Source organism: Vicia villosa, linkage group LG7 (genome assembly GCF_029867415.1).
Source record: "Vicia villosa cultivar HV-30 ecotype Madison, WI linkage group LG7, Vvil1.0, whole genome shotgun sequence".
Lineage (NCBI taxonomy): Eukaryota > Viridiplantae > Streptophyta > Magnoliopsida > Fabales > Fabaceae > Vicia > Vicia villosa.
Window position 1 is genome coordinate 95581508 of NC_081186.1, and position 144179 is coordinate 95725686.

The 144179-nt window shown below is 34.3% G+C and overlaps 9 protein-coding genes and 2 pseudogenes across 28 annotated transcripts; 4 read left to right on the forward strand and 7 right to left on the reverse strand.

Annotated features, from left to right (window-relative positions):
* Positions 1-16188: 16188 nt before the first annotated feature.
* On the reverse strand, positions 16189-20770 carry LOC131615989 (uncharacterized). The gene is made up of 12 exons (XM_058887190.1): positions 20384-20770; positions 20133-20229; positions 19952-20043; positions 19489-19642; positions 19309-19400; positions 18871-19002; positions 18613-18774; positions 17786-17953; positions 17511-17627; positions 17262-17369; positions 16898-17005; positions 16189-16784 (listed from the first exon to the last, which is right to left on the reverse strand). Exons 1-12 carry the CDS (start codon positions 20675-20677, stop codon positions 16377-16379), a joined length of 1932 nt encoding a protein of 643 aa, XP_058743173.1. The 5' UTR covers positions 20678-20770; the 3' UTR covers positions 16189-16376.
* Positions 20771-43794: 23024 nt separating this feature from the next.
* Positions 43795-58848, forward strand: LOC131615990 (ubiquitin C-terminal hydrolase 13-like). 6 transcript variants are annotated; one of them, XM_058887191.1, is made up of 32 exons: positions 43795-44009; positions 44358-44448; positions 45140-45284; positions 45489-45646; positions 46340-46605; positions 46696-46914; positions 47000-47108; positions 47198-47313; positions 49456-49554; positions 50426-50535; positions 51000-51074; positions 52080-52158; positions 52255-52401; positions 53053-53133; positions 53246-53365; positions 54175-54297; positions 54621-54698; positions 54791-54879; positions 54967-55075; positions 55407-55475; positions 55556-55666; positions 55891-55946; positions 56058-56235; positions 56307-56408; positions 56497-56568; positions 56832-56897; positions 57043-57108; positions 57330-57416; positions 57534-57650; positions 57780-57854; positions 57984-58070; positions 58224-58848. In XM_058887191.1, the coding sequence occupies exons 1-32, from the start codon at positions 43980-43982 to the stop codon at positions 58263-58265; spliced, it is 3372 nt and encodes a 1123-aa protein (XP_058743174.1). In that variant the 5' UTR covers positions 43795-43979; the 3' UTR covers positions 58266-58848. The 6 variants fall into 6 exon arrangements, with proteins under 6 accessions (XP_058743174.1, XP_058743177.1, XP_058743178.1 ...); XM_058887194.1 differs by having other exon boundaries at positions 45170-45284; XM_058887195.1 differs by having other exon boundaries at positions 44361-44448; positions 45170-45284.
* A 4258-nt stretch (positions 58849-63106) lies between these two features.
* Positions 63107-65458, forward strand: LOC131615993 (uncharacterized). Its single transcript, XM_058887199.1, has 4 exons — positions 63107-63443; positions 64328-64364; positions 65001-65084; positions 65268-65458. The coding sequence occupies exons 1-4, from the start codon at positions 63135-63137 to the stop codon at positions 65318-65320; spliced, it is 483 nt and encodes a 160-aa protein (XP_058743182.1). The 5' UTR covers positions 63107-63134; the 3' UTR covers positions 65321-65458.
* A 151-nt stretch (positions 65459-65609) lies between these two features.
* LOC131615992 (receptor-like protein EIX2) lies at positions 65610-70900 on the forward strand. Its single transcript, XM_058887197.1, has 2 exons — positions 65610-70300; positions 70400-70900. Exons 1-2 carry the CDS (start codon positions 66992-66994, stop codon positions 70403-70405), a joined length of 3315 nt encoding a protein of 1104 aa, XP_058743180.1. The 5' UTR covers positions 65610-66991; the 3' UTR covers positions 70406-70900.
* A 7076-nt stretch (positions 70901-77976) lies between these two features.
* Positions 77977-82621, reverse strand: LOC131617885 (CSC1-like protein At3g21620). The gene is made up of 12 exons (XM_058889155.1): positions 82330-82621; positions 81559-81903; positions 81318-81464; positions 81066-81201; positions 80810-80911; positions 80393-80512; positions 80201-80281; positions 79771-80111; positions 79440-79685; positions 78997-79321; positions 78653-78886; positions 77977-78505 (listed from the first exon to the last, which is right to left on the reverse strand). The coding sequence occupies exons 2-12, from the start codon at positions 81870-81872 to the stop codon at positions 78254-78256; spliced, it is 2298 nt and encodes a 765-aa protein (XP_058745138.1). The 5' UTR covers positions 81873-81903; positions 82330-82621; the 3' UTR covers positions 77977-78253.
* A 10730-nt stretch (positions 82622-93351) lies between these two features.
* LOC131615994 (receptor-like protein 7) lies at positions 93352-96742 on the reverse strand (annotated as a pseudogene).
* A 7095-nt stretch (positions 96743-103837) lies between these two features.
* Positions 103838-107960, reverse strand: LOC131615995 (elongation factor 1-gamma 3-like). Of its 2 annotated transcripts, XM_058887200.1 has the most exons (6): positions 105560-107960; positions 105332-105411; positions 104987-105250; positions 104802-104903; positions 104466-104682; positions 103838-104279 (listed from the first exon to the last, which is right to left on the reverse strand). In XM_058887200.1, the coding sequence occupies exons 2-6, from the start codon at positions 105338-105340 to the stop codon at positions 104239-104241; spliced, it is 633 nt and encodes a 210-aa protein (XP_058743183.1). In that variant the 5' UTR covers positions 105341-105411; positions 105560-107960; the 3' UTR covers positions 103838-104238. The 2 variants fall into 2 exon arrangements, with proteins under 2 accessions (XP_058743183.1, XP_058743184.1); XM_058887201.1 differs by lacking the exon at positions 103838-104279 and having other exon boundaries at positions 104487-104675.
* Positions 107961-109024: 1064 nt separating this feature from the next.
* On the reverse strand, positions 109025-116964 carry LOC131619761 (receptor-like protein 6). The gene is made up of 3 exons (XM_058890826.1): positions 113995-116964; positions 113879-113903; positions 109025-111620 (listed from the first exon to the last, which is right to left on the reverse strand). Exons 1-3 carry the CDS (start codon positions 116947-116949, stop codon positions 109138-109140), a joined length of 5463 nt encoding a protein of 1820 aa, XP_058746809.1. The 5' UTR covers positions 116950-116964; the 3' UTR covers positions 109025-109137.
* A 14593-nt stretch (positions 116965-131557) lies between these two features.
* LOC131619762 (uncharacterized) lies at positions 131558-131965 on the reverse strand. The gene has a single exon (XM_058890827.1). The coding sequence runs from the start codon at positions 131963-131965 to the stop codon at positions 131558-131560; it is 408 nt and encodes a 135-aa protein (XP_058746810.1).
* Positions 131966-136798: 4833 nt separating this feature from the next.
* Positions 136799-140180, reverse strand: LOC131615996 (receptor-like protein 7; annotated as a pseudogene).
* A 638-nt stretch (positions 140181-140818) lies between these two features.
* On the forward strand, positions 140819-143830 carry LOC131615997 (uncharacterized). 14 transcript variants are annotated; one of them, XR_009287998.1, is made up of 6 exons: positions 140819-141868; positions 142018-142095; positions 142191-142284; positions 142368-142453; positions 142589-142675; positions 143120-143830. XR_009287998.1 is itself a non-coding variant. In XM_058887204.1 (4 exons), the coding sequence occupies exons 1-4, from the start codon at positions 141713-141715 to the stop codon at positions 142589-142591; spliced, it is 285 nt and encodes a 94-aa protein (XP_058743187.1). In that variant the 5' UTR covers positions 140819-141712; the 3' UTR covers positions 142592-143830. The 14 variants fall into 14 exon arrangements, 3 of the variants coding, with proteins under 3 accessions (XP_058743187.1, XP_058743185.1, XP_058743186.1); XR_009288002.1 differs by having other exon boundaries at positions 142018-142049; XR_009287996.1 differs by having other exon boundaries at positions 142018-142284; positions 142586-142675.
* Positions 143831-144179: the final 349 nt, after the last annotated feature.

Here is a 144179-nt window from a genome sequence, read left to right on the forward strand (position 1 = left end):
ATCAATTTTCCATCTACTTATTGTTGAGATAACGGTCACTCTATACGATGTCTCGTGTCATTTTTCTCATCACATGTTGACTATTTGATCATTCGTCTGTTCATATGAATGAGATTTTAGATGATTTGGTGGAGGGTTTTGTATCTAATCAGATGGAAGTTAAGAATGAGATAATTGTAATTTGAACTTGTCACGTTAGGTACAAAAGGTCGGGTAATGAGTAGTAAAAGAGGTATTTGGACCCTTCGCTAACTCAACATGACCACGAAGTGTAAGTATTGAATGCACAACCTAAAAGGGAGTGAATTAAGTTTATAAGTATTTTAGCGATTTTAAAAAATGGTTCGTGTGTTCTTAATTTTCTTGAACTTTGTAGATGACTTTAAAACTAAAGTGCAGAAAATAAAATGTGTAAAATAAAGAACACCAAAATATATACTATTTTTCCTTTCAATTCAAGGGTATGTCTGGTCGCCCCACGCCTCGTGAAAGATTTCACTATGTTAGAAATATTACAGTCAATCCATCAGACTATATTAACTTTCTAACATAATCACAAAGGCACCCTTTAGCTTAGCCTTGATTAATTTACAAATACCAATATTGAATCGTGCTTACTAATATATTTAGACACTTGTCTTGATACAATTTTCATGTCGAATCTTTTCCTTATGCATATTTATTTTCATCAAAATATCTTCAATAAGAGACTTGTCTTCACACGAAGAGCCTAGAGATCAACGCATGATATATATATATATATATATATATATATATATATATATATATATATATATATATATATATATATATATATATATATATATATAGAGAGAGAGAGAGAGAGAGAGAGAGAGAGAGAGAGAGAGAGAGAGAGAGAGAGAGAGAGAGAGAGAGAGAGAGAGAGAGAGAGAGAGAGAGAGAGAGAGAGAGAGAGAGAGAGAGAGAGAGAGAGAGAGAGAGAGAGAGAGAGAGAGAGAGAGAGAGAGAGAGAGAGAGAGAGAGAGAGAGAGAGAGAGAGAGAGAGAGCTGTCAAATAAGCCCAAATTTTGAAAGCCCCAATTTTTTAGCCCCACTAAAACCCTATTTTATTAAGCCCTTTCTTAATGAGAAATTTTTTAGGCCCCATAATTTTAGGCCCCTTAATTAATGTGTTATTTTTGGGCCCTATTGAGGGGCCTTATTTTGTTTCAAAAATTTCATTTCTAATTCCAATATGGATTATTACTCTTGTAATTTGTAAAGTAGTATTAACGGTAACAAGTCTATGTTTTACAAACTAATCATTTATCTCTAAACAAAGTTCCTAAATCTATTAATCATTTGTAATTTGTAATATATATATATATATATATATATATATATATGGTAAATTTTAGGTTGCATGTGAAAATATATGGTAATTAACAGAGACCAATTCTTGGATATAAAACTTAAGTTATAATATCATACAATGTAATTAACAAATCAAGCAAAGATAACATTTGGATATATAAAATAAGAAACAAGGAATGTTTGAGTCAATTAATTTATGAATTTGTGAAGCTGAAAATTTTTAAAAAAAAATATCAACCTTTTGATAATTACGAGCAGCTACTGCTATTACGTTTCCAAAAGCGAGATTGGTGAGAGTGGATTTTACAGCGTCTGGATTCTTCTTAATCTACAAAAAAAAATCAAAATCAAAATTATATTATAAATAATTAAGACGAAAAAATTAAAAAATAAATAAACAAATTGTTCGCACCTTCGAGATCTGGATGAAGAAAGTGCAATTTTGTTAACGCAATTTTGTTAACGCAATTTTTTAATTTTTTTTTTAAAAACTTTTTATTTAATTATAAATTTTAATATATTTATTTTGTTTAAAAGTTATTATTTTTTGAATTTCTTATTATTTTATTTTTTTAATTAAAATTTTAGTTTAATTTGATTTGGGGCCTAATGGCCCTCTTTTAAATTTTGGGGCCTTTTAAGTTTGGGCCCTATGTGCTTAAGGGCCTATTAATTTTGAATTTTTTTTAGGCCCCATTATTATGGGGCTAGGGCTCAAATTAATTGGCCCCATAAATTGACACCTCTATATATATATATATATATATATATATATATATATATATATATATATATATATATATATATATATATATATATATATATATATATATATATATATATATATATATATATATATATATATATATATATATATATATATATATATATAAATGTTATAATTTTTGTCAAATGATATGTCTTACTCTATCAAATTTGTGTCACGCATTATGCCATCATAGGTATATCAAAGTAGGCCAAAATTATGACAAAATCAAAAATTATTCTTACAAAAATAATATACGAAATAAAGCATATTAAGGTCCTAATTACTCAAATTTTTAGGTTTAGTTTGTCACAAACACCAACATTCTATTAAAAAAGCAGTCATTACATAACAAAAATTCAACAACAATCTTACATAACAATAATATGCATTTACTTCAACTATTACACTTAAGTATATGGTACATGTTAATTATAAGAGAAAGTACAAAACACAACAACTTGACTTTTCTAGCATAAGCCTCTAAATTCAATTTATAGTATAATACTCCCTCCGTCACAAAATATAAGGAAAAAAAATACATTTTTCTTGTCGCAAAATATAAGAAAAAAATCATCTTTTATTTATTTTAAGGTAAAATTAAATGCAAATTGCATTTAACTTACATTCTCTATCATCATTTCTATAACCAACAGTCAATTAGAATTTTTTTTGCATTTTCCAACGCACTTTATTTAAAGAAAACCATAAGTCAAATTATTGTGTTTTTCTTTTCTTAATTTTCTTAATAAACGTTATTTTGTTTTTTTCTCTTATAATTTGGAACGGAGGGAGTATGCATTTATCTTTGATTTGAATGTTATAGGTAAATTACTTCTTCAACTCAGATAGAAAGAAAGGAGAATTAGGTTAAGAAGTGTTAGAGTATAAGTTTTGCAATGGGCCTTAGGGCCTTAGGCAGTTGTTACAGTTAGGCCCAGTTGCTGCTTTCAGTTAAGCCCATAGCTTTGTTGTAAGATAACTATATAAGCCTGCTTTGTAACCAAAAACGTTTATGATGGAATATACAAAGTAATCACATTCTCCTACTTCATTGAATCAAAGATTCAGAGATGGATATTCATCTCTATTATGGTATCATTCGCGTGTAACGATCACCTTCGCTTCCGCAATCCATCATCTTCGTCGCGCTACTCTGTTCTCTGCAAGCTGAGCTGAGCTCATATCCTTGGAAGTTCCGCAAGATTCATCCATGGCGTTATCTGATCCAGATGAATCAACGATCAAAGATCAAGAAGCCACCAACGTGTTCGCCTCCAACAAATCAAACAACACGTTTGGACCAAAACTTTCCATCAAATTACAAGAGAACAACTATGTGCTCTGGAATCAACAAGTCGAGGGTGTGATTCTCACACAAAAGATGCACAAACTTGTTGTCAATCCAAAGATTCCGCAGAAGTACAAGACCGATCAAGATCGAATTTCCGGTACGTTTTCAGATGAATACGAGTCTTGGATTGTTCAAGATCAAGCAGTGTTCATCTGGTTGCTATCCACTATTTCCGAATCTGTTTTACCTAGGGTTCTTGCGTGCAAACATGCCTTTGAAGTGTGGGACAAAATTCACCAATACTTCAATGCCCAGATGAAAGCACGAGTTCGCCAACTGAGAGTAGAACTGAAATCCACCAAGAAAGGTAACAAGTCTGTTACGGAATTTGTGCTACGCATCAAAGCCATTGCGATTTCTCTGCTAGCTGTAGGTGATTTCATCACTGAGCAAGACCAAGTGGACTCCATCCTCAATGGGCTCCCGAAAGAGTATAGCCCCTTTGTGATGCAGATGTATGGTTGCCCTGTCCCACCTTCACTCTGTGATGTTGAAGAGCTCCTATATGTGCAAGAAGCACAACTTGACAAGTTCCTCCAAGAGCTTGCAGCCAACACAGTGTCAGCTAACCTTGCACACACCACTCAAGGGGATGAAAGTTTCAGAGGTTCTTACTCCAACAATCGGGGCAGAGGGCATCGATTGAACCGTGGTTGTGGCCGTGGTAGAGGGCGATCCATCACTGGTGGTACTGGAAATCGTCCAACCTGTCAGTTGTGTGGCAAATATGGACACGCGGTTTCTACATGTTGGCACAGGTTTGATGAAAGCTTCATGCCAGAAAATGCAGATAACTCTCACTCACGACCTGCTCATCAGTCCTCCAACAACCAAGAACAATCTCAAGGAACTGCTCAGGGAACCAAAGCTGTTGCCATGATGGCTACCACTCATCACCCGGCTACGTATACACAAGAATACTCTCTTCCTACGGACCTGGAATCTCAGGCGTGGTTCGTGGACTCAGGTGCTTCTCATCACCTTACTCCCTATGATTTAAAATTGCAATACAAGAAACCCTATGTAGGTTCTAACAGTGTCTATGTGGGCAATGGCCAGAAGTTAGTCATACAGTCTATAGGTTCTTCATACTTTCATTCACCTTTCCTTCCTAAGCACAAACTAAAGTTGTCAAGTGTTCTTCATGTTCCTTCCATTACTAGAAACCTGTTATCTGTCTCCAAATTCTCTGCTGATAATCATGTTATTTTTGAATTCCATGCTGATAAATGTTATATCAAATGTCAGGATTCTAAACACATTCTTGTTGAAGGAGCATTAGATGCCAGTGGTCTTTACTGCTTCACTCAATTACACTTGGAGTCAACCTCTCTTCCTAGTCACAATACCTATCATGGCACTGACACAACTATTCAGTCACTTGTAGTTTCTAATTCTGTTGTACATAAAGAAAATAAATGTAATGATAGTAATATTTGGCACCATAGATTGGGCCATGCCAATTTTCATTCAGTCAGTTCTATACTAAAATTGTGTAATGTTGCTTGTTCTAATAAAAACAGTTTTGAATTTTGCAATTCCTGTCATATTGGTAAAGCACATAGACTTCATGCTCCCTTGACTGACACTGTGTATGAAAAGCCCTTTGATATAGTGTACACAGATTTGTGGGGCCCTACTCCTAATCCCTCGAGTTCTGGTTATAGGTACTATATTGCCTTTGTTGATGGTTACACAAGGTATACCTGGCTATACTTTCTTAAGCAAAAGTCCGAGGCTTTACATGCCTTTAAGTTGTTTCATCAATTTGTTCAAACTCAGTTTAGTGTCCGAATCAAGTCAGTTCAGTCTGACTTTGGTGGGGAGTTTAGACCATTCACAAAACATCTTTCTGAACTAGGCATAGTCCATAGGTTAACATGCCCTCATACGTCTCATCAGAATGGCTCAGTTGAGCGAAAGCATCGACACATAGTAGAAATGGGCCTTACCTTGTTGAGTCACTCTTCCATTCCCATCACTTACTGGGATCACAGTTTTTCAACTGCTGTTCATATTATCAATAGGCTTCCTACTTCTGGTATGTCATGGGCAAATTCTCCATTTCATGCCCTGTATGCTAAGCAACCTAACTATCAGGTCTTAAAAGTCTTTGGGTGTTCCTGTTTTCCTCTCCTTAGGCCCTTTAACAAACACAAGTTTGAAATGAGAAGTCAAGAGTGTGTCTATCTCGGTCTGTATTCTCAACACAAGGGATTCAAATGTCTTAGCAAAGATGGAAAAATATATATCTCAAAAGATGTCACCTTCAATGAGTTTCAATTTCCCTTTTCAAAACTATTTCCTACCTCTAACTCTAATAAAGGCAGTACATCTCTTCCTACTAGTTTTTCATCTATTTCTCTAATATCTGGATCTAGCACTAGTGTTCATAAAATGCCCCATTTATCCACCACACAACAGGACACTATAGTTGTCCCTGATACCCCTGTTCAGGAATCTCCCAATGACTTGCATCTCTCTCAAAACGAGTTTATTCCCAGTAGTCCTGTCCTCAGTACAACTCAGCCAATTGTCCCACCTACAGGTCTAAATCCTAGGGCTGCTGCTAGCAACACACCATCTCATGAAGCAGCAGCTGTTATCCCTGACAGTCTTGTACCTCACCCTAAAACTTCTCATGCACAGCTGGATATTACAGAAAGGTGTACTAACACCACTGCTCATGATTCTCCATCTCATACTAGTGCACAAAGTGTAACTGAAATGACTCAATATCCTGAGGATATCAACCGTGGTGTGTCCCCTCAAAATAACTTGACCCCACAGAACCTAACTGCTATTGATCCTGAGGATCTTAATGCCCCACATAGTACTGCCATCCCACAACCTGAAGGTTCTAATAGAGTAAGTACAAGCTCATCCTGTGATTTCACCAATGCCAACATGTCAGAGTTCTCTTTATCTCCTTCTATTCACTATAGTAAACCTATGCTGCCACTGAAGGATAGAAAAACACTTAGAAAGGGGGGGTTTGAATAAGTGTAGCTTTTAAAAACTAGACAGATAAAAATAAATTGCACAGTTATTTTTATCCTGGTTCGTTGTTAACTAAACTACTCCAGTCCACCCCCGCAGAGATGATTTACCTCAACTGAGGATTTAATCCACTAATCGCACGGATTACAATGGTTTTCCACTTAGTCAGCAACTAAGTCTTCCAGAGTCTTCTGATCACACACTGATCACTCCAGGAACACTGCTTAGATACCCTCTAAGACTTTTCTAGAGTCTACTGATCCACACGATCACTCTAGTTACAACCTGCTTAGATCACTTCTAAGACTTCCTAGAGTATTCTGATCCACACGATCACTCTAGTTCCTTACAACTTAATGTAATCAATTCTAAGAGTATTACAAATGCTTCTTGAAAGCTATAATCACAAACTGTGATATTTGTCTTAATCGTTTAAGCTTAATCTCACTAATATATTACAAAAGCAATGTAGTGAGCTTTGATGAAGATGAAGATTCTGAGCTTTGGATTTAAACAGAGTTTCAGCAAGTTAATAAGCGTTGTTTTGTTCAGGATCGTTAACCTTGCTTCTCATCAGAACTTCATATTTATAGGCGTTGGAGAAGATGACCGTTGAGTGCATTTAATGCTTTGCGTGTTCCGTACAGCATCGCATTTAATGTTATACGCTTTTGTCAACTACCTCGAGCCTTGTTCACGCTGTGTCTACTGACGTAGCCTTTAGTAGCTTTTAACGTTCCTTTTGTCAGTCAGCGTAGCTTCCCACTTGTACTTTCTTCTGATCTGATGTTTGTGAATACAACGTTTGAATATCATCAGAGTCAAACAGCTTGGTGCATAGCATCTTCTGATCTTCTGACCTTGAAGTGCTTCTGAGCGTGATACCATCAGAACATCAGTGCTTCTGTTCTCTTGTTCTTCTGATGCTTCCATAGACCCATGTTCTGATTCTGCTTCGACCATCTTCTGATGTCTTGCCAGACCATGTTCTGATGTTGCATGCTGAACCCTTTGAGACAAAGCTTCTGAGCGCTGAATTATGCGTACTCTTTATATATTTCCTGAAAGGGAAATTGCATTGGATTAGAGTACCATATTATCTTAAGCAAAATTCATATTATTGTTATCATCAAAACTAAGATAATTGATCAGAACAAATCTTGTTCTAACAATCTCCCCCTTTTTGATGATGACAAAAACATATATAAATGATATGAATTTGCGATCAGAAAGAACAGACGGCAAAAGACAAATTACACAGCTATAGCATAAGCATATGAATATGTCTCCCCCTGAGATTAACAATCTCCCCCTGAGATAAATAATCTCCCCCTGAAATAAATACTCGAAGAACTTTAATAAAAGACTTCCCTGATTATTTCGGTAGAGACGATCATATAAGCTTCTGTCTTTAGAGAATTCATAGCTTCTGACTTCTGCTTCCATAGGACAGCTTCAGAACTAGAATTTCCTTAGATCCCTAGAACACTCACAGCTTCTGATTCCTGCTTCCATCTAGGACAGCTTCAGAACTTGAATTTCTTTGATCTTCTGAACATTCACAGCTTCTGATTTCTGCTTCCATTCAGGACAGCTTCAGAACTTGAATTTCTTTGATCTTCTGAACATTCACAGCTTCTGATTTCTGCTTCCATTTAGGACAGCTTCAGAACTTGAGTTTTCTGGATCTTTAGAACATTCACAGCTTTGAATTTCTGCTTCCCTCGGATAGCTTCAGAGCTTGAATTTCTACCAACATCACTTCATGCTAGATTTGTGTCAGAACATCGTTGAATGTACCAGAGCATCATCAGAGCATCTCTACATCCTGAAATGTTACAGAACAAAAACTAAACGACAAAAGTCAGCATGAACGAGTTAGAACATAGAATATATGTTTGAACGCATTATATGTATCAGAGCCATATAGGCTAAAATAATGTATCAGAGCAAATAGAATTTTGTCAAAACAAATAGACAAATATGGATCAAATTCTATTATCAGTGCTTCTGATTCATTCTTCTTTCTTGCTTCTGATCTCTGAAGCTTGACAGCACTCGGCTTGCTTCAGTTTCCATGGTTTTGCTTCTTGTGTTTGCTTTGAAGATTCTCTTCACTTCTTTATACCTGCAGAACACTTAAACCATATAGAACTTGCAGTTCTTGTTAGTAAATGTGTGGGAGCTTTACCCAGCAACTGAGATAGATTAATCAAATCATTTATCATTTATCTTCTCCCCCTTTTTGTCATAACATCAAAAAGAATATTTCAAAAGATTCAGATGCATAAAACGACAAATAAAATCACTGGAATGTAAAAGCAAAGAAACTTTTCATTGATAATCAAAAGATATTACAAAAGGTTCCTATGTTTAACAAGATGAGAAACATTCCTAGCAAATACATAAAAAGTCATCCCAAGAGGAAATGACTACAAAAATTAAAAACAGCACCCTAGCAGGACACGCTCTGTGTCAACCCATCAAGAATCCCTGTGGACTCTTGTCTTCCAGACTAGAACCTCCACTGTAGGAGAGATCCAAGTGACCAAAGAGGAAGAGAGGGACAGTTCACAGACAGAGAGCTAATGTTGCAAACGGGGCTTTCCCTTAACATAGAAGTTAAGAATATCATTCTTAACCTCCTCCCATAACTCAAGAAAGTCTTCTGTCTTTGGGTGAAAGTTGATAACAACATCAAAGAAGAGGTCTGACTTGAGAGGTATTAGGAGAGCCATCCCGAGATATGCAGAGATCTGTCGCCTTTGAGTCATAGATCTTCAACAGGCTTAGGGTGAACGCTAGGTTTGAGCTAGGATTTTTTTTAAAAAAAATTGTTTGAACAGGAGACGAAAACGGAAGAGAGAGAGAGAGAAAAACTTGATGAGGAATGCAAAGAGATAGAGAAAGATGAGAGGGAAAGAGAAGAGTTTGAAGAGTATTTAAAAGAAAATAAAATGAAACGAATGATGAATAGCATTTAATGTTACGTGACGTGAGGAGAGATAATAAAGACAAATGAGGTGACTAGCACAGTTACCTATGGTCGGCGTCCCTTCAACTGCACGCACGTTTATCCATGAATAGTAACGACAGGTTTACCATCCCGAGATAAAACGTAACAGCTGTTTTGCTTTAAAAGAGGTTCTGAATCATAATTTCTAAAAGATTTCAATCAGAACTTCTGATAAAAAATAATCCATTTTCATTTCAGAAGATACTCATACATAAGAACTTCTCATCTTCTCATTCTGGGCATAAATCCATACTGATGTTCTTCAGAATGAACTTAAACCTATCTTCAGCCAGGGGTTTTGTAAAGATATCAGCCCATTGATGGTCTGTATCAACAAAGTTTAAAGATATAACACCCTTCTGAACATAGTCCCTTATGAAATGATGTTTAATCTCAATATGTTTAGCTTTTGAATGAAGAATAGGATTCTTAGATAAACATATAGCAGAAGTATTATCACAGAATATAGGAATGTTACTCTCAAATATCTGATAATCTTCTAACTGACTCTTCATCCAGAGCATCTGTGTACTACAACCAGCAGCAGCGACATATTCCGCTTCTGTTGTTGATAGAGCAATAGTTGCTTGCTTCTTACTATACCAAGAGATCAAATGACTTCCAAGAAATTGGCAACTTCCTGAAGTACTTTTTCTTTCAATTCTGTCTCCAGCATAGTCAGCATCGCAGAATCCTACTAAGTTGTATTCTTTAGATTTTCTGTAAACTAAACCAACATTAGTAGTACCTTTCAGATACCTTAGAATTCTCTTAACAGCAGTTAAATGAGATTCTCTAGGATCTGATTGGAATCTAGCACACAAACAAACACTGAACAGAATGTCAGGTCTAGAAGCAGTCAAATATAGAAGAGATCCAATCATACCTCTGTATAACTTCTGATCTACCTTCTTACTTACCTCATCCTTACCTAGAATGCATGTTGGATGCATAGGAGTTTTGGCTTCTTTGCAGTCTAGAAGATTAAACTTCTTCAGAAGTTCCTTCACATACTTGGTTTGATGAACATACGTTCCTTCTGATGTTTGATTTATTTGTATTCCAAGGAAATACTTGAGTTCTCCCATCATGCTCATTTCAAACTCAGCCTGCATAGACTCAGCAAACTCCTTTCCAAGTGTAGCATTAGATGTTCCAAAAATAATATCATCTACATATATTTGACAAATTAAAATATCCCTTTTAAAGGTTTTACAAAAGAGAGTAGTGTCCACTTTTCCTCTAGTGAAACCATTATCCAGAAGGAAAGAACTTAAGCGTTCATACCAAGCTCTGGGAGCCTGTTTCAATCCATACAATGATTTCTTAAGTTTAAAAACATGATTAGGAGACATAGAGTCTTCAAAACCAGGAGGTTGATGGACATAAACTTCTTCATCTATATAACCATTTAAGAAGGCACTCTTAACATCCATCTGATAAAGAGTGATGTTATGTTGAGTGGCAAATGAAATTAATAGACGAATAGATTCTAACCTGGCCACTGGTGCAAAGGTTTCTGTATAATCAATCCCTTCTTGCTGACTATAACCCTGAGCCACCAGTCTGGCTTTGTTCCTTACCACTTCACCTTTCTCACTGAGCTTGTTTCTGAAGACCCATTTTGTACCAATTATATTGAATCCATCTGGTCTAGGAACAAGATCCCAAACATCATTCCTTGTAAACTGATTTAGTTCTTCTTGCATAGCAATTATCCAGTCTGGATCTTCTAGAGCATGATCAACAGAAGTTGGCTCGATCAAAGATACAAGACCTAATTGACAGTCTGCATTGTTCCTAAGGAATGCTCTTGTTCTGATTGGATCATCCTTCTTTCCAAGAATGACATCTTCTGAATGACCAGAGATGAGTCTGGATGATCTTCTGACAGATGGTTCTTCAGAAATGCTTAGATCCTCCAGAGAAGCTGATACTTGATCTTCAGATTCTTTGCTTCTGAGAAGCTCTGCTTCTGATGCGTTGCTTCTTGGCTCAACAACTTCTGATATATCAATATCACAATCTGCAAAATTATCAAACTGCTTTGGTTTTTCAGAACCAAGCTTATCATCAAACCTGATATTGATTGATTCTTCTACAATCAATGTTTCAGTATTGTATACTCTGTAGCCTTTTGAGCGTTCAGAATATCCAAGAAGGAAACATTTTTGTGCTTTGGAATCAAACTTACCAAGATGATCTTTAGTGTTCAGAATAAAGCATACACATCCAAAAGGATGGAAATATGAAATGTTGGGCTTTCTGTTCTTCCACAATTCATAAGGAGTCTTATTTAGAATAGGTCTGATAGAGATTCTATTCTGAATATAGCATGCAGTGTTTATTGCTTCTGCCCAGAAATGCTTAGCCATATTGGTTTCATTGATCATGGTTCTGGCCATTTCTTGCAGAGTCCTATTCTTTCGTTCTACAACCCCATTTTGCTGTGGAGTTCTAGGACAAGAGAAATCATGGGCAATACCATTTTCTTTGAAGAATTCTTCAAAGGATCTGTTCTCAAATTCACCACCATGATCACTTCTGACCTTTATGATTTTACACTCTTTTTCAGATTGAATCTGAATGCAGAAATCAAAGAACACTGAATGAGTCTCATCCTCGTGTTTCAAGAATTTTACCCATGTCCATCGGCTATAATCATCTACGATGACTAATCCATATTTCTTCCCTCTGACAGATGCTGTTTTGACTGGGCCAAACAGATCAATGTGCAAGAGTTCTAATGGCCTTGAGGTAGAAACAACATTCTTGGACTTGAATGCAGGTTTGGAGAACTTGCCCTTTTGACATGCTTCACAAAGAGCATCTGATTTGAATTTCAGATTAGGGAGTCCTCTGACCAGATTCAGTTTGTTAATCTGAGAAATCTTTCTCAAACTAGCATGACCTAATCTTCTGTGCCAGACCCACTGCTCTTCAGAAACAGACATAAGACAAGTCACCTTCTGACTCATAAGATCTTGCAGATCTGTCTTATAGATGTTGTTCTTCCTCTTGCCTGTAAATAGGATTGAGCCATCCTTCTGATTTACAGCCTTGCAAGACTCTTGATTAAAGATTATATCATAACCATTGTCACTCAATTGACTGATAGATAAGAGGTTATGTGTTAATCCTTCTACAAGAAGTACATTAGAAATGGAAGGAGAGTTACCAGACTTTATAGTTCCAGAGCCAATTATCTTGCCCTTCTGATCTCCTCCAAACTTGACTTCTCCTCCAGACTTAAGCACCAGGTCTTGGAACATAGACCTTCTTCCTGTCATGTGTCGTGAGCATCCAGAGTCCAGGTACCATGACATGTTGTGCTTTGTCCTTTTTGCAGTCAAGGATATCTGCAATAGGAATAATCTTATCCTTAGGTACCCACATTTTCTTGGGTCCTTTCTTGTTAGATTTTCTCAAGTTCTGATTGAACTTGGGTTTAACATTGTAAGCAATAGGAGGAACAGCATGATAATTCTTAATGTGAGTTTCATGATATTTCCTAGGTTGTGTCACATGCTTTTTGGTGTGTGTTATGTGAAAGCTTTGAGCATGTGAAGTGTGCCTAATATCATGGGAGTGGCCATACTTGAACTGATCATACAATGGCTTGTATGTGAATTTCATTTCATCAACAGGTTCAAGTTTGTATGGGGTTTCACCCTCAAAACCAATGCCAACTCTTTTGTTTCCAGACACAGCATATATCATAGAAGCTAGCTGACTTCTGCCAATACTTCTAGATAAGAACTTCCTGAAACTTAAATCATATTCTTTCAAAATATGGTTAAGACTAGGAGTGGATTTTTCTGAATCAGAAGGAGATCCAACATTATTGGATAATTTTAAAAGTTTTTCTTTTAATTCAGAATTCTCCAACTCAAGCTTCTTTGTTTCAAATTCAAACAGCTTTTTCAGCTTTTTGTATTTGAGACTAATCTGAGACTTGAGTTCCAGAAGTTCAGTTAGACCGGAAACTAACTCATCTCTAGTAAGTTCAGAAAATACCTCTTCAGAATCTGATTCTGATGTAGATTCTGATCCGTCATCTTCTGTCGCCATCAGCGCACAGTTGGCCTGCTCGTCTTCAGAGTCTGAATCATCTTCTGACTCATCCCAGGTTGCCATAAGACCTTTCTTCTTATGAAACTTCTTCTTGGGATGCTGATGCTGATGGTTCCTTGCAAAAATACAAGGCTAGGTTGGTTGCCAAAGGTTTCCACCAAGAATATGGTTTTGACTACACTGAGACATTCTCTCCAGTGGTAAAACCTACTACCATCAGAGTAATTTTAACACTTGCTATCACCTATAAATGGGATATCCAGCAGATTGACATCAATAGTGCCTTCTTGAATGGAAATCTCCAAGATGAAGTCTATATGGTCCAACCTCCAGGTTTTGTCAGCTCTGAGAAACACCTTGTTTGCAAATCGAATAAGGCACTCTATGGCCTCAAGCAAGCACCTCGTGCTTGGTATGAAAAACTAACTCAAGCATTCATTCATTTTGGCTTTACTACTTCAAAGTGTGATAATTCTCTATTTGTCTACTGCAAACAAGGCATAACCATGTATGCCTTAGTCTATGTTGATGATATTCTGATTACGGGCTCTAATTCTCCTCTGATTCATGATTTAATCAGTAAACTGCATTCTACCTTTGCTCTAAAGAAACTTGGCAGACCTAACTACTTTCTAGGTATTGAGGTCAATTTTTGCAGGAATGGTGCTATGTTGTTAACTCAGTCCAAGTACATCCAGAGTTTACTAGCCAAAGCAAAGATGACTGCAGCAAATGGAGTCCATACCCCTATGCTCAGTACATGTAAACTTAGCAAGCATGGCAGTAACCACATGGCTGATCCACACCTCTATAGGTCCATTGTTGGTGTTCTTCAATATGTCACACTAACGCGTCCTGACATTGCCTACAGTGTTAACAAAGCGTGTCAATTCATGGCTTGCCCTCTTGAGACTCATTGGACTGCAGTTAAAAGACTTCTTCGTTACCTCAGTGGCACCTCTAGGTATGGTCTCTTACTATCTCCATCTGCCTCTTCTTCCAAATTTTCTCTGCGAGCCTATAGTGATTCAGACTGGGCTAGCGATCCCGATGATAGACCATCTACGTCTGGTTCGTGCATATACTTTGGTCCTAATCTTGTAGCATGGAGCTCAAAGAAGCAGTCTCTAGTAGCCAGATCTAGCACAGAGGCTGAATATAGGGCACTTGCACATTCCACATCTGAACTTTTATGGATAGAGTCTCTCCTACAAGAACTCAGAGTTCCATTCCACACTCCGATGCTACTCTGCGACAACCTCAGTGCTGTTATGTTGTCTCACAATCCGGTGCTTCAGCACAAAGCATATTGAGCTTGACATCCACTTTGTTCGTGAACGTGTTGTTGCAGGAAATATGAAAATCCAACATGTCCCAGCAGCTATGCAAATTGCCGACACTCTTACCAAACCATTGGACACGACAACTTTCCAACAGTTGAGGAACAACCTGAAAGTGGTGCCTCTCGATCACCAACCTTCAGTTTGAGGGGGGGTGTTAGAGTATAAGTTTTGCAATGGGCCTTAGGGCCTTAGGCAGTTGTTACAGTTAGGCCCAGTTGCTGCTTTCAGTTAAGCCCATAGCTTTGTTGTAAGATAACTATATAAGCCTGCTTTGTAACCAAAAACCGTTATGATGGAATATACAAAGTAATCACATTCTCCTACTTCATTGAATCAAAGATTCAGAGATGGATATTCATCTCTATTAAGAAGAAAAACATGTTCCAAGAACCCAAAAGATGTTGTGATCTTATGAGATGAATTAATCATTTGTTAATAATAAATAATTACGTGTCAAATAATTATCAAATACCCTAGTTAGATGCAATGGATTATTCAACAATGATCAAATACCATAGTACGAAGCAATTGATTATTCTACAATTATCATAAAAAAGTTTTCGTATGTAAGTCTATGTCAACTTTTGTTAAACCAAATAGACGGCAGAAACCGAAAATGCATATAGACTATTTCTAAGAACTGCATACATATCTCACCCTTGAAAAACACACTTCAACATTACTTGCTGGAGTTTGGTTATGGTGAATAATGAAAGGAATGGAAAAGTTATGTGCATGTTTTCATTTTTTTTTTTTGGAAAACGCACATATCATATGCCTAAAGGGATTTTAGATTAATTTACTATATTCCCTTCGTTTTTTATTATAAGTCGTTTTGGAAAAAAAATTGTATTTAAATACAAGTCGTTTTACACTTTCAATGAATAATTAATCTTATTTTTCCTATTATATCCTTAAATATTTATTATTCTCTCTCCTTTCTATTATATAAATTTATCTTCCACATGTCATTAATGAAGGATAATTTTGTAAAAATCTTCATAATTTCTTATTTTCATACAACAATTATTATTTTTCTTAATCTGTATGAAAAGTCTAAAACGACTTATAATAAAAAACGGAGGGAGTATTAGATTAATTTGTGTTTAAATAATCAAAAAAAAGTATAAGTATGACAGTACTACATTAGGTAGGTTCTAATTTCTTTCTACACACCTCAAGACTTTAGTAATGTGGAGGTTCAATTTCACAATCAATAGAATATCTTTTGCATAAAGACCCTCTCAAATTGTAGTTCTAGAGGATCAAATGACAAGCCCATTCACATTAATTGGGAGGATGATGAGAAAAACATTTCTATAAATGATGTTTTACGGTGACACCCCAAATTCAAAGAACTAAAGTACTTATTATACAACACAATGTTACAGAGAATAAATATGATGGAAACATCAACTGAGTTCAAAAACTTGAAAATGAGTAGCTGAAAAAAAATGATTCAGATTATAGATTAGATTACTGGAAAAGCTACCAACCATTGTAACTTCTCTGAAATCCATTACTATTTGAGTTGCCAAACCTAGAAGCTGAGTGTCCATGATGAAAAGTCCTAGCCGATCCTTCTGAATTATGGGTCCCATGAAGATTTCTTGTAAAAGATTTAGAGCCGAGATTATGACTACTATTAAAAGAATGATTTGGAGTACTATTATTAGTACATGGTGTTACAGGAGACCTCCAATTATCCCTTTTGGAATTGGAAGGAGTGAATTCACTAGGATGGTCTGACATCCAACCACCGTTGTGCTTTGATTTCTTTGGTGTTTTAAAGTCACTTTCTTCAGTATAAGGTTCAGAAGTATATCCCATGTAGTCGTTCTCTTTCTGAGATCGTGGTGTTTCTGTGCTTGAGAATTGATGTTTCCTGTTGCCTACCTGTGGAAGTGAACCCAGAAGACAAGAATTGATTTATTCAGTTACTATAAAAGAAACTGAGGGAAGTTTCAAGTATTAAAGCATTCTAAATCTTTTAGCATTCTAAAAAGCACCTTAACAGAACTTGAGCATTCTCGGGCAAAATGTCCTTCTTCACCACACCTGTAGCATGAACTAGGTGTGGCTGGATCGGTGGTCTCAGGTTGCCATCTTGAACTTGTCTGCATTTATTGATGCATTATTTGTGTTAAATAAAAGATTGTAAGAATAGTTTAGTGCATAGACCAACAATTGTAAAAATAGGAGTTATTTTTAGTACGAGAAAATATGAAAGTAAAGAAAAAGCAACCCAAGCTACCCTCGGAAAGAAAAAGCCATGCATAAATGATGGTCTAGATCAAGGAGGAAAATAACTAACAGAACAGAATAAAAGACAAAATCATTTCAACAATCATATAGACATATCTTGAAAGTCACCTTAACAGAACTTGAGCATTCTCTGGCAAAATGTCCTTTTTCGCCGCATGTATAGCAGGAACTAGACGTGGCACCATCAGTGGCCTCGTTTTTCAACCTTGAACATGCCTGCATCAATTGATCTTCATACTCATGCATACTCAATTTTATTTAAATAATGAGGTATTTACGTGTCCAATACAAAAATTAAAAAAACAAAAAGATGAAATTAATGGAAAAGCAAACCTAACTACTGACAGAAAGACTCACCCAACCAACATGACCCATTTGACCACATCTGTAGCAAGAAAACTCTTTTGGAATAGCCTCTGTTGTATTGACACAGCACAAGTGGCCGAATTCCTTGCAAACATAGCATTGTATTTCCTAATTAAACAAAAGGAAATTTCCTAGTTAAATAAAAGGAAATCAAGTAAACAATCTTATGTACCCATTAATAACCAAGGGAACTCCGCCAAAAACCTTTTGAACATTTTCCTATAAAATAGAAGGTACAGGAAGTAAACAAGATGGATGAGAACAACCTTGAGATCTTCCTCCGGATAATCATTTCTGCAAAAAAGCATATCATGTCCAGAATTCCCACATCTCAAGCATACTGTCAAGCTTTTAGAATAAGAACCACCTGAGTGCTTCTTTGGACAATCTTTAGCTCGGTGACCAACTATCTTGCAGGTAGAGCAATATCGTGCCTGAGGAAAATAAAAGCAATTTATAATTCTAGATATACCGTAAACCATTATAAAACACTTTTAAGAGGTGACAGGCTAACATGACAAAGTATATTATACAGTTGTAATTCATTCCACTTAAATGGGTAAGTTTCATTTATGGACAGTTGGATAATTCATTCCACTATAGTGCCGCGGTGTGACAACACTGGAACAAACTCTAGCCAACTCAGCCCAGTGCATGAATTGCAACAGGATCGGTATCACATAGCCGGGTATGGATCCCCTCCATTTCCTAAAAGAAATGGAAAATTCTATTACTATAGTTTTATGTGTATAAAGTTAAATATTTATTAACTATATGTCACATGTCATAGATATGTGTGTCAATTACACATAAAACTAAGTAATGCATAAAATGGGGAGAGAGAACAATGAAGAGAGGATCCTAACCCCACCTAGCCACCAACACAATCAAATAAACTTTACACCATAGACTCGGCAAATCAATAAAAATGAGCAAACATACTAAATCAGATAGACATTGCACCATAGACACAGTCAACCAATAAAAATGAGCAAACACACAATTCGATCAAACTTAATGCATATAGTCGGTAGCAACAGTATACATTGCTCCGGCAAAAAGAAAAGGGTAGGAGAAGCAACTCCAAACATACCATAGTGCATTTTTTGACATTATGACTCAAACTGCCACATATAAAGCAAGGTTTCTTGCGCTTCGCAGCTGTACAGTTAAAAGTAGCATGGCCTTCTTCGCTGCAGTTAAAGCATGTTCCCCAAACATTATCTGATGGAGGATCAAAATACCTGGGACCACGCTGATGATAAAACAGAAACATATACCCTGTGTAAGTATTGGAGACAGCACAATAGCATTTTCAACATTATATTTCAGAACAAATATTTCAACTCACAAGTAGCTTACGCAGAACAACGTTGTTGCTCGTATCAACCACCTCTGGTTCGGCTACACTGGGCTCCACTTTCTCTAAGTCTTCAATTGTCTCTACAGTTTTCTTTTCTTCTTCTTCTTCAACTATAACAGCCTATAAAAGACAACATGTTTCAAAAAACACAATAAAAAACCTTCTTTAACTAATTTGGGATAAACAGCCATTGTTTCAACGTTAATTGTGTTAAAATCATTAGATTACAAAAAATGTAGCTGGAGTGTATTTCAACCACTAAATCCTTGTATTGTGAAGAGAGTAAATACACTTTCCCATATAAAGGACAACATAGAAAAATAATGATGCATACTGAAAATGCCCAATTTTCCATTGAAAATATGATGGTGAAAATCAATTTATATACGACTAATTTTCAATCAAACGAGTCTTGTAGAAACTAACATTTTCAGTTTGAATCTCGTATTCATGGTCTTTCTTTTTCTTCTTCTTTTGAGTCTTACTCTCCTCGCTATGCAATTTGAAAGTGGTGTTTCCTGTCAATGCATCCAAAACAATACTAGTTAGCATAGCATTTTTGACATAAAGTTTGTGAACAAATAGCACACCTAACAAACAGCTTACGCAAAACATCACTGTCACTCGTATCAACCATGCATGTTTCCACTTTGGTATGCTCCACTTTCTCTGGTGCATTGATTGTCTCTACACCGAGCTTCCCTTTCTCCGGGTCTTCAATTGTCTCTACAGCTTTCTTTTCTTCTTCAACTATAACAGCCTACATAAGATAATACGTTGTTAAAAATAACAACACCTATCTTCTTAAACTATTTTTGAATAAACAGCTATTATTTCAACTTCAGCTGTCTAAAAATCATTAAATTTTAATAAATGCAGTTTGAGTGTGTTTCAACCACATCCATCTAGTGTACTTGTGTTAGAGAGTAAACACAGTTCTTCATAAAAAGGTAAACATAGAAAAAAATGCTGCAGAATGAGAACGCACAACTTTCCATTGAAAATATAAGGGAGAAATCCAACTTATGAGCAACAAATTTTCAATTGAATGAGTCTATTAGAAACTAACATTTACAGTTTGAATCTCAGATTCATGCCTTTTCTTCTTCTTCTTTTTCTGAGTCTTAATCTCTACACTACGCGATTCGGAAGTGGTGTTTCCTGTCAATGCACCCAAAACATCACTGGTCAGCATTAGCATTTTCAACATCAAGTTTCTGAACAAATATTACAGCTCAAGAGCAACTTACTCAAAACACCATTGTCACTCCTATCAACAATGCTTGTTTCCACTTCGGCATTGATAGTCTCTACAGCTTCCCTTTCTTTTTCTTCAGCTTTAACAGTCTGCATAAGCGAAACCAGAATTAATTTTCAAAAAACCACAAACACGGCCCAGATGTCCTTGAACTACTTTTGAATAATAAGTGCTTATCAAATAAGTGTTTATGCATAAAAGTCACACAAACTAAACTGTCAATTAATCAACTAAACCACTTACATTTAAAGCTTCAATATCAGATTCAACCTTCTTCCTTTTCTTCTTCTTAATTTTATGCTTATTCTCCTCACTATGCACCTTTGAAGGGGCAATCAATGTATCTGCATTGAATGCGGCGGGATTTTGGGGATTTGTTGCCCGATTGAGAAGCGCTTTATGGATAATCTCGAGGCTGAGATCCTTGTTTGCTTCTTCATCGTCGTCACTGATAGCGGCGATTGAAGATGTTGAACCAATTGCAGGTTCCTCTTCTTCCAGCTCTATCTTCTTCGCTGGTTTTTTCTTGCCACCCATGTTTTGGTCAATTTCTTTCTCAAACCTAACCCTAATTAGGTTATGGTTCTGCTGCGTTTCAACATTCGGTCTCGTCCTTTCTCGGAATTAACAAAAACAAATTTACAAAAAAATATACAATTATAAATTATAAATTCTACATAAAAGTTTTTCTCGACATGTAATTAAAAATGAAAATTTCTTTGCCAACCTCCCAACTCTCTAGCCCACCTCTGGTGAAAAACCTAAACTACCCCTGACTTCGGAAGTTCATTTCCGAAATGAAAGAAAAAGGTGTTTTCGGAGATGCATCTCCGAAAGCGCCTTTTTTTTGAAAAAATTGTCTTATTTCGGAAGTGCATTTCCGAAAACAGCATTTCGGAAATGAACTTCCGAAATAATGCGCGTTCTGCAGATTTAACAAAACACTCCCCCTCCCCCATTCATTTACTCTAACTCAAATCAAAACACAACCCCTCTTCAAATTTTCTGCCAAAATCAAGTGTAAGATCAAAGAGCATTCCCAAGTCTTCTTCCAAACTCATCATCAAACACTAATTGGTAAGTTCTACATTGTTTTTTCAAGTTTTAGATCTATTTGAATAAACTCTAATAGGGTGTTTAGAAACTGAAAAAATCACATTAAGATAGGTTAGTACTGATATTAGGATGTTTAGTAGGCATAAAAGTAGTTTTGGTTTAGGTTTTTTGGGTCTGCCATTGAAGGTTGCAGAAAAGCTCTGCGCAGGGGTGTTTCGGAAGTTCATTTCCGAAAACACCTCCATCCCAGTTTCGGAAATGAACTTCCGAACTGTATCAGAAGTGCATTTTTTTTTGTTTTTTCATTTGTCTCGCATATTAATCGATTTCGATTGTTTACAGGAACATGTCAGGCACCCAGCCAGCACGCATCAGACAGGGCAGGGAGTCCCAGACTGCGTCGCCTAGACGCGAGCGGGCGGCGGCGCAGCTGGCGTCGACCCAGGGACGGGGCCGGGGACGCACTCTGCACGACGACGTCACCTGGAGGCCGTTCATCGACTACGCTCAGATTGTCCCCTTTGACGGCATTGCACTTTATTCTGGCTGGTTGGCTTGCGGGACCGGCGTCATGGTTCGATATCTCCCTGAGCGGTGCATGCGTCAGTTCGGATTCGTGCAGCGGATACCCAGGTCACCCTTTGAGGCTGCTCCCGACACTGTGACCCGAGTGCAGCTCACTGCCATATGGGAGCATTGGGAGGATCATGTGGTACCGCTGGAGTACCGTCTCACTCGGGTCACCCAGGACTGGCACAGTGAGGAGGGATACGTCACATGGTTCTACCGGGTGTCACATCCTCTTCTGAGACCCGACATTCCCGGCGCTCCTAGGCCAGCACACGAGGAGATCCTGGAGAACCAGCCGGCCGAGGATGATCACGCCATTGATCTCATGCCGATCTGCCAGCGGATATCGATGCTTGGGCGGGACGCGTTGGGTCGGGGTATCGTGGAGCGGGGCGGTCCAGAGGCAGTCGCCGTGATGGAGATGATCGTCACTGATGCGGACCGTGCGGCGACATACAGGCGGCAGAGGAGGTCTCAGGGCGAGAGGTTTAGGCACACCCAGTAGTGGTCGGGTTTATATATTTTTTGTTATCGGATTGTATCTTTAGCCCACTATTTTTATTTTTTTCGGTTTGTATATATTATTTTCATCGGATTAGTATTTTTTTTTGTTTATTTATCATATTAGTATTTTCAGTTTATCTATTGCTTATTTTATTTGGCGTTTACGTTTAATTAAAATGCGAGACTGTTTTAGATAAAACATAAAAAAAAACACAGTTTCTGCATAATTCGGAAATGAACTTCCGAAACCCCCCAAAATCTGAACAAAGGTGTTTTCGGAAGTTCATCTCCGAAGACACCCCCCATGAGGTGTTTTCGGAAGTTCATCTCCGAAGACACCCCTCATGAGGTGTTTTCGGAGATGCACTTCCGAATAAAGGAAATTTTTAAAAAAAAAAAAAGCGCTTCGGAAGTTCATTTCCGAAGCAGGGGTATTTTGGGATTTTCGCTGGAAGTGACCCCCATAGGGAGGTGGGTAAAGAAAAAATCTTAAAAATTATAAGAATATCTCATTACACCCAATAATACTCTTATCCACGTGACGAAATTTCAGTTATGTCACATGTTTCCGTAGATATATATAATCAAAAGTACTTTTTTTAAATAAAATTTGATTTTTTCCATAAATACATCTATGGAAGCATTAAAAACACAGTGACCGTTAGGGAATTTTAAATTAATTCAGTTCAGTGAATCTTCCGTAGATGTATCTACGGAATGTCTTAAGAACAAAATGTTTTGTTGATTTACCTACGGAATCTTCTATTATATTTTCTAATAAACTACATTTCACTCCTAAACTCCAATATTTTTAACTTCAATCTCTCTTTGATCTGGTAGCCCGAGTCTCATCAAGAACCGTGTGATGCTCAAAGTCTACAAAGACCTCATCTATCTGCCGACGGGTAACGACGGTAGGAGCGGAGACAGAAGGGTGACGAGGTATCGTCTGACAGTAGCCGAACTGCCATATGACGCGCTCTGGACGATAACGAACACTGATGGCGAACTGGCGACCAACCATCCAAAATATAGGGCAACGTCATCCCACTCAACCGTCTTACGGTGAACAGCATAACAGTCGTGTCGAATGTCCTCTACAGCCATGCGGTCAAGAGAGTGCCTGTAAGGATCCAGATAGGGTGGCAAAACGGGTTTGGCCCGCAGGGAAAGTCTGTTTTATCTACACTTTTTTGCGGGGGCAGGACAAGGTTTTAGGCCCGCTCTCTTTTAATGTGTTCGCCCCACCTCATTTTTTTGCGGGCATGAGCTTTTCCATACAATTTTTAGGCCTAAAAAGTTCAATGCCCATAGGCTTTTCCCGCCCCACCCTCACTTTTTTGCGGGGTGGGGCAAGGTTTTAGACACGCACTCTCAAATATGCCCTGCCCCGCCCATTTTTTCACGGGCTTTTGAGGGGCAGACCTAAACGGGGGCGGACATGCCTGTTTGCCACCCCTAGATCCGATACTTGGTTCTCTCTATAAAGAATGAAGGCACTAGCACTCGGCATGGCCTTAGTGTGGCTAGGTACCTCTCCCCAGCCAATGATCATGGGGAAGTGTTGTAATATCGAACCTTGGAAGAAAAATACGGGGATCAAACATTATCACAAATATATAATGAACAACTTTGAGAAAAAAGTAGAATAATATAGGATTGTTACCACTAAGAAATTTTACCTTTTCGTTCCATACATATCTAGCTGTATGATCTGCATACCTTATCAATAGGAATAAATCAGAAGGACCCCTTAGGTAGCCCATAGATGCCTCATGCGCCTCTACTTCCTCGTGCAACGGGTGAACACCATCAAGAGGTGACACGGGAGATCCAACATCGGTCGGAGGTGGCAGAGGAGTAAAAGTAATGATTTGGCAATGTTTACGGGGCGGAAGGCGTCTGTAAGGAAGGCGTTTGTAACAAAAGGGTGACAAAGACTGAGTTTTGGATGGGCTGGATTGATACAAGTGGAAGGGTGAAATACAACCTAATTGATTTAAAGAGTGATGAAGATGTGAAGGCCATGTGGAAATTATTTCGCCGTAGGATAACTAAAGGTCCGGTCGAGTTGGACGCGCAGATTCGAAGATATGTGGACGATATAATTAAGTGTCTGAAACGTCTAGGGTCATCCGTTAGTGTATAGGTTTTCATGTTTCGGAGTACTGTTTATGTTTGTTGTTTGTCATCTGATGTTTGTTAACTAGGTTTGTTTGTTATTAATGTTATTTTATTTTCTTTACCTAATCGAAACATGTACTAGCAAAAAAAGATTATCCAATAAAAAAGATGTCTGTCCAAAATATACATATAATACAACCATAAAAAAATAAATCTACACAGGCCCTCCACGGGCAACATCAACCAACCTAGCTAAAATAGTATGAACCTCACCATCAGGGTTCACCAAACCCATAAGCCTATCTAAGTGAACGGCGATAAACTGTAGGCGGCTGTCCTAGTCACTTGGGGGTGGTGGAGGCGGTGGTGGTAGATCGGACGAATCCCTGGTACCTGACGGCCCTGGAACATCAAATCTTATGGAAGGTGGTATGACCCTAGGGTGAGACACACTGTGGAACCACTCTAGGTATCCATCCTTGCACAGTCGCACTGCCCAGGTTGTTGAACCTTAACGGTTGTATCAATGATCCCGCAAGGGGAGCTGATGATGTGACTCTGAGTCCATCGATCAATGCCACAAGTTGGAGCCTTTGGGACCGGATGTGGGATGCACTATATATAACCATACTTGCGTAGACACTTCTCAGGCAAGTGTCTAGCCACATGGCACTCCCATCTGACATACCCTGGATATAAAGTAGACACGTCAAAAGGACGACGAGGGCGGTGAGCTGTATACGGTGTCTAGATGACATCATCCAAGGTCAAAGCATTCAACCTCCGCCTATACTCCATCAACCCTCCTATAATGTCATGTTTGACCTTCCACCTATTCGCACATGGGTCAGTAGCCGCAACATACTGATCTTCCGCTCATATATGTGAGGGAAGTGCTCGTAGATCCAACACTGCGTAAATAAAAACCATCAAGTAAATACACCCAAATAATTAAACACATTACCATCTAATAAATTATAATATACTTGTAACAAGCTCATATAACCAACAAGTTGTTTGGTGTCAGGACGAGATGCAACATAAAGCGCCGTGTACAGCATCGTCAATGCTGCCACTCCCTAAACCCAACATGGGGTGTCAAGGGCGCTAAATAGAGAAAGGTATCGAACGTCTATATAAACTCTAGACTTGTTTGCAAAGAGATTACATGTCATTGGATGTAGCATGTACGCCCTAGCGGTAACAAAGTACCTCTATGCATCCACAAGCTCCTGACAAGTAGTCCTCAACCAAGACATCCTAAGGTGAAAGCCCCGAGTCTCGCCAAACTCGGGTAGCACATCCAATTCATCTACCTCAAAAGCATCCATAACCATGCGCACCGCCGTCGACTGGTCCCAATAAACTGGTGTAAAAAACCTACCAGCAATCAGAATATGAAAGGGGCATTCTCATCATCTAAAGTCACTATCATCTCCCCAAATGGAAGATGGAAGGATGATGATTCCGGGTGCCATCTCTCAGCAAAAGTTGATAATAGGGAGGCGTTCAACATCATCAAGGAGCATTCGTCAAAGTCCATCAGATGGAAATCCTTATATATCCTCCTCACCCGCTCAAGCATCCGACTCTCGGGGAAGTTCTTCAACTTCGACCTGTGAGAAGCAACCTTCAACACTGGACGATCCTGTAACAAAAGAATACAATTAAAACAAATTAGTATACATTAAATCGTGTAATCAACACGAAAATTAAGCATTTAAATGAGACCAATATTACATACCTCGCCCTGTCGTATCCTATAAGCGACATGGTCACCGTATCCAGTTAACACATACTTGTCAGAAGGTCCTCCGGGAAAACCTCCATCAGTGAGTATTGATGGTACGTAGATGTACGAGTGGTGGTGTATGCATCCTCAATTACCTACTCCTGAACCACCTGATCCTGAACCACCGGCTCCTTAACTATCTGCTCCTGAACCACCTAAACCACCGGCTCATGAAAATGTCACCTCTCTGCAAATGCCAGTAGCATCTCATTATGTATTATGTGGTACCCAATCTCACACAGGTCCTTCATCCCAGAAGCTGCAAGGACATTTTGGAACCACGACCAGGTAGGTTGCATAAAAGAGGCAATCTTTCGGTATGTTTGTAGAACTTATGGGGATCCATATCCTGAAATTTTCTAAAGAAAACACTATTAGTAACAAGCAAAGTTATAGATAATTAATCAGAAACTGAGGAAAAAAAGTAATAAGTAATAAGTCAAAGAAATTTTACCTATCCGTCCCAGTTATGTCTGGCTGAATGATTAGTATACCCTGTCAACAAGGATAAACCTGAAGGACCCCCTAAGTAGCCCACAGGCTTCTCGTGCGCATCAGCCTCCTCGTGCAGCTCAAAAGGTGGCACTGGAGATCCAACATCGGCCGGAGGTGGCACAGGAGTATAAGAAGTGTCTCGACGATGATTGCAGGAGGAGGGCGTCTGTGAGGAACCCTCACCATCATCCTGAGGCCTTCGGGATGAGGTAGTAGATGTGGAAGGCCCCTTAGCTAGGGCGGATTTATTAGGTACCTCTGCTCCAACAGATGTATCAGGTGCATATGTTGGAACGCAAATCCATTAGTCACCTGTGGCAGCATCTGCATTCGTGCTACATCGCACAAAGGTCTGTTGTGCAGTCCTTCCAGATATAATGCAGTATGGATGGTCGACCATAATGTTTGCATTGCATTACAAATAAAACTGAGTAAGATACAGTTTAGTTATTAAAAAGAAAGGGAAAAAACAAATTTACTTTTGTAGATGCAAAAACAGAACTCTTCCGTATATGTATCTACGAAACAAACTAAGATTTCAAAAAATATGGTTTGTTCCGTAGGTGCATCAACAGAACTAACTAACGTTACATTTGTTTCGTAGATGAACCTACAAAAACATTATGAAACTCCAAGGACGCAACAACGGCGTCTGTCACTGTTCTAGAGTCTTAAAAACTCATTTTGGGGCTTGATCGTCCGTTTTACACATCTAAAAATACTTACACTGTCTCTAAACTATGTTTCTAAAACTATCTAATCGTTTCTACACCTAAAAATTGAATTCTAACTCTATTACAGGAAAACTCGAAAGTAACTCGAAAAGTCGAAAACTTACCGATTAGATTGAGTTTTGAAGGAGACAGAGTGTGTTAATGTGGATGTTCCTTTACGAACTCGTGAGAAAACAACGAAGTTTGGTGGAACTTTGATTTTAGAGGTTTAGAGAGATTGAGATAGTAGAAGTTGGAATGAGAAGAATGAGGGAGGAGGAGAGTCTGATGCGAGTTTAACATCAAATTCTTCCGTAGATGCATAACTTGAAGAATTCCATTGATGCATTTACGGAACAAAACGACTTTAAAACAAAAAAAAATGTGCTTCCGGAGGTACATCTACGGAAGCAAATGATATTTTTAACAACGCGCATGGTGCATAAGAGACTCAAAGGGTGGGGTTAGAGATTCTCTCAAATAATCAAACTTATATTTTTTACTAAAAGAAGTTCATGATATACTTTTAGAAATATAAATGTTCATCCAATATAAATTTATTAGTAAATAATATGCATTTAAGTACAATTTTTTGTAATATAAATAACAATTAGGTGCTCCTAGTTAAATATATAATTCCTTCTATAAATTAGATAAGTCTTTCATTGACTAATAACGGTTAATTCAAAACTTTTTATATTAGAGTTGACTAATCGATCTATTATATATTTTTAAATGAAAATCTCATATATTAAACAGAAAGACTAGACCGGTGATAATCTATTTATGTAGTCAAAATTGAATTTATATATTTTAAATTTTAATAAATGCAAATAGTTGGTTAAAATAGTGTTTTTATTTAATTTTTTAAATAGTGCTTTATATTTATAGAAATTGAGTAATAATTGTTAAAATAAAATAAAATATTAAAAATGTGTAATTTAAAAATGTTTGAAAATTAAATTAAATTCTTAAGTATTATTATTGTCGTTAATATAATTTATTATTATATTATATTATTATATTATATTATTATATAATTAAACTATGCATATATTATAAGAAAATTGAAACAATTTTTTAGAATCCATTAAGAGATACTTACAACAAATGGAAGATTATAAATGAGAATAATTCTTTGTGGTATGAGGTTTTGAAGGCCCGATACGGCGATTTATCCATGAAGGTTCTATGCGATGGTAATTCTCTCACTCGGAATTCTTCATCGTTTTGGTCGCGGGATATCTTAAAGGTTGGTTTCCCTTCCTCTTTTTCTTCTCCATCTCCCTCATCTACTTCTTCTCCGGATCCTTTGTTAGCAAATTGTAGTTTCAAAGTGGGAAATAGTTTCACCATACAGTTTTGGGAGGTCCGCTGGTTAAACAATTGTGTTTTGATGGAGACTTTTTCGAATCTTTTTCGATTACTTCTTTGAAAAAAGTATCGGTGGCGGCCATGGGTGGGTGGTGTGAGGGGATTTGAAAATGGGGTGATTTAGGCATTCTGGAGACGGGGGCGCATGAGCCCGTTATTCTTATGGAGTACATGGCTTTGCGTGATCTTTTGGAGTCTTTTGGGGGATTATATCAACGGAAGGATGCTGTTGATTGTTCTCTCGACTTGGAGAAGGGATTTGCGGTGTTGTCGTGTTATTCCCGTTATGCTCAATTGCGCATCTCTTTTGGTCCTTGTAATAGGCACGATGATGCTTTGGAGTTGATTTGGAAGATGGAGGTTCCTTTTAGGATTAAAAGCTTCGGTTGAAGACTTTTTGTGAATAAGCTTCCCACTAAGGATCAATTGGTGTATAGAGGTATTAACATTGTGTTTATTATGATTTGCATTTGGAAGATAGATACCACATCTTCTTCAATTGCATTGTGGTTAAATTCGTTTGGAATGAAATTGCTAAGTGGGTGGATTTTCCGGGTTGGAACACGGAGGAATGTATCCCGTTTTTTATGGAATGGCATTTGATGGGTCGTGGTAAAAGAATTAAGGGTTAATACCTATTTTCCCCCCTGCCATATAGGCGACATTTGAAAAACCCCCCTGCAAAAAAAAAAATTGCAAGAATTTCCCTAACATTTCAAGATTCTCTCATTTTAAACCTTCGTCAGATCCAGTCACCAAAAAAGGGTGACATGGCATGTATTTTTTTTATTTTTTATTTTTTTTAATGATGTGGATATCCACGTAGCTTTTTATTTTATTTATTTTTTAATTTAAATGCCACATGTACTTAATATTATTGTTATTTTTGGTTAATACATGAAAATATGTTAAAAATATGTTGGAGCTGGGAGTTGAACCCACACCCCTAGCCATATTGGTGCAGCGCCTAACCACTAGCTTGAGAGCTTCAAGTTGTAACTTAGTTGCGTTTAACTATTGTTATAGTATACAACTAAATATTTGCATTTAATTAATAATTATATACAACTAATTAAATACAATTTAATGTAACTTTTTTAATATATATTTTATATAGTATTTACGATAGATTTTTTAATACTATGGTTTATATATTATAATTTATATGTTTTACATACTATATTTTACGTTTTATATTTACAACAATATTTTTTTTGCAACAATATTTTTTTTAAATTATAATTAGTTAATATGTATTAATATAATTAGTTTAGTTTATTTTTAATTTATTTAAATAGCTACAGTATTGGTTTTGTAATTTAACTAAATATGTATTAATAACGTTAACCATTAACTAATAATTATTAATTTAAATATTAACTATTAACTAATATATTACTTTATAATATAAATATATATAACCGTAAATATTATTATTTATTTTATATATATATATATATATATATATATATATATAGTATATAAAACGTAAATATTATTATTTATTATATATATATTATTTTATATATATATATATATTATTATTATTTAGCGTAAATATATTATTATTATATATTATACGTAAATATAGTATATATATATATATATATATATATATATATATATATATATAATATATATATTATATATATATTATAATTAATTAAATTTAAAGATTAATATATATATATTAATCTTTAAATTTAATTAATTATAATAAATGTACTATTAATGTATTTTATTTTTAGGTAATTTTAGATTTGTAGTAAATTGAAATAACTTTTAATCAAGTACTTCAGCTCCAGTGATAAAGGAGATCCTGCAAAGGATTTTAAAACACAACCGTTACAAAAGAATTTTGTGTGACAAAAGAATTTTGTGTGACAATTTTATATTTTAAAAACTAAAGAAGTATTTTCATTTTTAAATATATAAATTTTAATTACTTTTTTTTTTGTTAAAAAATTGTGGAAGAACTTGAATAATATAAGATAGGAGTTTAAAAGATGGATTGAAGTATTTTTCTCCTCAGCTCTTTGATTTATATAGCTTTATAATTAAATTTATTTATCTTTTACCATTTATAAAATTTGTGATTTTCCTATTTTAATTTCACATTTATACTTATTTTGTTTTTTAATTATTAATATGATGTTCTAAATAAATGATATTTTTGTATTTAATAATTTTATCTAAATCTATTTTAAACCGTTAAATAATATTATAAAAGATCAAAATAATTAACTTATATTTTAAATTACAAATGGAACTTATGTCAAAATTATTTATATCAATATATTTCTAAACTATAAGTGTTTTTAAAATATTTTTTTTACTTAGAAAATATTTAACCCGTGCCTCGCACGGGTCTAAGTACTAGTATATATATATATATAGTTGTATATAATTAGTAATTAAATGCAAATATTTAGTTGATACTATAAGAACAATTAAATGTAAATATGTAACAACTTGAATCATCCAGTCTAGTGGCCAGGCGCTGCACACCTTAAGTGGAAGGGTGTGAGTTCAACTCCCACCTCTAACATATTTTTAACATGTTTTCTTATATTAAACAAAAATAAAAATAAGATTTAGTACATGTGGCATTTAAAATTAACAAATAAATAAAATAAAAAGCCACCTGGGCATCCACATCATTAAAAAAATAAATAAATTAAAAAAAGTACATGCCACATCAGCTTTTTTGCTGACTGGATTTGACGAAGGTTTAAAATGAGAGAATCTTAAAATGTTAGGGAAATTCTTGCAACTTTTTTTTTTGCAGGGGGGTTTTTCAAATGTCGCCTATATGGCAGGGGGTAAAATAGGTATTAACCCAAAAATTAAAGAAGGCAAATTGAGGGTGTTTTGGTTAGCCACTTCTTTGATTATTTGCTTGACAAGAAATGGTTTTTGCTTTAGGAATGAGGTTTGGAATGTTAATAACATGAATTGGAATATCAAGATTTTGATATGGCGATGGTCTTTTTTTGGAGATATTGCTCATTCCAATTATAGTTTTTACGATTTTATTAAAGACCCGTTGTCTTTTATGTTGTAAATTTAATTAGTTTGTAATATCGTTTTTTGGCGGTTTTGATCTGCATTCTGTGTAACAAGGTTGGTGAACCCTCAATTCTCCTTTTAATTAAATTCTTGCTTACACAAAAAAAAAAAAAAAGATACTTACAACAAATCACCACTTGTCAACAAAAACTAATATACTTTCTTTGGTTAAAGTAAAAAAATAAAGCTAGGTCAATATTTACAATTATGTCATTAATAAAAATTGATGGTTTTTTAGTTTTAAAAACAAGGGTTAAATGCAATTCACCCCCTGCCATTAGGGCGAGATTTGGTTTTGCCCCCCTGAATTTTTTTTTTTGATACGCCCCTCATAAAACCAAAACATCAATTTTACCACACCCTATTACCACATATGCTGACTGTGTAATTAATTAAGGCACTTGTGTTATTTTTTTTGTGCTGACTAGATAATAAATGCAATTCACCACAATTTTAATTCATTTATTTCATTTTCATTTTCATTTTTCACGTAACTCTCTTTCTCCTTTCTTTTCTCTCTGGTCTTTCTCCAACAACAGCAGCATTCATAACAACAATAAAACCCAGAAATTGCAACATTGATCAAACCCAATGAACCCTAAATTCCCAGGAAAAAAAACCCCAATCGACCATGACTGAAAGAGTGTCGAAGAGAAGGCTCAGAAAGCTGGTTAACATCCTCCAACAACACCTTCCGCTTAAAATACAAATTGATGCCTTAGGTTACCTCCTTCAGATTCTCCAGAGAGGGGAAAAGAATCCCCTGAATTACTCTAAAAACCCTGCCACCACCATTCATTCACTGCCAACACAACTTCAGTATCCACCATTTCTCTTTTCTTTTTAGATCTAACACAAAAAATGCAAACTCATCTCATACTCACTCCTCTCTTCTTCTACTTCTTCTTAACTCTCTCAACCTCCATCTTAGCCCATGACCAATCTCAACCCCAAGATCTAGTCCGTTCCTCCTGCCTCCACGCCAGATACCCAAAGCTATGTCTCCGAACACTCTCCACCTACACCGGCCCTGCCAAAAGTCCACTAGACATAGCCCAGGCCGCACTCCGGGTAAGCCTAGCCCACGCCAAGAGAGTCTCCAAGTATATAGGATCCTCCAATGTCGGATCCCACAGCAGCAGCAGCTTGAGTAAGCGGCAGCAGGCTGATCTCAGTGATTGCAAAGAGCATGGCTGAAAGAATGTCGGATCCCCTGAATTACTCTATATTGATGCCTTTTGTATTGACTTAAAGTTTATGAATCTGAGTTTTTGATTCAAAAAGATGTCATGAATCTGAGTTTTTGTGGGTTTTTAGATGAATTAGGGTTTGTGGTGGGGTGAAGAATGTGCGGCGCTGTTGGTTAGGGAAGAGAAAGAGTCCCAAAACAAGACCCAGTTGACTTAAGAAAATAATTCTTAGTAAACAAAATTTTAATTAATATAAAAATATTAATGATATTTATAAATAATAATAATAACCATTTAACACAAAAAAATATTAATGTTATTAATAATAATTATCTAGTCAGCACAAAAAAATAACACATGTGCCTTAATTAATTACACAGTCAGCATATGTGGTAATAGGGTGTGGTAAAATTGATGTTTTGGTTTTATGAGGGGCGTATCAAAAAAAAAAACTTCAGGGGGCAAAACCGAATCTCGCCCTAATAGCAGGGGGGTGAATTGCATTTAACCCTAAAAACAATAAAACTTAAAACAGTTTTTAAAAAACCATAAGCCAAACAACTTATTTAATTTTTAAATTTCAGAAAAATGAAAACAGTTTTTAAAAAGTCAATCAAACAGGCCCTTAAATAAGTTAATGTTTTTTATTTTAATATATAAATTTTATGAATAAAATTTCATGCGCAAAAAATATTAAAAAAAAACTAACCACTATTTGTGTTTTAACATTATAAATTTTGCTTAGACACATCTCAAGATCAATGTTTTAAAAACCGGACCGGTCATCAAAACGGTAAGGGTACTGGATCACTAGTTCATCGGTCGAACCACTGGGTCACTGGTCGGACCGCATGACTAAACCGGATTAAACCTGTCATTATAATAAAACTATATAATCCATTAAACCGGTATAAAACCGGTTGAACCGGATCATTCAATATCTAAAAAATTATAATTAGCACTTAAAAGTTGATCCATTAACAGCATAATCTATAAATAAGGCTCTTAAAAATCACAAATTCAGAAGATGTACATTAGGTGCTGAAAATACTAATAATCCATATAATTTAAGGCTCTTAAAAAGCACAAATATAGTTTGCTCGACACTTAAAAATTACAAATTTAGTGCAAATTTAAACATAATTTTGAACTAAACTTTGAGCTGAAGATGCTTCTTGTGATGGTGGTTGTGATGATGGTGTTTCAGAAGATGTCATATTCCTGTAACCATAGGAATTATATAAACATGTCACTTATATAACCATAGGAATTATATGTCACTTATATGAAACAATTATATAACCATAACAATTATATAAGCATAGGAAAATTTTATATGTTCTTTGCACAATTCAGATCACCTGTCAAAACTACAGGTTTTGACTTTTCCAGCTCTTGTACCCAACAGAAAATGAATCATTCATCTTATAGAAAATCATTTATCCAAAATGAATATTATAAATCATATGGAAAAAAGGATGTAAAACATAAGGAATCAATCTGCACAATAACATGACAATGAGTTTAATTGGACGAGAAGTAACCATGCTTCAGATTCCCAACATCATTAATAATTTCACAATGAGTTTAATAATCAATATAAAAAGATTTTAAAAAATGATTCAAGTATGTTTTTAGTCTTTATAGAATACTCTCTTATTAAGTTTAGTTCCTACAAAAAATTGAGTCATCCGTTTGGTGAATTTAGAGACTAAATATAGATGCAATTTTTCATGAGTAAACTGTCAAACTAGTCCCTGACTATGTAGAGCATTCTCAAATTTGCCCCTGAAGGTATAAACACTTCTAAAAAGGTCGCTGACTCTATTAAAGTGTGAAGTTGGTCCATGTATTTAGCCACTTACTATCAATTAAGTCATTATGTTATAACCACTTACTATCAATATGGTCCTTGTATTTAGTCAATTACTATCAAATTAGTTGCTAACTTAGATATCGAAGGATTAATAAAAATAACATTTGACAGGGTCAGGGACCATTTTGAAATGTGTACATACTCGGACCAATTTGAAAGCATCAGACTAGTTTGACAGTTTACTCAATTTTTCACCAAAATAACCAAATGAAGAACTAAAAACGGAGACCCTGGCGGTTAATTCATCTCTATCCAATTTTTACTCATCTAAAATATTATTTTATTTTATTTCGTTTCATATTACTCATTCATCATATCCATTAATTCAAGTTTTCTATTGGAGACCCTGGCAGTGTAAAACCAACCGCAATTGCAGCGACATCGTATTTTAAAGCCTTAATATTAACTAGGAATACTTGTTGTTTGGTATGAACTATGAATTGCAATTTGTCATTAACCTTAAATGACTATATGTAGAGTCCATAGTCTTTTCGCAAATTGTTTTGGGACAAAACAAGTTTCCAATTTTTAGCAAGATTCTAAGATACTACTCATGCACATATAAACCCACTCATCTAAACCCACTCTTATCAACTCACCCTAACCCCCTGTTGCTCTAATCTAACAAAAATCTAAGGAAATTAGAAATCTAATAGGGTTAGAAATCATAAACTAACCTCAATCGGTCCTTCAAGTTTGATGATGGCAGCGTGGTGGCGAGGAAGAGAGGGCCGGCGGCGGACTTCGTTTTAGGCAGATGTTGTTCTTCGTTTTGAGAAATCTGCAGATGGATGTGTGGTGTGACTGTGGGCCGTGGCTGGGAATGAAAGTATAAACTTTTTTTTTTAAATTTAAAAAACTCAAAACGACGTCGTTTTGAGAAAAAGAAAATTAAAAAAAAAACAAACAATTGAACCACCGGTTTTTCCGGTTCGTATCGGTTCACACCGGTTTCCTCCGGTTCGAAAACACGAGCGATCCGCCAAGCGAACCTGGCCGGTTACCTCGCCGGTTCCCGGTCCGACCGGCCGGTCCGGTCCGGTTTTTACAACACTGCTCAAGATGATGAAAAATAAGCAAAATTTAAATGATATGGATAATATTTTATTTTTCTTAAATAAAGGATAATAATAATAATAATAATAATAATAATAATAATAATAATAATAAATCCTAATAAAGAACTAATAGTTATTTAAAGATAGAAAAAAACAAGATAATATAATTATTAAAACTAATATAAGTTTTTTTTCATATATAAAATTTATTGAGAAATTTCATTTATATGTAACATAATACATTAAGTCCTCAGTACATGAGAACAGTATTTATTGAAATAAAAAAAGCACACATGATTATTTTTTGCTATTCCACGGGAAGCAAATAGGCTTTCTTGGTTCTCTATTTCTGCATGGTCCTGAATTGAATATATTCCAATTGCAATCTTCACAATCAGATCTATCAGGATCAGGGCCTATATATATATCAAACCAATGTATTTCACCGTTCCATATAAAGGCGCAAAAAAACAATGTATCGTCAAAAACAATTTTAGGTTTAAATGTAAAACCATAGCTACCACCATGATGCACAAGATGAACTCCTAGATCATCTTGTTTAGATTTGCAATGAACAGTTAAGTCCAAATTGCTTTCCAAAGAGTTTATCATATTCACGTGTACTCCAAGAACATTGTGTATAAACGACAACGTTAACACACATATGATAATTTTTTTGAAGAACGGAGACATAGTATATTCAATAAATCTTTTAGTTGAAAGTTAGTGATACTTGAAGAACGAAAAACATATATTTATAGGAGCTTTTGTGAACAAAAATAAAATTTAGCTCTATAAAAGTATTATAAACATTTATTATATATGAAATTGGTGAAGGAATAAATAATTAGAAACAAACGTATAAAATAATATTTAAATGGAGAAAGTGTTGAATAAATATATTCAAACACATAATCTTAAATAGATTTAAGACTTTTATTTAATAGAATATATTTTTTAATTGTATTATTTAATTAAAATTATATCAAACAATTCAAAGTTATTCTTTTATTCATAAATTTAAAAAAAAAAACACTAAATTCTTATAAATGAATATATATATATATATATATATATATATATATATATATATATATATATATATATATATATATATAATTATAAGTTAAAAAATTTAGAAAAATAAACATGTAACTTACATTGTATTTGTTATAAATATGAGAACAGTATTTCTTATATGTGGAAATGGGGAAGAAACACTTAATATGTTTCTCCAAAATAAATGTCATTTTAAATTTTTTATTCAAATGTCATTGTTTAATCTTGAGCTCATTCCTTGTATTTTAACTTGTTGATATTTTTCATGATTTCTTCTTTTTAGATTTCTCCTTAAATATATAAACACTTCAATCTTTCAATTTAAGGATTGGACCAGGTTTTTAATTCAAATTCTTAGTTAGTCATAAAGGTTCTAACTTAACTTCCTTTAAATAAACACATTCATCAGTGTTTTGGTCAGGACTTATATGGAAATTGTAAAACGGTTGGGCAAGAATATGAGAATAAAAAGGTCTATAAGGGGTTGGCTTAAACCTCCTTAAAACTTGACCGATTAAAATGCATTTCAAAAGATCATATTTTAAAAAAATTGATTGCATGGCGGAAACCTAATGTGTACGAAATAAATACTTTTGGACGGAATATACACCTTAGAAAATCAAATTTATTTACTTTTTATTAAAAATTTATTTTTAATTAAAGGAATAAAATAAATAGTCTATTATATAAAGTGGTATATTATAGCTACATGTTAGTTTTGATCAAAATACATTTTGGTTGTCAAATATATATTATTTAAATTTTGGATAAACAAGATTTTAGATTTTAGATTTGAAATAATTTGGATAATTTTTTTTTGTAACACCTCGTACATACACGTCTAAAATAATATGCATACGGCGTTATAAAATGGTACATGAGTCATACATAAGCAGCAAAATAGGATAAAGTATTAGTATAATACATAAAAGTCGGGAGTATCATGGCCAAAAAGTATAATCTCGTGGGTACTAATACATAATCCATGAGGTACATAAGTTGAAAAGCTCAAAATATGATAATATCTAGCCAAGAAACATCCTTAAGCAAGTTAGTCCATCATACCTTTGTCTTTGTCCTACCTCGAAAAACCTGAAAAAGATATAATAGGATTTGGGTGATATTACTAAATCTTAGTGAGTCCCCCTATCTTACGAGTCCACTCGGTTCTACAGGGTACATGCATGAAAACGGTAAGTCAAATGCAATACAAATATGACTAGACTTATGCAAATGCAAGTGGTACCATTTGGAGTAAATCTCCCATCGTTTCAAAGTTTTCCATTGGGCACATCGTTGCTATTTGCCATTAAGGCCATTGTCGCTTTTGCCATTAAGGTCATCGTCTATTTATGCAATGAATGTGACTCAATGAATGTAACATCCACATAAACACAACATTTACAAAATATCACAAACACCAACTAAACATCATTACTTTTATAGTAACTCATCACTTCGCAATCACGTCACTATGTGGTAACATCAGACAACAATATATCACTTCACATTCACGTCGCTATGTTGTAACACCATACAACAATACACCACTTCACAAAAACAATCACAACATCAAATGATACAATTAAAAAAAGAATTCAAAAAGGTTTACAAAGGTTTTCCAATTACACTCATTAGAAAAATATCAATTAGAGCTTCACGGAGGTTCAAACGACACTTATAAAGGAGTTACGGGTCAAAAGTTATGATCTTTTGAACTTTTCACAAACAGGGCATTTTCGCCCAGCGGAAGCATCCACTCGCTCGATACTCCAAGGCAGTAGCGTGACATCTCCTCGCCCGCTTGACTCGCCCGACAGAAACCTGTGGGCGCTGGCTCGCCTGACGAAGCAACTCGCTCGCCCGACGCTCCATACCAGAACTTTAAAATTTTGTGCGTTTTCAACACTTCCATCACCATCTCAAAATCGATTTTAACCAACCAAACTCATTTTAATCATCATTTTATCACATGTTATGGGTTCCTATTCATGTTTCTAGTCATAGGTTCTCATACAAACATCAACAACATGAATAATGGCATAATTTTATGGATTCTATCATAAACCCTAACAATTTCAATTCACACATTCATGGAGAAACAACTTATAATCAATCTCACCCTAAACATCATCATACAACCCTTTATCATGAAAGAATCTCACCCTTACCTTAGGTTTTGGATTGAAGATAACTCTAGCTTCAATCTTGGATTCTTCTCTTCTCTTCACTCTTCTCTTCTTTTCCTAATTTTCATAAAATAAGCTTCCAAACTATAACTATCTAAAACCCTTGTTTTTTGTTAAACCCTTACTATTTTCTCATTATGCTAATGGGCTCTAATTAGTACCCCTCAACTACTAACACCAACTTAGGCCCAATAACTAATAGCCTCACGAACTTATATTATTAACTAATAATTCCCAACAAAATAACTTAAAAACCAGATAAACACATCATTATCACATAATCCACATAATTATCAATTAATTCACACAACACACAATAACATAAATAACTAAAGTAAAAACGAGCGTTGCACCCTTGACCACCCATTTAAGAATCAGAAAGTAGACAATATAACAATCCAACCAAGTATGCAACTATTACTCATGTATGAGGAATCAAGAAGTGGATCATGCCTTCCGACCTAGGCCACACAAGCACACCATTGGTGAGTCAACGTCGAAATTGAGTTTGGAACCTACCAAGTGCATAATGCCAAGAGACTACACAAGCACAACTCTATCGATGAATAAATTATGTAAATCAAAAACAACATCTGGAACTCCAAGTAATTTACGTATATATGGCAACACAAGCATACATGTGGTGAGTAACCCAAGTGTAATATACCTACGTGGCTTCACAAGCACACCAATTGATAACACAAATATGTACAACGGTGACTAAGTCCGGCACGCCAAGTGGGTATACTCCCAATAATGAAGGTAGAGTAAAACACAAGAAATGAGGGTTTGAATTGGGGTTTCTAAAAACTTTCCGTTAAGAAGTTCTATTTATTTAAATGATGGGCAAAAGATAGTGCTATGAAGATAAAAATGACACAATCACTTCATACAGGTTCAACTTAGAGAAGATTAATCTTGTCCACCCACCAAGGTGATTTTACCTTAGACAAGGACTTAATCCGCTATAATCAAAATGATTACAAATGCACGGGCTCACTACCGGTGAGTAACAATTAAAATAATGATCAACCTGTCAGTGATCTCTTAAGAATTATGACCTACCCGCCCCCCTAAGAAATTTAACGATCATTTACTCCTTAAGGATTCAGACTGCCATCCGTCCTTCGAAGGAGATTTCTCCACAATGATGATTTGTCAAAGTCTTCTTGAGTCTACAGACTTGACACTTAGTCACTGATAAGTGCCAATTTGTGGTTACTTTTGTGTATAGTTCTGCGGCACTTATCTTATCTTTTTTCTCAATTTAGACGAGTTTTAGTGTATATTACATAAATATGTAGATTTTGTGTTTAATCAAGTTTTTGATTTATTTATGTACCATCTATTAGTTTTTCATTCATTTATTTATGGAGCGTTGAGTAATAAAGCTTCAAGGATGCAATTTTGGATCAATAAAGGAGAAGCCATTTGAAGAAATAAAGAAGTGCAGACTGGTGTGGTTTGCCGAGCGAGCAACTACTTCTGGTGTGAGTCGCCCGACGGTGCAATTCGTTCGCTGGGCGAGCATGGAGAATAAATGGTCATATTTCTGCCTTGGCTTGCCTCTTGGTCGTCGGACAGAAGAATAAGGAGTCGTCGGACGAAGCTTCCATTCGTCGGGCAAAAGAAGATATTTTTGCCCACTTGTTGACGTGGCGCAGATTGTGTGGCCAGAATAAAGCCGTTCGTCGGGCAGAGAAATTGGCTCGCCGGGCGAACACGTCACGATAAAATTTTGTATATATTTATATTTCATTTCATTTAGGGTTATGGTTTTGGGAGAGGGTTTTTAATCTCTCAACGCCATCAACATCATTTTTCTATAGGATTAGCTTAGATAACAACATTAGGGTCTTGCATCTTGTGGATTCGGGGTGGATTTCTCTACAATCGACGCTGACAAATCGGGAGAAGTTTGGTTTATCTCTTTTCTCTCTATGTATTTCTCTTTTGTTGGGTTTTGTATATATATTTACTTTGAACTTATGTATATTTGTCGCTAATGGCGTTATATAAAGCTTGCTTTACAAATCTTTGTTGATTGTTGTCTTAGATTTTTGCTCTGTGCTAGGGATTTAGGTTGTTGTAGAGATAAACTTCTTGAGTCCTTATCTAGGATGATTATCTGTTAGTTTCTAGATTTTAGAGATGAATTTAGAGATAACAATCTTTATGGGTATCGAAGCTTAATGCTTTCGTGTCGGTTGTGTCGGTTGAGATATTGTCAATACGATTGATATGGATGTATGCTGTATCGTTGAGGTGTGCTGAGAGATCGTCGCCGAGATGATATAGTAGTTCTCTCTACTTTGGGTTAGAAATGACTTAGGGTGTGAGCGATGTCGGATGACATTGACGAGTATTGTAGGGTGAGTATAACTGGTCGATAAGTTTAAGTTTGGAGAAGTAGATTATATACAATGCTTGATAAGTTTCTTCTCTCCGAAGAATAAATTCTTTTTGTGTTGATATTTACTTTTTCGTTTTCATATTTAAATTCATTCAAAACCAAACTCATAACTATGAAAACTGTTGAACGAGAGTTTACTATATATTTTGGCTTTTTGCTATAATAAACAAACAAAAAAATTATGAAAATATGAATGGAGTTACTTGATTAACATAGGAACACAGAAGAAAAATTCAAGGGGACAAAATCTAGAGATATGTTAACGAATAACCAGTATTGGAAATCTGCCATTCAACAAGGATAATACAATACCAAACTGATGTATAAGGAAATTCGAGGGGACAAAATCTAGACGCATTGGAACAAACTTTTTTATACTAATCGTACTAGACCTCAGAAAAAATTTATCACGTGGTTAGCATGTTTGGACAGGTTGGCCACTAAATCAAGACTTGCCAAATTTTGCATAGTAACAAATGGTGTGTGCATATTCTGTGGGCTGGCTGAAACACACGATCATCTTTTATTTTCCTGTAATGCTACTAGTAAGATATGACATGAAATACTTGAATGCCTGGGGCTCAATAGAACACCAATAGACTGGACAAACGAGAAGCTGTGGTTTAGCAAGGAAACGAAAAAAGAAAGGTTGGAAGAGACAAATATTAAAAGCCGCTGCTACGGAGACTGTCTATAAGACATGGTAAGATATAAATGCAACTGTTTTCAACAAGCAAAAAGCATGAAGGGACATTGTTGAAAGCATAAAATACAACACTTAAAAGATGGCAATTACAAAAGGCCGTCCGACCCCATGTTAGATTTAGTACATTGAGCCTTGTGTGATGTATTTGACGGCTGTAGTATTCACTAGTGTAATTGGATTTTAGCAAACCTGGATCCTTGTGATCAGTGTAATTTAACTGTTTTGGAGGTAATAAAGTTTATTTTCACAAAAAAAATAATTTATATTTATAGTTTTCTAATATAATATTTATATTATACTCTAAATATTTATGTTGTATATTAAATATTATTGAATGATTTTTTGTTTTTTGGTTTTTTAAAATTATTTTATAAATCAATTTTAAAAAACTATTTAAAAAAACTAAAAAAATGTCTGCCACTTTTATTTTTAAAAAATGTTTTAAAGACTAAAATAATTAAAAACATTTTTTATGTATTTATTTTCGATATATGTATTAAAACCTAAAAATAGAGGAGCATATTTTTTACCATAATTTTTTTAAGTTAAATATAATTTCAAATATTTATATTATAATATTTATTATATTTGTTTTTATATTTTTTTATTATTTTAAAATGCAATTATATTTATATATGAAGATGAAATATAGAAATATTCACTCAGTGTTACATTAATTACATTTATATTCATATACATGATGATTATTTGTCAAATAGTTGGTTCCTATTTTAAAAATGTTTTGTAGACACTTTTTATAAAGGGCGAGACATATATAAATTTATGAATTAATTTTTTTTTACTATTTTATCTTACAAATTTAACAAAATTGCATTTGTTTTTTAATTCAAATAATATCCATTACATTATTTTAAATTTAAAATGATAAAGACATTTGTTTCTTAAAATTATTTAAATTGAATAATATATATAAAACAAAAGTTTAATGGATATACACTTAGTTTTACAATGTCATTCAATAGAAAATCAACAATCTGTCGTGTCATAAAAATTTTTAAAAAATAAAAAACGTGTTTCATAATTGTGATTGATTGACAGTATAAAACTATTTTATAAATGTCATTGCATCACCCATTTTCTCATAAAATAAATATAACTATTAAAAAAAAAAAGTTTTTGTCAATCTTTTCCATATTTTAGAGCATTATAGAAATACTGTCTCCTTTTGTTCATAATATTTTACACATTATATATTGAAATCAAAATTATTAACCAATCACAGGATCAAATCATTTTTATAAATTTTAAATTATTAATATAATACGATAAAATAAAATATTTTTATTAAATGATTTAAATTTTTTACACCGTGCAGTAACTTTTAACTCATTTTTATTTATTTAACCAAGGTGAATTTTATTATGCAACAAAATGATTATACATTAATTTGTCCGTACAAAATTAATTGCACAAAATGAGAAGATAGTGGGAATTGAAATGTACTGTAGGAAGGAAGAAAGATTGTAGTACATGAAATACCGAAAACACCCTAATCCCCAAATCAAGAAGAGCAAAATGCAATAGCTTCTTCTGGTGATCTCGTTTCTTTCACAGTGCGCTCTCTCTCGCTCTCTCGCTTCCATTGCTTTCCTTCAAGCACCGCACCGCGAGGTCAATTGCTTCCATCGTCATGACCGTGATGACTCCTGCTCCCATTGATGTACCTCACTCGTCGCTACTCTGTTTCCGTTATCTTTTCTTTCCGTTTCGATAATCACTTTTGTGTTTCCAATTTTGCTTCTGCTTTTTCAATTTTGCTTTTGTTGCGCATTTCTTGTTTATTTGTTCTTGATTTATTCAGTGTGCATGTTGCGTTTGTGGTTAGAATTGATTGTTGTTTACGGTTATGTGGTTGAGAGTGACGGTTGTGGTTTTGATCTTGTAGAGTTGAATTTGCTTTAGTTTTGTTGCATTTCGTGTTTTGATTTTGGGGATTTTGCTAGGGATTGGTTTCTTAGTGGATCAGAAGTAGTGTAATGGTGTTTTTTTTTTTGAATGGATTTTGTAGCAGCAACAGCAGCAGGAGGATGAGGAGATGCTTGTCCCGCCCACCGTTCCACAGGCTGATTTGGCTGAGAATAATCATGAACCTATGGATGGTACTGGTTATTGCTTTCTCACTCTTTTGATCTGTGGATAAGCTTGATGTTTTGTCACTTTATTTATTGTCTTTTAGAGGATTTAATCAAACTGATGTTAGAGTTAAGAAACCACTTATTGCATTGAAGGAACCAAGTGATATATACTATTACTAAGATAGGTGTTACATACGGCACATGACACTGACTTGTAGACATGGTTAGTGATTCGAGAAAATGGTGTAATTGAATGTAACTTGTGTCAGTGTCATAAACTGGGCAAGCTTTCAATGTCAAATGTTGGTGCTACATAGGGCTTAATTAGTTTGAGAAAACATTTCCTGGTTTCTTTTTAATTACAAAATACAAATGCCACTCAAGTGTTCACTTGGAAAAAAATTAAAGAAAAACTATGTAAATATTAGCAAGTTGGCATTTAGATATATGTGAAGCCTGAAAATGAAAAACAGTTTCTTTCTTCAAACCAAATGAGCCTTTATTTATCTTTGTTATGCATTCTGGTGATGTATGTGTGTTTTCAGTTTCTTTATTTTTATGTTTTTTCTCCCATTCTGGTGATGCATTCTGGTGATGGCAGCTCCATTAGTTAGTTCAGTTATGATGACTTTTTTATTTATTTCTGCCTCTAAGTTTCAGGCTAATTTAGGTCAGATACTTAATTTCTCTTTTCATTTATATTGATGAATATTAGTTGTTGCTCAACCTGAAATTGCCAACCCAGTGGAGCCTGCTGAGGATCCTACACCAACAAGATACGAATGGAAAATCGACAACTTTTCTAGGATGAACACGAAAAAGCTCTATTCAGACATATTTGTTGCTGGGAGTTTCAAATGGTATTATGCTTACCCATTCCTGAATAAATTCATGATGTTCATTTTTCTTATTTCAGTAGACGTGCTCAAATATAGAATGTTTTGCTATTGTTTGACCCAAATAGGCCCACTCTATCCAGTGGGGCAAGTGATTTTTTTGGTTATATTTTTCCTATCTGTTTCTATCTTCAGCAACATCTCCTGATTTCCCCCCATTCTGAACAGGCGTGTACTTATTTTCCCAAAAGGGAACAATGTCGACTATTTGTCCATGTATTTGGATGTTGCAGATTCAACTAGTTTGCCCTATGGTTGGAGTAGATATGCACAGTTTAGCTTGGCAGTTGTTAATCAAATCCATAATAAGTACACTATTAGAAAAGGTAACCTATTTAGTTTGTTCCTTGCAATTCTTACGAGATGAACTGCCATGCATGATTTATAAAAATGCATTGGAGTTAAAAGCATGCAATGTTGTAAGATGTATGATGCCATTACTAAAAGAGAATTTCATACTTGAAAAATCTATGCTATGCTGCCATTTTCTCTGAGAAGCCCGCATGGTTTTAGTTGATCTTTTTCATCAAATCCCTAGAATAATACGTCTATACATTTCTGATTAACCATTAACTTATGCACCTGTTTCATAATTTAGAGCTTAACCTAATTGGTTTCTTTCCTTCAGCCATCTTGTTTCATAATTTACTTTATTTAACTTTTTTTTTAAAACAAAATACATTTGAATTGAAACTACCACTTCCACACACAGACACACACACACACACACACACACTCACTTTCCCTTAGGAGTTGTAATTGCTTTCTATGGCTGGACTTGTTAATATTGACTTGTTGAGCAAAACAAGGGTTTTGCTAATGAGTGCGTTTCGGGAAATTTTATAATCCAAGGATATTGCTCCAATTTTTTTCTTCTCTTTCTTGAGCTCTTTTCAAGTGCCTTGAGGAACTGTTTAGCATTGACCAATTGGGAGAGGAGAAAAGTGAGAATGCATATAATTTTTGGGCATAGAAATGTGTTATTTTTGTAACTTTTTATTTTATTTTGCTCAATGTAGACACACAGCATCAGTTCAATGCACGGGAAAGTGATTGGGGTTTCACATCCTTCATGCCTCTCGGCGAATTGTATGATCCTAGTAGAGGGTATCTTATGAATGATACTCTTAAAATTGAAGCTGACGTCGTTGTCCGTAGGATTGTTGATTACTGGACTTATGATTCAAAAAAGGAGACGGGATATGTTGGGCTAAAGAACCAGGGAGCTACATGTTATATGAATTCTCTGCTCCAAACTCTGTACCATATTCCTTATTTCCGAAAGGTCAGGCTCTATTTTTCTATTTATTCTTCTTGTTACCCTCTTTTTTGACTGGATACTAACGTGGATTTTGGGTCCTGGATTGTATTTCAGGCTGTATACCATATGCCTACAACAGAGAATGATATGCCCTCTGGAAGTATCCCATTGGCTCTGCAAAGTTTGTTTTACAAGCTCCAGTATAGTGACACCAGTGTCGCAACAAAAGAGCTGACTAAATCGTTTGGATGGGATACTTACGATTCTTTCTTGCAGCACGATGTTCAAGAACTAAATAGAGTTCTTTGTGAAAAACTTGAAGACAAAATGAAGGTAATAGAAAGACCTTCAGATATTTGTGCACAATTTCAATTTGGTGAAGTACCGTCTCAAATGCATAATGAACTATTGTGTTCAGGCAACTGTTGTTGAAGGAACTATACAGAAATTGTTTGAAGGGCACCACATGAACTATATCGAGTGCATAAATGTGGACTATAAATCAACACGAAAGGAGTCATTTTACGGTACTTTTATATGCATGCTGAAGGTATTTGTATTTTCACTTGCACCATGCCACTTGAGTCTAATTTAGTCTTTAACTGATGTATGGCAGATCTTCAACTTGATGTCAAAGGTTGTCCTGATGTTTATGCTTCATTTGATAAGTATGTTGAAGTTGAACGTCTTGAGGGGGACAACAAATACCATGCTGAACAATATGGTTTGCAGGTTAGTGATAGAATAGTAAATGAATTAAAGAAAAGACTACAAAAAATATAGAACAATGCTCTTCAGAATTTATCTATAACAGTAGTTTATTTATAATAAATATATAATTCACACACCAGCACATTGGAGAAATTTTAAAATTCGGGAGTCGTGGTCTCCTTCCCATAACCACTAAATAACTATCCCATCATCATAACTGACATAATAAAACATGTAACTGCTAATTAATTGCCGCTCTCTCCTATTATATTATTCTCTAATGAAAAGTCCAACCGTTAGTTGCAATTGTTGAACTGACTACTGAGTCTACCTGTTAAAATTTCATTTAGTTAAGTCAACCTTTGTCTTGAAGTCGAGTGCTTAAGTTCTGGGACAGACTAGAGAATTGCAACAACCAACAATGTATTAAATTTTAAAAAATGTTTTTGTTTCATTCTTGTCTCTTCCCTAGATAGCTGGTTATGCCTTACCCCTGTATTGTGTGGTGACAATTGTGGTTGATGACATATGTGCACTTCAAAGCAGTGTATGCAAACTCGCGAGTTGACTTGTAGGATTAAACGATCTTAAGATTCAAACCCAGCCTTCCATGCTCCGATGCTAGTGAAATCGGACTGAAAAACTCAGTAAAATCTTTGGAGTGAATCGGTGAAATCGTTGGAGTGAATCTGTGTTGAGTTATTATTATATTACATATGGTAGGGTCTGATCTTGCATCGGTGAAGCGCCACGTAGCTAACACATTCACAGATGTGTTGCTTTTAAAAGTGTGACGGAAACATAGGATGTCAGTGTCACCACTCAGTTTTGTAGTGGAGTTTGCATACGTAGAAGAGCAACAACAAAGAGGCACAAACATGATAGAAATAGAAGATGAGATGAAGTGGTGGAGGCAGAGAAATATTTAATCAAGAAATAAATGAAAGAAAAGTGTGTTAAAAAGGCACCTATGATATGGAATCCAAGGAAGGCACTTTGCAAAACCCAATGACATAGCCGTATACCACATACATCACTTATGATTGTTAAAAATATAATAATTTGAATATTTTTGGCAAAAACAAAATAATAACAATAATAGTAATGGCAATAATATATCCTCTTAAAAAATAAAAAAAATAATACATAGCACATCATATAAAAACAAAAGGCAATAAATTAAGCGTTTTTCCCTTAAACTTGTTATGAACTTATGGTTATGTAGTTAGTTTAATAGTATGATTTAAAGATTATTTTCTTTATCTATGATAATTTATATGCATGTGTATATAAATGTATATATTTTTTATATTAGTAGGATCTTCTGATCTGTTACGATCCTCGAGTTATGATCTTTTAAACCTCTCTCTATCCTGCATAGACTCTTGTTTTTTTTCAAACATTGTTGCAAAGCCATATTAAACCCGGGACCTTTTCCTTCATAGAAGTCTATTATCGTTTTCTAATTGATCTTTTTAGTTAAGGTTGGTCTTGAAGGTCTTGTTGATTGTGCAAAGGCTTGTTTGGTGGTTAATGGTTACACACAAGTTTTTGCCTTTTTGGCCTTGATTGCAAGGATACCTCCATAGTTGCTAAAAAACTTAAATTGGCTTTTGTTTTGTTGTTTTTGTCTATGGATATTATAATTTTTACCATTTGCTCCTTTCTCAATTGGTGTTCAAGAATTATTTTCTTCACGATGACATCTCTAAAGAAGTCTATATTGAACAACCTCTTGGATTTTCTGCTTATGGGGGAGTATTTTGAAACAGTTTGTTTGTTGACTTCTCCTCTTTGCAAATCTATGTTATCAAGAAATCTGATAGGAGTTGGTTTGGCTGAGGTAGCATCAATATATGACAACTCTAGCATTAAATAACTGATACACAATATATCAATTATTTACTTTTGAAGTAAAAAATTATTTATATTTATTAACTTTTACACTTTCACGACATTCTTCTCTTAGCTCTCTCTTTCAACAGAGTGATTTAATTTGCTACCTTGTGCGCTCAAATGTTGATATATTTTTTGTTGTTTCCATGTTTCTAAGTATATTTGTAGTTTGCTTGGAACAATTTCTTGACATTTCCTTGAGTTTGTTTTATTCACACTCAGAGGGTAATCATTTCACGTGTAACTGATGAATTTTCATATTTTCAGGATGCTAAGAAAGGTGTTCTGTTCATCGATTTTCCTCCAGTTTTGCAGCTTCAGCTGAAAAGATTTGAATATGACTTTATGCGGGATACTATGGTAAAGGTCAGTAGTCAAACAGAGACACCGCTTTGCAACATATTTCGTACTCTTGGTGCTTTCTGCTTTGTTTGCTGGCATATTAAATGGTGTTAGCATTTCCTTGTTTTTGGAATTTCCACGGCTTTGTGCACCTGATTTAAGTTGCAGTTGGTCCTACAGTTTTATTGGGTATTAGCAAGAGTAAGATGCAGACAAAACATTCTAACTTTGCTATATAATGTTATTGAAGATTATTTTGATTGATTAATTAGTTATGCTCGACTATATACATTATAAAATAATATTCTTATTTTTATTTTGTAGTATGCATTCATTTTTACGGTGCTGTTACCTAATGCAAGAAAGTGATTTGACCTGTCATGTGTTTGGAGACAATAACTTTCTTTGAGATTGAAAAACAAAAGATTAATTAGCTATGCTCGATTATGTACATTGTAAAATAATATTCTTATTTTTCTTTTGTAGAATGCATTCATATTTGGAGACAGCGACTTTCTTTGAGATGAAAAAACAAAATATTAACAAAAGATTTCTGTGTTTTTTTAATATTTGTTATTAAATAAAAGTTTCTGTTAAATAAATGCTTTTCCGTTGCTGCTTTGAAAATTGCTACTTGCTTTTTATGGAGGAGGATCTTTTTTATGCAAACACACACACACACACACACACACACACACACATAAATTCAAGTACTTCAATTGAAAAAGTCACACACAATGAAGGAACATTGTCTGCTAGAAAAAACTAGGGCTTTTGCTATTATAACTAGTTGCTACTTATTTGTCATTGAGTTCTTCACTTTTGATGGAGGGATTGAACTGTCGAATTGTATCTATACATGGAAATTTAAATTCTTTTTTTCTTTGTCATGTAGATTAATGATCGTTATGAGTTTCCATTGCAACTTGATCTTGATCGAGACGATAGAAAATATTTATCACCTGACGCTGATAGGAATGTCCGCAATCTTTACACACTTCATAGGTAATATATCGTCTGTTTCAGCGATTTATGTTGCTGATTCTATGTTTTTTTGACATTGGGACTAGTGACCTTTCTGATTTGTTTCATGGTTTCTTCAGTAAATCTGCCCACTTTCTGGTATTTCATTTTTTAACCCACAATCAAAAAATAGAAGAAAGCGGGAAAAGTAAAATAGGAATTAAATTAAGTGATAATGGAAAAAGATACAAAGAAAACAACTTATTTTTTTGGAGAGCCATCTCCTAGCCCCATCCAAACTAAATATTAAATGTATTTTAAATCATTTTGGAACTGTTAACCTTAGAACGATGTATTGAGAGCTTCCGTTTGTCCAGAATTTTTATCAATGAAGTTCATAAATTTGTGATTTCTATTTCTCATGCTGATGTTATCGGTTGTTGTTCAATTATTTACGCACGTCTTTGTGATGTACAATATTTGACAAATTTAATGTTTTTTTCCAGTGTTCTGGTTCACAGTGGTGGTGTGCACGGTGGACATTACTATGCTTTTATCAGACCCACTCTCTCTGATCAGTGGTACGTACAATAGTGTTCCCATGTCTAAACTACTCACTTCCTTGTGAGCTACATGCAATTATCAATAAATTTGATGGACCAGAGGCCATGTATTACATTCATCAAATGCTAATGTGGTTTGAGTTTCAAGTGAATATTCATGACTAACTATGCATTATACCAGATGAATACATATTGTTTTCATTGTTTTCCCAACACAAGTCCCAAGTTTATTTTGAAGGTATCTATTTGTCATGAAGAGGTAGGGCAAAGAGGTGCTTTGTGGGAGTGGATAGGAGTTAGAAGTAGATCTTGCATAATTCAGCTGTTTGTAATTAAATTAACAATTACAATTTTCGTTGTTTTTTTAATTTCATCTGCAGACCTGATAAGTTTTCAAATCAATATTTTGAATTATTAGAATAAGTACATCTGTTTGCTAGTTTGTTCTTTTACTTAACAATTTTTAAACTACAGAAGTTCTTAGGGAAACAAATTACCTAGATCAAACCTCGGTATGCTTAATTTTATAAGATAATGTGACATGGAGTGCTTTAATAATGATGGAGTCTTCACACTCTTTCTCACCTTATTTTTACAAGCGGAATGCTCGAGTACTTAAGAGTACTTAATGCTTCCTGGATGCTTTGTTTCTAACTGGAACAAATAAAATATGCGGGTATCCTTAATATATTTTTATTTTCTTAATTATTAGCTTTCATGTGTTTTGTCATAGTAACTAGTAAGCGTCTATGTAGATCTGACACTATATGTTGAATGTGCGATAATAAGTGATACTTTAAAAATAAGCTGTACTAGTGGTTGACAGTCGTAAAACAAAATATGTTCCTTTTGACCTGTATTATAGTTGTGATATGCAATTCCAGTAATAGTTATAAATGGACTTTGGTATTGCATGAAAATTCCTGAAAGGCCAGTCACTTTTTTTGTTATTTTGTATTGCTTTTATTGGTGACCGAGTGAACTACTCTGCCTGATTTGATTGAATGTGTAAATTGCTGTCAGGTACAAATTTGATGATGAGAGGGTGACAAAAGAAGACCCTAAACGGGCACTAGAGGAGCAATATGGTGGTGAGGAAGAGGTAGTTACTTTATTTCTATTAGTCGTGTCTTTTGATCTTTATGAGCATTTGAGTACTTGTTAATGATTCAACCTCTTGTATATTGTATTTTAACAGTTACCGCAGACAAATCCTGGATTCAATAACAGTCCTTTTAAATTCACCAAATATTCAAATGCTTATATGCTGGTGTATATACGTGAAGCTGACAAGGAAAAAGTTGTATGCAATGTGGACGAGAAAGACATTGCTGAGCATTTAAGGGTACACACACATATATATATATATTTAGTGGGTAAAAGTATGGTTTAATACATGGGGAATACAAGGGAACCTATTTGTCTTCTGCGTACAAGTTAACTTCCAAATAGATTCAGATGCCTGATTTATTTTATGATAATAGATATAAGGAAGTATGTCATATTCTGCTATTGCAATGGTGACTTTATTTTGTTGTTTTTTCCTGTAAATTTCAACTCCAAACGAACCAATATTGTTTCTCATTAAAAGTTCCTTATGAGTGTTCCAAGCTGAAATCAAACCGAAGTTTGCCACTACCTTTCATTTTCTATTCTACTATCTATTAGAAACAGAGAAAGTAGAGTAGGGTGTGAGGGAAGAGAGAAAGAGTTTGTTATGAATCAGAATTTCTCAATTGAAAGTTAGTCTAACAGCATAGCTGTATTCTCTATAGTATAGAATTCTTATACTACTCTAATACTATCAACTTCCGATTGCCTAATATAGCGGTTTGTTCAAATTCCGCTACGAATCCGTGCTAAACTGCCACTAAAGCTTCTTTTTGACCAAATTTTGTACTAAATAGCTTAACATGGAACAATAACGATTTGTTCAAATTCTGCTATGCTATAGCCGCAATTTAATAACACTGATTTGTACGATGGGTTTATGCAGGAGAGGTTGAAGAAAGAACAGGAAGAAAAAGAGCACAAAAAGAAAGAAAAGGCTGAGGCTCACCTCTACACTATCATAAAGGTGTTCTTATCTTGCTATCCTAGAATTGAGTATTGCTCGAGTCTTTATAAAGATGACGTGAATTGCTCAATCAGATTGTTTTTTTATATAACTGATGACACATAATACTTAGGTGGCACGAGACGAAGACCTCGGAGAACAGATTGGAAAGGATATATATTTTGATCTTGTAGACCATGACAAAGTGCGGAGTTTCCGTGTCCAAAAGCAGACACCATTTAACGTTTTCAAGGTATCGTCGGCAGTTATACTCTTGGAATGTAGAACAAAAGAAAAACTGATGTTAATTAGGGATTGATGTACAGACACTAATGTGATCATATAGATTAAGCCAAACAAATAATAGTCACACACCTTCCCTAAATATGTCACTCTAATTAAAGAATGTTGATAGTGTAGTTAATGTGTCCATTTTGTACGACAGTATGACTAAACTGCCTTTTGTGTATAGATAGATGTATTCAATTTCGAAATTGATTTTTCATTTTCCAAGATAAATTAATAGTATTAATTAGGGCTGTGTTTGGGAAAAACGTAAATAAATGTATCTAATAATTTGAAACGGGGCTTATATATAGGGACAAACTTTTTTCTTACAATGGGAGCTTATGGTTTGGGACGGAGGGAGTAATCAAGAAATACCTCGCTGAATACATTTTCCCATTTAATCCAGAAGGGATGTGTTATAAAACGATGATCTATTTCTATCCTGTTGTACTTAGTTGTGTGCAATGCTAATGGCAGAAATATTAGCATAGGGTAGCCTCATAGGATAAGAGTCATGGAGGTTGGGAAAGTTTAGTTTGTGAAGTGATAAAGAGAAAGTCATTGTTTTGGTTGTTTCTTCATAGAAAACTATTATTTTCAAAACTGTACTAAAATATAAAAGTCATGAAGTGTTAATTGGAAGAAGAAAAAACAGGTCATATGGATCTTTATAATCTTTATGCTTTTAATTTTGTAATTTATAATATAATTTGTGAAGTTCGTGATGATAATTTGTTATTTTTCTAAGTTTGATTGCTAATCTGTGATATGTAGGAAGAGGTTGCTAAAGAGTTTGGCATACCGGTCCAATTCCAGCGCTTTTGGCTGTGGGCAAAGCGTCAAAACCATACATATCGTCCTAATCGTCCACTCACACACATTGAAGAAGCACAATCTGTAAATTCACGAGCTTGCTTGAAGTTTGTCAATAATATCATTTTTCTCATATACCTTTTAAGCTTCTTATTTTATGATCTTCTCATCTATATTTTTGTTGGCTTTTAGGAAAATATTGGTTTTGTATTAAAAAAAACCTTGAGCTTCTTTTCACCTCATGTTTTATGTTGAATTTGTTCAATGCTTCATGACATTTTATATCATCCCGCTGATGTAGTAGTTTTTCTTTTAATTTTAAAACAAATAACAATGCAGCACATGCAGGTGGTTTTCTTATTGATTTGAAGTTCATTTTGTTTTCTTGATACTGATTCAAACTGCAGGTTGGACAATTGAGAGAGATATCGAACAAGGTTCACAACGCAGAATTAAAATTGTTTTTGGAAGTGGAACATGGGCCGGTAACCTTTAAAATTTTGAAGTTGTTTACTATTTTGATACTGTGATACATTATCGAAACACATCCCTGTTGACTAACTACATTGTTATTTAGGATTTATGTCCCATTGCACCCCCTGAGAAGACAAAGGATGATATATTGCTTTTTTTCAAGTTATATGATCCTGAAAAAGAGGAACTGCGGTACTGAATGATTTCTTGATTTTTAATATATGTTGTGGTAAAAGCTGGACCCGAGTTGACATACATATGATTTCTCTTTGATGGCAGTTATGTTGGCAGACTCTTTGTGAACAGTACTGGCAAGCCATCAGAAATCTTAACAAGGTTAAATAAAATGGCTGGTTATGATCCTGATGAAGAGATTGGACTTTATGAGGTTGGTTTGTGTTGTCAAGTTTATTATTTCTGTGTTAAAATACATAAAATTTTATAATCGTAGTGCATCCTTGCATGTTCAGAAACCAGAAGCCATATGATTCATAACTAATGGTCAGACACTAGCAGTCATGGTTTCAGTTGTTTAGTAACTAAGCTTTCTGGTGATTAATGGCAAGTAATTGCATAATGTTCTATGAAAATTCATCTTTCTTGCATATGACTTTCTAGAAGTGAAAGGGAATTTTCGAATGGCGTCTTCAGGTTCTGTTATCTACAAATGACTTTTATGATTTGGCTTTAGCGAATTAACCATGCCTATATTTGTGTAGGAAATTAAGTTTGAACCAAATGTAATGTGCGAGCCTATAGACCAGAAATTAACATTTCGAGTAAGCCAGGTATAGTACATGCTCTGCTGATGCACATTAAGTTGTTGTATCTTCGGTGTGCTTATTGATTTGTTTTTCTATGAATGTAGCTTGAAGATGGAGATATTATATGCTTTCAGAAAGTTATTGCTATAGATAACGAGGAACATATCCGCTATCCTGACGTGCCTTCATACTTAGAATATGTGCATAATCGCCAGGTATTTTCTTTTTGTGGTTTAATTTAAGGCAATTTGTTTTGTTTGCCGTGATACAAAAATGAAAGCTGCTCATTTATTCTGTCATGTTTTGTTTATTCTATTTTCCTCTTGTTTGGGCTAATACATACATGTTTGGTGTAACCAATAATATGCCTTGCAAGTTTCATTGTGTTTAAATTCTAAGTATCTAGTGAATTTTTTTATCACTGATTCATGTACTGTAGGTTGTTCACTTTCGGTCTCTAGATAAACCAAAGGAAGATGACTTCTCCCTGGAGATGTAAGCTGACAGGATTTTATTGGTGTAAATTGTTACATAACACGCCCACACACACACACGTTTATAATGCCTCCGATCATACCCTTATCATGTACTCTTGTTAATTTATAGGTCTCGACTTTTTACATATGACGACGTTGTGGAGAGAGTAGCTGAACAAGTTGGCTTGAACGACCCGTCCAAAATCAGGCTCACCCCACACAACTGCTACTCTCAACAACCTAAACCCCAGCCTATCAAGTACCGAGGGGTGGAACATTTATCTGATATGCTGGTTCACTACAATCAGGTAGTTGTTGAGTTATCGTCCAATACTTCTTATTTAAAAGCAAAATGTCTCATTTGTTTCTTGCATGTCAGACATCGGATATATTGTACTATGAAGTACTTGACATCCCTCTGCCAGAATTACAAGGTTTAAAAACCCTGAAAGTTGCATTTCATCATGCTACCTCGGATGAAGTGAGTATGGTGGCCTAATTTTCTTCTGGTTTTCATCTATATTCTTTTCATTATTATTATTGTAATTTTTTTATAATTGTTGATTCAGGTCGTTATTCATACCATCAGACTCCCAAAGCAGAGCACTGTGGGAGATGTCCTTGATGATATTAAAACAAAGGTGTCTGTTTTTTTACTATACTTCATTAACTTGCCTGTATTGTACGTTGCTACTTATGGAATATACAACTGCACCCCACTTGCTTTCATGGCTTGAGTGAAGAATGAAAAAGTGATGCAATGTTTGGCAGCCCTGTGCAGTTGTGACTGTTGTATTGTATGAGCAGCAGTTTTGTAATATGAAGTTGATAAACTTCCTAAATTTATAATTTTTCACATTTACTTAATTATATTTCTGATGCTCAATTTTGGCTTGTTTTACAGGTTGAATTGTCTCGTCCTGATGCTGAGCTTAGGTTGCTTGAAGTCTTCTATCACAAAATATACAAGGTTTGGCATTACATTAAAATATGAATCTTGTTTATTATGAATCTTGCTAAGCCCCAATCCCTGTAATATGTTATGACAACGCATTTAATGATTGCACATATTGCCGTTTTTCTTATTAAAATATGTTCATTATGTTACTTTGCAGGTTTTCCCTCCCAATGAAAAGATTGAAAACATAAACGATCAATACTGGACACTACGAGCAGAGGAGGTAGCAGTCTCTTTCTTGTGTGAATGGGACTGGGAAAGGGGAATTGATAGTGTTCATTTCATCAAGTGTTTTTGCTTTTTGTTGGGGTCCAAAAGTGTTTCTGCTTTTATTTATTCAAATAACAGCACCATGGGATTTTTGTAACTATGTTATATATAATACGTGCTTTCGGCTTCAGTGGAAAAGTAAATGTTTCTCTTTGTATACTACTACTTTTACAGATTCCAGAAGAAGAGAAAAATCTTTCTCCTCTTGATCGTCTAATTCACGTGTATCATTTTACTAAAGACACAACTCAGAATCAAATGGTATGTAGTTTTAATTTCTCCATTTTGCTTTAATACCATTCTTTGTATTTGACTACTTTGATACATTAATTATATGCCAACCCTTTTGTAACTTGGTTTTGCATTTTATGTGTACAGCAAATTCAAAACTTTGGGGAACCCTTCTTCTTGGTCATACACGAATGTGAAACTTTGGCCGAAATTAGAGTGCGAATACAGAAGAAGCTTCAGGTTCCTGATGATGAGTTTGTCAAGGTATTTCTTCATCTTTGTGAGTTCTATTCTGTTTTAAGTAATTTTGGTTTTAGTGATTGGTGCTTCAGAGTAAATATTGGTTTGTATCAGTGAACATAATTCTTTTAATTTCTTTTTTTACTTGGCCAGTGGAAGTTTGCCTTTTTTTCATTAGGGCGACCAGAGTACCTCGAGGACTCTGACGTTGTATCAAGTCGCTTTCAGGTGATTCATTTGTACTTAAACTTTTTTTTTTTATAAAACAATACTATTAGCTAATTTACATTTAATACCATTTTCATATATTGGAACTTGTATTACTGTAAACTGACCTATTATTGTGTGTTTTGACAGAGAAGAGATGTATATGGTGCTTGGGAGCAGTATCTTGGCTTGGAGCATACTGATAATGCTCCTAAAAGATCATATGCTGCTAACCAGGTTAGTAACTTTGTTTGCAAGAACTAATTTTATTAGTATATTTTGGTCTTTGAATGTTTGATGGTTGTCCACTCTACTAGTACTTCTCGGTTTTAGTTCAAAGTTAACAACTTTTTGTTACCCCATTTCAACTTACATGGGTTTTGTTTTCAGAGTCGTCACACCTATGAGAAGCCAGTAAAGATTTATAATTAGGAAATCAGGGTGAATGGGTTATCATTTTGCATGGGATGAATTCAGCGTTCTTCTACATCTATGGGCTTGTAAAAACAGGGAAAGTAGGGAAAGGCTAACTCTTCATAGACCAACTTTTGAGATCAGTGGTCAAGTGTGTGCAGGTTTTTATATTAGAATTGTGATAGGTAGTTATTTCTTTTGATGGAGTGACATTGCTCTCTACACTGTGTATCTGCCGACCACAGCACTTGAGCTTTTTGCTACTTGCCTACTTCCATTGATGTATGTATGGAAGTTGTTCTTCACGTTGAGGGCCTTGATCACCATCACTGCACTTTATCAGTACATAAACTTTTTTTTTTTTGGATTAGCAAGTATATACAAGGTATAGCTGGACGACTCTTTTTGTCATATTGAATGCTTTTCCAATTTTGTTCAGTTAGCATCGTTAGTTCTAGCAAGGGCTGCAAAATGTTGTAGCAAATTCCATGTAGTGATTTGTAAAGGAGATTTGCATCCTCCGTATAACTCGATAGCATAGAGTAGAACCATTTGGTTACTATTTCCCATCTATGTATCAACGTAGAAAGGAATACTAGTCGATGATATGGTATCTTTAATCTAACAACTAAAGACAGACATTTTCTGCTCACTATCCCTTGTTGGCTTTATATAAAAGAATCCGAAGTTTTGCTAACCAATGCAAAGATATTCACAAATGAATAAAATAAATTAAGGGATCCCTAACTTAAACATCACTTTTAAAAACCACAGTTACAGTTAAAATTCAGTGTACATAAGGTGGTGATTTTTATGAAAAAGAACTCACTGTATATGTCCTCAGCAAACTTAGATATATAATAGTATATTCCCAACACTCTTAATATCCAAACTAATTAATTTTTTTTTTGACTGGCCAAAAACATATCTTATTTATTTTAAAAAAATTTAATCAGCATTTCATCTTCTATTTATTACAACAGTTTATTTTAAGAATTTTACATGTTGGTAAGTTCTCTTTTGTGCTTGTTTTTCTTCTTTCGTTCTCACGTTCTTTTACCTAAACAAAAACTAGACTCCATATGGCTAAAATAAAACAGTTGACAATAGTAAAATAATTAGTGAAATTTTGGACGGAATTATTAATAAATCCATTATATATTCCTGACTTCATAACAATATACTTTTATGTGTTTTGGACACGACAATTCAAATTTTGAATTATGTTCACAAACAAAAAATTTAATTGATATTATAATACATATTTATCTAGTTCAATTCAATTTTTAAAAACAAAGTAATATGAAACAAACAATTATTAAGTTTTTTGAATTGTATTATTGAAAATACTCGGGTCATTTTTTTTATATAGTGGTTATTTTTGTTTAATATAGGTTACAATTTATTATTATTAACATATATTTAAGGAAGTTTCTTAACTCATCACATAGGTATGAGGCGCACCATCGATTTGACAAAACTGTCTCCGTGCTTCCGTAGATGTATCTTCGGAAATACCTTTTTTTTTGTTTAACGTTGTTTTGTTTCGTAGATGCACATGCGAAACACTTTAGTAGATGTATCTACAGAAATGTTTGACGTTATAACTCGCTCGCGCCAAACCTTTTTTCTCCCTCATTCTTCACATTTTCAAACTCTAAAATCTCAAACTTTCTCAAACTCTCTCAACCACAAATATCAAACTTCAAATTTCTTTCTCCCGAATTCAGAAGACATTATCAACATCAAATATCAGCACATTCCATCCAGTTCCTATCTGTATTTAACCGGTAAGTTTTTGATATTTCGAGTTATTTTAAAGTATTTGTAAAACCAAATAAGAATTCAATATTTAGGTGTAGAAATGATTGGATAAGTTTAGAAATAGTGTTTATAGACAATGTAGGTAATATTTTAGGTTTAAAAGGTACAATCAAGCCACAAAAATGAATATTTTGGTGATTGAACATTGGAGTTACGCCATTGTTGTGTTTTTTTAGTTTCACTGGCTTCCGTAGATCCATTTACGGAAGCACTCAATGTTTTTGAAACAAAGGTACTTTTGTAGATCCATCTACGAAAACACTCAATGTTTTTGAAAATAAGGTACTTCCGTAGATGTATCTACGGAAGAGTAATTTTTTGTTTTTATTTTGATGTTTATTTATAAATACACAGTATCTAACTCAAGCTTTTTTGTATCATAATGTAGACATCATGAACCACGACCCGGATAGGGACATTCATGAGAGGACCGCAAAACAGGCATCTGTCCGGCGAGAACAGTTGCATGTAGCATCTCAGGTCACTGATGGAGCACCTGTTTCACCTCATGCACCTACGACTTCTGATACACCCGCCCCAACCATTCCTTCTCATCATTCGCTTCAGCCGAGCCTACTCCTTCACCTGCCACGACCATTCCTTCTCCGTCACCCACTTCAGCTGGGCCTTCACCATCTCCTCCCCCCTCCTACTGCACTACGGAGGCCTCAGGATGATCCCGAGGGTTCCTCACAGTTGCCACCCTTCGGCAGACTTCGTCGGGGCAGTTCTTCTTCTGCCGTGCTACCTCCAGAGGAGCTGCACGAGGATGATCCGGTGTCGGAGCCTGTGCCAGAGCCTGTATGGTACCTCGGGAGGCCTGTAGACGCTTCTCTTCTGTCTGGATATGCAGATCATGCAGCCAGACGTATATAGGATGGAGAAGTAAGTTTTATTTGATAATTACTTACTTATTTATTTTCTTACGTTCTGACCCTACTTATTACTAACCGTTTGAATTTTTTAAAAATTTTAGAGTAGGGATCCCCAGAGGTTCTACAACCATGAGTGGAAGATTAAGGATCTCGCGCAGCCTGACGAGCAATGGTTTCAGGAGGTACTGCCATCTTCAGGCATGAGGAACTTCTGTATACTCGGCTACCATAATATACATAATGGTATGCTTGCGACCTTTGCGGAGAGATAACATCCTGAGACCTCCTCATTTCATCTACTCCACGGTGAGATTACCATCTCCCTACATGATGTGGCATGCCTATTTCAGCTACCTATCAGGGGTACACTCATTCTTCGCGGTAGGATGACGAAGGCGGAAGCTCAAGAGATACTGATTGCTGAGCTGATGGCTGATCTCGATGACACCCTTGAGGAGGTGGAGAGGACACGACGGGCTCACGTCAAGTTTAGCTTCCTGCAGAGACATTATGATGTAGAGCTCACTGTGGCACAACAGGAAGAGGAAGACGAGTTGGAGCAGGCTACACACAGAGAGCGGGCGTTGAAATGCTACTTCTTATATTTGATAGACACTTAGCTCTTTGCGAACACGAGATCGTCGTATACAGATGCCGTCTACCTGACGTACTTATCGGAGATAACACGTATTCCTGAGTACAACAAGGAAGCGGCTGTACCGGCGTACAATTACCCCAAACTTGGAGAGAGATATCTGTGAAGGCAAGGACAGTTGCGGGCAACTGTAATCTTTTAGTGGTAGCAATCTTATACTCTTCTATTTTTTTAATATTTTTATGATAGTACTTTAAAATAACTGTGTTTTTCTTCTAGGGTTGGATACTACAACACTTCCCAGACATTATTGGCTGGGGAGAGATGCCTACCTATACAGAAGTCATGCCGCGTGCCAGTGCTTTCACCCCCTTAGAGGGAATCAGGTGCCAAATCTCAACAGGTGTGGTCTTGACCGCATGGCTGCCGAGGACATCAAGTACTATTGCTATGCTGAGCACCGGGAGACGGTTCCATTTGACAAGATAACTTTGTATTCTGGATGTTTGGCCGCCAGTTCAACCATTATTATACGTTATCTTCCGGAGCGCGACATGCGTCATTTTGGATATGAGCAGACAATACCTCGCGATTCTACTGTCTTAGCTCCCAACCCAGGCCCGTTTTTTTTTCAAATAGAAAAGGTCTAGGCTTTTTTAAAAACCTATTTAGCTAAAAAGTCTAGGTCACAGGCCATACAAAAAGCCTTTTAAGCCTAGTAGGCTGACTTATTTAAATATATATGAATAATTTAATTATTATTATTATAATATTGTATTCATACTTTGAATTAAAATACAAAAATCAAGCTTAGTCATTTTGATGAACGGGTGAAAATTAACCGCAAAAACTTTATAAACAATGTCTTAAGTTGTATTTTTAAGTTCTCTCAAACAAATAATATCAAATTTTTTTTTGTTAATAGGTAAACTTGAATAAGTTAACACAAATAAGCATTAAGTCTTTTTGATCTTTTAATTTATTAGTCTATTTAAACATTAGTTAAATTTCTTATTTACAAATGCTCAAATAGAATAGACTTTTATGTAGGCTTTTAGGCTAGATAGACCTTCGAAAAGGCCAGACTTAGACCTAAAAATAAGTTTATGACAGGTCATAGGCCAGACTTAGGCTTTAAAATTTTTGACAGGCGAGACTCATGCTTGGATGAGAAGGTTGGATGAGAATCTTTCATATTTTAATTTAAATATTACTTTTTTTTGTATTTTTTATATAATTTTTTCTTGATCATATTCACAAATGTGCATAAAATTAATTATAATATTGAGTTACTTTTTTTTAAAGAAATAGATAATACATTGAGAGTATAACATAATTTCATATTATTAATTAATCACAATCACGTATTAAATTAAATTATTTTTTATTTTAATAACATCGCAAATTTGTGAATATGATCAAGAAAAAATTATATAAAAATATTTCAACCAAAAATACAAAAAATTAAAATTAAAAAATAGGGTAAAATGACAAGTGACATGACTAGGAAAAAAAAAGAAGAAAAGGAAAGGTCTTAACTTAGCTTCACAAACTACTAAAAATAAAAAAAGTTATTTGTTCTCTTTTTTATCAATGGCTACAATTTCTCACTACACTCTTCATCCTCTATCTTCTTCTTCTTCTTGTTCAACTTTGGTTCATCTTTCACCATGTTCTTCTACATCTTCTCTCACTCTTCCTCAACCTTCTTCTTCATCCAAATTCTTCTTCCCATCTTCCAAATGCAGACGGAAACCAACCAAACTCAAACACTTGATGATCATTGATCCAATTTTGCTGTTTAATGGCCTTGGTAGCGCTTTCTACTTTGATACTCAAACACTTCTTGCTACTGTTAGTGTTCTGGCTGCCATTGCTCTTTCTCTCTTTCTTGGTCTCAAGGTAACAACAACAACAGCAACACATTTTGCATTTCTTCTATTATTGTTTTTTTTTTAGGTCTCATAAAAATGTTTCTTTTGTTTGTTAATTTGTCTTTGTTAAATGAAAATTATGCAATAGGAAATAGCAACAATTGTTATATTGTATTTTTTCCCCATTATCTTATAGCATTTTTTGAGGTGGTACTTCTAGTGGTTGAGCTTATAGCAATATCATTTTTTATCTTCATTATTATCATTTTAGTTAAATTTTTTGAAATATTAATTTAAAATCATTTTATGTCATTTTCACATTTTCTATTTATCAATTATTTAACCACTAATTTTATCAAACAATTCAAATTTATTCATTTAGGTTATAAGTTAGTTTAGAGGTTAGCACAATCGTTTTAAGATTTTGGAGGTCCTGTGTAGATTAGTCACAATTCAACATTGACAAAACAACTAGAAGCCTTATTTTCTCATGATTTAGCCGTGACAAAACTATTATGAGGTTCTATTTAACCATGGTTCAACTGTGACAAATTTGAGGCCATGTGCTGTATCCCATGCTGCACACCCTCAAAGACGACAATTTATCTGCTGCTTTTTACCATCTATGCTTTCAATAATGTCATGGATGTAAAGCTAAGCAACTAGCTTCCCTGCCCCTAGAATAGAGCACTGTGTTGTTTTAGAGTTCGCGACCATTTATGGAAAGTATATATTCATATGGTTTCCAGGAGTCAAGAGAACGGTAGTATGAGGGACTAATCCCATATAGTCTTATACATGGTTGCATCCAGTTTTACTTCCAGAGTGTATTTCCCTTGATAGCAATAAGATTGTGGATCAAGGTTGATACTTTGTTTTGGACTTTTTGTAACGAGTGATGTGGTTTTGTAGGGTGATCCGGTGTCCTGTGAGCGATGCGGTGGAAATGGTAATTATCTTTCTGATTTTGGACTTCAAGATTGATGTACATTTTTGTTGTTTCTCTTATGCAAGTTATTATTGCTTTATATTTTGCTAGTGTGAGAAGCATTTTAAAATATCAGCAGTGAGGACATAACATGTTACTTGTTTAGAAAGATGATTGAGTAAGCATAGTGGGATGAAAGACTTATTGATTATTACCTTACCCCTATACATCTCTACCTTGAAAATGGAAATACATTGTATGACAATGTGCCATCGATTATGGCTATGAAACACTGACACAAACATGACACTGACATTAACATGTAGAAACCTATGGTAATTTGAGAAAATATAAGTGATTGAATGAAACCACTGTGTCGCACTAGTTGCAGCACATGTCAAACACTCCCTCACGTCTTAAATCTGAAGTGTCCATGCTACAGGTCATTGAATGGGGAAAGAAAGTGGCATACATGCTATAGTGATAATTATGGTCCACAGTTGTATTTTCTATTGCCATTGCACTTATTATTCTGGCGAACCTGTTTGTTCTTTAATCAAGAGGATTCTGTTTTGTATATGACTTAGAGGCAACTTGTATCAGTATCGTTGAGTGTTAACAAAAGTTAGGATTTTAAATGCGATTATTGATAAGCAGGTGGAACAAAATGTGTTTTTTGCAACGATGGCAAGATGAAACAAGAGATGGGGTTGGTTGACTGCAAAGTATGCAAGGGTTCAGGTATTTCTTTATGTCTTATCAGTTATCACTGCCATACAAATATTGCTATGTTTTCCTTGGATATCTAACAAAGTTGCATTTATACTTCATTCTTTGTTTATCTGGATTGACAACACTAGTGAAAACCAACAAGATATTTCACCGAATATTATGCTAATACCTGCGCTAATTCACATTTTGTAGGATTGATACTCTGCAAGAAATGTGCTGGTTCTGGCTATTCCCGAAGATTATGAGCTTTGAATTTTGCTAAATATCTTAAATCTTCTTGTTCTGAAATCTGTAAGATATTGTAACTATCTTATTGTTCATAGTTTATATTTTTTTTATGAATCTTTTTAATCATATAACTATGAATCTTTTTAATCATATAACTATGAGTCTTTTTAATCATATAACCATGTTTGCCTTTGACATGTAACTTAGATTTTGTATGTTTAAAGTTCACAAATGTTCATATATGATTATTTGTCACGTTTCACAAATGACACACAATTAAAAAACAGATACATCATCCATTTTCAGTACAAAAATGTGACAGCAGGACCCAAACTGTTTGATTTCGAAATAAGAGGACTAATTTCGTTAATCATCTAAAATAAGGAATCAAAATTGTAATTAGACCTACTTTATAAAATGACCATGTCTAAGAAAAAAAAAACATTATAATAATAATTAAAGCTTTCAATAAAAAAACTAATCTACCCGCGCATCTCCCTAGTTTTAATTAGTTTCTTTTGAGGCAACGGGTTCTTGGTTTGTGGACATGTTTCCGTGTTGGCGCCCGGGTTCATTCGCTATCCTCAAAGATTTAGACTTGGAGCTCAGTTTACAAACCGTTTCATTTTGCAATTTGGTTTCACGCCTATACATGAGTTCTAAGAATTGTGCTCGTAGTGCGTGTGTTTGCTCATAATTCATATCTAGGTTTGCTTTGTTTATCTTTTGGACTTTTTTTATTGGAAAATGCTTATTAGTAAGAAAGTGGAAAAACAAGAAATGCAAGAATAGATCCCAACCATCCATTATCACCACAACCCCCATGATCCCTATTAAAAAAGAAGTTAAATTTAAAATTAATTTAAAATTTACCACTAAAATAGTGACACATACTCATTCTTGCATTTCTTCTTCAAATTGCTTCGTACTAAATAACACTACTCTTTTTTATTAGGGTCACGTTTTGTGTTCTTTAGTTTTTTATACTCTTCTCTTTTTTATTTTAATCTATTTAGGGTGTTGCAGATGATGATTGATTCACCATTTGCACCCTTCTTGCCTAAAAAGAAAAGGAGGATAGAGAAGTTAATAGTAATAAAATTTAAATCGTACTTATATTTGGTGTAGGTGTAAGATTATGCGTCAAAATAACTTTTCTAAAACATTAAAGTTAAGTATTTGAGGTCCACTAATACTTTCTTTTCTTCCTACTTTTTTGTTTAAACCAAACGACAAAAGCAATACTCTTTCTACCCTTTCTCTTCCCTGTATTTCTGTCCTTTCTCTTTCTTCTCAACCAAACAATGTGTAAATGTTGTAGGCAGCGTGTCCAATTATTGTAGCTAATGTGAAGGAGTATCATGGAGTCATGGTCCAATATTAAATAATCAAGAAATGATTCTTTGATAAAGTTTTCAATGTCTTATTATTATATAGTAACTAACTGGTATCTATCTTTGATTCATATTGGACTGGATATTGTTACAATATTCCAAGTGGTCTTTTAATATATTATTCACTGAATTAGGTGACATGCTTTCTTTGAAAGTATCTACAGATTGAATGAATGCATCCACAGTCAATCATCATGTTCTTTTTTCCACTTTGTCTGCCAGAATTATTTGTCACCTTATATTCCATATGAGCAGCAATCAATTACTCATTATCATCTCTTCCACTAACTAAAGATGATGAACACTAGTGTTGTATGTATTCTCAAATTAGTTGCAGTACTCTTTGTTGCGGTGTTGCAGTTGTTTGTGAATGGAGCTGTTGGTTGCTTAGAGAACGAGAAACATGCTCTCCTTCAGTTGAAGGCAAGCCTTGTTGGAAACTATGAGACTTCCCTTTTGACAAGTTGGGACAGTAAGAGTGATAGTTGTTGTGCATGGGAAGGAATCAGTTGTAGCAATCAAACTGGCCATGTTGAAATGCTTGATCTAAACCAAGATCAGTTTGGTCCTTTTCAAGGCGAGATCAACACGTCGTTGATGGAGTTGCGTCATTTAGTTTATTTGAACCTTAGTCATTGTCTAATTTCAAATAGTATTTTTCCAGAATTTTTTGATTCTTTAAGCAACTTGAAATTCCTTGACCTCCAATCCTCGTATTACTCAACAGAAATTTCAAGTGGTTTTGCTCGGCTTGGACACTTGCAATATCTTGATCTTTCGAGCAATAACCTTGAGGGTACAATTCCAAGTCAATTTGGAAGTCTCTCTTATTTACAGCACCTTGATCTCAGTTATAATGCCTTAGTTGGAACCATTCCTCGTCAACTTGGGAATCTCTCTCGTTTGCAGTACCTTGATTTTTCGGAGAATGGTCTTGATGGAACTATCCCTCGTCAACTTGGAAGCCTTTCAAATTTGCAGGAGCTTCATCTTCAATATAATCAAGGGCTCAAAGTTGATGACGAGAATAATCATGTTGGAGGTCAGTGGCTTTCTAATCTCACTCTTTTAACTCATCTTGACTTCAGTGGCATGCCGAATCTCAATTCTTCTTATCTCTGGCTGCAAACGATTGCCAAGCTTCCGAAAATACAAGAATTAAGGCTCTCCGGTTGTGCTCTTTCTGATCTTTATCTTGATTCTCTGTCCCGTTCACGTTTGAATTTTTCTACTTCTCTTGCAATCCTTGATCTTTCATCCAATACCTTCTCATCATCCAAAGTATTCGAATGGGTGTTTAATGTCACTTCCAACTTCATCGAGCTCGATCTTTCCTCTAACAACTTCAATGGCACCATTCCATATGACTTTGGCAACATAAACTGCAAACACCATACTTTGCACTCATTGCATTTTGATTCTAACAATTTGAATGAAGATATTTCAACTATTCTTCTGAAATTCTCTGGTTGCGTAAGATACTCACTGCAAGGTATTAGTTTACGTCACAACCAAATTACCGGAACATTGCCTAGCCTTTCAATATTTCCATCTCTAACAACAATCGACCTTTCATTCAATACGTTAAGCGGCAAGCTTCCAGATGAAATTCCAAAATCGTTGGAGTCTTTGATAGTTGAATCAAATTCTTTAGAAGGTGGAATTCCAAAATCATTTGGTAACCTATGTTCATTAAAGTTGTTAGATTTGTCAAGTAACAAGTTGAGCGAAGATCTTACCCCGATACTTCATAATTTATCGGTTGGGTGCGCAAAGTACTCGTTGCAAGAAATAAATTTAGGTAGCAACCAAATCATTGGCACGGTACCTGACATGTCCGAGTTGTCAGCTCTCAAAAACTTGGATCTATCTAACAATCTATTACATGGCAAGATAGTGCAAAAGTCTCCATTCCCCTATCAACTAGAAGTTCTGAATTTGGATTCTAATAACTTAGAAGGTGTGATCAGCGACTCTCATTTCGGAAACATGTCCTTGTTAACAGAATTACACTTGAATGGAAATTCATTGTCACTGATATTCAGTGAAAATTGGGTGCCACCTTTTCGACTATCTTCCTTAAGTCTACGCTCTTGTGTTTTAGGCTCGAATTTTCCAAAATGGTTGCAGAGTCAAAAACATCTTTACGATGTGGACATTTCTAACGCAAGAATCTCTGATGTAGTTCCCGTGTGGTTTTGGACTCAAGCGAAAAATTTAGTGTTCATGAATATTTCTCACAATAATTTATCTGGCACAATTCCAAATTTCTCCATAACATTTTCAAAAGATTGTACACTTATTCTTGACTCAAATCAATTTGAAGGTCCAATCCCCCCATTTTTTGGAAGTGCAATGTTTCTACGGCTGTCTAAGAACAAATTTTCAGAAACTTCTTCGTTTTTATGTTCTAACACTACGGTTTATAATTTGTTCTTGTTGGATCTATCAAAAAATCAATTATCAAGGCAACTCCCCGATTGCTGGGATAATTTGCAAGCATTAGCATTTCTAGATTTGAGTGACAATACTTTGTCCGGTGAAGTACCATCCTCAATGGGATCATTACTTCAACTTAAGGTATTGATATTGCGTAACAATACCTTCACAGGAAAGTTACCCGTCTCCTTGAAAAATTGCATTGAACTGATCATGCTTGATGCTGGAAATAATAGATTCTCAGAACCAATACCGAATTGGTTAGGACAACAATTGCAAATGTTAAGCTTACGAAAGAATCAATTCTATGGAAGTCTTCCAAAGAGTCTGTGTTACTTAACAAACATTCAGTTGTTGGATCTCTCAGAAAACAATCTATCAGGACGAATTTTCAAATGCATCAAGAATTTTTCTGCAATGTCTCAAGATGTTTCCTCAGATATTTCCACAGAATCCGTTTTATATTACACAGTTACCTATAGAGATAGCTTTGAAGGCTTTGATATTATTTCATTGTTGATGTGGAAAGGTGCAGAACAACAATTCAAGAATAATAAGCTCATTTTGAGGAGTATTGATCTTTCAAGCAATCAATTGGTTGGAGAAATTCCAGAAGAAATACAAAACCTGATAGAATTAGTGTCTTTGAATTTATCAAGCAACCATTTGACCGGAAAAATTACGTCTGGGATTGGAAGGTTAAAGTCACTCGAATTTCTTGACTTGTCGAGAAACCAATTATTTGGCCTAATTCCTTCTTCTCTAGCTCAAATTGATCGTCTGTCTGTGTTAGACCTGTCTGATAACAATCTATCTGGAAGAATTCCAATCAGCACGCAGTTACAAAGTTTTGATGCGTCAAGTTATGAAGGGAATGCCGATCTTTGTGGGAAGCCACTTGATAAAAAATGTCCGGGAGATGAAGAAGCCGCGCATGAGAAACCAGAAACAATTGAAGAAAGTAGTGGAGAAGATAAAAAGTATATTTATTTGAGCGTGGCATTGGGATTTATCACAGGATTTTGGGCACTGTGGGGATCATTGTTTCTCATCAGGACTTGGAGACATAAATATGTGTTGTTCGTGAACAACATAGTTGACACAGTGTATGTGTTTATGGTGCTGAATGGAATCAAATTTCGAAGGTGGCTTAGAGGTTTGCAGGTAACCTTTTTCTTTTCCGTTTTTCACTCTAGCTTACGTATTATTTTCAAGTTATTCGGACATATGATTTATTTATTTCTATGATTATAATTTTAACAGGAATAGTTTGTCTAAGCATCTCCAGTAGAATCATATGCGAATCTGTTGAAGAAAAGTAGCAGAACAAGTAACTGCTCGGAACATACAAAAATTAAGGAATTCAAATTTTTCTGTCATGTATTAATTATTAACATAACTCATTTATCATATATGCAGTGAGATTAATGATGTTATTCTGAAAGAGAAAAAACATGTTTTGTAATCTGTTATTGAGACTGTAATGATGACACTCTTAGTCCTTTCTTAGTTTTTCAATATTGTTTGTATTGAAGTTATTGAGAAAACAATATGATTGTTGTGAATCACCATTTTTTCTAAATGTTTCCTGAAATTAAATGAAGAGTAAAATATTATTATGAAGTATGGATTATGAAAAGGTTTGATTATACGTAAATAATGTGATACATGATTACAACGATTTATGGTAACTGACCAAATGGAGAGGAAGCATTATGTTCACTGATGAGATGTGTTATTAGTTAATCCATTTAAGGTAGTTAGAAGGTGGTTAGTTAGTTAGTTAGTAGTTATTTGGGTCGGTTACTTGGATTACAAGTTACACAACATCTGTATATAAGTGAGGTGGTGAGTTTCATTTTGCACCAACTTCTCCAATAATAATACAAACTCTTCTCACACATCTTCTTCCACATCCTATATGCTCTCTCTTTCTCTTCACTAAGTGCAGTTGCACTAACAAGATGTTATGTGACTTGACATTCATGGCTTAACAAACTCTCAAGGCACACTTGTGAATTGTAATGAAAATAGTTGATTGATAGAAACTGGATTAGATTGCAGGAAAAATGATTTATTTGTATGAGGAACTAGAGTTTTGTCCACCATGATTTTTTAGAGGCAGACTTAGATCAATAAATCACTTTAAAATTATATAAAATAATTAAAATATTATAAACTCAAATTGTTTCATTCTCATCACACAATTAAATAATTACATTTAAAACCTCTCTTTTTTGCTATAATTTGTTCCCTTCTTCATTGTTATTTTCATTTCTAGTTTAATTTCTCTTTCTTCCTCGCTTTAAAAATGGAAATAATTGTGAAAAATATAATGTGGAAACAACATTCCTGAAATAAAAAGTACCAAGAACAATTTTTAAAAACTTGAAACAAACTTATAATTATATTTTCGAAAATCTAATTTCAATCTTTGAAACAAACACAACCAAGTATTTGATGTTTTCTCAATAGTGTATGTATCTTGTTTGGAAAATTTCTTTTTCAACCTTTATGGTGTCGCTGACACCTATGAAAATTCTAAATTGCCCTCAGGTATTTTCGGAGATACATCTCCGGATACACCTTAAATCACCTAATCCTTTGTAAATCAAGCAGCTACCCCATTTTTGCGAAACATTAATGGGGGGGGGGTGTATTCAGAGATGTATCTCTGAAAACACTCCTGAACCCATTTACTATGCGTTTTTCATTGAGATAATTTATTTAACCATTTAATAATATTTTCGGAGATGTAACTCCGAAAATATTAAGCGGGAAATCGAATATATCACCACCTTGCTTGATCATCTCTCCCACACTCCATACCTCATCCATAACCCAATACCCATGGAAATGAACAATTGTTTACTGTTCGTGAACTTATGCTTCAATGGGCCCGTATGGATGCCAAGAAATTGGGATTTGGCATTGTAATTGGAATGTTTGACAATGGCTCTAATAGAAGGTAAGTATTTGTAAGCATGAGATTCGAGAGAAGTGATTCGTACGTTCCACTGATTCGGAAGTTGAAACGTGATGACACTGGATCGAGAAAATGTGTGTATCCGTCTAAATTGTGAGGATATTGTAAGGTGAATGATACTTGGAAATTTAATGTAATTTTTGGTTTACATAATCATGCCTTGCGAACCGAGCTAGTTGGTCATCCCATCGTATGTCGTCTGAAACTGGAAGAGGAAATTGTTTCAGACATAAGTAATATATATTCAACACTGATGGTGTGACTGTCGTATGTTTCGTAAATTGAATGTATTATTATCAACGATGTAATCTTGATATGATTTAATACATAAGTAATATATATATTCAACAATGATTGTGTAAATGTCGACTGTTTTTGTATACATTTTTTATGGTTTACAACTTCTATTTATGTTTACAAAGTTTCTGGTCCGTTGGTTCAGGGGTGATTCCGGATATATCTGAATAAACCCCATACTAATTAAAAAAAACACAACTTTTACGCATGTGCATATCCGTAAACACCATTTTTTCATCAAAAAGGATTTATCCGAATATGCATCTTCGAAAAGTGTCCTGATGACAAGATAATGTTTCTAAGATGCATAGCGATTAAAGACTTGTATAAATAGAGTGTCTCTCATCCCATATTTTCTACAAAACACACTACAATAAGTGAATAAATACCTATCCCCACCTTGCATTTTGTATGTTTCAATGGTGAGAAGCCGCTATTTCAATTTAGTGTCACCGAGAACATAAATCTCGCCGATCTGATATCTAAACTAAATACTTACCTGTGATATCCAGAAAATGGAAGATTTGTCAAGCTCGACTATCGTTCACACTCGTTTGACAGCAAAGTGAAGATTCAGTTCACCAACTTCAAACTGAAGACAGATGAAGATTTAAAGGTTATGTGAAGTACTTTTCGCCACTATGCAACAAAGGGTCCAATTGAAGTGGATGCAAAGATTGTAAGTTCCGTCAAAGATATTATCAATATGTTGCAACGTCCTAAATTACCCATGTATAATGAATGATATGTAATGTTAAATTTAAGTTAACGACTATCTATGTAATGTAGAGTGCTTTAATTTAATGTCAAGTTGTTGTGGTTCTAGATCTTATACGGTTTTTGTTGTTGTTTTGAAGTATTAACGTCATTTTTAGATATGCATCTTCGAAATATAACAAATACACTTTCTGAGATGCGACTCTGGACTAAAATTAAGTATAATGAAATGGCTCACTTGTTTGCGTTCAATCTTGTGTGAAATACGTGCATCCGGCGATGCATCTACGAACTCTAGAAACATTTTTAGGTTTCCATCAAAGGTTTGTTAGAAGGCATTGAGGAGATGGGAAAAGAAATTCCCTTTTGTTGGCGTTACCTTTTTTGGGCCCAATCAATTTCCAAATGTATTAAATGTTACTTGTTAAAAATAACTGCCGACTTCATTTAATTAGAAACATATACTTATTAATATATTTTATGCTGAACTTTCCATCCTTTAAAGAAAAATTAAATTCATATGCTTGGCTTCCGAATCTTTAAATCAACTAGTATATAACCCGCGCGTTGCGCGGTTGTCCAATAATATATTACTGTCAGTGTATATAAAATTTTAAACTTTAAAATATTATTATTATATTTATTATTATGACTATAATATCTAAAATAAGTATATTTTAAAAAGATATTTATATTATTATTATTATTATTATTATTATTATTATTATTATTATTAATTTTGAAGTGATGATGGTTCATTTCAAAAGTTTTATAATGATGTATTGAATAGATGTCTTTAAATCATAATCAACTTAAAAATTATAATATTTAAGTTTATAAAATTAATTAATGAGTAATTGAAAAAATGATACATTTAACAATTAATATTTTTGTTGTTTTGTTAAAATATTAAGTTCATGGTTAAAATATGTGATAAAATATATTGTAAGACCCTTTTCTTAAAATGAAATATTATATAATACTCTTAAATTTATAGGACAATGGTGCTCTATAATTATTCTTTTCATCTTTAAACAATTGTAAAAGTCAATAATCAAATTAAAAATTCTAATATTATAATTTATAAAATAATAGTGTTGTAGAATTATATTATGCGAAAAATGTGACACATATTCAATACATAAGAGAGATAAAAACAATTAATCATTAAGAAACGTCAATTAAGTAAAATATTTAATATTTTAAATTTATAATTATCATTAAATTTGAAACATTGATGATTCAATTAAACATTTTTTTAATGATGATTCAATGTAGAGTTTTCAATTAATATTATTTTTATTAAAACTAATTTTAATCTATAAAATTAAAATATTAATTTATTAGTTAAAAAAAGAAAATGTTAAAAATACTAATACAATGACCTAGCAACATTAGAGATATAGTTATTTTTTTAAGGTTGTCATAAGATTTAGAAATCTAATTGATATGGTAAAAGTAGTATATTTCAATCTCATGTTTAATTAAAAAATTTAATATTATTATTTATAAAATATTTATTCTAAGGTTGTTACTACACCAATAATCAATCTGATGTGAGATGATATAACAAATAAAAAAAATTTAATTGAATTCTATAGAGATCAAATTTTACTAATTTTATTTTCAAATGACCAATTTATTTAGTTTTTTCAATCTATATCAAGCTAAACATTCCATCAAGACCCACCTTACTCTTACAACTCCCATTTTAATACTAAGCTCAAATAAATATTTTTGTTTATTGAAAATCTATAATAATTAAATAAATAAATTTAAATCAATTACACATTTCTTAAAGATTACTTTTAAAATTATACTTACATGAACTAAGATTTTTCTCAGGATTTTTAAGTAGGAAGGATATAAAAGTAAAAACAATAAAAATTTTCTTTATCCTCTTTTTTCATCCACATAACAAAAATAATTATATTTAAATAAACAGTAAAAAGAAGAGGAAATTGTAAAAGTAAATAACGAAATATTATATTGATTCTAAAAACAAATTATTACATAAAACTATTGACAAAATGTTTAAATAATTGATACATAGATTAAATTGAGTCAAGGACCTGCAACATAAATTAGAGTCATTAGCGTGCAATATAAATCAAAAGACAGTTAAAATATAAGTGAGAACTAAGAAAAAATAATAAAAATATCAACACAAAAGAAAAAGAAGATCTCATTTTCATATGGATTGTGATGGTAGATAAGACCTATTTATATTGATTTTTTTTTTAATAAATAAAGAAATTGAATAGAGGTTAACAAAAACATTTAATGGGTTATCGTTTTATTATCAATATAACTTATTATAAGAGTTACAAATAATACTTTTAAGCATAACTTTAATTTGTCATCATTATAATTAAAATATGTTTATTGTTTATTATTTCTAATTTAAACACATGTTTTTAATTTTTTTTATTATAGAAACAAAAGATGAAAATTAACAAAAGAATTATTTGAGAGTAGCATTGCTTTTTAATTTTTTATTTTTATTGAGTAGTAACTAAAAATGCTGTTTTTTTTCTTTAATGTTTATATATAATCAATTACCACTATTAATTTTTTTATTTTGATTAAAAAAGTTAGATAATAAGATATTACATCACAACTAACTTTTAATAAAAAGTTTTATTAATATTTTTAATATGATATTTTTTACTTTATATTTGTCAAAACTGATTTTTATATGCAACTTTCATTTTTTTTTTATCTCTATCTCTTCATCAAAAATGTTATAAAAACTAAAAAAAAATCATTTAAAAAAAATATATCATAAAATTTCTATTTTTATATGTTATTTGAGTAATATTATTTATTTTTTAATCTCTAATAAAATATCTCAAAAAAATATTAAATATGACGGAATTATTAATCTATTCAAATCTATCATTTTTAATTTTTTTTCTTTTGTTAATCTATTTCATTATTCCTATTCCATAACCACCTACCATTCATTAGACCTTTTATTCCATCAGTTACAAAATTTATTTGCACATTTAATTGATTTTCAATTTTATTCGTCGACTCTTTATTCTTCGATTCTATATATTCTTTCTCATCTTTCCTACTTTTTTTATTTATAAATTTCAATAAATTGGATGTATTGAATAGACATAAAATAAAAGAAATAAAAAATTATAGAAATAAATTGAAATTAAATTAATTTTTTGATTATTTTTAATTTTAAATTCTAAAATTTATTAAAACTTTTGTAATGTATAATTATATTCTTTTAATTTATTGTTTTTGTTATTATTATTATTATTATTATTATTATTATTATTATTACATATTACCTAAACATAAATTTTTAATTTATATTAAAAACAATGATTTTTTCAACTGGGAAAAGAGATAAGTTTTTTTTTTTTTATATTGGTTGGGATATTTAATTAATTAGGTCGAAATTGTTTTAAAAATAAGTTATGAAATTATTATTTATTATATATGTTGTTATTATTATTATTATTATTAATAATGGTGAGTCTATATTATATTATTATTATTATTATTATTATTATTATTATTATTATTATAATTATTATAACTATTATTTTTTTATTGTAGGGACCAAATAGTAATATTATAATTATTATATTTATTAATACTTTTATTATATATTTTTAATTATTGTAGGGACAAAATAGTAAATAGCATAATTACGATTTTATCAAGAATTGTTGTCATATTTTTATTTTATATTAATGAACCTAAAAAGTGAATTGAGCAGTCGTAATAATTATTGTATAAAATATATAGAATTGAGCAGTGAACATAGAATTTTATAAAATATATTATTGTATAAAATATAATAACTATTAAAATATATAAAATATTATACAAACAGCATATAAAAATAGAAATTTTACAATATTTGTTTTTAAATAATTTCTTTTTAGTTTTCGCAATATCTTTACTGAAGAGATAGAGAGAGAGAGATAAAAATCTGAATATTACATATAAAAATCAATTTTGTAAAATATAAAGTAAAAAATACTATAATCATTTTATTTTTTTATAAGAAAATATTAATATTATTTTTTATTAAATGTTAATTGAAATATAATATCTTATTACCTAGTTTTTTTAATCAAAATAAAAAAGATTTAATATTGGTAGTTGATTATATTGTTACAATTATTTTTATTATTTATTATTATTATTTTTAATAGTGTTAGTAGAATATTATATCATTATTGTTATTATTTTTAATAGTATTAGTAGAATATTATATTATTAGTTATTTGTTATAGTTTATTAATGTAAAATTAAGAAATATTAATAATACTTTTTATTAAAAGTTAATTGTAATGTAATATCTTATCACCTAAATTTTTTTAATCAAAATAAAAAAGATTTATTAGTGGTAGCTAATTATATTATTGTTGTTATTATTATTATTATTATTATTTTTATTATTATTATTGTTATCAATATTATTATTATTATTTTTAATAGTGATAGTTAATTATATTATTATTATTTTTAATAGTGTTAGTAAAATATTATATTATTATTATTTTTAATAGTGTTAGTAAAATATTATATTATTATTATTTTTAATTGTGTTAGTAAAATATTATATTATTATTATTTTTAATAGTGTTAGTAAAATATTATATTACTATTATTTTTAATAGTGTTAGTAAAATATTATATTATTATTATTATTATTATTAGTTATTTGGTATTAATGTAAAATTAATTTTTAAAAAATAGAATTAGAGTTGGTGATAGAGTTGCTATGAAGAGGACATGTGTTTAGAAATGATGTTAGAGTATCTATCAACATGACATGTGTCTAGGGTTGTCATCATGACAACCTTAGATTTATATTAAGTAGATAATTGATAAAACAAAGATGCTGAAAATTTGATACACAATTGATAAAAACTTTTTAAAATTTGACCTGAATACCTTATGTCATCTCTCTCATCCCAAAATTTTCTTGCTTTGCATATTTATGTACAAAAGAAAATCCGGAAATCACTGTGCAATGTTTATTATAGTGACTTGTGAACCAAGGCAACTATGCTACCTCCAGGAACCTGCAATCTAACTATATAACTATGCTGCATTAACTCTAAGACTGTTAATGCTCATCATCATACTTCACCCGTGTCATGCACCGAGGACAGTAACGAACCACTATGTTTGCTAGGTGCAGGTGTATTCCTCCGCGACTGGCGTTTTGTTTGGACAACAACCGGCTCTTCCTTCCACTCTTGACTCATTGCATCACTGTCTGAGTCATCACCATCTCTGAAAACTGGATGGATATATGCAGTTTGGAGAAACTCTTTCAAATTGAAGTTTGGCTCTTTTGTACGCTCCAATGTATCTTTCACCATTGCTTCCTGAAGTTCACACGCCACAAAACAAGAAACACAAGAAAATTTAACACACAACTTATAAAGAAGCAAGTTCGAAACATAGGGTAGGCCTAAAATATTGCTTTTTGTTTGTAAAATACGCAGAATACTAATTTCAACCTCGGGACTAACCTGTAATGGATGAGTAGTGAAAGCAGGTTCGTAGCTTCCCTTGCAAAACCGATGAAACCATATTGTCAAAACCGGGAGAGCGATGAGTAGTGGAGTTGAGTTAGCAGCTTCTTTTGTACTCAATAATCCCATTAACAGAAGTTGTGAGATAACTAACGCAAATACAATACGTCCGTGAATATCAGGCCAGAATGCTCCCGCACTCTCATACTCTTGGTTGTACACATTTATAATCTGCCATTCAGTTTAAGCCATTAATATCATACAAAATCGGTAATCATGTTCGTGGTAAGTGTGTAAAACCGGTAACGACGAGAATCGAAACAACGTGAATATCTATCTACCTGATGACGGTAGACAAGATATGCCAAACCAAAGAACACAATGATGTATGGAAGTAGAAATGGCGTGACCACGGCGTACACAAGGCCAAGCAAGAAATAAAGTTGAATTTGAGGTTCTCCGGTATTGAAACCAAAAGTCCCTGGATCCATTGCTTCTTCTCGGTCTTTTTCAGTCTTCACCAACAAGAAATTCTTTAAGTGATAAAATATCAAAGGCTTCAATCTTAAAATCTCACCAGCACATCCAGCCCACCCATCAACCATTATGTATGTTATGAAGAAAGTCGCTTTCATTGGAATCGAAACACCGATTGTCTTCGGAATTCTGCATACACACAATTTTTTTGCATTATGAAGAAACAAACCATGTACAAGTAAATCAACCGTTGATAATATGAGTACATACAATTATATAAATGCATGCGTATAAGAGGAGCACTTACTCATTTGCAGACTGATGGAGGAATTTATCTAGTTGTTGGAATGCCGTTCCGGTAATTATACTCCCGAGAAACACATTAATGAACTGAAAGATGTAATATCTTGTGGCTGCTCTTCTTTCTAGAGCAGATTTGCTAACAAACCCTTCAAACTTGGACATCATCATCAATATTGATGGCAAAAATATGAGGAATATCTTCAAAGCAATCCCAGGAAGTAAACCTTGTATAAGAGATTTAATTACTTTTCTGCAATAAACATGAAGCTATGTTAACCAATAAACAGAAAAATGTAATAATAAAATGTGAAAAATGAAAAAAGAAATAACAATACATTTCAATGATGGCTTTGAGGAAAGGTGCTGCTTTTTCGATGCCTTCAATATTAGCAAGTGACTGTACGAATGCAATTGGAATCATGAAGAAGAATGTGAGAAAGAAGAACGCAACAGCAATTACAAGCCTCCTTATTGTGAGTGAAACATATGGTATAGCCATGTTATCCCAATACACGTCACGGGGTTCTGGAGCCCATTCTGTCAACCATGTCGTCGGATTTCTAGTTTGTTGAGTCTGTGCACAAACTGCCGCACCCCAACGAGTTCTGAAGGAAACAAAAGCCGCTGGCATTATAGATTTAGAATTCTTCGTGACCTTTTCTTTCTCCAACTCTATCTGAAATTTTAGAGAAACATCTTACATTAAAAATGAACAATTTAATAACTTCTTATGCAAGAAATATATTTATCAGAAGGTCTGCTTACGTCTCTCGATAGCCTCTCAATTGCACCAGTATAAAAATCAATAGCATCCACTTTACTACCACAAAGGCCTAAACATTTAGTCTGCAAGTATAACGTTAGCCACAAAGAATTAGATAGTGCAAGAGGGAAGAGGAAAATGAAATGGAAGATGACTTGGAGTTTATAGAGACCGGATTACTCGAAATGGCGTACCTTTACAGTTGGCCTTATGGTTTGGTTTCTAGAATATTTAAGTTCATAGTAGTCAAGCCAATTCTGTTTTTTCTTTTTCTGGGCAACTAGACTAGAGAGTTTCTTTGCATCGTAAACAACCTGCAAAATATCTCTAAAAGTAAGGAAAACAATACAGCCGTAGCAAGATTTAAATCTCGATACCAGATATATCTTCTTTTAGACGCATCACATTATTTGCTTCTTATAATAGAGAAAACTACTATCAATTGGAACATAAGTAAAAATGGATTTGAATTTGAAGTAATAACAAGTAAACTTGACTGTTTTGATATGCGTAATCCAATAGTTTAAGTTACACAACATTGTTAGTATTACAAGCTCGAGACAAAGATAAACAATTAGGTATGTGCAGTTGTAGCAAAAAAAGGATCATACCTGATGAGTGAGATAGTTATCTGGATGATTGACCAAAAAGAAATGTTCAACTAGCTCACTGACTGATTCATCGGCATCCGGTGGTACATTCCTAACAAGTACCTGCACAAACTCACGTCAGTTTCTTGAAAAAGGAGCATGGAGGAACAAAATGAAAAAGCAAAGTCATTTTGGAATATATATCCTTATCTTAGAAGCGGTGCTACTATGATTATTAGCATATTTTATCTATGAGTGTGATAAGGCTTGATCTTACCGTGAATTGATCAGGACGGCGTCGTTCAGATGCAAGAAAAGACAATCTCATTGCTGCAACTATTTGATACTCCCTTTTCAAGATATAGCATGTCCAGAAGGTAAAGGCATAAGCCATTACCAAATGAGTCCAAAATCTGCAATAAATAATGAGTTGTTGAAAGATAAGGAAACACACAGAGGTATTATGTAAATATAAAGTTCGTACCAAATGTTAGAAAACAAGAAATATAAGTTTAACAGTTTTGCATACCTATTTGATCCCATTGGAATATTTGAAATTGAAAGCTTATCTACGCTTGTATATTCCACATTTGAACGCTCCAACGTGTTATTAGTCCAATTGACAGGAACCATAACAGAAAATGCAAGGAGTGAAATTGGGACAAATATTTTCAGCCTGCACTTCAATTTTATAAGATAACGCAGTTAGTAAATATAAAGACACAAATAAACCTTTAATATTAGACGAGTCGAAGAATAACCGAGCATACCCGATTAAGTAAATCCTCAAGTACACAGCAGAATCCAAACCAGCATGTTCAATTAGTTCAGGTTCCGGCATTTTCAACGCTGCAGGCATCCAATTCAAGAACTTTACGTATGACCTGAAGTCTATATTGACAAATTTCGACACAAACGCCCCTCCTTGCAACGGACTTGTCCTTAAACCTTTCAAATACCATTTCGGAAAATAAACCCTATCGTTTATAGGCTGAATCCGAAGTATCGCAAATGCAAGTAAGAAAGCAATTGCAGTAAGGATGTTTATTGCAGCTGCAAATCCTATATCTCCAAGTGAAGCCATGTTCTTCAATTCACAACAAACAAACTACTCACTGCAAATATACAAAATTTCATGATTTCATCAAAACCATTTCATTTGAAATTGCAAACTTTTATACATCACAAAAAAAATTGCATGCAAGATAGTCACATCAAATCACAGAATTTGAAAGTACAATGTTCTTTTGAAGCAAGATAGTGACATTATGATTTAACATCTGATCTAAAAACATAAGATTGAAAAAAAAGTAAAGTGGTGGGGCTGAAAATTCATAAATTCAAGAAATTATTTTTCTTTCACCCATATATTTCATCTAATTCTTCATCAAGCATCAAAACAAATAAAAATTGTCTTTTTGTATAACAAAAACATTATTCTTAAAAACACAGAACAAAAATCTACAATTGAAACAGTTAACAATGAAAAAAAGGAACATAGAAAAAAAAACATTAGACCCATTGCATAGAGTATACATTACCTTGTTTAGCATCAAAATTCTGAAACAGCAAAAAGGTGAAACAAACAGAAAGGAGTTATTGATGAAACCAAAACTGAGATGATGAGAGTGACACTGTTACTGTTAATGTTAATGTTAGTTCAACGCTCAAGCAGGGGCAAAATGGAGAAAACCAGAAGAAAATAAGTCAAAAGTTGCAAACTTTATGGGTTTTGATTTCAAAGGGTATAGTAAAAATATAAAATTTGTAACGAAACGTCTCAATTTGCTGAGATATGAATTGTGCCTACTCATTCATGAATAGCGTGCCGACCAACTAGCCATACTCTGTCTGAAACGTGCATGATGAAAAAGAAGTAAAATATTATATATAAAAAATAAGAATTTAAGCATTAAAAAATGGAATAAAATTGAAGTGTTTTTGACTTGAAAAAGTGATTTTTTTTATGTGATATGAATTTTTTTAATTATATTTCTTATTTAGATATTTTAAAATAATGACAAAATTCATAACTTGAAGTTTTTTAAAGTTAAATAGGTATGAAATCATATTCTATTATTTAGGGAGGACAAGACAAACAGACCCAAATCTGTAAGAAAATTGTGGGAAAAATGTATTTTATATATTTTTTTGCGGGTTTGAATTTGGGTGAAAAAACCCGAATCCAACGGGTGTGAGCGTGAGTGTTGTATTGCTACCCGAATAACATTAGGGTTTGGGTTTGGGTGTCGATTTCGAATGCATGTTTGAGTAGTGTGAAACCTGCATCCGATCCGACCCGTTGTCATCTCTACTATTATTAGGAATTTGTGAATAATATGACAATATGTTTTTTAGTGGAAAAAATGGAATAAAGTCATTTTCTTACTTAAAATATAAAAAAATATGAAAAATATAATAAAATTTATTATGTTGGATTTAATCGCTTTATGATATTATTATTTTAGATTAATTCTTAAAATACATATATAAATATTTACTACTCTAATATCAATTAATAATTCTTTATAAGAAAAAGAAGAAAGACTAAATCAAAACGGCATGAGATTGTCCATATCCCTTATATATTTGTATATTTTTTTATGGTATAAAATATGGATTCTAATATAGCAAACAATCAAAAGTCATATTAATTTTACAAAAAATAATTTTTTTGGCATGAATAAAAAATATTAATAAATGGGCAATTGGGAGAAGGAATATTAAATTCCATAAAACAATGTTTTTGTTTGGAAACATGTGGAAGTGGTGTGGTTGGGTTGGGAGCATATTGTGACGTTTGTTTGTTTCCATAACGGCTATATTATATTAAATGTAGAGAGTACTTTTTATTTAAAAAATCGTCATAATGGTCCACACACAACTATCACCACTTTCTCTTTTTACATGCAAGGGCAATCAATGTTCATCTTCTAATTATTTTCCATTCTGTTTCTTGATAATCATCTTTTTAATTGTATTTTTTTACGGTTTTAAGAGCTCGTTTGGCCCAACTTTTTTAAGTCTTAAAAGTTACTTTAAAGTTAAAGTTAAAAATAAGAGCTTTTAAAATAAAATTAAAGTTGTTTGATTATGATTATTTTTTAAACTTTAAAATTATTTTTAATTTAAAAGTTGTTTTTTAATATATATATATATATATATATATATATATATATATATATATATATATATATATATATATATATATAATGCGTATTGATTAATTGTTGTATTAACATATATATAATTTAGTGTATAATATAAAAAAATTAATAATTATTATTGAAAATATTATACAATAAAACAAGATATAATATGCAAAATGAATAAAAAGTTGGACAATACTAGCATCTACAAAAATGATAATGTAAACAGAAGAAGAAAAAAATAATAAATAAAATATAACTTTAGATGTTATTAATCATAGAAAAAATTAAAAAACTTACGGTCTATTGTAATAGTGCCATTTTTTTTAAAGAAAAGTGTTTTCAATGGGATTCGAACCGCGGCCACATATTTTAAGCTTCGAAAAAGTTGGTTTCAACTCCTTTTTTACAAGTTCCTTTTACTCAATTTTTTGTCTTTAAAAAAAAGCTACTTTTTTTCATAAGAGCTTCATAAAAAATGTGTTTGGCCCTCCATCTCCTTATAAGGAGAAGAAAAGTAGATAAAAAGTCGGGCCAAACAATACCTAAATGTATCTACACATATGACAATATTAAAATTAGTCAACTAGTTATAGTTATGCAGAAACATGAAACATCTAGAAAATTTCTTTATCAACCCCATGTCTTCTTGGTCACCTCTGGTGAAAAACCCAAACTACCCCTAACTTCGGAAATGCATTTCCGAAATGCAAGAAAAAGGTGTTTTCGGAGATGCATCTCCGAAAGCGCCTTTTTTTTTGAAAAAATTGTCTTATTTCGGAAGTTCATTTCCGAAAACAGCATTTCAGAAGTTCATTTCCGAAATACTGCGCGTTTTGCAGATTAAGCAAAACAGCCCCCTCCCCCTAATCATTTACCCTAATCTTCTTCCAAACTCAACCCCAAGAGATTTTTGTGCAAACCAGTTCCAAGCTACCTCAAAGGCTCCATCTACTTGCTCTATTACATTCAAAAGTCCTTCAATCTATTCAATCGGTAAGCATTTTGATTTTAAGATCTATGATTAAAATGTATATTAGGGTGTTTACAAATAGCAAAAAATGTATTAGGTTAGGTTTATACTGATATTTAGGATGTTTAGAATGTGTAGACATATGTTTGATGTTTGGTTTAGGGGTCTGCCATGGAAGTTGCAGAAAACTTCCTCGCAGGGGTGTTTCGGAAGTTCATTTCCGAAAACACCTCCATCCCAGTTTCGGAAATGAACTTCCGAATTGTATCAGAAGTTCAATTTTTTTAGTTTTTTTCTTTTGTCTCGCATATTAATCGATTTCAATTGTTTACAGGAACATGTCAGGCAACCAACCAGCACGCATCAGACAAGGTAGGGAGACCCAGACTGCGTCGGCTAGACGCGAGCGTGCAGCGGCGCAGCTGGCGTCGACACAGGGATGGGGGCAGGGTCGGGGACGACGTGTGCGAGTTCCCGTGGGCGAGGGAGAGGGTACATCTGCTTCAGGATCTTGGAGTCGGCTGGCCCGGGTATCTTCTTCCCGCCAGCGAGAGGAGGAGGAGGATGAGGAGGAGGTGGCGGCAGTGCCCTACCACGAGCCGGAGGGGGTACCAGATGTTGACCCTCCAGCCGGGGAGGAGGATGAGCAGGAGGACAACTATCCGGGAGAGCCCTTTGACACTTCCGTGCTGATTCACTACCACGATCACGTCGCTCGGCGTATCTGGGAGGGAGAGGTATTTTTTATAAATTAACCGTTTATTTGTCACCATTTTTTACAATTTAACCGTTTATTTGTCGCTTATTTAATATATGTCGCTTATTTGTTTTTTTTGTAACAGGAGAGAGAGCCGTTGAAAATGGTGAACCACGCCCGGAAGATTTTCAGTCTGTTTAAACCAGCAGCTGAGTGGTTTAACGACCATGTGCGAGGTTCAGGGCTTAGCGGGCTCTGCATGACGGGGTACACCACCATCAGCACCGGCATGCAGGGGGCATTTGTGGAGCGCTGGCACAAGGAGACGTCCTCTTTCCACTTGCCGGTTGGGGAGATGACGATCACCTTGCATGACGTGTAGTGTCTTCTCCACCTGCCGATTAGGGGGCCGCTGTTGCACCACTCCCGGATTCAGAGGGTCGAGGCCATTGAGTAGATGACACTCTATTTGGGCATGGAGCACGAGGTTGCTCACTTTGAGTGCGTCACGACATCTGGGCCTCATATCCGGTTCACCACACTGAGCGCTTATTTTGAGCACCACCTGGACGCGGCGGCCGATGCCGAGCAGGAGGGTGACGAGCTATTCACACAGTATCACCGCGGCTGCGCTCTCCGGTGCTGTTACATGCATGTGGTAGGCGCTGCATGCTTTGTGGACAAGAGTGCAAGGTACGTCGACGTGACCTACCTCCGCTACTTCATGGACCTGGATACCGTTCACCAGTGGAACTGGGGGGCAGCTACTCTGGCATACCTCTACCAAAAGCTGAATGAGGCCTCCAACTGGAGGACGAGGCAGTTGGTCGGTCCTGCACACTACTTACGGTACGTTTTATTTTAATCCATTATCGTATTTATTTATTTATTTATGTTTCGTATTTATTTTTAATACATTATCGTGTTTCTGTTTCAGAGCTGGATCATCTCCTACTTCTCCCGCATCCACGGCTTTCACATCGATCCTGCGTACGTGGACGCCATGCCCAGGGCCGCCAGATACGTTCTCTAGAGGGGGAACGATGCGATGGGACCATACCGTGGATACCTGGACCGCACGATGCACGACGACGTCACCTGGAGGCCGTTCAGCGACTACGCTCAGATTGTCCCCTTTGACGACATTGCTCTATATTCAGGCTGGCTGGCATGCGGGACTACCATCATGGTCCGGTATCTCCCTGAGCGGTGCATGCGTCAGTTCGGATTCGTGCAGCGGACCCAGGTCACCCTTTGAGGCTGCTCCCGACACAGTGACCCGAGTGCAGCTCACTGCCATATGGGAGGACTGATAGCATCATGTGGTACCGCAGGAGTACCGTCTCACTCGGGTCACACAGGACTGGCACAGTGAGGAGGGATACGTCACATGGTTCTATCGGGTGTCACATCCTCTGTTGAGACCCGACGTTCCCGGCGCTCCTAGGCCAGCACACGAGGAGATCCTGGAGAACCAGCAGGCCGAGGATGACCACGCCATTGATCTCATGCCGATCTGCCAGCGGATAGAGATGCTTGGGCGGGACGCGTTAGATCGAGGTGTCGTTCAGCAGGGCGGTCCAGAGGCTGTGGCCGTGATGGAGATGATCGTCACTGATGCGGGCCGTGCGGCGGCATATAGGTGGCAGAGGAGGTCCCAGGGAGAGAGGGTTAGACACACCCAGTAGTGGTCGGGTTTATTTATTTTTTGTTTTCGGATTGTATCTTTAGCACATTATTATTATTATTTGGATTCAGACCGGTTGTATATATTACTTTTTTTTTATCATATTAGTATTTTCACCTTTATATGTCGTTTATTTTATTTCCCGGTTTCTTTTAATTAAAAATACGAAACTGTTAAGAAAAACATAAAAAAAATCTCTGTTTCTGCATAATTCGGAAGTGCATTTCCGAAACCCCTCAAAATCTGAACAAAGGTGTTTTCGGAAGTTCATCTCCGAAAACACCCCCCATAAGGTGTTTTCGGAAGTTCATCTCCGAACACACACCCCATGAGGTGTTTTCGGAGATGCACTTCCGAATTGTGGAAATTTTTAAAAAAAAATCAATGCTTCGGAAGTTCATTTCCGAAGCAGGGGTAATTTGGGTTTTTCGCTGGGGGTGACCCCCATAGGGAGGTGGCTAAAGAAATTTTCAACATCTATGTGAATTTTGAGTTGATGTCGTTTTAAAATGAAAATTGAAGTTTTTTTCTAGATGAATTCACGAATTAGGAAAAATATATTGTCATAAATAGTGTTAGGCAGCATATATAATCGAAGAACCATTAATTAAAAAAATGTATGTAAGGTAATGCAGGTCTAAGCACAAGGAATAGCATGTTTAAAACAATGCTATCTAAAATTTAGATTAGATTTTGTGTTGTCCTTATAAAAGTTAAATTGAAATAGAAAGATACTTAATTGTATTACTCCATCTGTCTCACAATGAGTAATCCAACATACCATTTTACACAGAATAAGAAAAATGTATAAAAGTAAGAGATAAAATATTTTTTTTACTATACTATCCTTATCATGTATTGAAAATGGTGAAAATTTTAATAATTAAAGGGAATAATTAGAAAAAGTGTATTGGAAATTGAAATGGATCACTAATTTTAGGACATCATTTTATTTCAAATGAGTCACTCATCGTGGGACGAAGAGAGTAACACTCTATGTTTTTTTTTTTGGAATTTGATGTTGTGATTATTAAAACAAGTGGAGATTGTTGCCATTAATATTCATTAATAGCCATTGGTGTGTTTCAAAATGATAATTGCAAGTAATTCAAGAAAAATAATTTCACATAGAAAGTTCAACTCAATTTAATGGTTCTTATATAGAGTTTCATTCATTAACTAAAAAGAGAATAAAGTGCCACATTTACAAATGTGGTAGTCCGAAGTCTTATGCCACTTATCGCCTCCACACTCTCCATCGCCGCTATCGCGACACTGACTCTAGGACGAGGGGAGTGAGTGTAGATAGGGGTGGCAAAACGGGCCGCCCGCCCCGCCCCGCCTTAAGCCCGCCAAAAAACGAGCGGGGCGGGCATGCCCGCCAAGTGAAATGGGCATAAAAATCATGTCCGCCCCGCCAAGATGGCGCGTTGGCGGGCGGCGGGCTTGCCCGCCTATTTTTATTTATATTTTTTTTCATTTTTTAATAGATTAATAGATTTTGTTTACCTTTTAATTAAACTTTTCACTTAATTTTTAAAACATTTTTTTATAAAACCAACTTTTAAACAAATTTTACTTAAAAAAATATTACATATATTAATAAATAAATATATAAAATAAACCATCAAGAATTGGAATTACTAGAATTAACTAAAAAAGAGAGAATTTTAAAGGAGGGGCGGGCTTTGGCGGGGCGGGCTATGGCGGGCGGCAGGTTTTGGCGGGACGGGCCTAAAATCCCAACACAACTCGCCATTTTTTGGCGGGTGCGCGGGCCACGACCTGTTTTGCCACCCCTAAGTGTAGAGGCGTTAGTTGTGGCGTGTAGGCGACACTTGAATACTTTAGGCACGACGCCAACCAGCTCATGACGACAACCGCCACACATGGTTGTGTTGTTGCTCCAGTATTTTGTAGTTGTTGCTTCTGTGTTATTTTTTGAATTCGAAAATGGAAACACTTTTTAAAATGTTGCAATAGTTGGTAAACTGTGAAAAGTTGCAACACTTAGTGTAAAGTGTTGCTGAAATCAGTGGCGGAGCTAGGAATTTTAGGCAGCCTGGGCAAAAACTTTACACCATTGATTATTCATCTATTTTAATTTTCACACACTATTTTTACTAATTTTACCTCTAATTTTGTCTCTGGTTTTGTTTAAAAATCGACTATTAAATTGGAGGGAATACAAAGAAAATAGGGGTTGAGCTCGGGCGCGTGCCCGGACTCACTGGGCCTTGGAACCGCCCTTGGCTGAAATGATATGTTTTAGCAAATGTCACAAGCTTGTGAAACAACACTACTTCACCTATAAATAGGCCATTTTGGATTAAGAGGATCACATAATATAAGCCTATCATCTTTATAGAAAATTTTATATTTTTATCTTTCCTACATTCAAGTTTTCATCTAACTTATGCAAACTCAAATATAGACTGAATTATTTTGTGTATTCATGCCAGTCAATTCTAAGACATTTTAAAAGTGCTTAAAATACAACTAATAAAATGATTATATTCACGATTCAAGTTTGGATTAATTCGACTTACAAGGTTTATCTAATACCACCAATGCAACATATGTCGCTTCGACCTCTTGGAGTCTTTTGCCTTGTGTTTGTGATTAGTGATTGTGAGTCAAATCGTTTATTTCCTAAAAAATAGAGTTTATATGCAAAGTAATATTATTATTTTGATTTTGTATTAATTTTGTATGTTTATTATTTATTAACATGTTGTATTATTAATTGTATGATAGTTTGTTTTAATTATTATTTTAAAATGATTTAATTATTTTAAATAAATAATTTTTTTATGATTATTTAAATTATTATAAGAATTGTTTTAAATAATTATACATACACCCACCATAAAATATACCGAAAAGAATTTGAAAAAAAATAGCATATCAAGTTGCGGCGACTAAGACCTGCCAGAAATGCAATAAATTCCTTTTAAATAATGTCTTTTCTATGACGTGAACCTATTAGTACTAAATAGGATCGATCCAATCAATTCAGGGACTCTGTTTTAATTTAAGAAATGAGCCGATTTTTTTTTGTTAAAAACAAAATTGATTTTAATAATTAAAAATAACACATCAAAAATACAATTGTATATTAATCAAACATAACACTAAAAAAATTCAAAATATTATTTAAATTATAACTTTTATATTTTAAATATTTTTATTTTTAATATTTTTTTATCCAATTATAAAAAAAATTGGACCCCCTAAAATTTGACGCCCGATGCTGTAGCACACTCTATACTTCTGCAGGGCCGGGATTGGTACTAAATAAACAAGTGTTTTTTCTAGTTTTGATAAGCAAGAAAAATTGTATTAACTCGAGCATAAGGGGTACTCAACCAAAGTATAAAGAGATCAATGAATACAAGAAAAAAGTCAACAACAAATAAAGCTAAGTAATGCAAGCTAACAGATTTATAAGCCAATCTTTCATGTCGAAGGCTAGAGGACCTTTAGATTTCATTCTAACCAATCCCACGATTGAATTTTAGCGAATGACACCATTTCACTCACAACTTTATGACCTCCTTTAAAAAGGATGTCATTTCTTACCAACTAAATAGACCAAATAACCGATAGTCAAAACAACAGACACACATTTTTCTTGATCTTTCCTTTCATAAGATTTTCAAAGACCTTTAAATGATCCAAAATCCCAAACCAGGTAACTATCTGAACATGACCGATCCATTCCAACATACTATGCTACAAGCAAACTACCACTAAAGAAAGAAGGAAAAGGTGCAAGTGCATTTCAGTCGGTCCTAAACAGAGCAGACATACTAGGTTGTGCACACCAATGATAACCCCTATTTTGGCCAATTCATCCCTTATTCGGAGCATAATCAAAAGAAGTCTCCAAGCAAAGACTTGAATGTTGCTTGGGACGTAGGATTTCCACCCCAACTTTAGAGCACTAGACAGATAAAAATCCAAATTGGAACCTGCACCCGAAATGCAATCCATCCTATATCAAGCAGTCTTAACAGAAAAACTTGTTGCATGACGCCACCATACAAAAACATCATATAGAACTGGGATTGTGTTAACATTTGATAGAATGTTATGCAAATTGTCCCATTCACACCATGATGAATCTTAAAAAGATATGATTGATCCTCACATTCTAAATCTAGACACCATTTAACCAGTGCCCTAAACCATAAATGTTTGTTCATGAATCCCGCACAAGATCAAATAAAGCAGGAAATACCAAATTCAAAGGAATTGAACCGATCCATATACGCGTCCAGAAGTCAATTGCTAAACCATTTCCTAATTTTCAAACAATATATTTCCAGACCAATTTGGATCGTCCCTCCAAACACCTACTAAAACCCTTAGATCTCTCAATCAAAGCGAAACATTTCTACGTACTGTTAACAGTCCAAGATGGATCAAGGATCAATTCCTTAATGTCACCATATTTGAAAGCTAAAAGGAGATTCCAAATAGATATATGATCTGAAATGATTTTCCATGCCCATTTACTAAGCAACACGATGTTGAACAATTCACATTGCTTGACCCCTAAGCCACCTTCAACTTTGGATTTGCGAATTGCAGTCCAGGAGACCCATTTTATTCTCCTCTTCTTCTCTTCGCCATTCCAAAGGAAAGCTCGTTGAATCTGTATAACTTTTTGAATAACCACTTTCAAGGTTTTGAAGAAGGAGAAATAAAATAAAGGGATGAAATTCCAAACTGAGTTTAGAAGTGTCACTTGACCTCCAAGAGAAATAAGTTTACCTTTTTTAAGAAGAGAGACGATTATGAAGCTTAAACAAAATGGATCACAAATTGTGCGCCTACAAGGGTTATCCTCAATTGGTAAGCCTAGGAAAGTAAAAGGGAAGAGACAAATCACACAAGATAAGAAGTTAGATGTTGTCAACAAGAAGCCGAAATCAACATTAAAATCCAAGATTTTACTTTTATGAAAGTTTACACATAATCCATATGCCATTTCAAAGCTATGCAACATAGCTTTAATGGACCGCATATTTTCCCACGATGCTTAACCCAATATGATCGTATCATTTACGAATTGCAGGAGATTAAACTCAAGATTTTTTGACACTTTAAAAGGATGAAAACTCGCCAACGAATAAGCATTTCTCAAATGGCCTGCTATACCTCACAAAGAATGAACCAAAAATTCTTCCACCCTTTTAATTTTCTTGTGGCATGTTCTTGTCCATTGCAAAATTTGTTTCGGTAAATTCAAGCGCCTTTTAGGTGCAAAGGCAGATGAAAATATTTGCAATGAAGTAGATGAAAAAGTACAATTACAACGTATTTCTTGACGTTATTAGAATTTTTAGTTACCGGAAATGTTTGTATTTCTTGTAGTAGATTTGTGTAATAAAAATATATTATTAATTTAGTTTTTCTGCAAAGCATCATTATAAAAGTTGTTCAATCATGAAAGTTGTTCCCTCTTTGTTCCTTGTGACCAAAAGTTTTAACCAACTAAAAACGAATCGATTAGTTAAATATCTTCTAATAAGTAAAGTCCAATTAAATTAACCAGTATAACAATATAAGACTATTGGTCATGTGATAACTAATTGTTATGGCTTCGATCCCTGACACCAGAAAGCTAACAAAGAAAATATAAAAACAAATTAGTTTATAAACTTCATTCGAGAACAATTAAGGGAGTAATATGATACTAAAGGATTCTCCTAAATTTTTTAAAATGTCATTATATTTTATAGTTATTCCTTTAAAAATTCCTACAAGCACATTTTCTTAAAAAAAAATTCCGTCAAGCACATTTTCTTCTGTTCATTTACTATCCAATCCTTCAAAATTAATCTAATACACAAATTAGTTGTATAATATGAGTAATTAACGTTCATAATAATAATTTAGCTTAAAATGTCACAATCAAGTTTTGAACATGAAAAATAAAATCAAATTCCAACAAGTCCCTTCTATATATTATTGGATAAAAAAGTAAAATGACTCATTAATAATTAAGAATAAAAATATCGACAATCAAGCAACATTTATTCACAAACTAAGGATATGGTTTCAAAAATCAATAATATCATATATTCTTCAAACGTTAAAGCCATTTATAAAGTGCATGCTGCAACACAGACATGAAAATAACACAAGCAAGCATTCACTAGTTATCTGAAATAGATAACTTTATGATATTAAAAGAGATAAGGCTTCATTACACAAACGGAAAAAGTTCAAACTTCAAGCAATAATATCTTAATATATGAAAACACTAACATCAAACTAATTCCCTCTTTTTCGATTTGCACCGGCTCTGTTGCGAGTTCTCTTCAGTCTTATGTTAAACATACGTTCAAAGAATCTTACAAGCCATACAGGTTTTCCGATGAAGAACACATTATATCCAAAGAGCAGCCCAGATATTGCCCCACACGTATATCCTGTTACCACCGCTTTCCATCCAAATCCTGATTCCTCTTCATCGAAGTTGAGCGTGGTGAGTGATCTTCATCATTTATGCATGATTTAGACAACGGGAATCCACATAACATTGCATTTCCACCATATGATTTATTTCCAAATGTATCAAACTGTGGTCCTTTAGGTATCATTCCTTCAAGGTGGTTTTGTGAAAGGTTTAAGACAGAGAGAAAATTCAAATTTGTCAAAGCTGTCGGAATCTCACCCGTCAACTGGTTCCTTGAGAGATCCAACCACTCCAAATTTCTCAAATTACTCAGAGATTGAAGAATATTGCCTGTGATTTCATTGTTTGAAAGGTTGAGACCTATGAGAGAAATTAATTCTCCAATGACATGAGGAATTTCTCCTTCAAACATGTTGTTTGATAAATCAATTGTTGTGAAAGTAGTCAATATCCTTGTTAGCTCCATAAAAAAACCTTTCATTACAACCACCACAGAGTCATTATAGTAATTCTCCTTACCCATGTAATGCAAACCAATTTGGCTGTAATTTACATTCTTCATTGCTTGGAAGTTCTTGATGCATGATGTTGGCAAGGGTCCACTTAAATTGTTATGAGAGATGTCAAAAATTCTCAACTTCGAAAATGAATGCTCACTGCTAGAACATGAGATTTTACCATGAAGTTTATTTGATCGTAGCCTGAGTACTTGTAACTCTTGTAGAGTTTCAAGCCAATTTGGAAATGCATCATCTATGTTGTTGTTTCCAAGGTCCAAAATCTCAAGGGATGTGCATCGAGCCAAAGAGCGTGGTAGTGGTCCTTCCAATCGATTGTCATTCAACTTTATTGTCTCAAACAAATTTTGTTCGGAAAAGGTTCTAGGAATCCTTCCATAGAGTTTGTTCATTTGTAAATCCAATACTTGAAGATAAGAAAATGTTCCTAGACATTCTGGGATTGTTCCTGTTAATTTGTTGTGTGCCAAATTGAGCACACCCAAGAACATTACATTGCAGAAAGTTGAAGGAATGTCTCCAGTGAAGTTGTTATTTGAGAGCAACAAAAATTGAATGTTATATGGTGGAACTGGAAGATCTCCTTGCAACTTGTTGAAACTAAGATCAATGTGTTCAATGTTCTTCCATGATGAGCTTAAGAGCTGACTTTGAAACCATTTGGGAATTTTCCCATGAATGTTGTTATTAGAGAGATCTAATATTCTTAAATTTGGTAGGGGTGCTAGGAATTTAGGAAAATTAGTAATGTTAGTTGATGATAAATATAAGTCTTGAAGGTTAGGTGTGAGGATTTTAGCTTTGTTATCAATGTTGATAGAAAGAGCAGTATTGTGTGAAAGATTGAGGAATCGTAGATTTTTAAATGTTGAAAATTGGTGAAAATGCACAACACCACTCAAATTTGTTGATGACAAATGTAAGTAAGTAAGATTTTGTAGTTCAAATATTGAATTTGGAAAATGACCATGTAAGTTGTTATTAGAGAGAATCAAAGATTCCAAAGAATGAGTTAAGAAGTCACCAGTGAATCCTGTGAGGTGGTTGTCGTTGAGGTGCAACTCCACTAAAGAAGGCAAATTATAACACCAATGTGGAATTGTTCCATTTAACATGTTATGTCCTAAATACAGAATGATCAATTTTGAATGATTTGTGATTTTACTTGGAATTGGGCCAACTAGTTTATTACTATAAATGAATAAATACTCTAATTTGATTAAACTTTCAAAAACATTTGGAATGTTGCTGCTAAAGTTATTATCTCCAAGATCTAACAAAGTGAGGTTTGTAAGTTTTGAAAGTAATGATGAGATCTCACCCTCAAAATTATTGGCAGCAAGGTGCAAATATGTAAGTTGAGTGAGGTTCCACAAAGATGGAGGAACCATTCCATTAAAATTGCAGAAATGAAGGTTTAAATGAGTAAGAGACTTCAACTGACCTATGGAATAAGGAATTTCACCTGAGAAAGCAGTTTCGGAGAGGTCCAAGTATCTAAGAGGAGTGCTCCAGTTGGACTTTGGAAGTTGACCACTAAGATATTCATTACGTGACAAATCTTGTTTTTGAAGATTAGGTAGAGAGAGGATGTCAGTTGACAAATTTCCTTGCAACCCAGTCTCTCCTAGACTAAGAGAAACCAAAGAGGATGACAAATTCATTAGCATAGACAAAGAGCTCTCTCTGATTGAACTCATATTCACACTATCTAGATAAAGCTCCCTTAAATTAGTAGCATTATGAATGAGTTTCTTCCATGTGAATGGATTGAGTTCCAATTGATAGTAGTTTGTGTTAAGATCAAGTGATACTAATTTTGACAAATGAGAGATTGTGGAAGGAATATTACCAGTTAGGTTACATAATGATAGATTGAGATGTGTGAGATGAACTAGATCACCAACACCAACATGGAGTGGAGACATAGAAAAATCATTAAAAGCCAAGTTGAGTTGTTGAAGGTGTCTAAGTTGAAAGATAGTGCTATTGGGATGCAATTCACCTTTTAGATTGTTGCAACTAAGATCCAGACCAATCACGTAGTCTGAAACGTTGTCACACATGACACCATCCCACTCACAACAATCTTTACTCTTTTTCCAAGATTCTGTCTTGAAAGAAAAAGAGGAACAACTAGGAAACGGCCGGTAATAATCATAAATATGTTCAGGTTTAGATGAAGTGTTGACAAAAAAAGAGTTCTTAAAGTGTAACAACGCAGAGGTGTCGTGAGGATTGCATAATGAAAAAGTGTAGCAAGTAAAAAGTGTAAGTAAAAGTAAAACCAAGTGAAGGGAAAAATAAGGCAATACTAAAAGTAAGGATCTCATTTAGAGAAACTTACAGTTGAACTCTTTTTTGTAAAGCTTTGTGATGTTGGAAGTAGCAATTGATTATCATGTGTTTATATAGAAAATAGGAAACATAACATGAAATTAAGCATTAGCAAAGAAGAAAATTGAGTCTTTGCATGCTCTTGTTTTGTGGTATGGAACACTTCAGTAGGGATAAGTTGTGTGGTTGAAATTTTAGTGATATCACTCCTAAGACTTTTGAACCGTAGTGTCCATATAATTCCATAGAAGAAAACAAAAACTTGCATTTTTTTCAAAGGAGGAGACCCATACTTTTGAACCGTATGTATCAGTACCACTCCTAACACGAAGACAACGAAATAGAAAGATTAAATCAAAATAATAATTGTCTTCACAAGAGGAGATTTGTTAGAATTTTTTTTTGTTAGAAAATTTTAAAACCGTTAAATATATATATATATATATATATATATATATATATATATATATATATATATATATATATATATATATATATATATATATATATTTTGTAAGCAAGCTTCATTAAAGGAGAACAAAAGTTCTCAAACTCGGTTACAAAAGATCCAAGTAAATATTCGGAAAAAAAGGAAAATTACACACCAAATAAAATTTAAGAGATATAAAACAAAGGGTTTTTACAAAACTCATAAAAATTACAATTGGTTTGTGTAATATTCCCAATAAAAGACCACCTCCAAAGCAAAGCTTTAATGTTCCAAACGATATCCGAAACGCTACAATCTTCCTCTCTAAAAATAATACAATTCCTAGTGCACCACAAACACCAAATCGTAGCTAGCCACACACAACCTTCTTTACCTTTTTTTACCCTCTTTTGATTACAAAAACTACACCATCTCATAGAACTACCCATGAGATCAACCATTCCCATATTTAAGAAATCTATCCAACCGGCCACTTCCTTCCAAACTAGCGAGGCGACTTGGCAACCAATCAATAAATGATAACACGATTCGGTATTGGCACCACAAAAAACACAAGAAGTATCAATGGGATTAGAAAGAATACCTCTACGAAGGAGCGAATCTTTTGTAGGAGTTTTCTCAAGAAAACACCTCCAACCAAAAACTTTTATTTTGAGAGGAATTATCATCTTCCACACAAGACTAAAAGCCTTATCATTATAATTGACCGGGCCACACGGGATAAAAGAGGAAAAAAGAAATTCATAGCACCCCTTTACCGAGAAGGAATTTTCCGCACTATCGTTCCAAACCGCCTTATCTTTTCCTTCCATCTTCGGAGAAAAAAGGTTCAACTTACCTTGTAATAAATACCAATCGTCAATTAAACTGGGGCTATTCGGCGAATCAATTCCAAGATCTCCCCATTTCCACTCCTCTCCCACCCAACCCCCCATACCACCCACCGAGACGTCTTTCAAAAGCGAAGCCGAAAATAATGAAGGGAAATTGTCCCTCAAGCATCCACTATCCAACCAAGAAGAATGCCAAAAAGATGTGGAAAAACCATTACCTAAAGAGAAGACTACCTTGTTACCAAAAAAATCCTCATACTTTCCTTTGAACAAAGAAATAATGTCTCTCTGCCAAAACGATTTTGAATTTGATTTTGAAGCCCCCACCCTACCTCCACTTACTCCATTGGCTACCATCAAATTAATATCACCGTATCGTGCCTTTAACACTTGGTACCAAATGGCCTTATCCTCCTCAATAATCCTCCATCTCCACTTATTAAGAAGAGCAACATTAAAGACTCTCATATTTCTAAGACCAAGACCGCCTTTCTCAATAGGAAGACATAAAGTCTTCCAACTCACCCAATGGATCTTTTTAACTCCCTCCGAGCCACCCCAAAGAAAATTACTTTGAATCCTAGTAATTTCTTTAATAATCCCAACCGGAGCTTTATAAAAAGAAAGAGTAAAAATAGCAAGGCTACTTAATACGGATTTGAGAAGAGTTAAACGACCACCAAAACTAAGAAATCGCACCTTCCAAGAAGAAAGTCTTTTTTTTAGCTTGATGACAAGAGGTCTCCAAGTTGCAATACTCCTCGATTAGCACCAATTTGAATGCCAAGAAAGGTAAAGTTTTTTTCCTCCAACCTACATGAGAGAAAGTGAGAAGCAAGTAACAAAAAATTAGAATTATTATTAATTCCAATCAACTTGCTTTTATGGTAATTAATGTCAAGTCCCGAAACAATCTCAAAGCCCTCAAAATCGATTTGATCGCACAAATGTGGTTCCAACTACCATCTCCTACTGACAAAGTATCATCCGCAAATTGTAGGATATCAATGCTACACACCCTATTAATATCAAATCTCATAAAATCCCCATTCTCCACCGCTTTGTTCACCAACCCCCTAAGGCCTTCCGCAACTATGACATAAAGGAAAGGAGAAAGGGGATCTCCTTGTCTCAAACCCCTTTCTACCACAAACTCTTTCGTCGGGCTCCCATTAACCAAAACCGACATGTTACTTGAAAAAATAAGCGCCTCCATCCATTTCAACCAAATATCGCCAAACCCCATCCTTCTAAGCATATATCTAAGAAATCCCCAATTCACATTATCATACGCCTTTTCAAATCAACCTTAAAGAGAAGACAACTTTTACCTTCCTTTTGCGCATAATCCTCTACTTCATTAGCCACTAAAACACCATCTAGCATTTGTCTTCCCGGAACGAAAGCGCTTTGACTAGGAGAAATAATAGTGTTAAGAACCTTTTTCAATCTACAAGCCAAAAGCTTAGAAATAGTTTTGTACACCACACCTACAAGGCATATGGGCCTATAATCTTCCAATCCCATAGGATTAGTAGATTTAGGTATCAAAGTCAACAAAGAATAAGTAATGACTTTAGACAAGTAAGCTCCCAAGTAGAAATCTTTAAAGCACTTCATAAAATCATCTTTAATAAACTTCCAACATTTCTTTATAAAAAGAAAAGAGAAACCATCCGGACCCGGGCTCTTCAGTGAGCCATATGAAAATATATTTTTAAAAGACCAACACTTTTGAATGTATTACTAATATTTTTACTTATTATAATAAAATTTATTCGATTGAATTAATTTTTACTCATTTTAATTTAATATTTCTGTAACTAATCTTTGTTGGGAATGTAATTCTTTCTGTAACTAATCTTTATTGTTTGAAAGGTTGAGACCTTTGAGAGAAATTAATTCTCCAATGACATGAGGGATTTTTCCATCAAACATATTGTGAAACCAGTCATTATTGTGAGACCTTTAGCTTACTTCTTTTTTCTTCTTCTTCCCGGTATTAAGATCCGAAAGCGCCGTCGCAGAGAATATCAGCGCAAAAGTAAGTTAGGATTTACGGCTACTAATAGTATGTATTTATAGCAAGCGGGTTAAATCGGGTTGCACTTGACCCGTGTAAAAAAGCCGTATTTTTACAGATTTACGAGATTTTTTTCTTCAAATTTCAAAATTTATGATTTTGCCATGGTTTCCTGTTCATCACGATCTTGCTTGCGATCCAGATCGGTGGAGGTGATTAAGATCGTGCGATTCTACGATCTGGATCGCGATCTTGACAGCATTTCTTGTTAGGTCATCATGAGGGGAAAACATCCATGTTGGATCAAACACTCACCTAAAAGTCAAAGACTCACCTAAACAAATGGGAGGATAACACATATTCACTCAAAACTTTAAGGCGATGGATGTATGGGTCCTCTCACTTATAAAGTGATCATCCTCCATTTTTCCAAACAATGTGAGACTTACACAACTCACACATATTTTTCAATAGTACTTAGTATTAGGATTCCTCAAGTAAAGAAAACGATACCTCATTGCAAATAATTGAGAGTGCGAAAGTTCTTGATCCCAAACGAACACCTTCCCCCTAATATCAAAGACAAAAAACCTTCCATTTAAAGCCACATCTCACCAATCAAAGCATCCTTTTGAACCAAAACCTAAAAAAACTTCTAGAACCTAGCTCTAAAAGAAAAATCCTTGCCTGAGAAATTCTTCTAAAAAGATCTTTACCCAAAATACTGAAAACCCCTCATTTGACTAAGAAAAATAGTTTTCCACCAAAAAGAAATAGATCAGAACACAACCATAAGACCCCTCAAATAGCTCACCCACTATAGATAACCTTCCATTGCCAGCTACCTAAAAACGAATGATTCACCGATTGAAAATTCCAAACTCCAATACCTATGAAATTTTATGCTGGCACTTAACCTCATCTCAAACAAACCCTCTATTAGGGGAGTCGGTTCATGCAATGCACTGAATTAAACCACATTTATAGTTAAGTTAAGTTTACAATAACCATATTTTAAAATTTTCGGATTTTATTTTCAATTTTATAAATTTTCAATTTTTTTTATTTCTGAACAAAAATAGTTTTTATTTATTTTTTCAAATACAAAATATTTTACTATTTTTTGAAATTTTTTGTTTTTATTCTCAATCGTTTTCCTTCTGGTTTTTATGAGAAACTATTTCATCTAATTAAATCAATTTATGAAAGAAAATTGGTTCTAAATCAGTTTTAAATTAAAATTATTTTTAAAAAAATTTGTGTAAGCAAGATATTATATAATAAAGAACTAAGGGTTCTCCAACCTGTTTACACTAAGATACGAGTATACCCGATTAAATTACGAGAGAAATAAAATCGGATCCTTACTAAACTCGTAAAAAGAGTAATTGAGATGAGTAATTTTTCCACAAAAAGAACACTTCCACACAAGGAGCTTTATGTTCCAAACCGTGTCATTAACGTTCCAACCCTCCTCCCAGAAACACACCTCATTCCTCAAGAGCCATAAAGTCCAAGTTGTGGCAAGCCAAACAATATCTATCTTACTATCTTTAACCTTTTGTGTACAAAAGAATGAATGTCAATCCATAAAATTTGACAAACACTCATCCTCTAATCTATTCACTTTTCCTACCCAAGAGCTATTTCTTCACCACAAAACAAAAAAGAGTGGTTCCTACTCTCTACAACCAAACCACAAAAAATGCACATTAATTTGTCTAAAGGAATAGAAATACCTCTATATACCAAAAGATATTTGGTTGGAATTCTATCAAGAAGGAGTCTCCTACCGAAGACCTTAATTTTGAAAGGCACATCCGATTTCGACAAGAGCTGAAACACATGATCATATTTGTTTGGTGGTCCGTAAGGAATATAAGCATTACCATAATAAGCATAACACGAAGCCACCGAAAAATCCAATCCGTTGTTACAAGCCCATGAAACCGAGTCTTTACCCTCCTTAAAACAACAAAAATCCCCCAACTTCTCCCGAAATAAAATGAAGCCATTCAAAAAATTGGAATCTTCCAAAAAAACCGAGGACACCCCAAAATCACACCACCGCCACACTCCATCCAACCACACTCCCATAGCAGCCACCGACACCCCTTTTAAACTATAATTCTTGTATAGATCCGGGAAAGTATCCTTCAAAATAATTCCCTCAAATTATTTTGCTTCCCAAAATGGGGTATTAAAGCCATTATGAACAACAAAACTACTACAAGTGACAATAGGATCATTAAAAGAGCCATTACCAATCTTAACAATATCTCTCCACCAAAAAGAAAGAGAAGAAGCAGCTTTAGTATAATGTCCACCATTAAAAATATGAGAAGACAAATCACCATACCTTGCTTTCAAGACGTTGTACCAAATCGAATCACTCCCTTGAAGAATTCTCCACCTCCACTTGTTAAGAAGAGCTAGATTAAACATCAAAATATTTTTAATGCTTAATCCCCCTTTGTTTAACGGTCAAATTCACCTTCTTCAAACTAACCCAATGAAGCTTCCTCATTTCTTCTACTCCCCCCACAAGAAATTATTTTAATCCTATTGAACTTCTTCATCACCTTCACCGGCATCTTGTAAATGGACATAGTAAAAATGGTTAAGGGTGTTAAGATAGACTTCAAAAGAGTAATTCTACGTCCTAAATTAAGGAAACGATTCTTCCAACCCAACACCCGATTATTCATTTTGATTACAAGAGGATTCCAAGTTGATTCCTTGCTTGGATCACAACCAATAGGAATACCGAGGAAATAAAAGTTACTTTCCTCCACTTTGCAAGATAGAAAATAGGAGGCGGCTTCCAAGAAAGACCGATTAACATTAATGCCAATCAACTTGCTTTTAAAATAGTTAATTCCGAGACCCGAAACAAGCTCAAACGTCCTAAGAATGGCCTTCATCGCACAAAGGTGTTTCCACGTTCCTTCCCCCACTATTAAAGTGTCATTCACAAATTGAAGTAAATCCACCCAAAAAGAACTTTTGATAGCAAATCTCTCAAATTCCCCAATCTCCACGGATTGTCTAACTAGCCCTGTTAGACCTTTCGCCACCAAAACAAAAAGGAAAGGAGATAACGGATCTCCTTGTCTCAACCCTCTAAAAACGCCAAAATCTATGGTAGGACTCCCATTAACAAGAACCGATATGTTGTTATTGAAGACCAATAATTCCATTCATCCCATCCATTTCCTTCCAAAATTCATTCTCTTCAACATATAACACAAGAAACTCAAACTAACTTTATCGTAAGCCTTCTCAAAATCTACTTTAAAAAACAAACAATCTCTTCATTCTTTCCTAGCATAATCCACCACTTCATTAGCCACTAAAACACCATCCAACAATTGCCTACCGGGCACAAAAGCATTTTGACAAGACGAGATAATCGAATTGAGGACTCCTTTTAATCTCCCCAGCCAGTTTATTTGTTTATGTTGTAATACAATTTAATTTAATAATATAGTTTGTGTAATCCTATTTTCCCTACCCTCTACGTAACATAATAATACCACTCTTTATTAGGCATCTTTATATAAGAAATGCAAATATAACACTACTAGAAATACTCAAATTTCCTGCGGATTTTCCTGCAGATTTTAGTTAAATTTTCGCAGGAAACACATTTCCTGCGGATTTTCCTGCGATTTCACGTCCCCAGCTAAAACCTTCGTGGGTAATATTTTCGGCAGCAAGTTCCGCAGGTAATTTTCGCAGGTAAATCCGCAGGAAACATTCAGCAGGTAAATCCGCAGGAAAATTCCGCAGGTAATTCCGCAGCAAACTAATATCCGCAGGTAAATCCGCAGGTAATTTCTATCTCAAATTAAAAAAAATATAAACTTTTGAAACATTATAAAAATCTAAAATATTTTTATAATGTGACTGTAATCATAATATAAAAATAAAATGGAGATTCAATTCAACTATATATTTGTATGCATTGAAACTAAAAAGATTAGTTAATTATCACAGCTCATCACAAACTAATCGAGGACAATTGATATCATATAATTAGCGATTGAAATATAAAACTAGACTTAAATAAATACAAATGGAGATTCAATTCAACTATATACCTGAAAACAGGGTTCGCTTTAGTTAAGAAATCATACATTACTGCCCACACAGATCCTACCAAAACAGTACAACATGGATTCTTAATCTACACCAACACCACACAGATCAAGGAATCATGAATAGCTACAACTGTCATAGTACACAGCAACAACCTTGCGGGCCAAATCCATCCGCTGAAGAAATCCACCAACCTTGTTCAAAGTCACGAAGGAAACAGTGTTCTCATCTTGGTATTTGTAGTCACAGAACTAGAGAGAGTATCCTTCAGGATCATACATATCCCAAAATCCTGCAAGATAGAAAAAGGTTTTAAATTGATCTTTGCCTATACAGAAATCTATGACATTCTTTGAATTGACAGGACATTCATAAAAACAAATTTGGCAATGAAACTACTACAATGAGCCTACAATAACAATACTTGATGATGAAGTTGAAAACAATAACACCAAAGGGAACAGAATAACAACAATACCTTTTATTGCAACCTCCCTGAAGTTGGATTTAGTGTTTGAGTAAAGCCTTTTCCATTCATCCAGTACCATCTTACTAGTGAAACCAAAATACAAATTGCTTATCATAATGATGTCGGCGAGGGTGACAGAATGGCCAACCAGGTAAGTGTTGGAGGCAAGGTGAGTGGCAGTCAAGCTCTCTTGAGTCCAGTAATTGCACTCTCCTCGGCCTTCATTCTCACATAATTATAAACAAAATTTGGTGTGATGAATTGGAAACATAAACATTTGTATAGATTAGTATGATGTCATAACATGAACATTTTAAGAAACATAATAGATTATTTAGCAGTTACCGGAGGAAGGTATGGCCCATATCCCAATCTAGGGTAGTACCACCTAAGAATGTTGGAATCAATCTCCAATGATGAGAAATCAATCCATTGTTCAACCTGAGCCTGAAATGTCGAAACATGATCAAATTAGATATACAATATAGCGAGAGCATGAATAAACAAAACTGAAAGTGAGGGAGGGTTACATATTCGATGAGAGAAGATCCATATAGAGTGTTGTCATCCTTGGATCGAGCAACATAACGAGCAATAGCGTTGCTCTCAAAGACAGGGCCGTGAGGGGTTTCCAAAACGGGAACCTTGCCGAGAGGATTCATTTTGAGGAATTGAGGTGTTTTATTAGAGACACCAAATTCAAAGTTAGGGGTGTACTGGACTTGGACAGAAGCATACTCGGCAGCAATGAGTGCCTTGTAAACATTTTTGTTTCCTTCACCAGTATGCAGGATCTACAATAACAACACGATGCAACCAATTAGACTGTTATTAGAAAAAGTAGATAGTGAGTGAATCTGGTTGGTTGGACTTACGAGAGCCATGGCTTAGTTGATTGTGAGGTAATTGAGTTTAGACTTTCTTCTATTGCTAAATGAGTAGGAGTCAAAATCACCTAAACAATCATAACCCCATTGAATTAATATCAGTTAACAACTCTCAATCAATTAACACTATCTTCAATACAAACTGATCCAAATCCAACAGATAAACAAACAAATAGCTTAATTCCGAAATTCATAAAAGCAACATAAATCTGTCACCTCGATCCACCAAATAAGAGACTCAGCTTTTGAAGATATCTTGATGCAGAAACCAGTTCTATCTAAAATCATTTTTGATAGGTGTGGCCTGCATACAGCAATGGCAGGAGAAACTAAGCATTAAATAAAACATTAATTGACCCTATTTCCTTCAAATAAGCTCAGAGGAACAAGTTCAGTGGCTGCTTTATAGCTTCTATCAATAAGATTCCAACAATCGCTTCAGATAAAAAACTACGCAACCACAAAGAAACCAACCCAAAGTTTTGGCATACGCCACACCTGCACTCAGTATAATGTAAAACATCAGCTGCCGGTAGTCCTAACCGGAATGACCTGAATTCAAGATTAAGTACGCATACATGTTTGGTCACAAGTTTTGAGAGTATCTCCATAACAAAATCAATCTAAACAGAACATTGAAATTAGAAGTACAAGTTGGCATTTTCTCCATATGACCCTCCCTGATATGATGATATACAAGACTTCCAAAGACTACAATGTGCAACAAAAACAACAACCAGACCTTTTCCCAGTATAGTACCAATGGAGTGTTTGGGTAAACAATTTAGTTAAGAACATTTGATGCCTCTTGGAATTTCAAACAAGGAACCTATATGAATTATACTAGGGAAGGAAAACATCTCTAACCTACAGATCACCACAATAAAATATTTTAAATAAAATAAAGTAACTAAAATAAATAAATGAAAAATGAAATATGAAGTGAAAATAAGAGAAAAATGGGCTCATGTTAATAACAATTAATAAAATAAACATGCAGTAAACTACATCAAAAACCAAAGAAAACATGTTAATAAACTTAAACCAAAACAATTAATTTAACAAAAAAACAAAAACAATAACAATTAATAAAATGAACATGTCAATGAAATTAAATCATCTATCCTAAAAAAACATGCAGTAAACTATATTATTTTTTGCCTCTCTACTTATATACCATTTCTCTTAATCATTCATGACAGGAAACCATAACTTAACATATCTAAAAAAATGTCAACCAAAAGATATCCATAAATCAATTAAAATAAAAAGCTAAAATATCATCCACAACAAAAGGCATTTGATTTGTTCCAAAGACACATGATACTAAGAAGAATAAAAGAGAAAATCATGGACAGTGGTGAATACTAGAATGCAATCTCTCCATATTAACAGGAAGCTACACATATTGTTGGACAAAGTAAGAAATGCTGCATTTTCACTTGGAACAACTAGTACAACTCTAACAGGTACAGTTACACCCTTCCATCATCTAGAATATAAAATATAAACTCAACTGTGTATATTTCAACATGAGAATTAAAGATTGAAAACGAAATGGATTAGAAGTGGTGATAGCAAAGGGACTTACATCCAAATAACATGGCAGAAGTTATCACCGGCAACAAAGCAATCACAGGTGACATTGTTCTCATAAATATGGGTATAGGAGGCGTAACCCAATTAGGTTTGTTGCTGCAGGGATCAACATCAAAGTTCCAGTCCTTCTTACCAAATTGAAGTCAACGATGTTACTCCATATAAATCATGATTCCGTCAAATGTTAAAACCCGCCAAGAGACCTATGATCACTCATCATAGTTATCATGCTCAAAATATAACCGTAATTTTCTTTGTAGTAACAAACCAGGCATTCTCAACAAACAATATCTATTTGCAACATGTTATGACAATTATAAACAAGTTATACTCAAAATCAACATAAGTAAACTCATTGTGGCATTTCAACAAACACCTTGTTCACAAAAATCACCTAAGTTTATAATCAACCTAACTTAAAATCAGTAAAAACCCTACCAATTGAATTAACTCACCATCCAACCGAGCTCGATAATAGATATAGAAAACAAAAAGATCAAACTGAAAATAAGAAAATCAAAAATAGAAACAATAACCTTTTAACAGAATTTAAGAATTATTAATCAAATATCATATTTTCACAAACAATTGATTCCAAAATCCTAAACCTGAATGGGGAATAGATTTGCGATTCCTTTCTTTACCAAAGCAGAAACAACCTCCTGAGAAATCCCAAGCTTTGCGATCTCATGAACATCATCGTCGCTTTAGATGGTTGTTCTTCGAATGGAAAAGTTTTGGCGGCGTAACCAGCACGAGAAGCCCAAGAGGTGCGAAATAGCAAGGGTTGTGATTTGGAGTGGAAGGACCTGAGTGTGAGGACGGAGAGTTTTCGGAGCTAAGCGGAGGCGGTGGAGAAAATGATAGCCACGGCGGTGGGGAGAGCGCGCTTTGAGAGTGTTGATGAAGCTCTTCGGAGAACAGCGGTAATCATGGTGATGGCGAAAATGAAAAACTCTAACGGTGTAATCTAACAAAGAAGAAGATACTTTAGGGAGTGGAAATCGTGTGCGTGCGAGACTTCGTTAGGATATAAAAATAAAAGTGAGCTAAAATCATAGAATATAAAAATAATTTAATTTATTAGAATTTTTTATGTTCAAATTCTATTTAATTTTTAAAAAAGTTTCGACTTGTTGGTTTAAATATAAAAAAAAAAATACATTTTATTAAATTAAAAAAACTTAATATTATTCTCAAAAAAATATGTAAATCTTTTTTTTTTGAAAAAGATACATTTTATTTTAAAATAAAAATATATTACATTATTTTTAAATTAAAAATAATACAAAAATATAATATAAATTAAAATTCGCAGCAAACTCCGCAGGAAAGTTTCCTGCGGAATTACCTGCAGACTTTAAAATATAGTTTGGTATTTTTAAATAGAGTTTTCGCAGAAAAATTCACAGAAAAGTTTCCTGCGAAATTACCTGCGGATTTGGCAATATAGTTTGACAAATTATTAGAAATATAATTTCCGCAGAAAAATCCGCAGGTTTTCCTGCGGAATTTGCTGCAAAATCGTTATCCGCAGAAGAATATATTTTATTTAATAAAGTGGCAGGAAAATCCGCAGGTATACCTGCGAGTTTTTTTCCGCAGGTAAACTTTGTATTTCTAGTAGTGTAAATATTGCTCCATAATACCAACTCATTATTAATATGTTTGTTCAATAGTGACCGAGTAGTTCTTTGTTAGAGTCAACCGTTATAAGAAAGCACTGGACACTGGTTCTTAAACGAAAATAGACCTTCATTATGGAAAAGTAGACTCTCAAGAGAAACAAAAGCTCAAAGAGTTGAGTTCAAAATCAATGTTGGTGTGCGCTCGGGCGTGTTGTTGTCTGCGTCTGCGAATAATGTTTATGAGAAGGAAAACACAGTGTTTATTGCGGTGGATTTATATTATAATCAACAAAAAGGAGGTTATTGATTCGATATCTTCTGCCTTGTGATACAAATTAATAATATCCAACTAAATTAATTAATACTATATTGTCAAGGCTAATCAAAAGTTTACTAAGCAAAGATAAAAATAAGTTAGTTAAGGCTACATTTTTTATTTGTAGATTTAACAACTTAAAAAAGACCACCTAATGATACAAAATAGATAAGGCTACATTGCTGAAACAGAGATGTTTAAACTTCAAACAATTTATATATTTCTTAATATTTGAAAACAACTTCTTCAAATTAATTCATTCTTCTGCGAATTCCACCAGCTCTGTTGCGTGGTCTCTTAAGTCTTACATTAAACATATGTTCAAAGAATCTTATAAGACATTCCGGCTTTTCAAACAAGAAGACATTGTATCCCAACAGCATTCCAAGTACAGCCCCACACACATATCCTGTTACTACTGCTTTCCATCCAAACCCTGATTCCTCTTTATCTTCTGATGTTGAATTTGGTGATTGATCTTCATCATTTTTGCATAATTTAGACAAAGGTAATCCACATAACATTGTATTTCCTTCATATGAATCATTTCCAAATGTATCAAACTGTTGGCCTTTAGGTATGATTCCCTCAAGATGGTTTTGTGAAAGGTTTAAAAAAGAGAGGAAAGTCAAAATGGCCAAAGATGTAGGAATTTCTCCTATCAGTTGGTTCCTTGAGAGATCCAACCACTCCAAATTTCTCAAATTACTCAGAGATTGAGGAATATTACCTGTGATTTCATTGTTTGAAAGGTTGAGACCTGTGAGAGAAATTAATTCTCCAATGACATGAGGGATTTCTCCATCAAACATGTTGTTTGATAAATCAATTATTGTGAGAGCAGTTAATATCCTTGTTAGCTCCATAAAATGGCCTTTCATTGCGACCACAACAGATTCATTATAGTAACTGTGCTTACCCATGTATTTCAAACCAATTTTATTTTTACTCACATTCATCATTTCTTGAAAGTTCTCGAGGAGTGATATTGGTAAAGGTCCACTAAATTTGTTATCAGATATGTCAAATATTCTCAACTTAGGAAATGGATGCTCAGTGTTAGTACGTCTGATTGTACCATGAAGTTTATTTGATCGCAAACTAAGTACTTGTAACTCTTGTAGAGTTTCAAGCCACATTGGAAATGTGTCATATATGTTGTTGTTTGAAAGGTCCAAAATTTCAAGGTATGTGCAGTGAGCCAGAGAGTGTGGCAATGGTCCTTCCAATTGATTGCCATTCAACTTTATTGTCTCAAAATTATTTTTCTTGGAAAAGGTTGCAGGCATGCTTCCATAGAAGTTGTTCATTTGCATATCCAAAATATAAAGATAAGGAAATGTTCCAAGGCATTGTGGTATTGTGCCTGTTAAATTGTTGTGAGCCAAATTGAGTACAATCATGGAACTTGCATTACATAATGACATAGCAATGTCTCCTGTTAAGCTGTTATTAGAGAGAAACAAATATTCTAAAGAATGAGTTGAGAAGTTGCTAATGAATCCTGTGAGGTGGTTGTCACCGAGGTGCAACCTTGACAGAGAGGGCATATTATAACACCAATGTGGAATTGTTCCAGTTAACATGTTATGTCCTAAATACAGAATGCTCAATTTTGAATGTTTTGCGATTTCACTTGGAATTGGGCCAACTAGTTTATTTCTATAAAGTGATAAATATTCTAATTTGATTAAATTTTGAAAAACATTTGGAATGTTGCCGCTAAATTTATTATATCCAAGATCTAAGAAAGTGAGGTTTGTAAGTTTTGAAAGTAATGATGAGATCTCACCCTCAAAATTGTTGACAGCAAGGTTCAAGTATGTAAGTTGAGTGAGGTTCCACAAAGATGGAGGAACCATTCCATTAAAATTGCAGTAATGAAGGTCTAAATGAGTAAGAGGAGTGCTCCAATTGGACTTTGGGAGTTGACCGCTAAGATAATCATTATCAGACAAATCTAGTTTTTGAAGATTAGGTAGAGAGAGGATGTCACATGACAAATATCCTTCCAACTCAGTGTATGCTAGACTAAGAGAAACTAAAGAGGATGACAAATTCTTTAGCATAGACAAAGAGCTCTCTCTGATTGAACTCATATTCACATAATCTAGAGAAAGCTCCCTCAAATTAGTAGCATTATGAATGAGTTTATTCCATGTGAATGGATTGAGTTCCAATTGATAGTAGCTTCTGCTAAGATCAAGTGATACTAATTTTGACAAATGAGAGATGGTGGAAGGAATATTACCCGTGAGATTACAATACGATAGATTTAAATATCTGAGATTAACTAGACCACCAACACCATCATGCAATGAAGACATAAAAAAATCATTAAAAGCCAAGTTGAGTTGTTGAAGGTGTCTAAGTTGAAAGATAGTGCTATTGGGATGTAATTCACCTTTTAGATTGTTGCAACTAAGGTCCAGACCAATCACGTAGTCTGAAACGTTGTCACACGTGACACCATCCCACTCGCAACAGTCTTTACTTATTTTCCAAGACTCTGTCTTGAAAGAAAAAGAGGGACAGCCATACAACGGATAATCGTCATAATCATATTCAGGTTTAGATGAAGTGTTGACAAAAAAAGAGTTCTTGAATTGTAACAATGCAGAGGTGTCGTGAGGATTGCATAATGAAAAAGTGTAGCAAGTAAAAAGTGTAAGTAGCAGCAATAAGAACAAGTGAAGGGAAAAATAAGGCAAAACTGAAAGTAAGGATCCCATTTAGTGAAACTTACACTTGCACTGTGTTAGTTGATGATTTAGGATGTAGCAACTGATTCACCTATCTGTTTATATAGACAGAAAAGAAGGAAAGAAGAATTTGTGTAATTGAAGGTTTAGTCACATAATAATTTGACAACATTAATTCATAGAAATGATTACTGTATATTTATGAAGACATGCATTTTTTCAAAGGGGGGCCACGACTTTTGAACCGTGTGCATGTATCAATCACAAACAATGAGTAATTTCATTAAAAACTTGATCGGTTAAATCAATAAAATAATAACATTTGTTGGTAATTTTCAAATGTTGTAAATATATTATACACTCTATTTGTTGGTAATTTTGCAGACTTTGGTAAATCAAGATACTTCACAATATAAGATATTATAATTTTGCACTCTATTGACGTGGTTGCGATCTTAATGGAGTCATCGATTCCATTAAAAGCATGGAGGAAATTTGTTGGTAATTTTCAGATGTTTTTAATATATTATACCCTCTATTTCTAAGTGAGTGATTAAGTTTCTGTTATTAATTAATATCACAATGTATGTTTTAATTTATTTTATTATTTAGTATCATATTTTTTTTAGTGATAGAAATATTCAACAACAAGATGAACTCGTTAGCATCCATAAGTGGGAACAGAAGAAAATGAAAACATGCATTAAATGGCATCTTCTCTTATACAAGGGATGACCAAAACGTTTTACCCAACATTCCCATAAAAAAGAACAAGTGAAAAGTGAAATAAGAAAAAACAATTAAAAAGGAACCCATTTAGAGGAAGTTGCATGTGCACTCTGTTTTTAAAAGTCTTTCTTTACTTGTTTAGGGTGTGTGCGTACCGATTGAGTGATGGCATGCACTTGTTTTGTAGTAAGAGATGTTTTTGTTCAACCGTATGGACCACTTCAACAAGAAATATTTAAGATGGGTAGGGACTTAGTAAAATGAAAACAATCGTCAAGAAAGACCAAGACTTTTGAACCAATTCTATATCTCTCTCAATGATTCGGCTCCCCGCTCCATCGTCAAGAAATATGATAAATGCGAAGTTGAAAACTTTATCTCACACCTTTATGTTTATACTTTTCTTCCTATATTTTTTCAGAAATAACCAATTTAACCTTTTTACATAGCAACTATTTACCATTCAATTTTAACTCTCTCATTTAACCTTTTCAAATTTCGTGTAAGTTCACTCCTACAATAATGGCTCAATGTATCATTTGGTCCCTTAGTTTAATTTCAGTTCAGTCCCTTATAAAATAAGCGTTACATTCAGGTCCCTTATTTGTACTTCCGTTAGTGAATGTTGTCTTTTTTGTTAAGTTTCATGTTTTTCAGTTAGTTTTTGCCGTGTTGGCAGTCGAGCTGGGCATCATTAGGTCAACTGGATTTATGATTAACACATTTGAATAAAAATGACATTTCTTCTTAAGGTTTCATATTTCTTTCTCATTGTTCCTTTTCATTAACCCTTTCACCTTTTCTCCTACAACCTCTTTCGTTCATCAGCATTCGTGAAACGTTCATCTCCATCTCCATCTTCGTGTGCAAAGGTACAATACTATTTATTCAATGTTATCAGTGTTCATTTATTCCATTTCCGTTCATCTCTCCTACTGATACTTCGTTCGTCTTAATTTTTTAGGGTTTGTGGAACAAGAAGATCTTCTACAAACGGAACTGTTTTACACTATATTAGTCCTATCCTACTGTTTTTAATTTAGTTTTTCTGCAAAGCATCATTATAAAAGTTGTTCAATCATGAAAGTTGTTCCCTCTTTGTTCCTAGTGACCAAAAGTTTTAATCAACTAAAAAGGAATTGATTAGTTAGATATCTTCTAATGAGTAATGTCCAATTAAATTAATCAGTATAATAATACAAGACTAATCAAAAGCTAACAGAGCAAATATAAAAGCAGATTAGTTTATGATTTGAAGGAGGTATTTTTCTCAGAGTAAAAGGAAATAATGGTCATACTAAAGGATTCTCCTAAATATTTTAAATTGAGATTATATTTTATAGTTATTGCTTTAAATAAAAATCTTACTTACATAAAAAACATTTGGTCAAGCACATTTTCTTATGTTCTTTTACTATCCAATCCTTCAAAATATAAATGTATTTAAGTTAACTCATCCAACTGGCACATAACTTAGTTGTATAAGATGAGTAACTGAAAATGTCACGAAAAACTTTAGATAAAATTAAAATGAACCATTAATAGATAATATTCTTCAAACGTTTAAGCCATTTAGAAAGTGCATGCTGCATTACACAAACAGAAAAAGTTCAAACTTCAAGCAATAATAATATCTTAATATTTGAAAACACTGACATCAAATTAATTCATTCTTCTTCGATTTGCACCGGCTCTGTTGCCTGTTCTCTTCAGTCTTATGTTAAACATACCTTCAAAGAATCTTACAAGCCTTACAGGTTTTCCAATGAAGAACACATTATATCCAAAGAGCAGCCCAAATATTGCTCCACACGCATATCCTGTTACTACCGCTTTCCATCCAAAACCTGATTCCTCTTCATCTTCAGAAGTTGAATGTGGTGGTTGATCTTCATCTTTTTTGCATGATTTAGACAACGGGAATCCACATAACATTGTATTTCCATCATATGATGTATTTTCAAATGTATCAAACTGTGGACCTTTAGGTATCATTCCCTCAAGGTGGTTTTGTGAAAGGTTTAAGAAAGAGAGAAAATTCAAATTTGTCAAAGCTATCGGAATCTCACCCGTCAATTGGTTCCTTGAGAGATCCAACCACTCCAAATTTCTCAAATTACTCAGAGATTGAGGAATATTGTCTGTGATTTCATTGTTTGAAAGGTTGAGACCTTTGAGAGAAATTAATTCTCCAATGACATGAGGAATTTCTCCTTGAAACATGTTGTTTGATAAATCAATTGTTGTGAAAGTAGTCAATATCCTCGTTAGCTCCATAGAAAAACCTTTTATTGTGATCACCACAGAATCCTCATAGTAATTCCCCTGACCCATGTATTCCGGACCAATTTGGCTGTCATTCACATTCATCATTCCTCGAAAGTTCTTGATGCATGATGTTGGCAAGGGTCCACTTAAATTATTATGAGAGATGTCAAAAATTCTCATCTTAGAAAATGAATGCTCAGTGTTAGAACATGTGATTTTACCATGAAGTTTATTTGATCGTAGACTGAGTACTTGTAACTCTTGTAGAGTTTCAAGCCAATTTGGAAATGCATCATTTATGTTGTTGTTTCCAAGGTCCAAAATTTCAAGTTTTGTGCAATGAGCCAAAGAGTGTGGTAGTGGTCCTTCCAATTGATTTCCATTCAACCTTATTGTCTCAAATTGATTTTCTTTGGAAAAGGTTCTAGGCATGCTTCCATATAGGTTGTTCATTTGTATATCCAATATCAAAAGAGATGAAAATGTTCCCAAGCATTGTGGTATTGTCCCTGTTAAGCTGTTGTGAGCCAAATTGAGAACCTTCAGGGAACTTGCATTGCACAATGACAAAGCAATGTCTCCTATGAAGTTGTTGTTTGAGAGTAAAAGGTATTGAATGCCATATGGTGGAATTGGAAGATCTCCTTGCAACTTGTTGAAACTAAGATCAATGTGTTCAATGTTGTTCCAGGAGTTCAAGAGTTGCTTTTGAAACAATTTCGATATTTTCCCATGAATGTTGTTATTCGAAAGATCTAAAACTCTTAAATTTGGTAGTGGGGCTAAGAATTTAGGAAAACTATTAATATTTGTTGATGATAAATATAAAAGTTCAAGGTATGGTGAGATGGTTTGAGCTTTGCCATCAATGTTGATAGAAAGAGCACTATTGTTCGAAAGATCTAGGAGATATATATTTTTAAATGTTGAAAATTGGTGAAAATGCACAATACCACTCAAGTTTGTTGATGACAAATCTAAGTAAGTTAGATTTTGGAGTTTAAATATGGACTTGGGAAAATGACCATGTAAATTGTTATTAGAAAGAAACAAAATTTCCAAAGAATAAGTTGAGAACTCATCAATGAATCCTGTGAGGTGGTTGTTACTGAGGTCCAAGTATAACAAAGAAGACAAATAGTAACACCAGTGTGGAATTGTTCCATTTAACATGTTATTTCCTAAAAACAGAAAGATCAATTTGGAATGTTTTGTAATTTTATTTGGAATTGGGCCAACTAGTTTATTACTAGAAAGTGATAAAATTTCTAATTTGGTTAAATTTTCAAAAACATTTGGAATGTTGCCGCTAAATTTATTATATCCAAGAACTAAGGAAGTGAGGTGTGTAAGTTTTGAAAGTGATGATGGGATCTCACCTTTAAGATTGTTTTCACCAAGGTCCAAGAATGTGAGTTGAGTGAGGTTCCACAAAGATAGAGGAATCAAACCATCAAAATTGCACTTTGAAAGGACTAATAGGGTAAGAGATTTCAACCGACCTATGGAATAAGGAATTTCTCCAACAAAAGAAGTGTTATGGAGGTTCAAGAACCTAAGAGGAATGCTCCAGTTTGATTTTGGAAGTTGACCACTTAGATCTTCATTAGATGACAAATCTAGTTTTTGAAGATTAGGTAGAGAGAGGATGTCAGTTGACAAATTTCCTTTCAAGCCAGTGTCTCTTAGACTAAGAGAAACCAAAGAGGATGATAAATTCTTTAGCATAGACAAAGAGCTCTCTCTAATTAAACTCATATTCACATGATCTAGATAAAGCTCTCTTAAATTAGTAGCATTATGAATGAGTTTGTTCCATGTGAATGAATTGAGTTCCATGTCATTTGCACTAAGATCAAGTGATACTAATTTTGACAAACGAGAAATTGTGGAAGGAATATTACCACTGAGTTGACAGTTTGAAAGATAGAGATGTGTGAGATTCACTAGATCACCAATACCAACTTGCAATGAAGACATAGAAAAATCATTAAAAGCCAAGTTGAGTTGTTGAAGGTGTTTAAGATGAAAGATTGTGCTATTTGGATGTAATTTACCTTTCAGATTATTGCAACTAAGGTCCACACCAATGACATAGTCAGACACTTTGTCGCAGGTGACACCATCCCACTCGCAACAGTCTTTACTCTTTTTCCAAGATTCTGTCTTGAAAGAAAAAGAGAAACATGCAGACAGACTATCAGGTTTAGACGAAGTGTTGATGAAAAATGAGTTCTTGAAGTGTAACAATGCAGAACTCTCATGGGGGTTGCATGATGAGAAAGTGTTTGATGTAAAATGAGAAAGTAGTAATAAAACCAAGTGAAGGAAAAAATAAGGCAATACTAAAAGTAAGGATCCCATAATGAAACGTGTTATGTTTTTTTTACTTGGTGATTTAGGATGTAGCAATTGATTCTCCTCTGTTTATATAGATAGAAAAGAAGCAAAGAAGAATTTGTGTAGTTGAATTAATTTGACAACATTAATTCATAGAAATGATTACCGCATATGAAGACATGCATTTTTTCAAAGGGGGGCCACGACTTTTGAACCGTGTGCATGTACCAATCACAAACAATATGAGTAATTTCATTACCAGAGGGGATTTGTTGGTAATTTTCAAATGTTTTAAATATATTATACACTTCTATTTATTGGTAATTTTGAAGACCTTGGTAAATCAAGATACTTCACAATATATGATATTATATTTTTGCACTATATTGACGTGGTTGCGATCTTAATGGAGTCATCGACATAATTTGAGACTTTAGTCTTATCACCAAGTGTCACTACTTTTTTTTAATTTTTAAGTTTAGTATAAAAATTTAAATATTTGCCTCTATGAGCAGATTTCTATAGTGTTAACTAAGACAAAGGTTTGGACAAAGCTGTTGTTCTTTTCATTCTAATTTCGCAGATAAATACATGCTTATTTCCTAAATTGTGATATGTGCATTTACAGCTAATTATGCTAATTAAGAGAATAACTATTATAATTAAATGTCTAATCTCCACAGAATTATTTCTAATAATTAGCTAATTATTGTCAATGATTCTGTTGACATCCCCCTCAAATTGATGCTGGTAAATCTACAAGCATCAATTTGCCAAGTAGAAAATTATGTCGCTGACGTGTCAATGTTATAGTGAAAATGTCAACTGTTTGAACCGATATTGAGACATGTGGTAAATTGATGACTCTTCTATCATAGGCTTCCCGAATAGAGTGACAATCAACCTCGATGTGTTTCGTCCATTCATGGTAAACTGGATTTGCTGTTATCTGAATGACACTGGTATTGTCAGCATGTAGCGGAGTTGGTTGTTGTTGAGAGAATCCAAGCTCAGTCAGAAGATCGCGCAACCATATTATTTCAGAACAAGCGGCAGACATTGCGCGATATTCTGCTTCTGTGGATGACTTTGAGACTGAATCTTGTTTCTTACATTTCCATGAAATAAGAGCATTTCCTAGGAACATACACCAGCCAGTAGTGGATTTTCTTGCATCTGGACATCCTGCCCAATCAGCATCACTATATACTTGGAGTTTGATTGATGAATCAATAGGAAAAAATAAACCACGCTTTGGAGGGAAAATGAGGTGTCTAATGATTCGTTGTACCGCTGATAGATGGAAATGTCGTAGAGCTTACATGAACTTACTAACAGTGTGTACAACAAAAGAAACATTGGGCGAGTAATAGTTACATTGATAAGAATTCTTACCAGTTTGCGATATTGAGTGGGATCATCAAGAAGGTCACCTTCATCTCATCTATATTTACCATTAACTTCTATAGGAGTGTCTACAGGGGCAGCATTTGTGAGTCCAGCTAGCTAGACTAAGTCTTGAATATACTTTTGTTGATATAGAAAAACATCTTCATGATGATAATGCACCTCTAAACCCAAGAAATAAGTGAGACGGCCTAACTCTTTCATTTGAAAAGTTGAATGCAGCAGGTGTTTGATTCAAGAAATACCATCTTGATCAGAACCGGTGACGATAATGTCATCCACATAGACAAGAAGCACCACAGTGCCTTTAGGATTCCTTTGTAGGAAAAGAGATGGATCCTACTGACTTTGATTGAATTCAAAACCAATTAGTGTCGATTAAAATTTTTCAAACCATACTCTTGGCGCCTGTTTCAATCCATATAAAGATCGTTTCAGTTTGCAAACAGTATTAGATAAAGGTGTAGGCATACCATTAGGAAGCTTGATGTAAACTTCCTCCTGAAGATCACCGTGGAGAAATGCGTTTTTGACATCCAAGCTTGTGACAAATGTCATCTTGTGACACAACAGTAGCAAGAGTAGTGCGTATGGTTGTCATTTTGGCAACCCGAGCAAACGTCTCATCATAGTCTAGTCCATATTCTTGCTTATTTCCAAGCACAACTAAACGAGCCTTATATCGATCTATGGATCCATCCGAACGCAACTTTATGGAGAACACAAACTTGTTGCCTTATGGTTTAATAGATGAGGGACATGGCACTATATCCCAAGTTTGATTTTCTTCCTGGGTAAGAAGTTCTGTTTCAATAGCTTCCTGCAACAATCATTCTCCATGACCTGTTTATAAGAGGAAGGAATAGGAATAGAAGATAATGATGCTGTCATGCAATTGACATACCTTTCTGGGGGTTTTCTATCGCGTGAGCTGTGCCGTAGGAATTTTATTGATGGGGCCCAACTGTTGGTTGATTTTGAGCGGCAGTACTAGGTCTTTTGTAGGTCAACAGAGGTTTAGAAGATTGTTGATCTGAATAGGAGTTAGAAAATAGTGGCAAAATAGAAATTGGAGAGGAGACGAGATCCTGATGTGATGCAAAAAATATATTTTTTCTTGGAAAATGACATTTCTAGATACATGAATCCTACGGAGGTTAGGATCATAACATAGGAAGCCCTTTTGATGAGGAGAATGTCCGAGAAAAGCACACACAATCGAAGACTCGAAGAGTGGAGTAATGTGGTGTGTGATGGACATAACACACACAATTGAAGACTCAAAGAGTGGGGTAATTTGGTGTGTGACCATATAACCGAATGAAATGGGATTCATTACCTATTTAAGGGGATGGCATTTTGTTTATAAGATGGACAGCGGTGGAAAGGGCTTCACACCAAAATCGTGAAGGCACATGAGACTCCAACAAAAGGGTACGAATAACATCGAGCAAATGTCAGTTTTTCTTTCTGCTACTCCATTTTGTTGTGGAGTTGAGGGGCATGGCCTTTGAGATACAATGCCATTGGATTGCAAAAGTTCGTGAAATGAGTGTGACATGTATTCCCCTCCATTGTCAGAGCGAAATATTTTTATTTTTGATGAAAATTGGGTCTTAACATAAGCATGAAAAAAATTGAAAGCTGAAAAGACTTCATCTTTTGATTGCAAAAAATAGACCCCCGTGAATCGACTATAATCATCAATAAAAGTTACAAAATATTTGTAATTAGCATGAGATATAACTGGTGCCACGCCCCAAACATCACTGTGGATGATATCAAAAACTTGTGTTACATTAGATTTATGTGTTGGAAAAGGCAGAATTTTACTTTTACCTAGCTTGCAAGGAATACAATCAAAATTAACAAAATTAAGAGATGGAATGTGTTTATTTCTAAGAAAATTAAATTTTAACAGGTCATGAAGTACATTTGCGTTTGGATGTTCAAGACGCTTATGCCACACTTGGTAATCAACAATAGCAGAATTACACGAAACTAAAGGCAGAGAATGACTTGGAGGAAATGAAAACTAAATTGGAAAAAGACGTCTAACTTTACGCCCCTTTGCAATTATCTTCCCTGATTGTTGGTCTTGCACAAGACAACCAGATTGTGAGAATTGTACTTGACAATCATTCTCGACTAATTGACCGACTGAAATGAGATTACTAGTGAGACCAGGCGATACAAAAACATTTGTTAGAGATGAAGAAATATCACCAGTGGTTGTGATAGGAAATTATTAATTTCCATCAGCAATATGAATCTTGAGATTTCCAAAATAATTTTTGATATTAGTAAGAAATTGGGCATTGCTGGTCACGTGGTTGGAAGCCTCCGAATTAAAATACCAAGAGGAAGAAGGTTTACCTGAGAATCCTAGAGTAGAGAATGCTAAAACGATCATTTGTTGAACCATTTTAGGGGTCACCGTTGAAGTAGTAGTAGAAGCATTTTGTTGAATCGGTGATAGATTGGCTAAATTGTTTGGAATAGATGAACCAACCGAGGCTGTAAAAGCTGTGACATTTCTCTTTGGTGGCCTTATTGGGCATTCCTTAAGAATATGTCCGTCTTTTTTGCAATAGTTGCATAATTTTTTTCGGGTTGTTTGAAGCGTAATGTCCCAATTGTTTGCAACAGAAACATTGAACAACACTCATGTCATGACTTCTTGATTGTCCTCGTGCTACATATGCCACTGGAACAGTAGACGATTTGTTATCTTTAATGATGGACTGTGTAAGGAGACGATGTTCTCCACGTAACAGATCATTGAAACATGTATCCAATGATGGTACAAGGTTTCTATGCATGAGACTGGACCGAATGCCTTCAAATTATGATCTCAATTTCATAAGAAATTGATCTCTTTTAGTAGTTTCATGAACAAATTGTACACTACTAAGACATGTAGGATTCAAATTTGCATAAACTATATCGGTGTATTCAGCCCAGAGATTCATGAATTGAGAGTAAAAATTAGAGATCGAGAGACTATCCTGTTTAAAGAGAGTTATATCGTGTTCAAGTTGTAATCTTCGAACGGCGTTGTTCTGATTGTAGACTTTCTTCACATAATTCCACATTGTTGCTGCTGTTTTGTAAGGTTGAAGATTCAGGACAATGTTGGTGTTCTGGACTGACCCAATCATCCAAATTGGCCCAATCCACTCTTTGACCCAACGTGTTCTGGCCCAAACACGCGACAGCCTTCACCGACACGTTCCGGGCAAACAACAAGCTAGGACCGAGCACGCTGAAGCCGCATGCTCGACAACTGCTAGCTCTCCGTGTTTCCTAGCCGTAAATCACGCACAGGCCCTCAAAAGATGGAGTCGGCCGTTACAGATTAGTCTCATAAATAGCCTTCTAGCCTTAGAGGGCAAGGTAATCACATTTCTACCAAAATCCCACTTTTCCGTTGTACCTTGTTGTCCAAACACTTACTTTGGCATCAGAGTGCCTTGCAGGTACAACCACCTTTTCTCTCTCAACCGTCCTGAAGTTCAAGTCTCACAGTTGCTGGCCACCTATTCTACTCGGAAAGATCAGTTGGGATCAACAAAACTTAGGACCTAGGACATGACTTGAGCATCTTTGCCTACCCATTTGGCATGTGCAACTTTATCTTTGTCTTTGTTAGGGTTGTAGTGTTGCCATCGACATGACCCCACAAATCTTTTCCAGTGACGAATATCTCGAAATGGAATGCCCAAGCTGAGTAGTTTTTTCCATTAAGGCGAACCAACATGACTTCATGCTTTTCGGTAGACATGGAACTATGGAAATTGGATTTAAATAAGAATGAGGGGATAATTTAGATTGGGAAACATATAACCGAGAATTGTAAAAGAAGAGAGGAAAAAAACAAGAACGTCAACAAAAGTGAAACAGGATCGTGAAAAAAAAAAACAGACTAGGATCATGAAAAAAAATAGACTAGGTTCTTGGATTTTAACCTAGGGTGATACCATGTTAACTAAGACAAAGGTTTGGACAAAAAACTGTTGTTCTTTTCATTCTCATTTCCAAGATAAATACATGATTATTTCCTAAACTACAACTAATGATGCTAATTAAAAGAATAACTATTAAATGTACAATCTCAATAAAATTATTTCTAATAATTTGCTAATTATTGCCAATGATTCAATTGACATATAGAATTTCTTTATTTTAAATTATGTAATTGAAAACAAAATTTCGAGAGCACGAAGATTTAACTTTCAAATTTAAAACATCACTCTATTTTCCATTAAAATCATGGAGGAAATTTGTTGGTAATTTTCAGATGTTTTAAATATATTATACCCTCCATTTCTAAGTGATTGATATGAAAAAAAATACTTTTAAGAGACTGAGTTTCTGTTATTAATTAATATCACAATGTATGTTTTAATTTATTTTAGTATTTAGTATCATATTATTTTTAGTGATAGAAATATTCAACAACAAGATTAACTACTTAGCATCCATAAGTGGGAACAGAAGAAAATGAAAACATGCAGCATCTTCTCTTATACAAGGGATGAGCAAAACGTTTTACACAACATTCCCATAAAAAAGAACAAGTGAAAAGTGAAATAAGAAAAAAGGACCCCATTTAGAGGAACATGCATGTGCATTCTGATTTCAAAAGTATTTCTTTACTTATTTAGGGTGTACGTACCGATTGAGTGTTGGCAATGGCATGCACTTGTTTTGTAGTAAGGGATGTTTTTCTTCAACCGTATGGAGCACTCCAATAAAATGAAAACAATCATTCTTCCAAAGATGAAGACCAAGACTTTTGAACCAATTGTTATTTTTAATAAGCAATAGATTGATGGGGAGTAAAAGGGTTACTCCGCCCCATTTACAAAAGGAAAACTCCTAAGCCTCAAAACAAGAGAGCGGAAGGATATTCCATTGATAAAAATTACAAAAGTCCACCAGTTTATAAAACGAGTTAAGCCACTTCCATGAGTTGAAAACAATCACTACGTCAAATTAGTCTTTTAGCAGCACATCTACGAAAGCGTTTTTAGGCAAAAGCGCTTTCGTAGGTTTCGCTAAAAACAAAATTAAAAAACATGGAAAAAAAAACGCTCTTATAGGGGGGGTTATGAAAGCGCTTTTTAAAAGCGCTCTTATAGGGGGTGTTATGAAAGCGCTTTTATAAAGCGCTCTTATAGGTGGGGTTATGAAAGCGCTTTTAAAAGCGCTGGTATAGGGGTAGGATACGAAAGCGCTTTTATTCTAAAAAGCGCTGGTATAGGTCTAGTTACAAAGGCGCTTTTGAAAAGCGCTCTCGTAGCTCATTTAAAATTAAAATTTTTAAAACAAATTAAAACAAACACGCATTTTGCCATATTTCCTCAATATTTCCTCAGTTCCTCTTCTTCTCCCATATTTCCTTAGTTCCTCTTCTTCTCCGACGCTGAAACCCTAAAAGTCAATGTTCTTCATCTTCCATATTTCCTCAGTTCTTCTTCTTCTCCGCCGGTGAAACCCTAAAAGTCACTGTTCTTCATCTTCTATATTTCCTCAGTTCTTCTTCTTCTCCGCCGCTGAAACCCCATCACACTCTCACCGACGAAGAAACATGTTTTCATCTCCGCCGTCGTTACCGTCGTAACTTGTTTTTCTTCATCTTCTATAATGAATCTGTATTTGCTCGGTTGAATTTTAAGTTTCGTTTTGAGTTTATTTGCGTTGTACAGTTTGGTTTTCTCCGGGGAGAGAAATTTCGCTAAGCTGGTGAAGCCGACTGGGGAAAGCGCGACGACTGATGCCAGAGAAATTAAATCGGAGAAGCTTAACTGTGGCGCCAATGTTATTATTGTTGGAGCCGGTATCACCTGCGCGGCTTTGGCTCATACTCTCGGGAAGGTATTGTGATTTTAATTGTTGATATTGTTTTTGTTACTGTGTAAATTACTGTGCCATATAGGATGGACGAAGAGTGCATGTCATTGAAAGAGATCTGAGTGAACCTGATAGAATTGGGGCTAATTTTCTTTCCTCTTTGGATTATTAGAACAACAAGGTTTGTCTATTTGTTTTTGTTGATTTCATTGGACTTTGTTAAAGATGCCTACTTTGAGCCTTCTATTACCCCAAGTTTGTGATATGCTTACGGTTATTCTACTCTCAATCATTTTGTATTAGTTAAATCTTGGTTCTTAGTCCTGTATACCTACTTTGTTTTAATTATTGCAATCAAAACTTTGTCTAGTTATTGCATTCAGTTTCCAGCATCTACTGTGTCTTGGGTAAATTTGTACTTTATTTTAGCTTAAGGGAGTCTTTTTCTTTTCTTGTTTTGCAGATTCAGATGATGATTGAACGGGTCAAGGATTTGCTGAGTTTTCTTTGTTCTTGCTGGTCGGTGGTAGGTAGGTCTGCATATATTGCTTTGGAGTTGTCTAATAGATTAATTTCTAGAAGGTCAGTTAAGCTGAAGTAGGAGAACCGTTGAGCATAAGTCATGTTTTTGCTGTATAAATCATAGAAATTCCTGTACAATTTTCCTCCCAAACATACCTATTCTTAACATTCATTTAGATTGGAAGCAAATTAAATCTATTTCTTTTTTAATTTAATGTGTTAAGTTGATTAGCAATTTCTCAATTGTTTTATCACTCTCCACATAGTTATAAATATGTAAGTTCTTCATCTATTATTTTCCTATTTGAAAAATTATACACATTTAGTGAAAAAGATTATGCTTATGTTTATTAAGTGTATCAGAACACTCTATTTTTATGCATGGATGATACTTCATCTATTTTGTTTTTACAACTGCAGAAGCTCCTAATCAATTTCTCATTGAAGATAATGTTGGGAGAATGAAAATATGAGATATGTTGCACCTGTGATGGCTATGTAGTATGGAAGCCTTAAGGGAGAATCACAAAATTCCGAGTTAACTTCCTGTAGGTAACAATCACTCTCTCAATTGACTCATTCAATCAAAACGATAGTTTATGTTTCTAGACTTTTATTTTTAACTTAAGTGCTTATAGAAAAAGTTTAGTTACTATGGCTTCGAAAAGTTGCGACATGTTCTACACAGTTCAATAGTCTTTTCTTTAGATGATGAAGAGTGAAGACATATATGTGTTTCTAATATTTGATTTGATTTGATATAACGATGGTGTGGGATACTTTTTACTTGGATAAGGGAGTTAAATTCTATTCACTGCATGTTATGCATGTTAGTACTTAAAGTGGACAAAGAGACTAAAAGTTTTTTATGTGGTATGAATGGTGTTCAGCTTCTTGAGTACTAAACTTCACTAGTCAAAATTGTTTGTTTTATAATTTCATTCTAAATGGTCTTCAACCATGTACTCAAGTTTAGATTGTTTTTGTTGAGCATGGTCGTGATTACATAGTTTGTGTTTGGTGCATTATTAGGGGTATATATTTTAAGACTGTTTTGAAACTTTGTGGGGATTATTTTAATTGACTGTATTGTTCTGTTCATACTTTGCAGGTCCAGGACCGTGCGCTCGGTGGATTTTGAGAATTTCGGGCTTATATTCTGTTGATGATTTAATTATATATGTATCTGTTAGTAAACATGTGATTATGCAGAGGACACGAATTTCGGGCTTATATTAATAGTGTATATCTTTTATTTTGGTATATAATGGTATTTTATCCATGGTATATATATATATATATATATATATATATATATATATATATATATATATATATATATATATTATTTTGGTATATAATGGTAAAAAAAAGCATAAAAAATAAAAAAAAAGCCTAAGATAAAAAAAAAGCATAAAAAATTAAAAAAAAAAACATAAAAAAAAGCATAAAAAATAAAAAAAAAAGCGCTGCCTAAGATAAAAAAAAAAAGCATAAAAAAAATGCGCAACCTACGAAAGCGCTTCTTGAAAAAGCGCTGCTATAGGGGGAGGGGTACAAGAGCGCTTTCTGAAAAAAGCGCTGCTATAGGGGGGGATACGAGAGCGCTTTTCTGGATAAAAGCGCTGCTATAGGAGGGGCTACGAGAGCGCTTTCAAAAGCGCTGTCGTTACCTACGGCAGCGCTGGCTTTGGCAGCGCTTTTAAGCGCTTTAGTAGCCCAAAAAAAGCGTTGTAGTAGCCCTTGGCCGTTGTAGTGAATCTCCGTCATACAATCGGTAAAGCTAAAAGTTTTATTTTTGAAAACCATCGCGTTGCGTTTGAGCCACAAGCTCCACACCGTCGAGAGCCAAATCACCGCTCCTATAAACCTTTTATTAACACACTTTATCTTGCTACAATTGTGAAAAAAATTCACGAAATCCTCCAATGACATTATTGTACCAAGATCCGTCAAACCAAAAACTTTCCGCCAAATTCTTAAAGTAACCGAACAACTTGCGAATAAGTGAACTAAGGTTTCCTCTTCCGATTGGCAAAACACACAAGCGGTCTCAATACCTTCTACTAAAATACCTCTTCTAGCCTTGTATATCTCTCGCAATGATTATGCTCCCTCGCTACATCGTCAAGAAAGATGATAAATGCAAAGTTGAAAACTTTATCTCACACCCTTACGTTTAAACTTTATTTTTGGTAACATCATATTGCTATGACTATTTTGTCAACCATTTTGTCAATCGTAATAATATCTCATTTTTATGCGCCTGGTTTTTTTATCAAAAGACTTTTCATCACGGTTCATAATAACAATTATGGTCATAGTTTTAGAGTTAGACTCTGTTTGGTAAAATTAGTGGTTGGATGATAAGTTAGCTTATAGCTGATGGCTGATGTCTGATAATTGATAAGCTAATTAAAGTGTTTGGTAAAATTAACAGTTTAACTAGTTGATAAATGTAAAATGACATAAAAAGACATTTATTAATTAATAACTAAATGCACATTTAAAATAATTAAAATTTATAAGGGTATTAATGGAAGAAAAAATGATAAGCTATAAGTTAAAATGCTATTTAAAATAGCGTCTGAAAAATATGCTATAAGCTAGTAATATAAGTTATAAGCTCGTGATGAAAAGACTGTTACCAAACATGTCTTTTATTGTCATACGAGCTTATAAGTTATAAGCTATAAGCCATAAGTTTAAAATATGGCTTGCCAAACAGAGTCTTACAAGCTTCAAATCCCAACATCAACATTTTTCTATGTTTTCTAAAAAAAAAAAACATGTGTCCCTTAAATTATATTGTTAAATAAAAAATGAAAAAAAAATGAACTACAATTCTTTTTATCAACCGTGGTTATATGTGTTGTATTTCACTACACAGTTGATATTTGCAGCCATAGTGAAACTCTTTCCTGCAAAATTAAAACATAACAGGTTCTTTATTTTCTTCCTAACACATACTCGCACTTGCTAGATAATCAATCTTTCCCTCGCATGCTAAAATTCTAATCACCTTTCAATAAGTAGTCCTACTTTCACCTAAGTGTTTTCCCTAAATAAAGAATAATATCTTCCAATTGAATACCCCAAAAAAGTCATGTACTTGTGGGTCATCATGAGGAGAAAACATTCATGTTAGATCAAACACTCACTTAAAAGTCAAAGACTTACCTAAACAAGTGAGAAGACAACACATATTCACCCAAAACTTTAAGGCGGTGAATTTATGGATCCTCTCACTCATAAAGTGATCTCCCTCCATTTTTTCAAATAATGTGAGACTTACACAACTCACACTTATTTTTTAATAGTACTTAGTATTAGGAAATAATAATATTAATACCCACACACATATCCCTCCATAACAATAATAATATTGTTTGATAGTGACTGAGTAATTCTTTGTTAGAGTCAACCCTTATAAGAAAGCACCGGTTCTTAAGTGAAAATAGACCTTCATTGAAAATTTATAAAATTCTACATATTTCCCATGAAAGAGACTAGCATATTTATCCCATACAAAGTGCCTTTGGAAAAGTAGACTCTCAAGTGAAACACAAGTTTAAAGAGTTCATAACCATTGTGTTGCAAAATATTCTTTTATAAAATAATGTCCTTTGAAACAATTTGAACCTATCAAACATGGCAGCCTGTTGACTGATCCATGTCAACATTTGTATGTGCCACATACACAATTATGGGGAGGGACTAAAAAATTACCAGAAAAATGTATGTTTGAGGACTTAAAGACTGAATTCTTTAAAAGGGAGATCAAAAGTTCAAAATAATACAAATAGGGGATTAAAACTGTAATTAAGCCTTTAAATTATTATAAGAGTTATTTTAAATAATTACACATTCCCAATCGCATACACCCACCAAAAAATATACGAAAACAAAATTGAAAAAAAAAACACCATAACAGCTGCGGCGGCAAGAGCTGCCATAAATGCAACAAGTTCCCTTTTAAATAGTACTCTCTCCGTTCCTTTTTAAGTGTCGTTTTAGAAGAATTTTTTTGTTCTTATTTAAGTGTTATTTTATAATTTAATGTTATACTTTGTCATTTATACTCTTATTTTCTCAATAACCCCATTTCAAATTTTTCAATTAGTTATTGGAAAAAGAAAGTGTATGATTGAATTTATTTGGAAAGAGAAAAATAAATAAGGGTATAATAAAAAAAGTAACTCTAATAATCCACTATCTCGGTTGAAGAGCTTTTTGCTAAAAGGACATTTAAAAAGGAACGGAGGGAGTATCTTTTATGTGACGTGAACCTATTAGTACTAAACATACAAGTTTTTTTTTTGTTTTGATAAGAAAAATTGTATTAACTTGATCATAAGGGGGTACTCAATCCAAGTATAAAAAAATCAATGAATACAAGAAAAAAGTGAACAACATATTAAGATACAACCCTTTTGCTCTAGATTAATTCCATTGGTTTAAAAAAAAAACAAAACAAATTTACAAGCCTGATCTTCAATCGCGATTGCTCTTGAAAATCTCTATTATCTGAAACCAATGAAAACCCTATTCTCTCTTGTGAATTACTTCCGTAAGATTAAAAGTGTCTTTTCTCGCTCCAAAAGTAGTCTAAATAGTCTCAAATCACTTAACAACTGTAGAAAATATCCAAAATGCCCTCTAGGATCTCGAACATAAAACTTCAGAAAAAATCAGCAAAATTAGCGCACTAGCCAATACGGGCCGTGTCAAACAACACTGTTGGTCATGTTGGCTCCCTGACTTGAGCATAGCAAAATTTTAATCCCAGCCTTGTTGACACGGGCTGTATCAGCAGACACGGGCACCCGTATCAGCCCTATGCCAATCATTCAAAAATCCTCTTCAGCCTTTCTCCTGACACGGGCACCCGTGTCAGGCCTCTATGATGCTTAAAACTCACTTAACATAACTCCGGACTCCGATTCTCCTTGCATACGTCCTTCGGGCTTTTAGCTGGATCTGAGGACATACAAAACTACCAAAAAAACACATAAAATACAACAAAAAGACATAAACCAATAAAAACAACAATACGCAAATGGAAATGCGAAACACAAAAATAACTTGAAAAACAATCAAAAGAAGAGACAAAGTGTTACCAATTTTTGCAGATTAATGTCGAATAAATTACAAAAACTAATAGAAGTGTTACAACATATATATTATATTCTTTATCAATTTCATTTTTAATTTTATTATGTATCTTTACTGAATGAAATGCATCATAATAATAATTACATGAATTTCTTTTTTCTGTAAAAAGAAAACAATATTGAACAAAATAAGCGTGTCAGAACTCATACCCGTGTGAATTCACGGGTATCCCGTAAATATTCAAAATATTGAATTTAATATTCAAAATATTAAATATTAACGGGAGCACAGAGTTATTCGTTACAATATTGAATATTAACGGGAGCACGAAGTTACTGATCAAAATTTTGAATATTATCGGAAGCATTAAGTTATTGATCCAAAATTTGAATATTAACTTGAACAAATTTTGAATATTAACGGGAACACGAAGTTACTGATCAAAATAATAAATATTAACGGAAACACGGAGTTATTGACAAAATATTGAATATTAACGAGAACACGAAGTTACTTATAACTTTTTTGAATATTAATAGAAATATTAAGTTACTGATAATTTATTTGAATATTAACAGAAACAAATTTGGAATATTAACGGGAACACGGAGTTATTGATCAAAATAGTGAATATTAACAGGAACACGAAGTTACTTATCAAAATAATGCATATTAACGAGAACATGAAGTTACTGATCAAAATATTGAATATTAACGGGAACAAATTTGAAATATTGATGGGAATACAAAGTTATTGATCAAAATAATGAATATTAGCGGGAACATGAAGATACTAATCAAAATATTGAATATTAACGGGAACATGAAGTTACTGAATAAAATATTGAATATTAACAAGAACATGAATTAGTGATCAAAATATTGAATATTAACGGGAACATGAAGTTACTGATCAAAATATTGAATATTAACAAGAACATAAAGTTAGTGATCAAAATATTGAATAATAACGGTAACCCAAAATTATTGATCAAAATATTAAATATTAACGAGAACGTGAAGGTATTGATATCAATTGATCAAAATATCCTTTTTCTATAAAAAAAATACAATTTTGAACAAAATAAGCGTGCCAAAACATGTATCCGTGCGAACGCACGGGTATCACACTAGTTAATTGTATGATGGTTTGTTTTAATTATTATTTTAAAATGATTTAAATTATTTAAATTAATAATTTTTTATGATTATTTAAATTATTATAAGAATTATTTTAAATAATTATACATTTACAACCATATACACCCACCAAAAAATATATGAGAAAGAATTTGAAAAAATACAGCATACTAGTTGCGGCAAAAGACAATTTCTCAATGCACCTCCTGGATGTCTTACACACCATGCGAAATTTCAATTTTGTCCACAGCTCTCGTAGATGCACTTCCGGAAGCACCCTGATTTTGAAAAAAATGTGTTTCCTTCCGTAGATGCATCTACGGAAGTGTTCCGTAGGTGCATCTATGGAACAGTCTGCTAAATTTTTAAATCAATTCATTTCACTCCAAAACTCAATTTTGGTTATAATAATATTTTAAAATACAAATGTAAAACTAAAGAAACGCATTTTAAATACAATAGTAGGTAAATAAAAAAAATACATTGTCTAAATAATGTCGGTCATAATGTCGAATATATCATCAAAATAACATAAGTAACATACATACCTCATCAAAGAAAATACAAACATAAAAATAGACCACATGCATCACTACTGTGTGTGCCGGACATCATCCTGCTGCTCTCCACCACGGCCTCCGTCTCCGCTTCTGTGTCCACCATGTCCTCTCCTGGCTCTGCCTCTAGGGTCCAGTGCCCCACCAGTCATGGCACGATTTCTACAGTATAGAAATGCCTCTTGTGCCAGCCTAATCATATTATCCACCACACGCCTCTCCGCAGACCCCTTAGGAAATAAACCATCTGCAATGAGATCGTGAGTGTGGTCCAACTCAGCCTGGTGAGCCTGCAAAATCTCCTCGTGGGATGGTCTGGGCGGATCTCTAGGTGCAGCGGGCAGCATGTACGGGTGTGACACCCTATAGTACCAGGTGATGTACCCTTTGACGCAGCTCCAGTCGCTCTCTCCTCTCGTCGCCTGCTCCTTCTCAGGAACCATGTGATGCTCCTAGTCTGCAAAGACCTCATCTAACTGCCGACGGGTCATGGTGATAGAAGCGGAGACCATAGGGTCGCGAGGTATTGTATGTGTGTAGCCAAACTGACGCATGACGCGCTGCGGAAGATATCATACAAGGATGGTCGAGCTGGAGGCCACCCAACCAGAATACAGTGCTATCTCATCAAAGGGAACCGTCTCCCGGTGCTCAGCATAACAGTCATATCATACGTCCTCGGCAGCAATGCGATCAAGTCCATGACTGTAAGGTAACTGCTCCTGGTTCCCTCTACGGGGGCTGAATCTACTGGCACGCAGCATGAGCTCAGTGTAGGTTGGCACCTCTCCCCATCCAATAATGTCTGGAAAGTGTTGTAGTATCGAAGCTTGAAAAAAATATGGTTAGTTTAATTTACTATCACAAATATATAATAAGTAGAAGGGGATAAGATTGTTACCACTAAAAAGGTACAACTGCCTGCCACCGTCCTTGCCTTCCACAGGCATCCCTCTCCTAGTCTGTAGTAAGTGTACGTCAGTACAGCCGCTCCCCAGTTGTACTCATGGATACGTGTTGTATCCGATAAGTACGTCAGGTAAAGGACGTATGTGTACGACGAACTCGTGTCCACAAAGAGATGAGTGCCTATCAAATATAGGAAGTAGCACTAGTACCTGTTCTCTGTGTATATCTGCCTCCACCTCGTCGCCAACAGCCTGATGTGCCGCAAGAAGCTTTGCGTCATATAACCTCTGCAAGGTGTGAAACCTCACATGCTCCCCGCGGGTCCTCTCCACCTCCTCAAGTGCGTCATCCGGATCACACTATAACTCAGCAATCAACATCTCAATTGCTTCCTCCTTCGTCTGCCTACCGTGACCAAGGAGGGTACCCTTTATAGGTAGATGAAGGAGGCTTGCCTCATCATCTAGAGTGATGGTAATCTCACCGCAAGAAAGATGAAATGAGGAAGTCTCCGGATGCCATCTCTCCGTAAATGCCATCAGCATCCCATTATGTATCGTCCCGTAGTCCACCTGACAGAGGTCCCTCAGGCCAGAAGCTTCTAGTACTTCCTGGAACCACGGCTTGTCAGGCTGCGCAAGACCTACAATCTTCTAACTGTGGTTGTAGAACCTCTGTGGATCCCTATCTTGAAATTTTTTTTAAAAAAACACGATTATTAATAAGCAAGTTCAGAAACTGAAGAAAAAAAGTAATTAACAAAGAAAATTTACCTCTCCATCCCATATACGCCTAACATCATGATTGTCATACCCTGTCAAAAGGGATGCGTCTATATGACCGTCGGAAGTGGCACAGCAGATCCTGTATCGCCCATCACTGCCACAGGCACAGGAGTAGAAGTATAAGAAGTGCCACGACGACGTCTGCGAGGGGTGGCATATGTGAGGAGCCCTCAACATCATCCCGGGCCTCCGTGAAGTAGTAGTAGACGGGGAAGGCCCCTCAACTAGAACATATGTAGAAGGCCCGACTGGAGCGGGTGTATCAACTAGAACAACACCTGAGAGCCACTCAACTGGGACATATGTAAAAGGCCCGACTGTAGCGGGTGTATCAGGTGGAACAGCAACTCCATCAATCACCTGAGATAATACACGCGCCCGTTCACGCCGCACGGATGCACGCTGTGCAGTCCTCCCATGTACATCTCTATCCGGCTCGTGAGTCATAATGTGTGCATTGTGATAACATCTAATTAACTAATACGTATCTATAAATAAACAATGATTTATAAATAAACAAGAAATAAAAAAACTCTTTCCATAGATGAATCTATGGAAGCACCTTAGTTTCAAAATGTATGATGCTTTCGTAGATGCACCTACAGAATCATCTTAGTTTCAAAATGTATGGTGCTTCCGTAGATGCACCTACAGAATGCCCTAACGTTCATCTCTTTCGTAGGTGCATCTACGGAAGCCCTTGAAGCTCAGAAACGAAACAATGGCGTAACAGCACTATTCAGTCACCCCAAAACCCCATTTTTTTGCTTGATCGTCCAAAATAAACCACAAACAGCACCTACATTGTCTCTAAGGAATATCTTTAATCCTAACCAATCTTTTCTACACCTAAATATCATATTCTAATTCGATTTCAAAATATTCTAAAATAAGTCAAAATGTCAAAAACTTACCGATTAAATAACATTTTGAACTTGATGGAATGTCTTGATACTTGATGTTGACAACGTAGGCCGAGTGTTTGAGAGTGTTTGGGGTTTAGAGAGTTTGAGAGATAAAAGTTTGAAATGAAGAGAATGAGGGAGGGGAAAGGCCTGGCGCGAGTTATAACGTCAAACCTTTCCGTAGATGCATCTATGGAAGAGTTCCGTTAGTGAATCTACGGAATAAAACAACGTTAAACAAAAAAAAATGGGTACTTCCGGTTGTGCATCTATGGAAGCACGAGGGCAATTTGGTCAATTAGGTGGTGCGTAAGAAGGGCATGGGGTGGGATGAGAAACTGTCGCAAAAAATGCAACAAGTTCCCTTTTAAATAATGTCTTTTCTATGACGTGAACCTATAAGTACTAAAAAAGCAATTGTTTTTTCTGGTTTTGATAAGCAAGAAATTTTTTTAAACTCGAGCATAAGGGGTACTTGACTAAAGTACAAAACGATCAATGAATACAAGAAAAAAGTCGACAACAAATTAAGCTAAGTAATGCAAGCTAAAAAATTTACAAGCCAATCCTTCATGTCGAAGGCTAGAAGACCTTTGGATCTCGCTCCAACCAATTCCATGATAGACTTTTAGCGAATGACACAATTTCACCCACACCTTTATGACCTCCATTAAAAAGGATATCATTTCTTACAAACCAAATAGACTAAATAACCGATAGTCAAAACAACAGACACACATTTTTCTTGATCTTTCCTTTCATGAGATTTTCGAAGACCTTCAAATGATCCAAAATCCCAAAACAGGTAACTATCTAACCATGACCGATCCATTCCAACTTACTATGCCACACACAAGTTTCCACTGGAGAAAGAAGGAAAAGGTGCAAGTGCATTTCAGCCGGTCCTAAATAGAGCAGAATACTAGGTTGTGTGCACCAATAATAACCCCTCTTCTGGCCAATTCATCCTTTATTTGAAGCATAATAAAAAGTATTCTTCAAGCAAAGACTTGAATGTTGATTGGGACATAGAATTTCAACCCCAACTTAAGAGAGCACTAGACAGATAAAAATCCAAATTGGAACCTGCACCCGAAATGCAATCCAACATATAACAAGTAGCCTTAACAGGAAAAGTTGTTGCATCACACCGCCACACAAAAACGTCATCTAGAATCGGGATTGGGTTAACATTTGATAGAATTTTATGCAAATCGTCCCATTCACACCATGATGAATTTTCAAAAAGATATGATTGATCCTCACATTCCAAATCTAGACACCATTTAACCAGTTTCGTAAATCATAAATATTTATTCTTGAATCCCGCACAAGATCAAATAAACCTGGAAATACCAAATTTAAAGGATTTGAACCGATCCATATATGCGTCCAGAAGTCAATTGCTAAACCATTTCCTAATTTGCAAGCAATTATTTCCAAACCAATTTGGATCGTTCCTCCAAACACCTACTAAAGACCTTAATCTCTCCACCAAAACGAAACATTTCTACCGTTAACCAACTGAGTTTAGAAGTGTCACTTGACTTCCAAGAGAAATCAGTTTACCTTTTTAAGAAGAGAGACGTTTGTGAAACTTAAACAAAATTGGATCACAAATTGTGTGCCTACAAGGGTTATCCCCAATTGGTAAGCCTAGGAAAGTAAAAGGGAAGGGACAATTCACACAAGATAAGAAGTTAGATGTTGTCAACAAGAAGCCGAAATCAACATTAAAATCCAAGCTTTTACTTATATTAAAATTTACACATAATCCATATGCCATTTCAAAGCAACGCAACACAACTTTAATGTACCGCATATTTTCTCACGATGCTTAACCCAATATGATCGTATCATTCGCGAATTGTAGGAGATTAAACTCAATATTTTTTGACACTTTGAAAGAATGAAAACTCGCTAACAAATAAGCATTTCTCAAAAGGCCTGCTATAACTCACAAAGAATGAATCAAAAATTCTTCCACCCATTTTAATTTTATTGTGACATGTTCTTGTCCGTTGCAAAATTTGTTACGATAAATTCAAGCAGGTTTTAGGTGCAAAGGTCGATAAATATATTGCAACGAAGTAGATGAAAAATGTGCAATTGCGACATATTTCTTGACGTTATTAGAATTTTTAGTTACCGGAAATATTTGTATTTCTTGTAGTAGATTTGTGTAATAAAAATATATTATTAATTTAGTTTTTCTGCAAAGCATCATTATAAAAGTTGTTCAATCATGAAAGTTGTTCCCTCTTTGTTCCTAGTGACCAAAAGTTTTAATCAACTAAAAAGGAATTGATTAGTTAGATATCTTCTAATGAGTAATGTCCAATTAAATTAATCAGTATAATAATACAAGACTAATCAAAAGCTAACAGAGCAAATATAAAAACAGATTAGTTTATAATTTGAAGGAGGTATTTTTCTCAAAGTAAAAGGAAATAATGGTCATACTAAAGGATTCTCCTAAATATTTTAAATTGAGATTATATTTTATAGTTATTGCTTTAAATAAAAATCTTACTTATATAAGAACCAGATAAAAAAACATTTGGTCAAGCACATTTTCTTCTGTTCTTTTACTATCCAATCCTTCAAAATATAAATGTATTTAAGTTAACTTAGTTGTATAAGATGAGTACCTGAAAATGTCACGAAAAACTTTAGATAAAATTAAAATGAACCATTAATAGATAATATTCTTCAAACGTTTAAGCCATTTAGAAAGTGCATGCTGCATTACACAAACAGAAAAAGTTCAAACTTCAAGCAATAATAATATCTTAATATTTGAAAACACTGACATCAAATTAATTCATTCTTCTTCGATTTGCACCGGCTCTGTTGCGTGTTCTCTTCAGTCTTATGTTAAACATACCTTCAAAGAATCTTACAAGCCTTACAGGTTTTCCAATGAAGAACACATTATATCCAAAGAGCAGCCCAAATATTGCTCCACACGCATATCCTGTTACTACCGCTTTCCATCCAAAACCTGATTCCTCTTCATCTTCAGAAGTTGAATGTGGTGGTTGATCTTCATCTTTTTTGCATGATTTAGACAACGGGAATCCACATAACATTGTATTTCCTTCATATGATGTATTTTCAAATGTATCAAACTGTGGACCTTTAGGTATCATTCCCTCAAGGTGGTTTTGTGAAAGGTTTAGGAAAGAGAGGAAAGTCAAATTTGTCAAAGCTATCGGAATCTCACCTCTCAATTGGTTCCTTGAGAGATCCAACCACTCCAAATTTCTCAAATTGCTCAAAGATTGAGGAATATTGCCTGTGATTTCATTGTTTGAAAGGTTGAGACCTTTGAGAGAAATTAATTCTCCAATGACATGAGGAATTTCTCCTTCAAACATGTTTTTTGATAAATCAATTGTTATGAAAGTAGTCAAGATCCTCGTTAGCTCTATAGAAAAACCTTTCATTGTGATCACCACAGAATCCTTGTAGTATTTCTCTTGACCTATGTATTCCGGACCAATTTGGCTGTTATTCACATTCATCATTCCTTGAAAGTTCTTGATGCATGATGTAGGCAAGTACCCGCTTAAATTGTTATGAGAGATATCAAAAATTCTCAACTTAGAAAATGAATGCTCAGTGCTAGAACATGTGATTGTACCATGAAGTTTATTTGATCGTAGACTGAGTACTTGTAACTCTTGTAGAGTTTCAAGCCAATTTGGAAATGCATCATCTATGTTGTTGTTTCCAAGGTCCAAAATTTCAAGGTATGTGCAGCGAGCCAAAGAGCGTGGTAGGGGTCCTTCCAAATGATTTCCATTCAACTTTATAGTCTCAAATTGATTTCCTTCAGAAAAATTTGTAGGAATGCTTCCATAGAGGTTGTTCATTTGCATATCCAATATAAGAAGAGATGGAAATGTTCCGAGGCATTGTGGTATTGTGCCTGTTAAATTGTTGTGAGCCAAATTGAGCACCTTCAGGGAACTTACATTGCACAATGACAAAGCAATGTCTCCTGTGAAGTTGTTATTTGAGAGTAAGAAGTATTGAATGCCATTTGGTGGAATTGGAAGATCTCCTTGCAACTTGTTGAAACTAAGATCAATGTGATAAATGTTCGTCCATGAGTTTAAGAGAATGCTTTGAAACCATTTTGAAATTCCCCCATGAATGTTGTTATTAGAGAGATCTAATATTAGAAGATTTGGCAGGGTTTTAGCTTCACTATCAATGTTGATAGAAAGAGCACTATTATGGGAAAGGTTGAGGAAATTTAGATCTTTAAATGTTGAAAATTGGTGAAAATGCACAACACCACTCAAGTTTGTTGATGACAAATCTAAGCGAGTAAGATTTTGTAGTTCAAATATTGAATTTGGAAAATGACCATGTAAGTTGTTATTAGAGAGAAACAAAGATTTTAAAGAATGAGTTGAGAAGTTACCAATGAATCCTGTGAGGTGATTGTCACTGAGGTCCAATTGTAACAAAGAAGGCAAATAATAACACCAATGTGGAATTGTTCCATTTAACATGTTATGTCCTAAAAACAGAAAGATCAATTTGGAATGTTTTGTGATTTTACTTGGAATTGGGCCAACTAGTTTATTACTAGAAAGATCTAAATATTCTAATTTGGTTAAATTTTCAAAAACATTTGGAATGTTGCCGCTAAATTTATTATTTCTAAGAAATAAGGAAGCGAGGTGTGTAAGTTTTGAAAGTGATGATGGGATCTCACCTTTAAGATTGTTTTCACCAAGGTCCAAGTCAGTGAGTTGAGTGAGGTTCCACAAAGATGGAGGAACCATTCCATTAAAATTGCAGCCTTCAAAGTTTAAGAGAGTAAGAGACTTCAACTGACCTATGGAATAAGGAATTTCATCTGAGAAAGCAGTGAAGGAGAGGTCCAAGTACCTAAGAGGAGTGCTCCAGTTGAACTTTGGAAGTTGACCACTAAGATATTCATTACCTGACAAATCTAGTTTTTGAAGATTAGGTAGAGAGAGGATGTCACTTGACAAATTTCCTTGCAACCCAGTCTCTCTTAGACTAAGAGAAACCAAAGAGGATGACAAATTCTTTAGCAAAAACAAAGAGCTCTCTCTGATTGAACTCATATTCACATAATCAAGAGAAAGCTCCCTCAAATTAGTAGCATTATGAATGAGTTTCTTCCATGTGAATGGATTGAATTCCAACTGAGCATTGTAATTTGAGCTAAGATCAAGTGATACTAATTTTGATAAATGAGAGATTGTGGAAGGAATATTACCATAGAGGTTACATAATGATAGATTGAGATGTGTGAGATGAACTAGATCACCAACACCAGCATGGAGTGGAGACTAAGAAAAATCATTAAAAGCTAAGTTGAGTTGTTGAAGGTGTCTAAGTTGAAAGATAGTGCTATTGGGATATAATTCACCTTCCAGATTATTGCAACTAAGGTCCAGACCAATCACGTAGTCTGAAACGTTGTCACACGTGACACCATCCCACTCGCAACAGTCTTTACTCTTTTTCCAAGATTCAGTCTTGAAAGAAAAAGAAGAACAATCAGACGATGGATAATATTCAGGTGTAGATGAAGCGTTGACGAAAAAAGAGTTCTTGAAGTGTAACAATGCAGAGCTGTCGTGAGGATTGCATAATGAAAAAGTGTTGGAAGTAAAATGTGCAAGTAACAGTAAAACCATGTGAAGGGAAAAATAAGGCAATACTAAAAGTAAGGACCTCATTTAGAGAAACTTACAGTTGAACTCTTTTTTGTAAAGCTTGGTGATGTTGGAAGTAGCAATTCATTATCATGTGTTTATATAGGAAACATAACATGAAATTATTAAGCATTCACAAAAAGCATTGTCTTGTCTTGTGGTAGGGGATGGATACTTTTCTTCAACCGTATGGAGCACTTCAGTAGAGATAATTTTTGTGGTTGAAATTTTAGTGATATCAAAATTGATCAAAAAGCATCCATATATTCCATAGAAGAAATTCTTCCAAAAGAGAAGACCCAGACTTTTGAACCGTATGTATCACTCCTAACACGAAGACAATGAAATTGAAAGATTTAAATCAAAATAACAATAATGTTAATTGTGTTCACAAGAGGAGATTATTTTTGGAAATTTTCAAAAAGAGAAAAAGGGATATGTATAACACTGTAAAATACAATCAACCAATCACAATAAGTATCCAATTAAAACACAATTTTAATTTAAAATAACTAATATAACATGGCAAGTATAAGAATTTTGATTGGTTGTATGTGTAAAGTTAATTTATATTGTCACTGCACTACCTTTAAACTCAATTTCCAAATGTTTTAAAATTTTAATTGAAATACACGGATGGTGTAAAGAAGTTTTACACTGTCAGTCACAGAATCTCAATCGATAATTTGTTTAAATTATTTAATTTTTATTTTAATCATACATAATAATAAAGCAAAATGAGTTTATTGGCAATTTTGACAAGTGGCACATTTCTAGAGCCCTTACTACTTTAAATGTTTCTACTTAAAGAAATGTTTCTATTTTTGTTAAGTTATTATTTATTAATTTAATAATTCATTTTATTTTAATTATTATTCATTCCCTATTTCCTATGCTCTTAATTTTCAACTTATTGATTCCCTATTTTATTGGATAACACACTTTTAATTGGTTTATTATTTTTTTTTTTTTTTTTTTTTTATCATTATTCAGTTTTGGGAATCTGAAACATCCCATTGGAAAATCGATTTTATGCCTTAGAAACAACCAAAACCACCTTCACCAAAATCGATTTGGGGAAGAGGAAGAAACAAGTCGTTTCACCTCTTCTTCCTCTCCAAATCTCACCCACATCAAAAACCCCTCACCACAACTTCTATCATTTCTTTTCACAAACCAAACCACCCTCACCATCCATCTTCAACCACAACCATGATGTGGGAACGTGAACACGATGAACACCATCACCACCACCACACCACCTCTTCAAAACCCGACCAAATCCCTGACCCTAACTCCTATCTCAACTTCGATTTCTTCTCAACTCTCTCCAAACCTAATGTTCTCCATTGTTAACATTCCTCTCACGACCAAACCATCACGGTAACGCCATTCCGTTACTGAACGGAACAAACTTCACTTTCCCTAACTATTGCGGTTGCACAACATGAAATGGCGCATTCACCGAAATGATGCCACCGTTAACTCTTTCCGTCTTCTCCTTTTTCAACACCGGTTCAAAACCTCTGACTCCATCACCGGTTGCATTCTTCTACTCTCTCTTTCTCTTCAAAACATGAATCTCATTCTTCACTGGTGATTCTTGATTTTGATCAACTTTTTGCATGGCATTGCTTTGAATTTGATTATGACCTAATTCAGGCTTGGATTTCTCTTTCTCTTTCTCAACTGGTTTTCTGAAAGTACCTCCAATGGATAACCCTAAATCCAGCTCTACCTCTTCAACTTCCACCATCGTTGATTAAAAGATTGAACTTGAAGAGTTTGAAGATAAAAATGAAAAATAGAAGAAAGTGTTGGTTGTTATCAATTTAGGGTCTGTTTTGTTTTGTTACTAATTTATGATTTGCAGGAAGTAGATTATGATGCTGATGACAATGCTATTTTCTCTAATTACATTCGTCCAAGACATTAGCAACAACAAAGAACTATGGAAAATCGCTGTAAAAGTTCACCACAAGTGGAATGTCATCACCAGCACCAAACATCACTTTGAGATGATAATGATAGACAAAGAGGTAACTTCATCACGGTTATGCATTTTTTGATGTATTTGCGTTATTTTCTTATTTATACAACTTTTACAGAATTTGTATCCCACTTATATATTGTTTCCATGTGATTCTTCATGATGTTTTTGAAAATATTTATTTATGCTACTTTTCAGGGGGTTGATATCCATGTCGGTGTTCCTCCATTGTACAGACTTTTGATTTGCAGTTGGCTGTTAATGTTATAATTTAATGTATTTAAATTTGAATATGGCAACCTAATGCTACAAGTATGTGGGTGTTCTATGTACTTTGGAAGAACTAACATAGATTTTCTGTGTTTATTTAGAAGGAAAGGTTCGAAGGCGTTGTTGAAAAAGCTCAAACGGGTGATGGTACACGGTGCAACAATTTACTCTGTTGTTCAATTAGAGGGTCTAAAGGTAGTTTATAGTTATTGTAGGCTCAACCTTTGAAAATATTGGTTTAGTTCTCATAACTTTATTTAAGGTTGTTCTCTTTATAGGATTGTTAGTTTCAGTATTAAGAATGGTACTTGTGCCCTCTCACATTTAAGCAACACATCCCATAAATCACAGTGGTACTGGTCAAGTAAGCTCAATTTTTATTTTGTTGCTTATGTGTATATTGGTTTCACTGTTTCTTGTGGGGCTTAATGCATGCAGTTGAATCAACTTATTTGATCCAAACAACTTTTGATCTTATTTTTTATCAATAAATTAGCAGTGAGCGACTCTAATTCGCCCAGGAAAGGAAATGATGGATACAGTCCTAGCTCTTCAGCAAAATTGCAAGTACCCGAGGAATCTCGTGGTAACTAATTTTCTGATATTCCTTCATTGATTATCTTGATTTGATTGTTCAGTAAACTAAATAGTTACATGTGTGATTTATATTACTTATGGAGATATATTCTGATGGTAGAACCTGACCACATATTTGTCAGTCCTTCGCCTAATTTGGTTTCAAAAAATGAACCAGCGGGGTATCCGGTTTAGATCAATCAGGTTCATTCATGAAAAGGTTTTTGTTTATGCTGTTGGATTTTGAGAAAGGAATATATAATCCTTTAGGGACAGTCCGTTGGAAGTGGACCAACTTTGGAAATCGCGGCTCTGTTGCCTCAATATTGAGCTGTTATTTTGCACAGTCTAATACTTTCTGTCTTAAGAGTTGTTTATCCAGTAAATTTTTGATAAATTCTAGCAGAGTGTTATTTAGGATAAATTTTATGTTTCTTAACATTTATTTATGTAGGTGTTGTGGAAAGGAATGAAATAATTGAGAGGCTAAGTACTAAACTGTAAGGAAGTCTTTTGTGTTAGAGGTGCACGCATATGCCTGAATGGATCTACACACAGTGATATGTTTTACTTGGTTCAAGCTGCCTGAATGGATCTACACACAATGATCTATTTTATTTGGTTAAGATGAAACTGTTAATTCCACTAAGCTGCATAATTGCTCATAATAATCAAATGTTAGGATGAGATATTTTGCCATATAGTTGCTTGAGTATGGTAGTCTGCAATTTTTAGTATGTATTTAGGCATAACTAAATAGAATATTTGTTCAGCTGGAATCTGTAACTTTTAGTGTGTACTTAGGCATAACTAAACAAAATATTTGTTCAGCTGAAGAAAATAAGAACAAAATTGTTAAGGCAGTAGTTAATTTTTTAATACTCAGTCCTCTCATTTTCTTAATTCATAAATTCAGTGTAATATTGTTTTGAAAATTAAAACTAACATATTCAGTTTCAGCTAATTTGGTTACGATTTTTGAATAGAAGTTGAGGAAAATTGATCCCATTTTATTAGATTTTTGAACTATTGTTTGTTGTATATCTATGTAGTTATGGTTAAAAATAGAGTTGATACATAATTTGAAATAATATATTTTAAAATCTCTATATAATTACTACCATATTAATTGGATTTAAGACAATTATATTTTGTTTGGAACACGTAAGAGAATTAATGTTTTAATAATTAATAGTAAATAGTAGATCTATTTTTAAAGAATTAAAGTTATTAAATATAATTAAATAGAATTATAAATATATTTAATGTTATTAATGGTTTTATTTATCTATTTTTAATAGAATTAAATAGAAATGAGAAAAAAAAGATATGTATTGACAATGTAAAACAATTTTATAGTGTCAATTAACGGACAGTCTTATTAAAAATCTTAAATTTACACTGTTAGAGTATCTATTAAACTCATGGATTCTAAAGAAGAAAAATACAAGAATAAAAGTAGAATAAGAATAAAGGGAGATAAAAATAGTGCAATAATTGAAATTTATTATTAT

Coding starts and splice junctions, on each gene's coding strand:
- LOC131615989 (XM_058887190.1), bottom strand. CDS start 20,677: ATGGGTGGCAAGAAAAAACCAGCGAAGAAGATAGAGCTGGAAGAAGAG. Junction 19,003..19,308: donor ACGAGATTCAAACTGAAAAT/GTTAGTTTCTAC, acceptor TGTCTTTTATAG/GCTGTTATAGTTGAAGAAGA. Junction 17,006..17,261: donor AATGCTCAAGTTCTGTTAAG/GTGACTTTCAAG, acceptor CAATAAATGCAG/ACAAGTTCAAGATGGCAACC.
- LOC131615990 (XM_058887191.1), top strand. CDS start 43,980: ATGACCGTGATGACTCCTGCTCCCATTGAT. Junction 56,236..56,306: donor TGCTGGTTCACTACAATCAG/GTAGTTGTTGAG, acceptor CTTGCATGTCAG/ACATCGGATATATTGTACTA. Junction 56,569..56,831: donor TTGATGATATTAAAACAAAG/GTGTCTGTTTTT, acceptor CTTGTTTTACAG/GTTGAATTGTCTCGTCCTGA.
- LOC131615993 (XM_058887199.1), top strand. CDS start 63,135: ATGGCTACAATTTCTCACTACACTCTTCATCCTCTATCTTCTTCTTCT. Junction 63,444..64,327: donor CTCTCTTTCTTGGTCTCAAG/GTAACAACAACA, acceptor GTGGTTTTGTAG/GGTGATCCGGTGTCCTGTGA. Junction 64,365..65,000: donor TGAGCGATGCGGTGGAAATG/GTAATTATCTTT, acceptor ATTGATAAGCAG/GTGGAACAAAATGTGTTTTT.
- LOC131615992 (XM_058887197.1), top strand. CDS start 66,992: ATGATGAACACTAGTGTTGTATGTATTCTCAAATTAGTTGCAGTACTC.
- LOC131617885 (XM_058889155.1), bottom strand. CDS start 81,872: ATGGCTTCACTTGGAGATATAGGATTTGCAGCTGCAATAAACATCCTT. Junction 79,686..79,770: donor CTCAAAGCCATCATTGAAAT/GTATTGTTATTT, acceptor TGTTTATTGCAG/AAAAGTAATTAAATCTCTTA. Junction 78,506..78,652: donor TCACTACTCATCCATTACAG/GTTAGTCCCGAG, acceptor TGTGAACTTCAG/GAAGCAATGGTGAAAGATAC.
- LOC131615995 (XM_058887200.1), bottom strand. Junction 104,904..104,986: donor GATCTTCTCTCATCGAATAT/GTAACCCTCCCT, acceptor TCGACATTTCAG/GCTCAGGTTGAACAATGGAT. Junction 104,280..104,465: donor CAGGGAGGTTGCAATAAAAG/GTATTGTTGTTA, acceptor TCTATCTTGCAG/GATTTTGGGATATGTATGAT.
- LOC131619761 (XM_058890826.1), bottom strand. CDS start 116,949: ATGGGATCCTTACTTTTAGTATTGCCTTATTTTTTCCTTCACTTGGTT. Junction 113,904..113,994: donor ACAGAGCCGGTGCAAATCGA/AGAAGAATGAAT, acceptor TGTGTAATGCAG/CATGCACTTTCTAAATGGCT. Junction 111,621..113,878: donor ACTTTCTAAATGGCTTAAAC/GTTTGAAGAATA, acceptor GTAAGTTTCACT/AAATGGGATCCTTACTTTCA.
- LOC131619762 (XM_058890827.1), bottom strand. CDS start 131,965: ATGGTTCCTGAGAAGGAGCAGGCGACGAGAGGAGAGAGCGACTGGAGC.
- LOC131615997 (XM_058887202.1), top strand. CDS start 141,713: ATGATGCTGATGACAATGCTATTTTCTCTAATTACATTCGTCCAAGAC. Junction 141,869..142,190: donor TGATAATGATAGACAAAGAG/GTAACTTCATCA, acceptor GTGTTTATTTAG/AAGGAAAGGTTCGAAGGCGT. Junction 142,676..143,119: donor AGTACCCGAGGAATCTCGTG/GTAACTAATTTT, acceptor TTATTTATGTAG/GTGTTGTGGAAAGGAATGAA.